This window comes from Trifolium pratense, linkage group LG4, assembly GCF_020283565.1.
Source record: "Trifolium pratense cultivar HEN17-A07 linkage group LG4, ARS_RC_1.1, whole genome shotgun sequence".
Lineage (NCBI taxonomy): Eukaryota > Viridiplantae > Streptophyta > Magnoliopsida > Fabales > Fabaceae > Trifolium > Trifolium pratense.
The window spans coordinates 23,850,426-23,989,750 of NC_060062.1; the positions used below are offsets into that span (position 1 = coordinate 23,850,426).

General features: G+C 32.0%; 5 protein-coding genes and 1 long non-coding RNA gene across 7 annotated transcripts; 3 read left to right on the forward strand and 3 right to left on the reverse strand.

The window, feature by feature from the left end:
- Nucleotides 1-9,532: 9,532 nt before the first annotated feature.
- Nucleotides 9,533-11,522, forward strand: LOC123921420 (1-aminocyclopropane-1-carboxylate oxidase-like). Its single transcript, XM_045973959.1, has 4 exons — nt 9,533-9,867; nt 10,008-10,234; nt 10,388-10,721; nt 11,087-11,522. The coding sequence occupies exons 1-4, from the start codon at nt 9,763-9,765 to the stop codon at nt 11,372-11,374; spliced, it is 954 nt and encodes a 317-aa protein (XP_045829915.1). The 5' UTR covers nt 9,533-9,762; the 3' UTR covers nt 11,375-11,522.
- A 6,143-nt stretch (nt 11,523-17,665) lies between these two features.
- On the reverse strand, nt 17,666-21,638 carry LOC123924758 (probable tyrosine-protein phosphatase DSP4). The gene is made up of 5 exons (XM_045977727.1): nt 20,977-21,638; nt 20,570-20,663; nt 18,531-18,588; nt 18,380-18,423; nt 17,666-18,278 (listed from the first exon to the last, which is right to left on the reverse strand). The coding sequence occupies exons 1-5, from the start codon at nt 21,258-21,260 to the stop codon at nt 18,093-18,095; spliced, it is 666 nt and encodes a 221-aa protein (XP_045833683.1). The 5' UTR covers nt 21,261-21,638; the 3' UTR covers nt 17,666-18,092.
- A 12,397-nt stretch (nt 21,639-34,035) lies between these two features.
- Nucleotides 34,036-53,673, reverse strand: LOC123881861 (ribosomal protein S19, mitochondrial-like). 2 transcript variants are annotated; one of them, XM_045930611.1, is made up of 3 exons: nt 53,552-53,673; nt 51,373-51,706; nt 34,036-34,275 (listed from the first exon to the last, which is right to left on the reverse strand). In XM_045930611.1, the coding sequence occupies exons 2-3, from the start codon at nt 51,699-51,701 to the stop codon at nt 34,224-34,226; spliced, it is 381 nt and encodes a 126-aa protein (XP_045786567.1). In that variant the 5' UTR covers nt 51,702-51,706; nt 53,552-53,673; the 3' UTR covers nt 34,036-34,223. The 2 variants fall into 2 exon arrangements, with proteins under 2 accessions (XP_045786567.1, XP_045786566.1); XM_045930610.1 differs by lacking the exon at nt 34,036-34,275 and having other exon boundaries at nt 51,132-51,706.
- Nucleotides 34,385-35,399, forward strand: LOC123881862. The gene is made up of 2 exons (XR_006799628.1): nt 34,385-34,968; nt 35,116-35,399. It is a non-coding gene; the product is annotated as an uncharacterized LOC123881862 (long non-coding RNA).
- A 16,971-nt stretch (nt 53,674-70,644) lies between the features above and the next one.
- On the reverse strand, nt 70,645-86,539 carry LOC123920800 (E3 ubiquitin-protein ligase COP1). The gene is made up of 13 exons (XM_045973120.1): nt 85,924-86,539; nt 85,563-85,640; nt 83,930-84,085; nt 83,372-83,728; nt 81,547-81,704; nt 75,907-75,972; nt 75,643-75,721; nt 74,237-74,392; nt 73,232-73,330; nt 72,577-72,681; nt 72,016-72,195; nt 71,484-71,594; nt 70,645-71,403 (listed from the first exon to the last, which is right to left on the reverse strand). Exons 1-13 carry the CDS (start codon nt 86,236-86,238, stop codon nt 71,233-71,235), a joined length of 2,031 nt encoding a protein of 676 aa, XP_045829076.1. The 5' UTR covers nt 86,239-86,539; the 3' UTR covers nt 70,645-71,232.
- Nucleotides 86,540-99,097: 12,558 nt separating this feature from the next.
- LOC123924162 (zinc finger CCCH domain-containing protein 3) lies at nt 99,098-103,445 on the forward strand. The gene is made up of 7 exons (XM_045976946.1): nt 99,098-99,516; nt 100,115-100,284; nt 100,400-100,453; nt 101,454-101,570; nt 101,658-101,945; nt 102,251-102,511; nt 102,804-103,445. The coding sequence occupies exons 1-7, from the start codon at nt 99,453-99,455 to the stop codon at nt 103,122-103,124; spliced, it is 1,275 nt and encodes a 424-aa protein (XP_045832902.1). The 5' UTR covers nt 99,098-99,452; the 3' UTR covers nt 103,125-103,445.
- Nucleotides 103,446-139,325: the final 35,880 nt, after the last annotated feature.

Sequence of the window (139,325 nt, forward strand, 5' to 3'; positions counted from 1 at the left end):
ACACTATGACTCAGATCTACCAGAATGCACTACAGTCAAAAAGCACTAAGTGTATTCAATCCTAGTCAGTTAATTAATAGATGTAAAATTAATAGAAGGGAAAAATTACGGATTCAACGTTAAAACATGTACCCAACATATTAAACTTCTCCACGGCCTTTTTATTATTTTTTTGACAGTAAAAAAAAAAAAAAACTTTACTTTGCTTGTTAAATTCAATTTGCTATTATGTGGTGTAAAACTTTTTTTGTTTTTGCTGGCTTCTTCCTTTTTATGAACTATTCATTTGTCGTTATTGTTACATTAATTTTCTAGCTTTTCACTGTGTGACCGAGAGAATCAGGCAAAAAGAGAGAGTTTAAAATATAGGACAACATAAGAACACTTGTGTAAGGTACAAATACAAACTATATAAATTTGAGATCCGATTTTTCTAAAGTGACTGATTCACTTAGAGTTAAAATCAACCATTAATTTACAAATTAAAGGTAAATTTTATAAGTACATCATAATAAATTACGAGGTTTGTTATAACTATAACCGTTGAATTTGTAAGAATTGAATTCTTTGCCTTTTCATTGATATGATTTGCAATAATATACAAGTATATCAATATCTAAATTTGGAAGCTAATAATATACAATTATATATGATTATCCTAATTATAGAGATATTATAATACTCCCCCACAGTCGAAGCGGGAGGTGGTTGGACGCTGAGACTGTCTCTAAAGTCTTGAAAAAGTATCAGGGGGTCCTTTGGTAAAAAAATCTGCAATTTGATGTTTGGAGGGTACGTGGAGAACCCGGACTTGACCCTGAGCTACTTTTCCAAGAACGAAATGAGTGTCCATCTCAATGTGTTTCGTCTGTTTTTTTTTATAAGCAATGTGTTTCGTCTGTTGATGCTGAACCAGATTACTTGAGGGATAAATTGCAATGATGTTGTCACATTATGCCATGGTGGCCTTATCAATAGGACAATGTAACTCGAGCAGAAGATTTCTTATGCAGTAGGATTTATAGACCATGTTGGCAACTACACGACACATAATCTGTCTTGGCACTAGATCGTGAGAGTGTGGGTTGCCGTTTAGACGACCAAGAAAGTAGATTATCTCCTAGGAACACATAGTAGCCAGAAGTGGAATGTCTACTGTCAGGACAATATATCCCTCCGATCTACATCTGTATAAGATATTAAGGAATTAGTAGATGAGGGATATAGATGTAAATCGTATTGTGTCTTGAATGTTGCGTAATATTCAGCGGAGAGCATGCATGTGGGTGTCCATCGGATTATGCATAAAAGACAGATTTGTTATACTGCATATAAGATATCAAGTCGTGTGAAAGTAAGATAGATATTTATCTGATCTATCTATTAACGTAGTACGGGTCTTGGTCCCCTTAAACATGTGGTCAGTGATTCGATTCTGAGTTCATGCGTATGGAGAAAATTTGGTTGAAAGAAGAGAACTCATCTTGTGGGCCCCACAGGTTCCGCGATCGACAGAGATTAGTCATCGCTAATGTCGTTGAAAACTTCGTACCAATATCATGGTTAAAAAAAAGTGTATATTTATTTTCTAAATTTTTTAATCCTTTTTTCCCATTTAAATGAGGTTTGGTGTATTAATTTATCCCAATTTTTTTAATGGCGCAAAACATAATTGTTCTTAATAGGTCCTAAAGCAGTTTTGCAGTTTTATTGTCCAAGTCCAAAACCACTTTTTTTTTTATAAGGTTTAAAGATATATTATTCTTTTTTTAAAGGCCAAGAAAATTTATTAAAATAGGAATCAATCATCATCATGTCATAAAACAAGTCTAATTCATACGTTAGACAACCCCATATTAGGTTTGGTCTAGTGGTGAATGATTTGGGTAGTATGCGCAAATCCTATAACCGATTCTTTCTTTAAATTGGGTTTCCTGTAACCGATTTAAAATGTCTGATTTAAAATGTGTATTTTTCACTAGTGTTCATCAAGTATGCCATTAAGTTTGGTCTAATAGTGAAAGATTTGGGTAGTATGTTATAGGTCATGGGTTCGATCCCTAGCTCATTGTAAACAAAACTACCCACTCCGCTATCCCTAAAGCCTACGTAAGATAAATCACCATATTTCCCGTAACATGAGATCTTAGAACAATGAACCGTGCAGGGGCGTCTCCGAGTTTTAGGAGGCTCTGTGCAAAATATAAAAGTGGCCCCTTAAAATGGAACATCATAATCTAAGATTAAATTTTATGCAAAGATTAAATTGGACTAGAACTATACGAGTATATAGATAACTAATATATTGATACTCATGATATTTATAAACATTAACAATATATAACTATTATTTTAGGGCCTAAAAATTAATCTATTAATATACATCTGATATTTTATGGGTATAAATAATATATAAATAATATTATAGGACCTCAAAATTTTGAGTTGAGACTCTCAAAATTTTGAGACCCTATGCCGTCGCACACCTGGCACATGCATGCGAGCCTGGAACCGTGTTGCGTGAGCCTTTTCCCCAAAACATTAATTTGAGTTGCCACAGCTAAATACAGGCCTAGCGATACGCATCTAACTGTTTAGGATCTCTGTCCGGCTGAGAGTCACGGATAAGCCGCGGAAATTTGAAGAGAATGATAGCCAGAAACTGCTCTCAAATAAACTCCAAGCACCTGCAACAAAGAGAAAGCATCCGGCAAACTCAATCATTGGTTCCTACACAAAAAATAATCTGCAGCATGCAAAACTAGCTCAATCACGCGATTCACTTGAAATATCATCCACTGTGAAATATCATAATTGAAACTTCTTGACTTTACTCTCAGTCAATTCCAAGATAGAGGTTTTGATTCTTCCATGATTGCTCTCATGAATTTTAATTATGGATATTAATAATTTAATAAATAATTTTATTTACTTAAATAATTAAATATATGTATAAAATGGGTGTTCGTCGATGGTTCACGGCAGTGCGGTGATGACCGGTGAGTTTCCGGCGTTGACCACGACGCCGGGAGGGGGAGCTTCGCGGTATTTGACATATTGTACTCCGACGTTAATCGGCACATTATTGTTTTTCAACTTTTAATATATTTTTATTAAAATGGCTTCTTCAAAAAAATTATTTCATGAAAAAAAATTAAACTTAAAATTTTTAATTTTTTTTTGAATAATTATCTTTTATTTATTCAATATTAAAATTTATTTATTTTTCCATTATTTTATTTTAATAAATTATTAAGGTTTTGCTTTTATAAATCTATTTTACTTTTTTTTTTAAAAGCAATCGAACTTAGTGCATTTCATTTATAATAATAGTTTACATAGTGGACAATAATCAAAAATTTGGGGACTAGCATTAAAACGAGTTGTCTGCGCAAGATCATGAGCTACTCGATTGGCTTGTCTCTTAACATAACTGACCTTACAGTTTTGACTCATATTTAATAATCTATGACACGACTCAATAATAACACCAAACTTGGTATTATTTCTAGACTTCTTATTTATAGCTTGTACCACTTGGAGACAATCGGTTTCAATTTGAACATTTGACATATTAGCACATTTTGTAACCATTGAAGTGGTGCCAGAACACCCAGTGCTTCCGCCTTTGCTATCTCTGGTTTTCCGTCAAGTCTTCTCGTGTATGCACGCACAAATTTCCCTTGATCATTACGAACACATGCCCCTATACAATATATGTTCAGCTCCGCATAGCATGATGTATCTATATTACATTTTAGTGCTCCCACTGGAGGTTTGGTCCATGTATGCCTCGCCGTGACTGCGTTACTACTGCTGCTGTTTGTCTTTAGCTTCACCCGTGCCACTTTAGCTGTTGCGCCAATTCTTAATTATAAAGTGTGTTTTTTGTTCTTCTAATTACCTCATACACCGTTGGTAATTTCTCGTGTCAACATTTTTTATTCCTCCGCCACCATATATTCCATACCAGCATAGCAATATAGGATAAATCATTAGCATTTATTTCTTCCATCATTTGAAACATCATAGGAACTATGCCAACTGCTAAACAAATATGTTTCTCTCCATACTTCTTCAGCTGCTAAACAACCAAAAAAACAGTGCCACTCATTCTCTTCATAACTACCATAATTGGGACATTTATTATCCCAAGACACACCTTTTCTCACTAGCCTACTTTTAACGGGAAAGCAACCTCTCAGCAAACGCCACATAAATATTTTTACTTTGTTCGAGACTTGTATTTGCCGAAGTTTCCTCCAGTTACCTTGTTCTTTGAGATGATTATTGTCAACAATATTCTCCATAAGCTGGTAATAGGCTGACCGAACCGTGTAAGCCTTTTTTACTATACCTCTATATTGACTCATCATCTTGAGTAAATAAGTTGAGTTGTATTTTGAAAATTGCAGTCACATCCTTTCATTAAAAATTTGCTGCACAAATAAATCTATTTTACTGTCAACTAGTAAAAAATATTATTTATAGACAAAAGAATAATTTGTGTTACTAAATAATGATCCATTGAATTTTTAAAATAAGTTGGATGGATTTTATCCATCCATCTACATTAACTAATTTTATACTTGGTGGATAGATTGGATAAATAATGGATTAGTATATCAAGTTGTCTCTCTTAATTGGTCTAGTTGAGAATTTGGGTATCGGGGGTATGAAAAGATATGGGGGGTATGCAACTATTCTGGTTGAGAGTTTGGGTAGAATTTTTCGCTATTGTAAATGGGTTGTTCATTTTAAAATAGATAAAATAAAGATGCATATATTTAGTGAGGTTAGGTCACACACACATTTGTGTCAAAAAAAAAAAAGGTCACACGCATTTAACACGCTCATCACACTTATGGTGTGATACCATATACATACATATCCTTTATATAGTGTGATTAATTAAGATAAACTTTGACAATAATTTGGATGGTACGTGACGTTCAAGGGATTGTTAATGATATAATAAAGCGTTGTATTTCACAAAAAAAAAAAAAAACATTTAAAGCGTTGTAATTTATTAATCATGTTAGAAATGATGGAATTATAAGGATGAAGATAATATTCATAAGCAAGATAGAGTACATGAGTATTCATGAGAAAAATACTTGTAAGAATTCATATTGAATAGGCATGGCAACAGAACCCGTACCTGCGGGTACCCGCCCGAACCCACCCCGAGTTTGACGGGGAAAAACCGATTTGACTGGGTTTGGGTTCGGGTTTGGGTTTTCCCCGATTTCAAAACATGGGGGTGGGGCGGGTAACGGAGATATTGGTACCCACCCCGAACCCGTCCCCGAACCCGCCCGTTTATATAAAATTACTATATTTTGGAATATTGGTTTGTACCGGTACTATTTTATGGTTTTGATAATTTTGGTTTGATATTTTGGAATATCATTTCATTTGTATGTTTAATGCATTGAAATTTTGGTTTGTACTTTATTATTTGAAATTTTTTGTATTGTATGTATGTCAGCGTTTAGGAAAATTTTGGGTTCGAGTAAGGTTCAGCAGGGCAGGGCAGGGCAAGGTTCGGGGATACCCGAACCCATTTGGGACGGGGATTGGGTTCAATTTTTCATCCCCGTCGGGTAATGGGCGGGGAACGGGTATTTATCAATGATTCGGGTATGGGGAACGGGGAAGGTAAAAACCGTACCCGCGTGTACCCATTGCCATGCCTAATATTGAACGAATATAGATTGGTAAAAGAGTGAGTAAAATGTACTCCAAAACCATTTTAAACCATTTTAAATCATTTCAGAGATTTGTACTCCAAAACCATTTTAAATCATTTTGCTGTGAAATGGTTTCGGAGATATGTACTCCAAAATCATTAGATGTACTTAATCATGCCAAAACCATTTTGATGTGGAATTGTTTCAGAGGGTTGTACTCCAAAACCATTTTATTGTGCAATGGTTTCAGAGATATGTACTCCAAAACCATTAGATGTAATATACTTAATCATGTCAAAACCATTTTGCTGTAGAATAGTTTCAGAGGGTTATACTCCAAAATCATTAGATGTACTTAATAGTTTTTATGTTAATTGTGATAAATTAAACCATAATTACATTACATATTTTAGTATGTAATTTTAAATTATAATATGGCTATATAATCATGCAACACAGTTAATTTAAAATGAGTTCTTATAGCTAATATGTACTTCAAAGGAACAAAAGTAATTATTTAATTAAAAATGGTGGCAGTTAGAAATTTTGGGACCGCGCTAAAAATCTCGAGGAGAAAAAAAATTCGGGGGCACGTTACAAATCTGGGGAGGAAAAAAAGCTTTTGTTTTGTTTGGTTTAGCAGTGAAAAGCAGGCGAGAGAGCAAAACATGTGGGGTCAACCACCTTTTTCTTTTCTTCGCTGATATGGGAAGAAACACAACATGTAAAACATTTTTGCCTTATTTTCCACTATTGCCCCTGGGTCAACATTCTCTATTTCATATAACAAGCATTCTTTCTTTTTACTCGGACACGTACGTTGAGTTTGTTTTGCAAAGGTACAGTAAAATAGTTAAGTCAATTAAAATGTTAAAAATAAATAATATTAAATTACTCATTAAATTTTAGTAAATAAATATTTACTCAAATTAAAATTTATTTTTTAATAATAGAAACTTGTATATTGAATTTTTAGTATAAGGATATTTTTGTCCTTTCAAAAATTAAACACACTTCTCTCTTATTTATCTCTTCTTTCTCTTATACCAATCAACACATCAAATATACTCTATTTCTCACATCTTTCTCTCTTCTTACACTTTCTTTCACCTATTTCTCTCATCTCATTTTCTTTTTACACTTCCTCTCACCTATTTCTCTTTTCTCACCATCGTTCTAATGGTGTTAACACATTATGTGGAGAAAAGAGAGTTGGATTTGATGTTTTCTATTTTTATCTAGCAAACAAATATTTCACATGAAAACAACACAAACAACATAATTATAACAAATAGTTAACATGTGTACCAAAAACACATGTTAAGAAGATAAATGTGGTAAAAAATTAAACTTTGTCCTCATTGTTATCATCATTATTATGCACCATAAAAAATAGTGAACAACAAAATCAAAATAATTGGTCCAAGTGATAAGGGTTTTGGTCTCCTTAATCATGTAGTAAGAGGGTCGATTCCTGGCTCATACGTATGGAGAGAATTCGGTTGGAATGAGAGAACTCATCTTGTGTGCCCAACATATTCTTCGACGAAGATTAGTCACCAATAACTATAGTAAAAACTTCGTACCAATATTATAATAAAAAAAAATCAATTAAAATTTCCTTGACTATACTTAAAATGAATATCAACTTCAATTTTGTAAGTTCCAACCAATTCAGTAATTTCATATCTAGCTCAAATATAATTAATCAAGTGTACGTAAATATATGAACCTTGAATTCAGTGAATTTTAAAAGTAGTTTGTACTCATATATTTTAGATTGTATGATCTTTATCGGACAGTTCAGATGTTATCTCAAATTTTATATTAAACAAAAATAAAAACTATCTTAAAATCTAAACAATCTAATCTTAATTAAGCTGTTCTAATCTTAATTAAATGGTTCTAAGTGTCGCTAACTGCTTGCGGTGACAAGTGCAGTTATTCCCACCATACAAGGCTCATTACAAGGTTACCATTAATGAGCACTCCATTTCTCACATATATGTGCTTGTTTGGATGAGCTTTTGAAGACATCAAACGTGCGTCTACAGAGTAAAGTTGTTTGGTTTGCAAAATTTAAAGCACTTCTATAGCTCAAAACGTGATTCTAAGTGAAGTTGGAATAGGGAGCTTCTGCGTCATTTACAATCGATTCCAATAAATTTATTGGTGTGTGGGACATCTATATTTCCTTTATTCCGTAATTATCCTCAATATCTTCAATGTATATTGCTTATTTCTCCTGAAGTATTTGTTGACCTTTAGACTGTGTTTGATCCGCTAAAAAATAGGGGACCAGACTAGACAACTTTTACCGTACTCTGTTTGATTTGAAACTGGTTATGGGACTGGACAAATTAGATAACAAGGGACAGGACAAAAATAAGATTTATATAAAGATATTATCGCCCTATATCTCTCCGATACAGTTTTGTTCTGTCTTGTATTATCTTGTTCTGTCATGTACTATCTTATCCAGTACTTATTGTTCTACGAATCAAACGCACCTTACTGTGTTAAATATAGCTTGAATAAATGAGTACTTTTGTTACAATAATTAGTATGACTATTGGTGGATTATTATTTTATTTTTTTTGACGTAATATTTGTGGATTAATAAGTGTTGCATAATTATTGTCAAAAGAAAAATAAGTTTTGTATAATTTTTGTTTAACGACAAATATATTATTAATGAGTTCCTCAAAAAAAATATTATTAATGAGATCTCTGCACAAGACGAACAGAAACCGTTATAAAATTAAATATATAATAGGGCGCCGTGTATATACGGAACGCCAAAAATAATGTTGCATAATTTTGTACAGTATGTAATTTTTGTGGACCACTTCAATGTCTTTATTTTCTTTTTATCAATTTGTCTTGTGGCTAGAATTTTACCTTTTAAGGTGAATTAGTAGGAGTATCATGATTTGAACTCTGGTCCCTGCAATAATTTGCAATGTCCCTTGTCAATTGAGCTATAGTTACGAAGATATGTCTCTACTTATTATTTATAAAAATTAAATAGTTTTTTTAAGGGTCTGATTATATTTAAATATTTAACTATTAGTAATTTAGTTTTATGTTTTATGAAAATATACATATTAAAACCCAATATGATAATTATACATACAAAAACAATTTTGGTTCAAATTGTTCAAACAACATCAAATTTTGAGAATCACTTTTACATTAATGTATCCAAATATAAATCAACTCTGTTCATCTCACTTATAATCAAACTCAATTATGTCAAACTCAATTATGTCAAAATTAATTATATCCACCGAAAACCAAACACATACATATTCTATAGAAGCTCAAGTCATTCCTTACAAGGAAGCATATAAGTAATTAAGAACAAGAGTAACATAAATTTGTCATTCTCCAATACAAAGATGCTATAATTGTGGAAGTGCTGAGTCAAAAAAATTATTTTGGAAGTGCATGGAGTTATCCTTCCTAGAAGTTACCTTTATATCATATGACCCCAAAATAAAAGTCACAACTCATAAGGAAAAAGTAAATTCCAGAATAGATAGATAGAGAGGTGGCAGCTTGTATTGTACTGTTTTAGTCAAACTTTTAGAAAGAGAAAAGAAATCAGCCACCAAGTGGGTCCATAACTTACACAAAGTTGATAGACAATTCAAATACGGAACCAAAATAAACCATAATAAAGATAAAACTTGACCAAAAAAATAGTAAACATAAAATATAGTCATCCAAATATTGAACAAAGTATTTTTTTTTTTAGTGATTGGTCCTCATCATAGCTAGGTCTATGGAATTAGATTCGTTTTATAACTGCGACATGCAGTTTCAACTCTCAGCCGTCCGATTTAGAATGTCGGCTAAGATTACTTTACTATGTGAATTGATAGTGATTTCGACCGTTCGACTTCAAATTAACAGCTGAGATTTATTAATACCTTAAAGTAGGACAATAGGTGATCTTGATCTCTAGGTCTATAAATACCATGCTGCCTAACTCCAACATGCATAAAGCAAAAGAGCAATAGGAAAATAGAAACTAGAAAGAGAGTTACTTTGAGTTTAAGAAAGGATGATGAACTTCCCAATTATCAGCTTGGAGAGACTCAATGGTGTGGAGAGAAAAGATACCATGGAAAAAATAAAGGATGCTTGTGAAAATTGGGGATTCTTTGAGGTACTTAAAGAACACAAAATTAATTTTTTTTTACTACAACTTTAATTTATACAATACATTTCCCTCTAAATATATATTCATGTTAGTTCATGTTACTTTCTTGGTTTAACTATTCTTATTGTTTGCTTTCAAAAATCTAGCTGGTGAATCATGGCATACCTCATGACCTTATGGACACATTGGAGAGATTGACCAAAGAGCACTACAGGAAATGCATGGAGCAGAGGTTTAAGGAATTGGTATCAAGCAAAGGCTTAGATGCTGTCCAAACTGAGGTCAAAGATATGGATTGGGAAAGTACCTTCCATGTTCGACATCTTCCCGAATCAAACATTTCAGAGCTCCCTGATCTCAGTGATGAATACAGGTTACACAAAACAAACATTATGATATCAAAACATTGCATAACATTTATAATATTTAGCACAAAATCATAAATAATTGACACAAAATTTTCCTCAACAATTTGAGTTGCATATATGGATATGACTCTAAATTTCTTATGGTAATTATGATGCAGGAAGGTGATGAAGGAATTTTCTTTGAGGTTAGAGAAACTAGCAGAAGAGCTTTTGGACTTGTTATGTGAGAATCTTGGACTTGAAAAAGGTTACCTCAAAAAAGCTTTCTATGGATCAAGAGGACCAACTTTTGGCACCAAGGTAGCCAATTACCCTCAATGCCCTAATCCAGAGTTGGTGAAGGGTCTTCGAGCTCACACCGATGCTGGTGGGATCATCCTTCTCTTCCAGGATGACAAAGTCAGTGGCCTTCAGCTGCTGAAAGACGGCGAGTGGGTTGATGTTCCCCCAATGCGCCACTCTATTGTTGTCAACCTTGGTGACCAGCTCGAGGTAAATTAACTTCCTATGCCAAGTTAACTCTCATTTAAATTCTCAACCTGAACAAAATTTTTCATATTAATCCTTATATTAAAAGAAATACATACATAAGTCCTCGACTTGCTTTTCATCTGTTACTTTATCCCCTGGGAGAGGATTGACGATTATGGATCATCTGCAGTCTGCAGCATGTTGCAGAATGCAAAGGATCCATAAACAAGATATACTAATGTAACCAAAAATATTAGACACTAATACCAAAAATCATCTAAGGTTATATATGAAAATGAATGTGTACTATTTTACATAGACATTTTCACAAACAAGTTATGTGCAAAAAACATGAAACTTTATCTAACAGTTTTTTGTAAAAACAGGTAATAACAAATGGTAAATATAAGAGTGTGGAGCACCGTGTGATAGCACAAACAAATGGAACAAGAATGTCTATAGCATCATTCTACAACCCTGGGAGTGATGCTGTAATCTACCCTGCTCCAGAATTGTTGGAAAAAGAAACAGAGGAAAAAAACAATGTGTACCCTAAATTTGTGTTTGAAGAGTACATGAAGATCTATGCTGCTTTGAAATTTCATGCTAAGGAACCAAGATTTGAAGCATTGAAAGCATCAAATGTGAAATTGGGTCCAATTGCAATTCTTTAAAATGTGTTCCTGAAAAGAAAATAATCAAAATTAGGCTAAGATGTTAGTCAGGACAAATATAGTTTTTTTTTTAGTCCCTATAAGTTTCTTTAATTTGGGTTGAGTTCTCAACTCCTGCAAATTCAAAAATTATCATTGTTAATCCTAATTATCATATGTGGCTTGATATAATGTGGCCTAATAAAGTTGTGTTAGGATTAAAAATAACAATTTTTAAATTTGTAGAGATTGATGAACCCAAACAAAATAAATTATAAGAACTAAAACCAAAAAGTGATATATTTTTGTAGGACTAATGCTATATTCAAATCTAAAAATTATTATTATATTTGTTACGGTGTTTTTGGATTCAATTTGTCTGTAGTTGCAAAATCAAATGGATCTGACCGTTTCTTTAAGGTTCGATTAAGATTATACGATTTCAATTTAAAGTAATTTTATTCTTTTGTCTTAATTACTTATCATCTGAACCGTTCAATCTTAATCGGACGGTTAGATTTATTATGACCGAATTACTTATACAATCCAAATTCGATGTTTTTGAAGTGATCCATTGAACTGTTCATAATAGGCAACACATATTGTTCTGTACAAGATCTCTTAATGATAAAACCGGGACTTGAACTCTAGATTTTTAATTTTTTAACTCTTTATCCTTAGCTTTTGTCAAGAGAAAAAAAAAATTCTTTTTATCCTACTTATTAGTGTTTATTTCTATGACTCAATTATATTCATTCTCCTTCTATTCTATATTACTCCCTATATTACTCCCTTTTTGTATTGGACCGACCTTGTTACTACTCTGTCCATTCGATATATACTAGTACGGTATAGATGCTATTTTTGATTATTTTAAATACTTCCTTTGGTTTTAAATATAAACAAAAAATTGTTTTCTAAATTTGTTAAATAATTAATAAATCTAGTCTATAATTATTCAATGAATATGAAAAACATTAGTTTGTTTATATTTGAAATTGAAACTAACGAGACTAATTATAGAGTATAATTTTCACTCGGTTACATTTAAAAAATGCAATAATTAGAAGAAATATATTTTATCTCATCAGGATTGATATGTGAGATTTGAATTGGGCGATATGTTCATAGGCGGATAGACAGGCCAGCCAGCTCGAATATTTGCTCCGACTTTGGTAAAAGAAATTGGTATTTTAGGGGTTAATTTAGAGAAAAGTGTGATTTTTAGTGATTAGTTTAGAGTAAAACTATATTTATTTTTTCAATTTTGAAATTTTGCAATATAAAATTGAAATTTTTATTTAACACTGAAATTTTTCTCATACTTTATAAATTTTCTAGCTCTGCCAATGAATGATAACAATATAGTAGTGTGATGTAACTGATATTAGATGAAGGAGCATTAATCATGGCATAATAACTTGCTCCTCCAAATAATGTAGGTCCAAGAATGTTGATTAAACCTATACTATATTGAAGTCTTGAAGACATTCAATCAATGCCAATAAAGTAGGAAGTAACCCAAGTGGATTGGTTTGATTGCATTGTAGTACTACTTTACTGGTAGGTGGAGAGTGAGAAAATGATATTAGATTCAAAGTTGTGAATAACTGGATATATTGCTCCAAATAATGTAGGTCCAAGGATGTTGATTTAATTAACCAATTGAAAATTATTCTATGCCGATAAAGTAGGAACCAAAGTGGATTAGTTTGGTGGCATTCAACTAAGTCCAGAGTGAGAAAATGTGTAACATGCAATCTACAAATAAAGTCTTAAGTACATTGGTATTGACTTGGGACCTGGGAGTGTGCTCCTCTTGAAGTCTGAAATTCGATTCTCTTTGGCGCCAATTTGGGTGGGCTAATTTAGTTTCTTCAAAATAAAAATAATAAACTCTTAATTGAAATGTCTCATTTTCGAACTTTTGAAAAATGAGATGAGATTCTATACCGACAATAGATTTTCAAGAGCTTTGCTTATAAAAAAAAAATAATATATAAATTTTCAAGAGCTTTTGTGGAATTTCTTTCTAATAAAAGTAGTTTTATTAGGAATGTGTGCGGGTTGAGTTTGTTAGGAGGTGGGGAGGAGGATTGACCTAGTGGGACGATGTGGAAAACTATTTATAACGAAAAATAATCAAGTTTTAAATTGACAAATAGGTCGTGACTTATTTCTTTGTGCGATTTTTTTTTAGGTTTTTTTCGATTTCTCTTCAGTCGAGTTAGCTTGTGTCAAATCTCAAGTTTGGGAGTTTGGGAAAATGATAAGTGGATTTATAAGTTTATTTTTTTTAGAAAAGATTTTTTTTGTGTGTGTGGAAGAAGGAATTAGTAAATAACTTGTTGAATCTTATCAAAACTACAAAATCGGCCGGAGCAAAGAGGCTCATTGCTATTATAAAATTGATGTCGGAGATTTCATTTTCGTGAAAGTGTCATATATTTTTTTATCAGGATCGGTTCCTCTCCTTTAGAATGGGATGAGGATAAGGGGAAGTGGATGGATTGTGGGGGAGTTATGCTCCACCATAAGTGATTATTTTTTCTTGCCAATTGCTTCGGAGTCGACTCCTAGGCAAAACTTGAGCTTTGGGAATTCTTTGTGGCGGAAGAGGAGCAAAGGTTATGCTCCAATTAATATCCACATCATTATCTTAGGTTGATCCTGAAATTCATGAGCTGCTTAGTACTTGTGCCGGGTGATTTTGAAATGAAATTCATGAGTTTGATTTAAACACAAGGTTAAAAATAACAAATTCATACAACTTTTCCTTAGCCAACACAACGCAAAATACAAGGGATCATCCTAAAAACAATTACATTTGCTACCATAATTATGAGTTTAATTGTTAGAAAAAAAAATCATATTTTAATTAATTAATCATATGATTGAGTTAACTAGTTAACGAGCTCTTTAGGACGAATTGTTCAAAAAATTATTATTTTTTGTTTGAGAAATTCAAAGTATAATTACACTTATCTTCCATTCAAGTGTAATTATCTTACATGTATATATATAAAAATATAAGTTTGACTTTTCTCTTTTTTCACCATCATAATCAAAATATACCGCGTCGTCATCCTCAATTTATGTTGAAACAAAGATGAAAGAACTACATAAACACTAAACCTTACAAATTTGAATTTTTGTTTGATACATCCCCGCATTTTTTCCCAAAATATACCCCTACCCCCCTCTTATTTCCTGTAATACCCCCCTCTCAAAATTATTTCCCGTAATACACCTCTCAGGAGACAAAATTTGACGACGCAGCAGGGGGGAAGGGTAGCGCCATTCAGAATGGCTCCATTGCCTTTGGGTAGCGCCATTCTGAATGACTCCATTGACCAAGGCTAATTTTTTTTGTCTTTTTCCTGTCGGGTCTGCATGCGCATGGGAGGGAGAGAATAACCGGGATAGTAAGCATTTTCTAAATTTTCATTGAAACGTTGAGTTCCTGGTGATTCAAATGGTTGGTCGTCGTAAATGAAGAAAATGAAAATTTCGCGGAATTTTCATTTTCGCGGAATTTTCATTTACTCTAAATTTTCATTGAAACGTTGAGTTCCCGGTGATTCAAATGGTTGGTCGTCGTAAATGAAAATTCAGCGAAAATGAAAATTTTGCGTAAATGAAAATTTCCCGGAATTTTCATTTACGCGGCATTTTCATTTTCACGGAATTTTCATTTACTATAAATTTTCATTGAAACGTTGAGTTCCCGGTGATTCAAATGGTTGGTCGTTGTAAATGAAAATTCTGTGAAAATGAAAATTCTGCGAAAATGAAAATTTCGCGGAATTTTCATTTACGCGGAATTTTCATTTACTCGAAATTTTCATTGAAACGTTGAGTTCCCGGTGATTCAAATGGTTGGTCGTCGTAAATGAAAATTCTGCGAAAATGAAAATTTTGCGGAATTTTCATTTACGCAGAATTTTCATTTTCGCGGAATTTTCATTTACTCTAAATTTTCATTGAAACGTTGAGTTCCCGGTGATTCAAATGGTTGGTCGTTGTAAATGAAAATTCTGCGAAAATGAAAATTTTGCGGAATTTTCATTTACGCGGAATTTTCATTTACGCGGAATTTTCATTTTCGCGGAATTTTCATTTTCGACGACCAACCATTTGAATCACCGGGAACTCAACGTTTCAATGAAAATTTAGAAAATGCTTACTATCCCGGTTATTCTCTCCCTCCCATGCGCATGCAGACCCGACAGGAAAAAGACAAAAAAAATTAGCCTTGGTCAATGGAGCCATTCAAAATGGCGCTACCCAAAGGCAATGGAGCCATTCTGAATGGCGCTACCCTTCCCCCCTGCTGCGTCGTCAGATTTTGTCTCCTGAGAGGTGTATTACGGGAAATAATTTTGAGATGGGGGTATTACGGGAAATAAGAGGGGGGTAGGGGTATATTTTGGGAAAAAAATCCCCGCATGTAAGTTATGAGGCGAATCGGTGTAATTTCAAAAATGTTTATTTTTTTTATGGATTGTGGAGGTAAGGAGAATAATTGTGGGTTATGGAGTAATTTTCCCATCTAGGTGTGCTTGTTTATGGGCTTACCTACCATTGTTTTTGTTGAGGAAACCTACCAATTATTATTGTTTTTTGAAAACCCCTACCAAGTTCCCATACCCCCCCCCCCCCCCCCCCAACACCCACTAAAATTACAAACGAGTCCATCAATACTTTTACACCTTCGGCTGAGTATTTCTTGAAAAAAATAATAAATGTGGTTAAAAATTGAAAAGAGATAAAAATAAAAACTCAAACAATTGCCAAAATGATACTATATTCGTCCTTAATTATAATATAATTAGAAATTTATTTAGGAGAATTAAAAATATATTTAGCGCTTAGAAAATGTATTATTGGCATTTCTCTTCAAGGAAAAGTTTTCTTTACATTGAAAAGGCCACCCAAGCAAGCTGTTCTTGCACCCCAAGCAACCTGTCCTACTTCACCAACCTTTGCTGTTCTGAAGCATTTCTTAGTAGTTTTGATCCAATCTATAAAAAATATCAATTCAATTGTCAAATTGAAAGAAATTTAAATTTAAAACTACCAACTTAAATACTTTTAGAATGTGTTTGAATGAGATTATTGACGTATATATAGTGTATTTTTAATGAATAATTTTTAATATAAATATTTTGTTCGATACAAATTTGATGATTTTTTTTTTTTAAAAAAAAAAAAAAAAGAAAAAAAAGAGGAAGATATAGGATTTTAGAGGTATAGTCTAAAGGTAAGAACATCAAAGCAATTTGTTTTAGGCCTTTAAAAATATAAAAAATTTTACTTAATGAAAATGTTTCTCTTAATTTGTTATTTTCAAAATTAATATTAATTAATACTATTTCAATAATGATTAAATCAATTGATTTAACCATCAGATGAAAAATAAATGTTAAACTTAATAGATTACATTAGTTTAACGAGTGAAAGTGAAAAAATTGTGGCCTATTGGAATTGGAATAGGCAACGACTACATAGTTCATGATTGAAAATTTGTTACCTAATTGTATTTTATAGGTTATTTCTACCCTAATTATTAATTAAATTAAGAAAATCTTATTTAGATTTATCATTTTTTTTCAACAGTGAGTTCATCATTATTTCTAATAATCACTAATTTACCTCTTTTATTTATCAGATTCAGAATGGGGAGATATGTGAGCAAAAAACATGGACCATTGAAGCAAACAGCTGCTTATAATTTCATGATAATTAACCTCTCACCAATCATTTGAGAAATTGCTCTAAAATAAAAACTTAAAAGATCATGAGCTTAGCTCATCCTTAAAAATCAATTTGTTAGACCTTATCTTTTTTTTATTTCAATGTGATTTGACATAAGCTATTTGAGGGTGGATGCAACATTAGAACTTTTCACCATAATAAAAGTACTATGCATGGAATAACTTGTAACAAATATATATATTTTTTTTTATCAGGTAATCTAGTAGTTAAAAAATTCACTTTTTAAGGTGAATAAGTGGATATACTAGAATTCAAACCTCGATTTCTACATATTACATGCAATGTCCTGAATATTTCAGTGTGGTTAACTCCTAAATAAATTAAGGACATTGTAACATTGAAGAAGTTAGCCTTGATATTGCCGTAAAATATAAACAAATGAGGCCACAATCGCAGAGATATCTAAATTAGTTATATTAGAGCCGCAATTGCGGTTGCATACCACAATTTAAAACTATAATAATGATACTACTTCCAAAACACTCCCACATTATCAATTATCACAAGATAATAATGATAATCACCACACTGAAATGGGCTTAAAAATCAATATATCAAATAAAATATGATAATAAGATAATTATGATAATTTCTCTGCTGACAAAACAATGCTTGTTTTTCAAGCTTTCTTGAATTTCTCTTAGCCTCAAGAAAAAAATCAAGACTAATCTACACTCATTGCTCATGAATATGGAGCAGCAAAGAAAACACAAAAACAAAGAGAAAATAAAGACAGATACATCTTAATACCATATACTACTTGATGAATTTTCTTATATCTTATTCTAAAAAATGGGAGAAAAATAATTATTCCTTTGTTGCTGCAATGCATTGAAGGAGTTCATCACTTTTTCCTATTTTATTATTCATAATAAGGTAGAACTTTGAATTCACTTTCACTAGCTATGATGAAAGGAAAATCCAATTTAGCATAACTTTTTTGTGTCTGTTACTGTTACTGTTACCGCTTCAAATATGAAAATGGTATAGGCAAATGCTTCAAGCTTGAAATATCAAACAATTCTACAAACCTCTGATCTGAAACTCGAGCTTTTGCAGCTGCAAAGCGCTGGTACTCATCGAAAACAGATGACAAGCACCATTTTTGTAGTTTTCTATAGCATCCGACTAAACAACCTGTTCGGTGCTGTAAACAAAAAGAATCGAAGATATTACATTAATTATAACCTACTTTAATAAGAAAATACTCTTTCGTAACGGAACCCTATTGGCTTAATTAAATCTCACCTTTCCTCGCTTACAGTGAATTATAACTGGATGGTTCCTTACATCTGCGTATAATTTAGATAAGCAAAGGTCATTACTTGCAAAGTGAAGAGATGAATTTGTAGTTAAGGCGAAACTAAGTAAAGAGTTTCTTGACCACAAGGTCACATACCAAGAAGAACTTTTAGCGCTTCCCGGATTGTGTCTTCTGGAATGTTTACAAATGGCTCCTGGATGCACGATATAAGGTTAGATACAATTTCATATTATCAAAAACTTGATATATAGTTCTATGTCAACATAATATAAGTTTCACCAATCACTTTGTTATCAACTAATCTTAAACTTAATCGTAAAGGGAGCGAGAAAATACAATTTGCAGATAATGATTAGGCATTTATCAACTGTTAGGTCTTCAAGTCAAATTCAAATTAAAGTTACAGAAAAAATATGAGATAGGCCTAAGATTGATATCAAATCAAATTAATAGATAGACTCAAGATTCTAATAATTGCATAAAGGGAGAAGTATCTATAATAATTCAATATATTATATGCCCTAATCCACCAAAAACATATCATTAGTTCCATTTTCCAAAAGAACTAAAGCAGTATTCTCTAACTTTTATCGATCGAATTAGGAATTACCTGCCGGCAGTTGAGAAATAACAAGCTTGCCACAGTCAAGCAACATAGTCAGGTGACCAGAGTTGCTTGACTGCGGCATGTTTGAGATTCGTCAGCCGTAGAGAATCCAAATCCAAATTTTAAGCTATGTTTTTCCTTAATATTTTTCATCTTTTTTTCTAGGGTTGATCATGATTTTGATGCTAATTCTGTGCTGTTATCAACTACTTTTCGCCTTTCTTTATCATGATGGAAAAACTGTGCTTCTTGAACAAAATCGATTTTCGACAAATTCATAATGGTCCCATTATGCAGACAGCAAGAATACTATATGATCTCCTAGCCATTAAATATTCACAAAAAACAAATGAATTGTGATAATTTGAGATAACCATGGAAAAGACATCACAAGCCAGCTTAGATTCCATCAACAGTGATTTCCATTTTCCATATTATAAAGTTGGCATAATTTGGATTTGCACATAAAGCTGAAGATTGAAGAGGATTCTTTCACACAGAAATGTCAAATATGCTCAAGAAAGAAAACAGTGGATTCAAACAGGACCAATAACAAGACCAAAAAGTGACATGAAAATATAATAATCATATCTAAAAAGCTATGATCATAAAAATTTAGCAATCAAAAGTTTTTTTTTTTCTATTCCAAACAAAAGCACTATATAAAGTTGGGACATTTTAAAAAGTTACTCGCTCTGAGCTTAAATATAAGCAAAAAAGTACATGTATCGGATACATATGTATCTGGTACATATTTAATTCGAGAGTAATACATCAACACATGTATCTAGTACATATTTAATTCCAGAGTAGTACATAAGAGATCGATCAAGTATAGAAGAAGGTGAATAAGAAATTGTAATGACAATAACCATTTTTTTTAACGATTATGTTAGTAAAAAAAAAGTAGTTATTAAGTTAACTTCTTTTTTTCCTTTATCCTAGTTTGAACCCGAGACCTCCGACAATAATGGTCCCATTTCACCTTTTTTAACCTCTAGCTCAAACCAATTGAGTTATCCACCCTATACCCCCGACAGTAACCAACTTTATGACCCCTTTTATACCTCTTATACATGCCATAACAATTCACTGGATTGATAAAAACACTATAATTCATATAATGGTCCTATTTCACCATGTCACAACTCACAACTAACAAGGTATCCACACATACACACCTACTTGAAGAAAATAATTGCATACCACAAAGATGGTGAGAAAGACATGTCAATTGGATTAGATATCCATTAATCTTTGTTCAATCATCTCTTCAATTATTAATCCTTTATCACTTTGTGCATTTACTTAATTGATCTTTGTAATGAATCATAAAAAAACATAAGAGAAAAAGAACATGCACGATGCACGACAATGTAAAATAATTTTACACTTTTGACTAATTACAACCATGTTTTCTGCCACATTATCTCACTTCACTCCACTTTCTTATGATTGTCGGTTTAAAATTAATTTACACTGAAAGTGTGTATCATTTAAACTCAAAACATAAATTAAAAAAATATAAAGATATATGTTATGATCTTAGTAAGAGATATATACAAACCTTATGACCCTCAATTCCAAAGTGATAAAGCTTGATCCCATTTGACTTGAGAAACTCCATGTTAGCTTCTGGATATGGTTCAGGACACAAATATCTATAACAAAAAGACCGATCAAACAAATAATCAATAAAAGCAAAGAAGGAACATAATTTACTAATAAATCATCAATTGGGTATTTAAAACCAAACCCAAAAACATCTTGAACATAACTCAATCAGTAAGATATTATAATATGCAGAGTCATAATTCGAATTCAGAATTCACCACTTATTCATTTTAAGCGTGAAATTCTGACCGATATACTACTTAACAAAAAAAACAAAACCCAAAAGCAAAACACATGCAAAAAAAAAAAGATTTTGATAAAGTATAGAAAAAAAAAAGTGATTATGATGAGAGTATATACATGATGGAGCGAAGGCCAAGGGTTTGAAGGAAATAGAAGTTGGAAGGTTCAGGAAAACCAGAACGGAAAATGCCATTATCAACCATAGCAAAATTGAGAGGTGGAATGAAGAGATCCTCGCCGTCTATTTTGTCACAAACATCAATATCATCAACGGTTGTTGTGTTTTTGAGGTTGTTGTTATGATCAGAAATACTGAGTTTGATTTTCCTACACATCTGTGTTTCTTGATTCTTTTTCTTCAACTGGGTATGTTGAACTTTTGATGCCACTTGTTGTTGCATATCAAAGTTTGAATTTTTACTCTTTAGGATTCAAGAGAGAGAGAGAGAGAGAGAGAGAGAGAATAAGAAGTGTTTTGGAGTGTGTGTATGAATGTTTGGATATATAATATAATAATGATGATAATTATAATAATATTAATTTAATTATTAATTTAACAAAAATAAAAAGAGGAAGAAATTAAATAGGGAAAGGGGGAAGGTTTTTAGGATCAAAGGGTATATTCCTTTTGTTTGTTGATTTGGTACTATTTGGAGGGAGAGAGTGAGAGAGAGATCAGAGAGTTTGAATGGTCTTATGTGAGAGGTGAAACAAGAAGAAACAAAATAAAAGTGTTTGTTTCCTTTGAAGAGAGGAAAGAGTGGAAGTTAAGAAATGGGATTGAGTTGAGGTGAAAGAAGAGGTGAAGTTGTTACCTATATATATACAAATTTGATAGAGTGGTCACCAAGGAGAAAATGTCAATTAGTGAGTAAGAGAGAATGTAGTGTTTGGTTTTTCTTTTGTTTCACAAATGAAATGAGAAGTTTTGTTAAAAAAAGGGTAGAATATTTAATTAGTGGATTTTGATTTATTTTCTTAACAATGTTTTCAATAAAAAATTAGAAAACACTCATGAAGCTTGTGGTTTGATGGAAGCACTACATTGAATTAAAATTTGAGTTATACTAACGTATCCATAAAACTAGATTGTAAATTAGTAGTAGACGGTGTTGCCGGTAAACTCAACTTTCGAATTTATTAAAAGACAAGTCAATAATGTTGTTTAGATGATAATTTGAGCATCAACTGCTAGTTACTTAAAATTGGACTATATACCATCTTGAATAAAATAAGTTAAGTTTTTTTATTGTAAAACATAAGGTCTAGTAAAATATATTTTACTCGCTCTGTTCTTTTTTAAGTGTTCAAAAACGTCGGATTTAGAGTTTCTATTTAACTGTCTATTTGGTGTTTTAAAGATACAATTTGTCAATTACTTTTATCTTTTTCAATAAAACTAATTAATATTATATATTTAGAAAACTAAATACAAATAATCTCTATTTGGTGTTTTAAAGTTTTATCTGATGGATATTAGACAAAAACACTTATGTAATTTTATATACAAATAATGTTTAAATGGTGAGGGGTTTGTCTCGTCGCTACTTTTAGGGTCTGTTTGGTAAAAATAAGCTATAAGCTAGCTGATAGTTGATAAGCTAGCTGATAGCTGAAAAGCTAGCTTATAGCTGATAGCTGAAAAGCTAGCTAATTGAAATTAAAGTGCTTGGTAAAATTAGCTTTTGAAGTGGTTAATAAATATAAAATGACATAATTGATAGTGGGTAGTTTATTTTTTAGAGTGGGTAGTTATTAAATTAAAGGGTAAAAATGGAATAAAGTGTAAAAAGCTATAAGCTATAAGCTCAAACGCTACTTGAAATAGCATCCGGAAAAAAGCTATAAGCTAGTAAAAAAAGCTTGTTACCAAACACCTCTAATTTTTTGAAACAAGTCTATAAGCTCATAGAATAAGCTATAAGCTAGCTTATTTATGTTACCAAACACACTCTTAGCTTATTTTTATTTTTTTTAACAGTTTAGCTTATTTTTATTGATATGCTATGTTCAATTAATGATCTGATAAGTCACGGAGAGATATGATCATATGATAATGCATATATCTTAGTTTTTTTTTTTTTTTTACAATTAGAAAATTTTATTTTAAGTTTTACATATTTTATTTTAATTTTTAAAACATTATTTTAACGATATGAAAAATAAAATAATAAGATTTGATCAACATATATATTGTCAAACTTAATACATCAGCAAAAAAATCCCTCAAATATACATGAATATTAGAAATAATTTTATTTTGGTACGGTCCTAATAATAGATTCAGAAGGTACCGAGTCACCTCACCTTTGTTTTTATGTTGTTAATATTAATAATATTCATCCTTTAAAATTTTATAATTTTATCGATGGACGCTGAACAAAGATCACGGTTCGATCCTCCGCAACTACGATCGAGAGTGTGCTGAATCAGAACTGATCTCTAAATCAGATTAGATGATTTAGTGAACCAGAGATGATGATTTGTTTTTTAAGTTTTGATGATTAAAAGTCAAATATAAATGTGTCAAAAAAAGTCAAATATAAAACTGGACTTATTTAATGATGTAAATATTAAGCACTCGCGTGCACTTAAACTTCAATAAATTCATAACAAAATATACCAACATTATACTGGAGTATTAAAATTATCTTACAAAGGATTTCAATTGAAAAACATTTTTCAAAGTTAAAATTTTAAAGCGTGCAAAGGCAATATTAGTGGTTTTAGCGTGCAAAGGCAATGTTAGTCATTCATTCAATTTTTTTCTCTCGTTATGCTCTTTGTGATTTATCAACCATCAGATTAAAAATATGAGAGAAAATATGAGAGAAAAAAATTGAAGAGAATCCAAATTCGTGGTTTTATTTTTTAGCGGTGATATTCAAACACACAAATTTGCAACCTAAAGTAAACTGAAATATATTGTGTGTTTATTGGATTAAGGCCAGGGAAAATTTCTTAAAAATACGGAAACTATATGTGTCTGTGAGATGTCTGAAGTTAAAAGTAATTTGACACCTTCATTTTTTTTTTTGGGTTAAAATTTGACATGAATGTATAAGTATCTTCTTACTACACACAAAATTCTCTAAGCTCCCAATTCTACCTCTTCCCATACCAAGGACCCTCTCTATTTTTGATATTCTCCATTTTTGAAATTACCAAAGTTTTAAAAATATAAATACAATAATGTGACATTTTGTGAGTCTAATTATTTAATATTGATTCTAAAACTCTTTAAAACTAGTAATGAAGAGATAAAATAAAGAGGATCCTATTTCACCAGTTACCCATTGACGCTGCACTCTTTTTGCAAAGAAATATTTAGGTGAATCCCTTTTGTCAATAAATTTCATATGTACTCGACCAACATAAATATCTTCAAAAGCCTCAAGTCTTTGACCACAAGACCACCACCATTAATAGGTCGACACTCGACACATCCTCCCATTGAACCCAAAAAAAGTCTTACTTCCACCCTATAAGAAACCCTTTAAATATGAAGAACAACCTTCCATATATACTTGCAAAAGTATTTTAAAGAAAGATAAGTAGACGATAGAAATTGCAACCAACACCGAATTAATAAGCATCAACCGACTACCTAAGCAACTTGTATGTCAATTCTTCCACGACGATGACCTCCTTAATGACCCCTCCGGTCTACATAAAAATTCTCCTATGGTTCGCCCCAATCGATAGTCCAAGATAGATGAATGATAACCTTATCACCCTACAATTTTAAAAGATGTCGTCGAGGAATATATCAGATATCAAGATTGATGCTAAAAAGCTTGCTTTTGTAGAAATTCACTTTTTAAACCAAACATTATAGTTCAAACTCTTTCAATCTAACTTTCATCCTTTACAAATTCTCCACATAAACCTCATAAAAATCGCATCATCCGCATATTAAAGATACGATAACACACAGTATTCGAAATATAGAAATATATAAATAGATTATTATAATTATAATATATTCTTCAATTGAGACAGTTGTTCATGGCATACGTACCTAATGTTCACTAATGTTAGTTGATTACTAATTAGTTAGATTATATAAAGGCTTAGTGTAAAGTATTTTCATTTTTGTGCCAAATTCATCTTAATCAATACACTACACAAGTGATCAATCATTTCTCTCTATTCTCTTTCTATTTTATGGATGTCATTTTTACTATAATAACTATAACACACCACCTTCGAATTACTCATCGGATTCCTCTTAAAAAGCTATAAGGTCAACAGTTTTTTCCATTAAAGAGCTCAACCATTCCATTATTGGCCGTTAAGTATTATCATAAAGAATTATACATATGGTGACATATAATAAAATTTAGAGTACTGTACACAATATATCAAATTCAGATGCAAATTGGATCCAACTACGGCTGCAACATGTGCACCGCTGACTAGATTCCTAGTGACTTAAGTGAGAGCAAATTTATTTCACATTTTCATCAAAGATAATTAAATATTAGCTATACAAGCCTATAAAACAATGAGTTAAGCTGTGGACATACTTTTGAAATCAATATAAGTTTCTTTCCTTAAGTAAAAAATTAACAAAGTTAAAATGATGTTTAATCTCAATTAGATTTCGATTCTTTGGGTTGGATAAATGTCAAGATACGTCAACGACTTCTAGCTCAATTGGTATAAAATTTCAAAGTTATTAGGTCGGACATCATTCTCAAGATTCAAACTCAGCTCTTCCACTTGAGTGTTTGAGTTTATAATAATTTTATCATTTAGACTACGTAAATAATAATAATAATAATAATAATAATAATAAAAAAGAAATGCCAAAATGTTTCATAGTTTTTTTTTTAAGAAAAAAATACTTCATAGTTATTGTCATGGATTTAATTGATATGCATCGACGGTGTAAAATAATTTTACACTGTCAACCAATATCAACCATATTTTTCGCCACATCACCCCACTTCACTCCATTTTCTTGATATGACATGGCAAAATAATGGTAATTTATTGGACGATTGTGTAAAACTATTTTACACTGTCGGTTCATATCAATTAATATGCTAAAAACTAAAAAGACAAATTCGATTGTATTATTTTAAATTTTAATGCTATTACCTTCTTTTTTTTTGCGTTAGCCCTCCGGTTTTTAGGGAAAGTGAACTCTAGTAATTTAGAGTTTGACCGTGAAGTAAATAAAATCTGATCAATAATTTGTTTCACCTAAAAATTGAACTTGGATTCTTTCAAACGATCCGTCATTTGGTGAAACTTATTAAGCACTTGAATTCAAATATTTAGATTACACATTAAGCGGTTTGAGACTAAACAAAAACTAAAATCTTTGTGAGTCACTAAACTATGTCAACTTTTTTATCTAAAAAAATATAATTTGTATAAAATACTAAAATATTTTAAAAGTTTGTCATGTTCTATACTAGTAGTATTTAGTTTTTGCAAATTAAAATAATGACTCGAATGTTTATAATTACTTATTTTTTTATAATAGATTTATGATTACTACTCCTCCAATCCATTATTATAGAGTAGATGGTACATTCCCGGGAATATGCTGTACCAAGCCTTTTGTACTTTTTATACTATTTTGAATGAAAAATTCCTTTTGTACTTTTGAATTTTGATTGACGCTTGGAAAACGATCAAATAATAAATAAATAGAAAAATAAATAATGATGATGATGGTAAGTAATATACGAGGGCTATGCGCCACATAAATACATGATTTTACTTATTTCTTTTGCATCTCACTCTCACGCTACAAAGTGCAACAAAAAGTGCATATTCTTCTCTAATTTCTTTTGCTTGGACTTCGAATCTATTGAGATTGTAGGACCAACACAACTTGGTATTTTTTTAATCTTTTAATAGACAAAAATGTATTATTGATAAAAGCACAAGTTATGCTAATAGTAAGTAAACCCAATAGAATAACACTAAAATCACATCAAACAGGTTCGAATTTCGACGAAAGATATATTCACATTTAATGTTTAATAATATTTTGGACAAGATTTTTTTTTTTTCAATGGAGAAAATCTATAGAAAAAATCACCAATAAAAGTTGATGAATTGGTATTTTTATCTACGAACATTATAGAAAATAGAAGCATAACAAGCCAAGTAAAAAATTATGACTCAATAAATTGACAACATGAAGGCGAATCTACAACCGTGATGAACGCTCGTCTTTTTTGGCTTCGATGGATTTAAATCGTGAACCCGTGTATTATGACATTAAGTATACCTGGTTGCAAATTCAAATAGCCAGTGATCCAAACACCGCATAAAGCATTGATCGGAGAAGTTGAACTAAGAAAACTTGTCCAAGATAAATCATCTTCCACGGTCTAATAGGTTTCCATAACTTCTCTAGCTTAGACTACAAAGCAAAGGTAGGCATGACTGTTATTACATTTTTTTTTTTTTATTTTATATTGACTTCTGTTATTACTTATTACATTTGTTTATGATCAAAGAACCATACGTTATATGGATCTTCATTAATAGCAACCTTGCGTATTTGGAAACCTAAGCTAATTAATTAGTGAAAACTACTTGTGGGGATAAATATTATTTGACGTGGGTGTCAAAAAAAATATAGTAGAATCTTATACAATGGTTTTTTATGCGTGCAAACAACATCAAAGAACCAAAACTAATAAGTCAACAGTTATCGAATCCGATATTCAATTCCCATTATTGATGTAATTATAAAATCTAACATCACAAAGGTATTAGATTTAGTTTAGTAGTGAGGGATTTGCGTAATATGCATGATATTTTAGGTCTTATTTGCAGCTACATTGTAAACAAAAAAAAAATCTAACATTCACATATTTAAATTCAAATTAACTTCATTCATCTATCGTATAACTAAAGTTACCATGTGTATAGCTCAACTGGTAAGACATTTCACGCAGCTTATATCTTTGTAAAGATAATAAATTGAACAAAGATAAGGTGGTTATTTATTTTTATTTTATAGAATATAAGGTGGTTATTCTCTTAATTATAAGAAATTAATGAGATCCACTATTTGAATTTTTCCCTACTAGAAAAATACAATTTAAAATTAAAATAAATTTTGAAACAAATTTATAATTATTATTTCTAATTTTTTGTTGTAAACTTAAGTTTTTTAGTACTAATCAAGAGTTTTATAGTTTTATTTAGTGTAGTTTCGAGTGGTTAATAAACTCTCCTAAAAGACGAATAATTAGGAAGACTCATATTCAAGTTCAATTTTTTGGGTAAAATAAATTTTTGTTAGATATTATTTATCTTTTAGTCAAATTTAAATTATCGCGGTTCGATCCACCGTAACTGCGATCGGGAGGGGACTGGAACCACTTGATGTCAGAACTGACCCCTAAATCAGATTAAACTGGTGGTGAAAAATAAAATAAAAAATAAAAAAATTACCAGAGTCTCTTACTCTAAAAATCAGAAAATTAACACCAAAATTTTATTCTTTTAATATAGGTAAAATGCATTCACGAGTCCATTAAGTTTCGTGTTTGTAACAGTTAGCATTTAAGTTTTTTAAGTAATAAATAAATCATTGGGCCATGTTAACATGTAGACCAAATGCACATGTTAAGGTATCTAAAAATATAAATTTACATTTAATAACATAAAAGAATTTAATGTTCAAAAAATATAATGCACAAAAAACAAGAGAGTATTACTATATTTGTATTGTTAACATATGTCTTTGGTGCACAAGTTAACATTTTCCTAAATCTTTAATTTGTGTTTTTTTAGCTATCAATTAAATTGGTCATTTAAGTTTCTAATTTGTTGCATCATTACCCTTCTTTAAGTTATTCTCCCTTTCAGTTGAGTCTCAATTGTCTAGGCCTCATGGTTCACATCAACTTGAACATATGATAATATCACCTCAAATTCATCATGATTAATATCAAAATTAATGGTCAAGTCAATGTTCTTATGAACATATGATAATTTGAAGGATAACGATGCAACAAGTTAAAATTTAAACTACCTATCATATTTATTACATAAAAAATTAAAAGACCTAAACTATTACACTTAACCTATTATATTTGTTTAAAAAAAAAAAAAAACCTATTATATAAAACCAAGTTGCTAAGCTAAAGCAACGGTTTAGAATTAACTTTTGTGGAATGTGACTTGTAATTAATATGGTCCCCTCCAACGGTGCGTATCAATTAATATGAATGATTGAGGACATGTTATTTATTTATTTGAATCAGTATTGAGGACATTTTATTAAACTCTTTTTTTTTTTTGACCAAACATTTTATTAAACTCTTGATAGTTAGTTTCAAGCATTATCTAGAATAAAATATACATTTTCAAATTAAGCTGCGGTGGATAAGTTAAATGGTCATTTAATTGGCCAAAATTAGAGCAACCCTCTCTATAATTGGCATAATTTGTTGATGTCACAACAAGGTAACCGAAAGACAAAGTTCCATATGAGCAAACCAATGAAGGTGCATTTGGTATTGTGTTTTTAAAAAGTGATATTATTGCCTGTTAAAGTATGCAATATTTTATGAATCATTGGTTGGTTTAACGATAATTGCTGCGGGACATAATAGGAAGACTACAATTTGATCCTGACAACTATAATTGATTGGAAGAGGACTGAAATCACTTGATGTCGGAACTAATCCACGAACGAGATTAGGTCTAGTGAGCCGAATACTGATGATAAAAAAAAAGTATGCAATATTTTTATTTTGAACTAATTACTTTTGATATTTTTTCTTAAATTGTAGCATATTTTAGTTTCAGTATATTTTGATCGACTTTGTTTTTATCGGATTTTTTTTAAGTAGCTTATTGATTAGAAATTTCACTCTTGAATCTTAAGAAATTTCACTCTTTTATGACACAGTTGTTAAGGAGCTAAATATTTTTTTTGAACGAAAAATATATTATTAAAGGAGGAGCATATACCCGTAAAGGAGGAGCCACAAAACAGAGATACTGTATATATGCGGAACACCGATAAAAATATCAAAACAAATACCACATAATAGAGTTTAAATATTGTAAACAAGTCTTACAACTTTGTGTCGAGAGCACCGGTTAGCACGACCGTTTAAACCATTCATGCATGCAGGTGTTACAATTCAATTGCATCATTAATTAATTACTTGCACACGTGTCGTGTCCAATTAAAACACAAAGTAGCTAGCGCAACTAATACTCCAATTCCAATCCCAACCAACCAACCAACCAACGTTCAAACATGAAACTTGCAAATAATCTTCTTTTGAAAATTTAAATTTTACACTAATTAATTACTTTGTAGCATGCTCTCAGCCATGACGCTGTCAATAATCAATATTATTGAAACAAATATAAAATTGAAGTAGAATTATGATTCCATGAATACAGTAGTAGAATGTATAAATAAAAGTACGTACACTAGATTAATAAAACTAATGAAGTTAATCCTTGAAGTCATGAGGTGTAATTTTGGTACGGAAACCAAGATTATAAATATGAGATGCTTCAACAATAGTTCAAGTGACCACGTAAAGTACAAAAGTACTTCTCCTTATCCATATTGCTCAATAGTCAATAATAGATAGATCAAATTCAATTATTGTCACGTTAGTTGCAATGTTACATTGCAATTATTGCCAATGTACGTTGTGATTGTGAGGGTAATTAAGAAGCAAAATTATTGACTTTGAGATGAACTACAAGATGATAGTTGATGTTGTACACAATAAAAAACAAAATAATTTAGAGTATGATTCATTTGATGATTGTAGACTCATATTTCAAATCATAGCGATTTTATAGTTGCTTTTACTAGGCATTAAGCAAACAGAAGCGTTCATGCTCTCGCATGAGCAACTCTTTCCCATGCTTCTCGCGCTACTTCGATGTTATTTTGAGTTGTATTACCGCGATTATTATTATGAATGAAATACTTTGAGTTTGCTTGCGCCCAAAAAAAAATTATTTGGGTTTTTGTCCTCTTTTGTACCAAGAAGAAAAAGCAAAATTATTGACTTTTCACTCTATAAGACTCAAATTGCAAAATATATAAATTCATGAGGTATTTAGTTCAACAAGAATTTGATTATTTTTTTTTTACCATTGAAGAAAATATAAGTTTATTTTTTTTTAACCTTGACATGATTCAAATATCAATTCTAAAATAGTCATTAGTGACATTTTAATTAGTAATAACTTCTTTTTTTCAATTCCATCAAAAAATCACGATTAGCAATGTTGTGACTCATAGATCTATGAAGGTTGATTTTAAAAGTATTGATTTTGTCATTAAAAAATGATGAGTGTTGCAACTTGTTCATTCATGTATAATTATCATATAATGAGTAGAAAGAGCATCACTTCATGTAAGTTTTTTTTTTTTTTAAAAAAGCAAAATATTAAGGAAACCATTTTAGGTTCTATAGCTACCATCAAATGACTTTCACACTATCTCACGTAATAATTAAACAATCCATTCATATTTTACTCTAATATTTGAAATTTTAAATAGTAATACATAAGCAACTCATTTTTATAATATTTGATTGTACTAAACCTTGTCACTATCTAGTATGGTCATCAATATACACAACAAATAATTTTTATGTGTATAGTATGATTCCTTATGTAAAATATATTTATAAAAAAAATACAAAATCCAACTTAAAATTAACCTTCAACTAATAGAGAAAAAAGCTAAGAAATTGTTCAATAAAACTATACTTTGGAACTCATTTGGGAAGTTTTAGTTTGACTTGAATTGTGAAGAGCGCATGCCTCTTGAATTATTGGGTATAAAACGTACCATTCAAGGCATGAATCACAAATGATTTTAGGATGACATAGATAGGTTTCTGAATAATATATGTAATTTATGACTTGGAATGCCTTATTTTTCAAAGCTCCAACTCATCAAAAATAATACTGAAATTTAAAGGTTTATGATTTGTGGACATAGAACAGTGATAGCAACGGGTAGAGAAAGAAGAAAAATATGAGACATACTGATGATCATTAGATAAAAATTGATCTTTAGATATTATACATATCCAAATCATCATAGTAATGACGATGTCAATTTAATAGAAGAAATAGAGTGAATCTCTACTTTTTTTTTATTTTAGCGATATCCACTTTGTTAAGAGTGTCTCACATATGTTGGAAGATGGTCCGAATATATATATTTATAAAGTAAAGACAATTATCACCTTAAGTTAGTTTTATAGTGTTGAGTTAGACTCAACTTCTAATTCTAAGATAGTATCAAAACCTCCTCCACGTTCTATTTGGGCCACATCTTATTAGATTTTTAATCGGGTCACCCACTATTTATATCCACGTATTAAGCTCAATAGTGTTGGGAGCGAGAGTGTATGTTAAGAGTTTCAAATCGGTTGCGAGATGGCCTAAATATATCTATACTAATATATAAAGGGAAAACTTACTTTTGGTAGCCTACCTGATTTGCCAGCATATTCGCTACTTGATTTGCCTCTCTCAACACATACGAAAGAGGAGAGTCGGAAAAACCTTAGGAAGATTATGAATGTCTACAACTGTTTTGAATTGCAAATGAAAAGAACACTGCATTTGAACTACTTGAGTTGCAAGAAATGAGTTTAACACGATAATATCTGTGAATGATTTATCCGTGTTGAAGGTAATTAATCTCATAAGGGTTGCCCTTAATTATCTCTGTTCCATAATTGAACAAGCACCAGTATCACTTGTAAAGCCAAAAGAAAATTATCTCTGTTCCATAATTGAACAAGCACCAGTATCACTTGTAAAGCCAAAAGAAAAATGACAACTACCATTTCGGACAATACCTTCCGCGAAACTGCTATTGTGAATGTTACAAACAACGCCATCACAATTTAGCTTAACAAAATCAACATGAGAAACGGAGAATTAGGAGTTCATCCTAACTCACGTCTTCCCATCTTTACAAGTCAACAATAGCTTTTTCTTTCCTATTAGTAAGTAAAATCTGGTTGGTCTGTTATCCCAGCCTTGCATTCATCTGGTAAGAAATTACCTTTGAGAACTTGGGAGACACATTTGGTGAAAGATTCTCATACAATGAGGTGACTTTCTTCATTTTATTTTTGGAACACCACTTCATTCCTACTTATCTATAGATTTGTGAGGCAACTATTCCAACACTATTTCTCTTGTGACATTAATTTTCGTTTAAAAATTGCATATTTCGTGTTGCTAATTTCACCATAAACACACTTGAATCCTCACCCATGAAAAAAAATTAAAAATAGTGACAGTGACCATAACATAGTAATTGAACATTTTTTGAACAAATACAGGCATATAACTTATAAGTTACAATTCATATAAGATTTTATCTACGAACACAACCAATATGATAGCTTATTCACATAGTATTAGCCTATTTGATGTTATAGTAAGATTATCACAAGTGTGTTTTTCGGAAATGGATTATGTGCAGTCACGTTTTCTGTGCAGTCACGATGTTTGTGACGGTCCGATCAAGAACAAAAGGTCTAATAAATGTATGTTATTTATGTTTAATAATTATGCGCTTAAATTAGGACTTTCCGATCTTAATCGGTCAGCTAACGATGTTTGACTGCATAACTGCATGCACTTTATGACTGCACTAAATCCTGGTCCGGGTTTTTCTTTCTCATTACCGACCATCAGAAAGGGCAATTCATTCTAGGGGGAGCACAAATTTTTGAAAGCTAATTATCATATATAGACACTATGGTAAACTTTGAACAACTAAGTTTGACAAGCAAATAAATTCCAGAAGAACCACCCTGTTACATATATAACTACTTAACTGAACTGCATTGACATCAAATTACATTGCAACAACAATGCATACAATCAAACAAATGAAAACAGATGCATGATTGATTGATACTATTAAATCCTCTCGACACTCCCTATTTGCATTTAAATTAAGTTCGGAGAAGCGGAGGAACACAGGCAAATACACAAACAAAAGATAAATTATAAATGACATACCTGTGTAGTGGCAGGACATTCAATATAAACAAATAACTCTTAAATTCACATCCTAAAAACCATAAACTCATAAATCCGTCCATGATAAAAATTAGAACGACAAAAATGAAGAGATAAATTTATTTTTTTGAAAAAGCAAATGAAGAGATCAAATAGGCAATGAACCTAATGGATGCAACAGCAACCATTGTCAAATTTCATGAAACCCTTGTTGTCAATACTCAAGTTAAACACTTCAGATGTAAATAAGCTATGCTGTTTATCCACGTAGATGTAACCAACTGCAGAATATAAACTATTCATAAAATCAATTTCCTAAAAAAAAAAAAAAAAAAAAAATATCACTTCTTTTTCTTGAGTTGTTTAACTTTTGCATTAGGTTGGTCTTTGGATTTGCGTTTCTTGAGTTGCCTCTGCTGCTTTGAAATTAGACCCTCTGCAGCTTTTGAAAACATGTATTGATGTGGTCTAATTTTGAAGAATAAAAACAATGAGGGTTTAAATCTACTTAGCTTAAAATTTTGAGTTACTTTGGAAAAGAAATTTTTAAGTTAAGATAAGCTTTTGATGATTGTTTTATACAAGTAGATTATTGGTTTTGGGAATGAAATGTTTGAACTAGCCATGTTTTATTGAGAGGCCGAGGCATGTTAGCATGTATAGTATATCTATTATGCTTCTTTTCAAAATTTTGATGCTATTTTAAAAAGAGAATGATCTTGGTTTAGAAGAAAACAATTAATTATTTAGTAACTCAATTAAATTTGCTTTGTTTGGAGATGAAACTAGAAACTTTTTATTTAGTAACCAAGCTAAAACTCTTGAGTTAGAATGTTATTGCATAGCGTTTTACAGTAGGCTTGGAGTTATCCAATGTTACAACAAATGAATAATGTTCCTTTGGGAATATTGAGATATTCTCATGACTTTTCACTTTTCAGGTACTAAAATGAGGTGGTGAAGGAAGATACTCATTGGAGTGGATTAGATATAGCACACTCTTTAATTTCAAATATTATAATCATGAATCATAGTTTTATAGGAATATAAGAGTAACAATCTCGCTTTTGCTTATGTAACTTACCAGTAAGTTCTTACTCTTTCTCCCTTCTCTTTTACGATGTATCATTTCTGATTTCTGAATTTGCATCAACCATTGCCCTTTGTTTGTCTCAGTTTTTCATTTGCAATGTCTTCTTATGTCTATTTTCATTTTCAATCTACATCTTTCAGATGTTGATGCTTTCAGCAAATTGAATCGATTATGGAGCAATTGAAGGCACTGAGATTTAGTTCATTAATTATAACACAGGTTTGACACAATGTATTTTTGTTTTCCAGTTCTGTAGTTTTTTATGTACAGTTTTGACACAATGTACAAAGTTATTTTGACATTATAAATTTTTGGTGCTAGCCTTTTGACAATCTAGTAATAAGTGTTGGAATTTGTCTTTATTATGATGTTTTGTATTTTGGATTACAATGTGGTTGTACTTTAATGACATTATTACTATATATATGTTGAATTTGGCTATGGATATTGAATGTTGAATTTTAGTATTATGTTCTTGATGCAAGTTATGTTATATTGTTGGCATTGTGGGTTAGATTTTTTTAATTAAAAAAAAGGATTTAAAATATATATAAAAAAAAAAACGCAGGTTTTTCAAAAAAATAAAAATAAATAAAGTTAAGATTTCACATCTGGTGGGCTTGGTCAGATGTAAAAGGTCCAATTTAATTTTAAAAAAAATAATATTTGATTTTCGCCTTGGTCAGAGGTAAAAAGTGTTTTTTTACATCTGACTACGCCAGATGTAAAACATGTATACTTACTAAGTCTCGTGCGCCTACATCTGACATTTTTCAGATGTAAAAAGTGTTTTTCGCCAGATGTAAAAAAGCTTTTTTCTACTAGTGAAACAAATAAGCATAAATTTCAATGGAAAAAGTTTCTAAGCAAGATTTCCCAAACACATAACACAAATTTCAATTATTTTTAAGCTAACCAAACACACCCCTAAATCCAATCATTGAAACACAACACACATTTATTACACTAAAAAATCAATAGTACTAACATTAACACGAATGAACAATAACAATGAAGATAGTAAAAGTAGGTAAAGTTTTGATTTTTAAGTTGTAAAGTTAGTAAAGTTTTGATTTTTAAGTTGTTCTTGATTGTTGGCTCTCTAGTTATCTTGGTTTAACATTCATGGAGTGATCTTAAAAAAAAAAAAATTGAGTTTCTTTTTTGTATTTTTGTTCCTGTTAAAACATGACATTGAAATATAAAAAATCTCAATAGATGAAAAACAAGCATAAAAGATTGTGTTTATGATGGAGGAAGAACAAGCATTATCTAACCTACTTTTGCTAATAACACCTTCAAACTCATTTTTCATCTTTTATGCTTGTTCTTCATAAAAGCATAAAAGGTTGTTCTTCATAAAAGGTTGCTGATGGTGGAAGAACAAGCATAAAAGGTTGTTGATAGTGTTGTGCAAGTTTTAACAAAGATAGAAAACATACCTGAATTAGGACGTGATTACACTGAAATCCAAAAACAAACTCGTATAAAATCCAAAGCTGAGTTGAAGAGGTGAAGAGAGAAGAGAGAGGGTTTTGGTGTTGGTGTGAGGAAAAATAAGAAAAGAAATGATTTATGAGAGAGAAGAGGTGAAGAGAGAAGAGAGAAATGGAATGGAATTGAAATGTAGTAGTAGTACTGCTAACACAGATAAATTCAGAGCAATGAGAGAGAGAGAGAGAGAGAGAGAGAGAGAGAGAGAGAGAGAGAGAGAAAAGCACCATATTAACCAACCAGCTTCATCCATCCTTTTACAAAGATAATAAACAAAAAGTAAAACAAATAAGCATAAATTTCAATGGAAAAAGTTTCTATGCAAGATTTCCCAAACACATAACACAAATTTCAATTATTTTTATGCTAACCAAACACACCCCTAAATCCAATCATTGAAACACAGCACACATTTATTACACTAAAAAATCAATAGTACTAACATTAACACGAATGAACAATAACAATGAAGATAGTAAAAGTAGGTAAAGTTTTGATTTTTAAGTTGTAAAGTTAGTAAAGTTTTGATTTTTAAGTTGTTCTTGATTGTTGGCTCTCTAGTTATCTTGGTTTAACATTCATGGAGTGATCTTAAAAAAAAAAAAAATTGAGTTTCTTTTTTGTATTTTTGTTCCTGTTAAAACATGACATTGAAATATAAAAAATCTCAATAGATGAAAAACAAGCATAAAAGATTGTGTTTATGATGGAGGAAGAACAAGCATTATCTAACCTACTTTTGCTAATAACACCTTCAAACTCATTTTTCATCTTTTATGCTTGTTCTTCATAAAAGCATAAAAGGTTGTTCTTCATAAAAGGTTGCTGATGGTGGAAGAACAAGCATAAAAGGTTGTTGATAGTGTTGTGCAAGTTTTAACAAAGATAGAAAACATACCTGAATTAGGACGTGATTACACTGAAATCCAAAAACAAACTCGTATGAAATCCAAAGCTGAGTTGAGGAGGTGAAGAGAGAAGAGAGAGGGTTTTGGTGTTGGTGTGAAGAAAAATAAGAAAAGAAATTATTTATGAGAGAGAAGAGGTGAAGAGAGAAGAGAGAAATGGAATGGAATTGAAATGTAGTAGTAGTACTGCCAACACAAATAAATTCAGAGCAATGAGAGAGAGAGAGAGAGAGAGAGAGAGAGAGAGAGAGAGAGAGAGAGAGAGAGAGTGAAAAGCACCATATTAACCAACCAGCTTCATCCATCCTTTTACAAAGATAATAAACAAAAAGTAAAACAAATAAGCATAAATTTCAATGGAAAAAGTTTCTAAGCAAGATTTCCCAAACACATAACACAAATTTCAATTATTTTTAAGCTAACCAAACACACCCCTAAATCCAATCATTGAAACACAACACACATTTATTACACTAAAAAATCAATAGTACTAACATTAACACGAATGAACAATAACAATGAAGATAGTAAAAGTAGGTAAAGTTTTGATTTTTAAGTTGTAAAGTTAGTAAAGTTTTGATTTTTAAGTTGTTCTTGATTGTTGGCTCTCTAGTTATCTTGGTTTAACATTCATGGAGTGATCTTAAAAAAAAAAAATTGAGTTTGTTTTTTGTATTTTTGTTCCTGTTAAAACATGACATTGAAATATAAAAAATCTCAATAGATGAAAAACAAGCATAAAAGATTGTGTTTATGATGGAGGAAGAACAAGCATTATCTAACCTACTTTTGCTAATAACACCTTCAAACTCATTTTTCATCTTTTATGCTTGTTCTTCATAAAAGCATAAAAGGTTGTTCTTCATAAAAGGTTGCTGATGGTGGAAGAACAAGCATAAAAGGTTGTTGATAGTGTTGTGCAAGTTTTAACAAAGATAGAAAACATACCTGAATTAGGACGTGATTACACTGAAATCCAAAAACAAACTCGTATGAAATCCAAAGCTGAGTTGAAGAGGTGAAGAAAGAAGAGAGAGGGTTTTGGTGTTGGTGTGAAGAAAAATAAGAAAAGAAATGATTTATGAGAGAGAAGAGGTGAAGAGAGAAGAGAGAAATGGAATGGAATTGAAATGTAGTAGTAGTACTGCCAACACAGATAAATTCAGAGCAATGAGAGAGAGAGAGAGAGAGAGAGAGAGAGAGAGAGAGAGAGAGAGAGAGAGAGAGAGAGAGAGAGAGAGAGAGAGAGTGAAAAGCACCATATTAACCAACCAGCTTCATCCATCCTTTTACAAAGATAATAAACAAAAAGTAAAACAAATAAGCATAAATTTCAATGGAAAAAGTTTCTATGCAAGATTTCCGAAACACATAACACAAAGATTTACCAAACACAAAGTTTCTTATTTAGTATTGATAAATATATCTATATAAATCAGTATGTTGCAGACCTTTGACTGGAGTGTCTGATTTATATATTCACTAAGATTTACCAAGAGCCACATTGACATAATATTAAGAGCCACATTGGTGCAATAGGGTTAATTTATATATATTCACATATGATTTACCAAACATAAAATGTAGTAAAATTAAAGTAGATACTTCATGTGATTAAGTAGGTATTATATGTGTGTGTGTGGTGTTTTGTTTCGGAAAAATTGATCACCACCTGAACCAAACAGATTAGTTGATTGAAAAAGTGATGCGAACATATGCAAACCAAAACGATTTTTTTTACAGTTTTTAGTTTGAGTTGGTTCGATTTTCATTTTTCTATTGGTTTGAATTTGATTCGATTTTGAATACCCCTAAACACCGCTCTAAGAAAGAATGATTGTTAAATGCTTAAAGCGATGATATATACTGCAAAATTAAAGATATGTTCGTTAATTAATAATGTTAATAGACTTACAAAATTTTCTGGCCAAGTTAGCCCCTATCTTCATCTAATTGAGTAGAAGTCGAGTTTTGTTCATATTTAAGTAAACCTTCATGTGATGGCTTTTAATACAATTTTTTCTAAAGCAAAGTATTTTTGTGAAATTTTATGTACTGTTTGTCCCAGCTTATTTTAGACTTTTTACTCTAAAAAAAGGAGAAGTCGGGTCAAACAATATTTTTTAGAAATCCTTAATAAAAAAAGTTACTTAATTTTTAAGTGTAAAATTGATGTAAGTTCAAAGCAAGTATGTAAATTATCGTATCCACAGGGACTAGTGTGATATTAAATGCATTTCAACAATTGCCATTGGTTTCAAGTTTGAGTTTTAAAAGGTTTCGTATTGTAATTTTTGATTGCGAACAAAATATAAAGTGCGATAAAATAAAGGTTTAGCTTCAGAGAAATAAAATTGCCGGGATTAGACTTTACATACTCATTCCTATGTATTAACTTAACCAAACGTATATATGCTTTAGATATTGATTAATAATTTCACATATTGCTCATCGAATGTTTCCGTGTCCGGAATACATCGCGAAATCTATTGTATCGATTAACATCCGATGTCTCGTTTATCAACATATACAATAGCATTAAGATTCAATATTAAAAGTGAATATCAAAACCTAAATCCATGTCTAGAGTTTAAAGTTTTGACATGTGATTATCCTATTTCTTAAGACTCAAACAATATATGTCTATATCATTTAAATCATTGAATAAATATGAAAAGCAAGGATAACACAAATATTAATGAATAATCTAAAACATATATATATATATATATATATATATATATATATATATATATATATATATATATATATATATATATATATATATATCAAAAGATTAAGATCAATACATAGTCATGAATATTTACATCTAATCCCAACAATAAAGAAGTTTAGTCACTCATTGTCATGGTGACAATCTTACAAAGATGAGTAGAAGCACAAAGGAAGAACATCAACTCTTGAAGTCTCAAGATAATTGAATCTGTAACGACCCGATTTTTAGTAAATCGATATTTTATATATTTGCATATATTTTGGGTTAGTGTTAAATATTTATTTACGCGACCTATTATTATTTATCGCGAACATAAGTTTGTGAGCGAAACCTTTGTCGTGTTAGTGGGCTTGGGCGTGTGATAGAAGCTTAATGGGCTTAGGCTATTGGGCTTGGTTCATGATCCAATAGAGAGTAGTATAAGTACCAAGTCAAACCAATGAATAGTCTCATAATTCATTTTTCATGAGAAGTTAGAAGTAGCAAGAGCAAGAGCAAGTAACCTAGGAGAGCTAGAAGAACTCGAGCAAGGAGAAGAGTTTAGAGGCAAGAATCATCATTCAATCTAAGGTGAGAGTGGTTTAGCATAAGCTTGGGTGATCCAAGAGAGGGGAGGTGTCTAGCCTCCATTCCTGAACTCTCTCATCCAATTTCTTTGGGGTTTGGGTGAAGTTTCTTTATCATAAACATGTCTTTTCATCTTAGTATGCTTAATGAACATCTAGGAGGGAATATGTATATGTTTGATGATGGTTTTGCATGTTTTTGCAACTTTGCTTATTTTGCAAGAAATTGACATGATTTTGTATGTGTGATGTGTTTTGGTGTTTTTGATTGTTGATACATGTATATATGTATGGTATATACATGATTGATCACTTGTTATGCATTTATAACATGTCTAGATGGATTTTTGAGTGGATTCAAGGTTAAACCGCCTTATTGAAACTCAAGAACAGATATTTTTCTGGTGTAGTTCGCTAAGCGACCAGGAGTTCGCTGTAGCGAACATGTTCGCTGAAGCTCGCCAAAGCTCGCCATGAGCAGGTGACTTCCTGGTGTGGTTCGCCAAGTCTCGCTAAGGCTTCGCTTAGCGAAGGCCTCAGTGACAGCAATTTTTGCTGATGTTTGTAAAGTGCGTGTATCCATGTATTTGGTTTCGTTTTGGTTTGGAATTATTATATGTTTAATAATTGTGTTGTGTGATGGCATTTATATAAAATGTCAAAGAAGTATATGTATGTTTGTATATCGGGTTGTCCGATAAAGAAGAATATCAGTTTGTCTGATAAAGAAGTTTAATGGATTATGTTATCCATGTAGTGAGCAGTAGCTTCGTGCTAAGTGATTATCATATGTTTGGTAAATGCATGGCATTCATAAACTCATGCATTATTTAGGGATATCAGACTTGTCTGATAAAGAAGGATATTGGACTTGTCCAATAAAGAAGGATATCAATGGTAAGTTCCTTGATAAAGAAGATGGTACCACATGCATTAGTCGTGTCTAGGTTGGCATGACATTGAATGTTTGGCATTAGTCGCATTTGAGTAAATGTGCAATTATGTGTTATGTGTTATGTGAGTTCTTTGTGTTGTCCGAGACGACGTGAAACTATCTGGTTGTGTATTTGTGAGTATGTGTTATCTGGTGTATTGCTTTTGAGGCATGTGTGTGAGTTAGTAATACGTGATAGGTTGAATATAGGTGCGTTTCTATATTCGTATGTATGTGATTATGTTTACTAACTCTCTACCTAATTGTTATGTGCTGGACCTTTGGGGGTTCAGGTATTCAGGTCGAGGTTTTCGACGAGTTTTAGCTGCAGATCGTTTTGGTGTGGAGCACTTTTGGTGAGGAGCTAGTGTAGGCTACCTTTGTATAGTTTTGATTAAGTTTAGATGGGTTGTGATGTATATTAGTGCTCTGGTATGTTGTAACATCGAGTCGGGGATCGTTTGTATTCCGTCGTATATCGATGTGAACATCTTAACTTATGTTTTATGTTAATGAATTATCTTTGGAACTATTTTGTTCATTGCTTTGAAAATCCTTTATGTTAATGTTTTCCGCTGCGACGTTTCGTGTCGTGTGCACGATCGTTTTATAAAATGTTTTTCCGTAGCGCTCCGGCTACTTATCTTTAAAAAGTTTTTAAGATCACGTTTTTAAGGGTAGTTAGTTCGGGGTGTTACAGAATCCACCTTAAATCTCCTAAGAAAATAACTCTCTAGTGTTCTCTGAAGTTTGGCTGCACAAAGATATTAATTAACCTAATTTTCTGCATCTCATGGCTTTATATAGTGTCCAAATTTTTGATGTTCGCTGGGCGAAGAATGTGTTCGCTGCAACGAACAAGCTTAATTCACCCTGTAGATTGCTGACACGTGCCTTAAACCGCCTTGGATCTGAGATGTTCGCTACCATTCGCTGCAGCGACCTTGTTAGCGAATGTTCGCTGCTTGGTTCGCTGTGGCGAATGGTTAGCGAATGGTTGCCAAAAGCTCCTGGAGATGTTCGCCTCTCATTCTCTGCAGCGAACCTGATAGCGAATGTTCGCTGCATGGTTCGCTGTGGCGAATGGTTAGCAAACACTTATCAAAAGTTTCTGTTGATGTTCGCTGCATGCTCGCTGTGAGTTCGCTGCAGCGAACATTCCAAAATCAAAATTCATCCTTTAGCTTCAAATTTATTCCATGTGTTAAAACCTGGCAAAATGTTGGGAAAAAGTATCATTCGACAATATTTACTCAAATTTACTCAAAATACAAATATTTACACAAATAGGGGATAAATTAGTACATGTTTCTTAAAGTTTAAGTTAATAAGTGTCTAAGTTTGATATGTATTTGTACTACTTTTGGGCACTTATCAAAAATACATATATAATGAGCTTTTGGTTAAGTTGATATATGAAACTTTTTGGAACAAATTACAGCTTTTCTCTGCTCTAGCCACTTCCCCAGCAAATACATATTATAATATCCCACATTAATTGTCTTGAGTTCCAATTTTGGGTGTGACAAAAACTGTTTTTATTTCTTTTTTTTTTTGGTTTGTTGAAAAAGGCTAAGATTTTATTAAAAAGAGACAGAAGAGACAAAAGGCCCAAAGAAATAGCACATGATTAGAAACAACCCCACCTTTCCCTGATTGTTCGCCGAATCAAAAACAAAAGCATAACAAGTGTAGCAGTAGCCATCTCCTTAACCAACCAATAGAAAACGCAGCAAAAAAAACCGTATAAATGTGGGAAGAGAGAGAGAGTGAGAGAAACCTTTGTGAGTGGGGGAAAGGACCTTATGTGTGAGTGGTGAAACCAATGTTTTGAAAACCGGACCGGACCGGCCGGTCCGACCGGTTCGACCACGAACCGGTGCCCTCGGCGGTCCGGTCGACTAGCAAGAACCGCTAGTCAGTGGAACCGGTCAAAAACCGGTGTGAACCGGTATGAACCGGTGTGAACCGGTGTGAACCGGTGAACCGGTGAACCGGAAAACCGGCCGGTTTTTCTCTCACTTAAAAAAAAAAAAAAAAAAAACTGATTTTTTAATTAAAAAAAACAATGGATTGAAATTGAAAGGTTAAAAAATCAAAAATCTTTCCTTTCCAACCATAGACTCAAACACGTGAAAAAATTATATGAACGGTTCAATATAAACGGTTCAATAACGGTTGAACCGATCCGACCGGTTGACCCTTGAACCAGTTGTCACAACGGTTCGACCTCCGGTCCGGTTCTTAAAACATTGGGTGAAACTGAAAAGGGACCTTATGTGACTGAGTGAGAGAGAGAGAGAGTGAGAGAGAGCCACTATGCAATATAGAAGATGTGGTAGAAAGATTAAAATCGGTCGTGAATAATAATATTGGGGCACACTGAAAATGAGAAGAGGTTATATGAAAATAGAGGTTATATTGTAGGAGTAGGACCACACATATGATTGTGTGGAGATTCATTCATTCCGTACAACATAAAAGAAACGAGTCTTACTTTAATAAAAAACTATCGTCCAAGTCGGATCATCTATTCCTTTACAAAAAATATCAAAACTATCTATTTATTTTAATTATGTGAATAAATTGATAAATTAAATTTTATTCTCTCAAAAGTTTACTAAGTGAAGATCAATTTTATGGAGTTTTAAAAATTATCCTCTATTTGTCAAGTCTTTAATATTCTGAAAGTCGATCCTCTAAAGATTTAATCTTATCTTGCACAGTTTTTCCTCGCAAATTAAAATATAGAGGAGGAAGTTGAAAATATATAGTAGTACCCAAAGTACAATAGTAAGTAAAAGTTATATGCAAACGCGACCAAATATAATTAAACAAAATGCTTTTAAAGTTATATGTTAGCGAATGGTTGCCAAAAGCTCCTGGAGATGTTCACCTCTCATTCTCTGCAGCGAACCTGATAGCGAATGTTCGCTGCATGGTTCGCTGTGACGAATGGTTAGCAAACACTTATCAAAAGTTTCTGTTGATGTTCGCTGCATGGTCGCTGTGAGTTCGCTGCAACGAACATTCCAAAATCAAAATTCATCCTTTAGCTTCAAATTTATTCCATGTGTTAAAACCTGTCAAAATGTTGGGAAAAAGTATCATTCGACAATATTTACTCAAATTTACTCAAAATACAAATATTTACACAAATAGGGGATAAATTAGTACATGTTTCTTAAAGTTTAAGTTAATAAGTGTCTAAGTTTGATATGTATTTGTACTACTTTTGGGCACTTATCAAAAATACATATATAATGAGCTTTTGGTTAAGTTGATATATGAAACTTTTTGGAACAAATTACAGCTTTTCTCTGCTCTAGCCACTTCCCCAGCAAATACATATTATAATATCCCACATTAATTGTCTTGAGTTCCAATTTTGGGTGTGACAAAAACTGTTTTTATTTCTTTTTTTTTTTGGTTTGTTGAAAAAGGCTAAGATTTTATTAAAAAGAGACAGAAGAGACAAAAGGCCCAAAGAAATAGCACATGATTAGAAACAACCCCACCTTTCCCTGATTGTTTGCCGAATCAAAAACAAAAGCATAACAAGTGTAGCAGTAGCCATCTCCTTAACCAACCAATAGAAAACGCAGCAAAAAAAACCGTATAAATGTGGGAAGAGAGAGAGAGTGAGAGAAACCTTTGTGAGTGGGGGAAAGGACCTTATGTGTGAGTGGTGAAACTGAAAAGGGACCTTATGTGACTGAGTGAGAGAGAGAGAGAGTGAGAGAGAGCCACTATGCAATATAGAAGATGTGGTAGAAAGATTAAAATCGGTCGTGAATAATAATATTGGGGCACACTGAAAATGAGAAGAGGTTATATGAAAATAGAGGTTATATTGTAGGAGTAGGACCACACATATGATTGTGTGGAGATTCATTCATTCCGTACAACATAAAAGAAACGAGTCTTACTTTAATAAAAAACTATCGTCCAAGTCGGATCATCTATTCCTTTACAAAAAATATCAAAACTATCTATTTATTTTAATTATGTGAATAAATTGATAAATTAAATTTTATTCTCTCAAAAGCAATGTTTTGAAAACCGGACCGGACCGGCCGGTCCGACCGGTTCGACCACGAACCGGTGCCCTCGGCGGTCCGGTCGACTAGCAAGAACCGCTAGTCAGTGGAACCGGTCAAAAACCGGTGTGAACCGGTATGAACCGGTGTGAACCGGTGTGAACCGGTGAACCGGTGAACCGGAAAACCGGCCGGTTTTTCTCTCACTTAAAAAAAAAAAAAAAAAACTGATTTTTTAATTAAAAAAAACAATGGATTGAAATTGAAAGGTTAAAAAATCAAAAATCTTTCCTTTCCAACCATAGACTCAAACACGTGAAAAAATTATATGAACGGTTCAATATAAACGGTTCAATAACGGTTGAACCGATCCGACCGGTTGACCCTTGAACCAGTTGTCACAACGGTTCGACCTCCGGTCCGGTTCTTAAAACATTGCTCAAAAGTTTACTAAGTGAAGATCAATTTTATGGAGTTTTAAAAATTATCCTCTATTTGTCAAGTCTTTAATATTCTGAAAGTCGATCCTCTAAAGATTTAATCTTATCTTGCACAGTTTTTCCTCGCAAATTAAAATATAGAGGATAATAACTTGAAGGATAATAACTCTTGAGGTTAGTTTCAAGCATTATCTAGAATAAAATATACATTTTCAAATTAAGCTGCGGTGGATAAGTTAAATGGTCATTTAATTGGCCAAAATTAGAGCAACCCTCTCTATAATTGGCATAATTTGTTGATGTCACAAGGTAACCGAAAGACAAAGTTCCATATGAGCAAACCAATGAAGGTGCATTTGGTATTGTGTTTTTAAAAAGTGATATTATTGCCTGTTAAAGTATGCAATATTTTATGAATCATTGGTTGGTTTAACGATAATTGCTGCGGGACATAATAGGAAGACTACAATTTGATCCTGACAACTATAATTGATTGGAAGAGGACTGAAATCACTTGATGTCGGAACTAATCCACGAACGAGATTAGGTCTAGTGAGCCGAATACTGATGATAAAAAAAAAGTATGCAATATTTTTATTTTGAACTAATTACTTTTGATATTTTTTCTTAAATTGTAGCATATTTTAGTTTCAGTATATTTTGATCGACTTTGTTTTTATCGGATTTTTTTTAAGTAGCTTATTGATTAGAAATTTCACTCTTGAATCTTAAGAAATTTCACTCTTTTATGACACAGTTGTTAAGGAGCTAAATATTTTTTTTGAACGAAAAATATATTATTAAAGGAGGAGCATATACCCGTAAAGGAGGAGCCACAAAACAGAGATACTGTATATATGCGGAACACCGATAAAAATATCAAAACAAATACCACATAATAGAGTTTAAATATTGTAAACAAGTCTTACAACTTTGTGTCGAGAGCACCGGTTAGCACGACCGTTTAAACCATTCATGCATGCAGGTGTTACAATTCAATTGCATCATTAATTAATTACTTGCACACGTGTCGTGTCCAATTAAAACACAAAGTAGCTAGCGCAACTAATACTCCAATTCCAATCCCAACCAACCAACCAACCAACGTTCAAACATGAAACTTGCAAATAATCTTCTTTTGAAAATTTAAATTTTACACTAATTAATTACTTTGTAGCATGCTCTCAGCCATGACGCTGTCAATAATCAATATTATTGAAACAAATATAAAATTGAAGTAGAATTATGATTCCATGAATACAGTAGTAGAATGTATAAATAAAAGTACGTACACTAGATTAATAAAACTAATGAAGTTAATCCTTGAAGTCATGAGGTGTAATTTTGGTACGGAAACCAAGATTATAAATATGAGATGCTTCAACAATAGTTCAAGTGACCACGTAAAGTACAAAAGTACTTCTCCTTATCCATATTGCTCAATAGTCAATAATAGATAGATCAAATTCAATTATTGTCACGTTAGTTGCAATGTTACATTGCAATTATTGCCAATGTACGTTGTGATTGTGAGGGTAATTAAGAAGCAAAATTATTGACTTTGAGATGAACTACAAGATGATAGTTGATGTTGTACACAATAAAAAACAAAATAATTTAGAGTATGATTCATTTGATGATTGTAGACTCATATTTCAAATCATAGCGATTTTATAGTTGCTTTTACTAGGCATTAAGCAAACAGAAGCGTTCATGCTCTCGCATGAGCAACTCTTTCCCATGCTTCTCGCGCTACTTCGATGTTATTTTGAGTTGTATTACCGCGATTATTATTATGAATGAAATACTTTGAGTTTGCTTGCGCCCAAAAAAAAATTATTTGGGTTTTTGTCCTCTTTTGTACCAAGAAGAAAAAGCAAAATTATTGACTTTTCACTCTATAAGACTCAAATTGCAAAATATATAAATTCATGAGGTATTTAGTTCAACAAGAATTTGATTATTTTTTTTTTACCATTGAAGAAAATATAAGTTTATTTTTTTTTAACCTTGACATGATTCAAATATCAATTCTAAAATAGTCATTAGTGACATTTTAATTAGTAATAACTTCTTTTTTTCAATTCCATCAAAAAATCACGATTAGCAATGTTGTGACTCATAGATCTATGAAGGTTGATTTTAAAAGTATTGATTTTGTCATTAAAAAATGATGAGTGTTGCAACTTGTTCATTCATGTATAATTATCATATAATGAGTAGAAAGAGCATCACTTCATGTAAGTTTTTTTTTTTTTTAAAAAAGCAAAATATTAAGGAAACCATTTTAGGTTCTATAGCTACCATCAAATGACTTTCACACTATCTCACGTAATAATTAAACAATCCATTCATATTTTACTCTAATATTTGAAATTTTAAATAGTAATACATAAGCAACTCATTTTTATAATATTTGATTGTACTAAACCTTGTCACTATCTAGTATGGTCATCAATATACACAACAAATAATTTTTATGTGTATAGTATGATTCCTTATGTAAAATATATTTATAAAAAAAATACAAAATCCAACTTAAAATTAACCTTCAACTAATAGAGAAAAAAGCTAAGAAATTGTTCAATAAAACTATACTTTGGAACTCATTTGGGAAGTTTTAGTTTGACTTGAATTGTGAAGAGCGCATGCCTCTTGAATTATTGGGTATAAAACGTACCATTCAAGGCATGAATCACAAATGATTTTAGGATGACATAGATAGGTTTCTGAATAATATATGTAATTTATGACTTGGAATGCCTTATTTTTCAAAGCTCCAACTCATCAAAAATAATACTGAAATTTAAAGGTTTATGATTTGTGGACATAGAACAGTGATAGCAACGGGTAGAGAAAGAAGAAAAATATGAGACATACTGATGATCATTAGATAAAAATTGATCTTTAGATATTATACATATCCAAATCATCATAGTAATGACGATGTCAATTTAATAGAAGAAATAGAGTGAATCTCTACTTTTTTTTTATTTTAGCGATATCCACTTTGTTAAGAGTGTCTCACATATGTTGGAAGATGGTCCGAATATATATATTTATAAAGTAAAGACAATTATCACCTTAAGTTAGTTTTATAGTGTTGAGTTAGACTCAACTTCTAATTCTAAGATAGTATCAAAACCTCCTCCACGTTCTATTTGGGCCACATCTTATTAGATTTTTAATCGGGTCACCCACTATTTATATCCACGTATTAAGCTCAATAGTGTTGGGAGCGAGAGTGTATGTTAAGAGTTTCAAATCGGTTGCGAGATGGCCTAAATATATCTATACTAATATATAAAGGGAAAACTTACTTTTGGTAGCCTACCTGATTTGCCAGCATATTCGCTACTTGATTTGCCTCTCTCAACACATACGAAAGAGGAGAGTCGGAAAAACCTTAGGAAGATTATGAATGTCTACAACTGTTTTGAATTGCAAATGAAAAGAACACTGCATTTGAACTACTTGAGTTGCAAGAAATGAGTTTAACACGATAATATCTGTGAATGATTTATCCGTGTTGAAGGTAATTAATCTCATAAGGGTTGCCCTTAATTATCTCTGTTCCATAATTGAACAAGCACCAGTATCACTTGTAAAGCCAAAAGAAAATTATCTCTGTTCCATAATTGAACAAGCACCAGTATCACTTGTAAAGCCAAAAGAAAAATGACAACTACCATTTCGGACAATACCTTCCGCGAAACTGCTATTGTGAATGTTACAAACAACGCCATCACAATTTAGCTTAACAAAATCAACATGAGAAACGGAGAATTAGGAGTTCATCCTAACTCACGTCTTCCCATCTTTACAAGTCAACAATAGCTTTTTCTTTCCTATTAGTAAGTAAAATCTGGTTGGTCTGTTATCCCAGCCTTGCATTCATCTGGTAAGAAATTACCTTTGAGAACTTGGGAGACACATTTGGTGAAAGATTCTCATACAATGAGGTGACTTTCTTCATTTTATTTTTGGAACACCACTTCATTCCTACTTATCTATAGATTTGTGAGGCAACTATTCCAACACTATTTCTCTTGTGACATTAATTTTCGTTTAAAAATTGCATATTTCGTGTTGCTAATTTCACCATAAACACACTTGAATCCTCACCCATGAAAAAAAATTAAAAATAGTGACAGTGACCATAACATAGTAATTGAACATTTTTTGAACAAATACAGGCATATAACTTATAAGTTACAATTCATATAAGATTTTATCTACGAACACAACCAATATGATAGCTTATTCACATAGTATTAGCCTATTTGATGTTATAGTAAGATTATCACAAGTGTGTTTTTCGGAAATGGATTATGTGCAGTCACGTTTTCTGTGCAGTCACGATGTTTGTGACGGTCCGATCAAGAACAAAAGGTCTAATAAATGTATGTTATTTATGTTTAATAATTATGCGCTTAAATTAGGACTTTCCGATCTTAATCGGTCAGCTAACGATGTTTGACTGCATAACTGCATGCACTTTATGACTGCACTAAATCCTGGTCCGGGTTTTTCTTTCTCATTACCGACCATCAGAAAGGGCAATTCATTCTAGGGGGAGCACAAATTTTTGAAAGCTAATTATCATATATAGACACTATGGTAAACTTTGAACAACTAAGTTTGACAAGCAAATAAATTCCAGAAGAACCACCCTGTTACATATATAACTACTTAACTGAACTGCATTGACATCAAATTACATTGCAACAACAATGCATACAATCAAACAAATGAAAACAGATGCATGATTGATTGATACTATTAAATCCTCTCGACACTCCCTATTTGCATTTAAATTAAGTTCGGAGAAGCGGAGGAACACAGGCAAATACACAAACAAAAGATAAATTATAAATGACATACCTGTGTAGTGGCAGGACATTCAATATAAACAAATAACTCTTAAATTCACATCCTAAAAACCATAAACTCATAAATCCGTCCATGATAAAAATTAGAACGACAAAAATGAAGAGATAAATTTATTTTTTTGAAAAAGCAAATGAAGAGATCAAATAGGCAATGAACCTAATGGATGCAACAGCAACCATTGTCAAATTTCATGAAACCCTTGTTGTCAATACTCAAGTTAAACACTTCAGATGTAAATAAGCTATGCTGTTTATCCACGTAGATGTAACCAACTGCAGAATATAAACTATTCATAAAATCAATTTCCTAAAAAAAAAAAAAAAAAAAAAAATATCACTTCTTTTTCTTGAGTTGTTTAACTTTTGCATTAGGTTGGTCTTTGGATTTGCGTTTCCTGGTGAGAGCGAATTCACCAAACTTATGACCCACTTTTCCTTCAGTGATCTTACAGCGAATAGTGGTTTTCCCATTGTAAATTTTGACCTGGGAATCAACAAATTCTGGCAAGATAGTGGATCTCCGCGACCAAATGGTTTTGTTCTTCAAAAGTTCTGGATTCTTTTTCATCTTATGTAGGAATGCATCTATAAACGCTGGTTTGCGCGACACAACAGGAGCCGACGACGCCAGCTTCTTAGCAACAGGATTTGCAGTGTCACCGGCGATTCCAAGAAACTGCTTGTTCAGAACCCTAAGCAAATCGGTTGGCCTCATTCTTCCTATTCATACACAAAACTCACTCAAATTCAAAATTGTAAAACTAAACATCGAAAATCAAACCAAAATGAGGTAACTTTATGGAGCATTTAGGAAAAAGATATTGCAAAATTTAGTTTATAAATCACTACTTAATGACATAACTAATACACACAAAAAAACATTTCACTCATACAAAAACAGCAGTACACAATAATAATCCTCACACCTTGAAGGAGCAAGTGATTCCAACCCTTCAAAGTCCCCAATAACTTTTAATAATTTGTTGATTCCCTAACAAATTCACTTGCACCTTAACAAATTATTAGTGTTAGCCTGTTACGTACACAGACACCGGACACAATATGGACATTGACACGTCGACACCGCTAATAATTTGAAAATATGACATAATATAATTTGATCATAAGTGTCGGTGTCGTGTCTAACACAAACGCGTGTCCAACACCGGGACACGCCTAATCCGATAAGTGTTTGTTCTTCATAGTTTACAATACAAAATGCCACCCCTATTTTTACCTAAACAGGCTAACAATAACACTGCAAGCTCTCCTCCAACGCAACCTCTGATTATCAGCAAAAGCAACCACCCATATACTTTACAAGCTGAATAATAAACCTACTGCATAATCCTCAACAGCAACCAAAGAGAAAAAGAAGTACAGTATAAGACAGATAAAACAACCAACACTGATTCCAACTAGTACCCCAAGCCAAAAATCTTATGATAGAGCTAAGGGATGAATAGCTCCATGTGCTCTTCCATTCTCAATTAAATCTACTTCCTTCTTGACTAACACAACCACACAAAACCATTGTCCCACTGAGACCGCCAATAATGCTTAACACAAACGCTCAACGCTAATGACGTTACAAAGATCTCAAGCCACTAAATTTAGACCCTACACACTTTTGTAGAATCATACTCAAACCTAGTAATCCCCAAACAAGCAAGAGGGTTTGCAAACTATTGCCCAATTTTATTGAAGGATCAAGCGATATGAATGACACTGTTTAAACAAGTCCTTCCTCTTCAATCAAGGACTACTAAAATGAAATCTTTTGTATCTGTTTTGGCAACTTTCTGACATGTATATTTCTTTCACCAAATAGGCTAACAGGTATGAAATATGCGCAGAGAACTTAAAAAAAAAAAACCATAATACTATATACACCAAAGTTGCTATATAGAAGCTGTAGCGGAGCTTTACCAATCACCACTATAGCATAGCAAAATTTGGACAAACCGCTATCGTTCAACGATATGCTATGTAGTAGAAAATGTTGTCAAAATAGTGGCTATAGTGGCACCATAATACTATTGCATAGCGGAATTTTAACAATCTGGTATCCGCAATTGACAACACTAGTTAACACAATGAAACCAAACACAATGTCAATGTCTAACACTATGCTTTTATTTACAAGACACCTCACATCGAACGCATAAAGAATAAAAACAGCGCGAAAGGGAAAATACTACTCAATTTTTTCTTTTTTGTATTAAACCTCTGGTTCCCAGGAGAACGCCCCCCAGTAATCCAGAATTCAGCAGCGAAGTAAGTAACGTCTTGCAAAAAATTGTTACCACCAGGAATCAAACTCAGGATCGCCCAAACGATTTATTCTAGGGAAGCTCATTAAGCACTTTTGTCCAATAAGAATTTTTATTTACATGACACTATACAATAAAAGCAGGATGAATTAAAACAAATTCAAGTAAATACATATACGCAGAACATAAACATATAAGTGCATAGGAAATAATATTCATATCTTCAATTTTTCATTTTCAGATTATGCATAAGTGCTTTTTTCTAAGTAACGATTTTGAATGATTGACTTACAAGGAGAGAGGTGCGAGTGAGACGGTGAAGGGAGGGCTGGCAGCTAATGCGATCGAGAAGAGGACTGACCGAGCGAGCGAGATTGGAGACAGGAAATGGAAAAATCAGGGTTCTAACATTTATCTTTTATATTATAAGCTTGTATACACAAGCAAACTCTAAACCCTAATTTGTTTTCCCTGTTTTTCCTCCATTTTATCTTGCAATTTTTATAACCCGCAACCTTTCAATGTAAGGCAATATTTCCAACCATTATGGCAAGTATATCAATTATGATTAAAATTATGTGCAATAATTGATAAGCACCATCAATTTTAAAAGTATATCATATCAAAATTATTGTTGACTATATTATTCATCACGAAATATTTTTACGTCTTTCCTGGTCAATGATTTTTTTTCTACCGGATCATAAATTTAGAGAATAATTATCATGTGAGATTTAGAAAGTTATTATCACGTGTAATTTAGAAAGTTATTATCAAACTCAATTCTGCTAAATCAATTTTTTTTTGCAATACAACCAAACACAACCATAGTCATGTCACTAATCACATTCATTATTTTGATTTTAACATTGCAGATTTAATATTAACCGATGATCAATTGATATATTATGCACTAGCAGACCAATTGTGATTTAAATTATGTCCACAAAGTGTTAAGCTCCATCAACTTTCATAGGAAATATTTCATACGACAATTAAGCACCATCAATTTTCATTGCACAATTTAAACAATTAAAAACCGATAATCTCTTATATTATAAGCTTGCTAACATAAGCTAACCCTAAACCAAATTTTTTCCCCTCTCATTTTCTCTTTCTTTTTATTGCAGCTTTATATTAAAAAAAAATACATATTTGTCATCGAACCTGTACCCCTTACTTACAATAAAACCTTTCAACCGCTAAAACATGTGCTTCAATTATGAAAGAATTTAGGAATCCTAATATGTTAACCCTGTTTTCAATAAATTTGAACGGCAGAATTAATCACGATTTTTATTTATTTATGGATGTCTACTTAAGTTTATGTTCTTGATTATGTCTTTAATTTTTTTTTTAACCTTTAATTATCATCAATTTTTTAACCTTTAGTTATCAGCAATTTTTTTTTAATAAGTAAACAAAACGATGGGGTTCCAAAATTATTTAAAAAATATATAAAATATAAAATAAGCACATAAACAAATATAGAATAATTAGTCCATGAAATTCCCTATACTACTCTTATTGAAAATGCACTTAGAATTTTTGTATTTTATTTTTTATTGTTACATATTACACCTAATTAGACCCATACACCGCATGGGTCAAAGTTCTAGTTTTAAAAAACAAAAAAACTAAAAGGTGGGTTTGTTTTATTTAAAAAAAAAAATGATTTGTATAGGGTATTATTTTTGGTTAAAAGTTTTTTAACAAAATTTTTTTTTATAAAAGTTAAAATAGTTTATCTTAAAATATCATTTTAAGCATTTCATCGTTTTGTTATAGATTTTTTGGATTATAAAATTTTAGAAAAATCTTTAAAAAATTATTTTAAATAGTTTTTTTAATAAAAATCATTTTTTTAGAGATATTTTTTTTAAAAAAAAATCGTGATTTTTATTAAGTAAAAATGTCTAACATGAATATTTAAGTTATTTAATATCAAATTTATTTTTTTAATTTATGAAAAGATGAATTTGAAACAAATTTTACTATTTTTAATTAAGTTATCATAAAAATTATTTTTTTAAAAAAATCTATTTTCTCATAATTATTTTTTATTTTGAAGGCTTTTTTTTTGTGTCAAGTAGTCTATGCTAGTTTAAAATATAATTATTATCAAGTTTTATAATTTTTCAACAAGTTTGAAAGTAAACTTCAAAGCCATCACGTCCTGAGACAATATCTTTATTTAAGGCAAAAATAGTAGAATGAATCTCTAATTTAGAAGGCAATTTTTTTTCAACAAGTAAAAGTGGGATTATATTGACGCCTGCTGGAAGTTCTGTCTAACTAGCACAAGATGTGTCAGACAGAACCTCAAAAGTTTACAACCTTTACACAATTAGAAACTGCAAAACGTATGCTTAGTCAATGTCCAGACAAACTAAAGGGCTCGACCACCACATATGAAAGTTAAGACCAAGATAAACATTATAGGTCTTCAACCACGAAAAATAATGTAACTTAACCTTATCTAGCATTTGAGAAATTGTAGTTGCCTTTGCCTTAAACACACAGTTATTTCTCTTGGTTCACATAACCCAGAACAACATAACCTAATCAGTTGCAGAAAAGAATGGCGAGCACGTAGTCCTCATGCTAAGTAAGAAAACTGAAGAAGATGGTCTCGTAACAAGTTCGGATCAGCCGATGAAGTGTTGATCCATGATCGAACTAAACCCCACAGGGGGGCAAAAATAGGTTCCATTCCGCCGCACCCTGTCACACACAACTGGGAACCGTGATGAATGGTGTTGCACCTCACCAAGTTGTCTCGAGTGGGTAACCTGTTGCAAACCAGCCTCAAAGCCAAAATTGAGACCTTCAGGGGTACTTGTTTATGTCATATCAAGTTTGATATATCATCCACATCCTGGAGATCTAAAGTAGTGAGCAATTTATACGCGCTTTTGACCGAGTAACCACCACCGACGTGATGCTTCAATATCCACTGATCTGCAATGTTAGGCTGCAAAATAATATCCACTAGAAGATTCCTACACTCCCCTAACATCTCCTCTTCTCATGCCCACAACGAACGACGCCACTGCCAGGCCGTCCCTCCTACCTCCCAACCTAACGCGTGAACCTGACACTTAAAGTCAACACCCCCTAACCACAGATCAGTCCATAAAAAAGTTTCCACTCCACAACCAACCCGCCTCGCGATACTCTCCGTGAATCACCACCTAAGGCCAGCCTCACCATCGCGAATACTCGCAACCTCCCTCCACCACGAAGACCCGCGCCGACCCCCTACCAATTTAGAAGGAAATTTGATAAGCATATATTGTTAACTTCTTTGATGGAATGACTTCATCAATCAAATTATTTCTCTACAAAGAAGAGTTAGTGAAAAATAAAGTTTTAAAATGATCAACATGCTCAACAATATTTTGAGACTAACTTTTTTTTTTCTTTTTCTAATTTTAGCCACTCTATTACGTCTTAATTTTCGGATTTAAAAAAAATTGATTTCTTTTACCAATTTTTATATTTTTTTAGCTTATAAAAATGATTTATTTGCAGATTCCTTCTTCTAATAATGTATGCTTCAGGGTTCAGGCTAGGTCACCGTTAAAATAAAATAAAAAATTGTATGCTTCAGGTTATATTTTAATTTCAAAATTTTAATTTCAAAGTGAACTTATTTTGTTTATCAGTAAACTGATTATTTTGTAAGCCAAAATTGAATTAATAGAGAAGAGCCTAAAAACTAATTAAAGCACTAAGGTGTCCAAAATAACACTGAATAAAAATTGAAATAGTACTGTTTGGTTAGATATATGTAGTTTCTTGGGATTGAATTGAGATATTTCATTTGTTTGTACATATGAGTTTCATGTGGAATTTATCACTTTGTTTACAAATAAATAAATGCTTAAAAAAATGGAAACGGTAGCAATAAGTAGTTGGAGAAGGTTTGGTCCAAAAAAAAAAAGTAGTTGAAGAAGGTGAACATTAGTTCATTTTGTTAATTAAAAAATGTGAAAAGTAGGTTTGAACTCTAGGAAACTAAAATGGGAAACATAGTAACTTACCATTACTGTATCTGTAAAAATTTCTTAGTAACATTAGTAAGTACTTCTGTTTTCAGTAAAAATATTGTGACATATGGAACTTTCATGATCGTTTTAATTGAAAACGAAATTTAAGGCAAAATTATACTCAAGGTGCTTTATTTTATTTTTTCGTAACACTTTGATTTTTTTTTTTTTTTTGTAACACTTTGATTTTTTTTTGTAACACTATGATCCTTTATTATTTTTTATTTGTAACATTTAGGTCCTTTATTTTTTATAAATAAATAAGATAAGGACCAAAGTGTTATAAAAACAAAAGGACTAAAGTGTTACAAATAAAAAAGATAAAAGACCAAAGTATTACAAATAAAATATAAAGGACCAAAATGTTACAAAAAAAAGATAAAGGAACAAAGTGTTATAAATAAATTAATAAGATAAAGATCTGCGATGTAATTTTGGCGAAAATTTATATAATAAAATAGTGAGGTGTCCAAATCATTAATTGATACAGAGAGAATGAAGCTTGTTTGAATAGTTTTAGTTTTTGCAATAGCTTACAAGAAGTGCTAATTAAAGATTATTTCTCTGGTTGCAATTAACTTGAGGTGTTATTTGCCATACAAACTATTGATTAAGAGCCTTTGATGAATTTTTAATTTTAAGGATTAAAAAAAGTTACATCCGTGCGTAATTATATCCTTTCTCCACTTATTTTTTTTAGGTTTATAATGTTGTCAATCAAATCGAATCTAGAACAATAGAACTTTATTCATATTGTTCAAATTGCTCAACACTAGATCAAACCTAACCTAATGACTTTATTGAACCTTTTTTTTTGTTACCATGAATTTTAAGTGATTTTTTTTCTCGCTCATCTTATGTTCTTGTAATGACATATTAATTGTCATCTATTCAATTTATGTTTAGATTTATCGTGAGTTTAACAAATTGACAGTGAACCATTTTTTTTTGTTAAATAGTTTAGAAGTTAGAATTATGCTTTTAATAGTGATTTTTCAGTAACATTGCATACCCACCCACCCCCCCCCCCCCCTTCCCCCAAAAAATTGAATAACTAAAGTGTTCGGAATTCGAATATAGTCACACCATGATTTTTTTCAAATTCATTATGATTCCAAACATACAAACAATCTCTTGAAACAATGTATCTAAAAGAAATCCTCGAAGCTGGCCAGTCTATTGAAATTTCTGAGATGATAAGTGACTCAAATCGTTAATAGAGATTTTTCAGTAGTTTAGCATTGCATAAGACCCCCCACCCCCCCCCCACCCCCCCCAAACTTTAATCAACAAAAGAAAATGCACCAATATCTTATTATTATTATTATTATTATTATTATTATTATTATTTTTCTTCATAGATAGTTATATAAATAAATATTTTAGTTTGGGTAAGCCTAGTTTCAGGCTTATCCGTGTGTAAGGAGGTTTTGGCCTAGTCCCCCTCCTTCTTTTGTTTCTCTCTCTCTCTCTGTATATATATATATATATATATATATATATATATATATATATATATATATATATATATATATATATATATATATATATATATATATATATATATATATATATATATGGGCTGCTAACTTAGACCCAGTTGGGTCTAAGTTAGCAAGGTGCACCTTTTCAGTTGAACCAAAATACTCATTCTTTTTAATTAATTAACCAAATTACCATCAATGGACGCGGATCCAGTGTCGCGCGCGTACCGCAGTACCATGGTTACAGGCCGTTGATTTCCATCAGACAGCCAAGATCTGATCTCATCAAGACTGTCTGATCAATCAGACAGCCCAGATCATCCTGATCCATCCGATTCCGGCGCATGCGCCACACTGGATTACAACCTGGAGAGAGAAAAATTTGCTTTTTAAAATTAGGACACGTGTCACACAATGGTTGGCTGGCGCGTGATTTTTGTTGATTTAATACTTTGAACTCAATTATTTCGTTGTAAATTAATTTTTTATTTTTTTATTTTTATACCAAAATTCATAATTTTTCTTTGTCTACAAATAGAGACTTGGTTCGTTTGATTTGGACACCGAAAAAAAACGCAATTTTTCACTACCTTAATCTCATTTTTTGTCTACTAAATACGTTACTTGTGTGTTGTAATTTAACACGCACCACTCAACCAACTCACTGAAACCATTATAACAGGAAAATAGTAGATACTCCCTCCGTCCCAAAAAGAATGACCAGTTGACCGAAACACGTATGCCAATGCATAACTTTGGCGACTAATATCTTTAATTGTATAATAGTAAAAATTATAAAAAATTGATATTTTGAAAATACTCATCGAGACGAATCTAACAACATCTTATATGTTAATATTTATTTTTATTTATTAGTAGAAAAATATGGTCATAACAATATATATGAATAGTGCATATATTCAAAATGGGTCATTCTTTTTGGGACGGAGGGAGTAATATTCTGGAACTTTTGGTATATTTTATGAAATTTTTGGAGACCTGAAACTATTTTTAGTTAATTAAATGAGATAAAACAGTAATTAAAAACTAATGTTTGCTTCTGAAACCATTTTACTGGTAGAACGGTTGCACATAGTTGTATTCTGAAACCATTTTACTGGTAGAATGATTTCAATGAGTAATTTATTAATTGTGTTTGCTTCTGAAACCATTTATCTGGTACAATGGTTTCAGAGAGTTGTAATCTGAAACCATTTTGCTGGTAGAATGGTTTCAGTAAGTTGATTATTAGTTATTTGCTTCTGACACCATTTAGCTTGTAGAATGGTTGCACATAGTTGTATTCTGAAACCATTTTACTGGTAGAATCGTTTCAGTGAGTAATTTATTAATTGTGTTTGCTTCTGAAACCATTTATCTGGTACAATGGTTTCAGAGAGTTGTAATCTGAAACCATTTTGCTGGTAGAATGGTTTCAGTGAGTTGATGTAAGATAGTGAAAAATGAGATTAAGGTAGTGAAAAATTGGGTTTTTTTTTCTGTGTCCAAATCAAACGAACCAAGTCTCTATTTGTAGAGAAAAAAAAATTATGAATTTTGGTATAAAAAAAATAAATAAAAAATTAATTTACAACGAAATAATTGAGTTCAAAGTATTAAATGGAAAAAAATCACGTCCAGCCAATCAGACAGCGACATGTGTCCTGCTTTTAAAAAGTAGATTCTTCTCTCTCCAGGGTGTAATCCAGTGTGGTGCACGCGCTGGAATCTGATGGATTCGGATGATCTGGGCTGTCTGATTGATCAGACTGTCTTGATGAGATCAGATCTTGGCTGTCTGATGGAAATCAACGGCCTGTAACCATGGTACTGCGGTACGCGCGCGACACTGGATCTGCGTCCATTGATGATAATTTGGTTAATTAATTAAAAATATCCCACGTTATCTTTTTCTTTTCTCACAAATATTCCTCATTCAAAAATAATCTTATTTTACTCTCAGAAATTAACCGGAAACATCTCAACCAAATTCAGACATTAAATTGTCGCATTGTGAAAGTCGATAGCCAGTCTATTCCGCTAGACCCAACTTACAGTCCACAAATCTTTTAATGGAAGATTATACTACTTCCGTCCCTAATCATATGGTCTTGTTTGACCACTGTACGTACGTCAATGCATAATTTTGATCACTAATATCTTTAATTGTTTATTAGTAAAAATTATAAAAATTTAATATTTTGAAAATACTCATCAAAACAAATTGAACAAGATCTTATATGTTAATATTTACATTTATATATTATTAAAAAAATACAGACAAAACAAGGTAAATGAATATTACATTTTTGTCAAACAGAATCTTATAATTAGAGACGGAAGTAATAACGCACAAAGAAAATCAAATTTAAAAACAAATAAAATCTGATTTTTGCACAAATTGAAGTTCATATATCACAAAGAAATTTAGGGTTGACCTAGCAAGCATGAGGATAAAATTTCATGATGATCACTTCACGAGCTAGGATGTTGAATCAGACATTAAAAGGTTGTCAGTTAGAGCACTAAATTTGGGAATTATAAATTGCAATTGCCTTCACTATACTATACACACTGTCCACAAATCCAAAAATTGTTCAGTGTTTCAGTGTTACAGCCATGGTAAATATTTGCTTTGCTATGCTGGTCCCCAAACAATACACCACTTTTTTTTTTCATATGATAATAATTATTACTTGGTCAGTGTATTTATTTTTGTAAAAAAAGAATATATAATCATCAAAAACAAAAAAAAATTTATTTGTTTCTCTACTTGGTCAGTGTATTTGTTTTTTTTCATATTTAATTTTTTACAGTCTTAACTTCGTACTTTTTTACCTTGACTTACTTTTATGTTTTTGTTTCCATTTTTGGTCATGGATATTTTTTTTTTCTTATTATAAAAATTTATTACTTGTTCATTGTATTTATTTTATAAAAAGAAATATATATATATAAAAACATACTAGTATCATTTGAACCTTTGACGTACTAGTACATGTGTGCATATTTATTTGGAAGTTACTTTTTCTATTTATTTACAGTAGTCTTAACATGCTTTTTAGCATGTAACCAAAAAAAAAAAAAAGCTTTTTACCAAGAGTTATTTTTTATGTTTTAATTTTTTATTATTCAGGAAAAGAAGCTCTAATAATTTAGAATTCAGTCAATAGATATAAGCTAGTTAATTTGTTAAAAAATTACTTAAGAATCGAATTTGAGTTCTTCTAAACAATTTGGCTTTAGGAGAAATTTATTAATAACTTGAGCTTAATAATTTTAATTTGTTAGTTAATTTTAATTTTTTTTGGTAAACCAAAATATACTCTATGCACAACTAACTAACTCACTCAGTTGATTTAGTGGTGTTTGGTTTGGTTATAGGAGTATGTTTCTCTCAAGATCTTAAGTACAATTTTCTCTGGTGCCAATTTTGATGAACTAGTTCATATAGAGTAAAAAAAAACAACTCCGACTTTAAGTGGAGCCTCTGTAAGTAAGTGGTGAAATTGATCCCCTCAAATTAGTTGGTCATTGGGCCGGATACCGAGTTTTAAAAAAAATAAAATCTACGATGTAACTAAAATATATTTAAGGAGTTTTGTTAGTTAATTTCTACTAATTAATTGAAAATATGAGTACATTTTTTGTTACCATGTCATGTGTGACATTAAATAAGATACCCCATCTGAGTTGGACCTTACACTGCAATTTCAGTCCATGACTTTAATTAAGAGAGTTAATTATTATTACATAAGACATGAGAATTAGGGCTTTGGGTTTTGCTTTGTGTGAAATTGGATATTGCAGGCAAAGTGACAAAAACAACATTCAGTAAAGTAGGACTGGTGGGAAAGATCCCTTTGTAGCTAAGTTAATAGGACTTTGTTTATGTTATTTCTTTTTCAAATCAGAATATGGTAGGGAAATAAAAACAGAACAATTTGTATAAGTAATAATAAAGTTATGGATTTTCTATTGTTGTAACATGCAATCAATAGATACCTTTTCAATTGGATTAGAAGGACCAATTACATAAAATTTACCTCTTGTTGTGGTCCCATTAAATTTCTTAAAGTGAGTGTTTGTATTTGAAGGATATTTCAGGTTAAAGTTTATGAAAAATATAATATTGTTTTTTTTTGACAAAATGAAAAATATAAAGTTAACATATAAAAGAATGAAGTTTTTTTTCTTCTAATTTTCTTTTAGATAGAGTTTCTAGTTTTTCTCTCTAAATTTCTCTTAAAAATAAAATAAAATCATTTTCTTACTTTTAGTGAATTTTTAAATTTTCCTATTGGGTTATAGAAATGCTACTTCTAACAAGCATTAGTTAAATAATTCTGATGCTTTATTACCTAAGTGTGTGTTTCGTTGAGATTTGGCTTAGACATACAAATTTTTAGGAAAAAGTTTTTCATTTATTTGAGTTCCACAATACTTGAGGAATTATTTTCTGCAGTTACGTGCAGAAGATACTCGATTTATAAAAAAAACACTCTCATAACATAATTTTCAAAAGTTTATTCATATTTAAGATTTGCGATTAGTTTGACAGAATCATAGTGATTAATCTTTCATCATAATTTTGTTAAAGCTACATAGCATAGTTTTCGTAAACCGATTTTAGTGTTTTAAAACATACTAGTATGTGTTGGTATCACATTGAATAATAATATGCAAAAATTATAGTGGCTTACCATGAATTTGGTAAGCAAAGTGATACCAACTATTCACATAAACAAGTGCAATAAAAGATGGAGCGTAAAAGAGTTTCATAAACGTATATCATATATGATAGTTGTCAGAGACATTTATCAGGGTTAAAATATGAACACGAGATTCTCCGCTTCTAATTACTAGGTTACATGGTAAAAAAAATCCTGAAATTTGATTTCTCAATAAGACTTACTCCCTCCATTTCAATTACTTGATGTTTTAGAAAATTTTATTTTTTTCAAATTACTTGTCGTTTTGATAATTTAAGGTTATATTTTGTCTATTATATCCTCATGTAAATTCCAAATATTTAGAAGTTGAAACTGAAAAAGATTTAATATATATTTGGAAAAATAAAGTTTTTTTTTTGGTACATAACATATTAAATTTTTTTTTTGTACATAACATATTAAATTTTTTTTTGTACATAACATATTAAATTTATTGAAAAGAGAAAGTGTTTGCAAAAAAAAATATTGATGAATTAAAATAAGGGCATATAGGAAAATAAGGTGTAAAAATACACTTTCTTAATTTTTTGTTTTTTTTCTTTCTAAAACGTCAAGTAATTTAAAACGGATGGAGAATAATAATAATAATAATAATAATAATAATAATAATAATAATAATAATAATAATAATAATAATAATAATAATAATAATAATAATAATAAGGGTCATGCTAACCGGTGCCCCCGGGGCACTGGTTAAGGAAACCAAAAAAGGAAATTTTAAAATTGAAAATAGCACATTTTAGACTTTCGAGGCGTTGACTGCACAAACTTCAATATGATATTACTATATTTGGTTCCTTAAACAGTGCCCCGGGGGCACTGTTTAGCATTTTCCTAATAATAATAATAATAATAATAATAATAATATAGAGTAGTTTATTGCACCAAAAAGAATTAAAAAAAAGAAAGAAAAACAAAGGTAAATTCAAATGGGTGAAAGTAAAAGGCTATCTAGCTGTGTTTTCCAAGCAGGGGAAAAATCAGCATATGGTAGAACATGGCATAAAAAGTGAATGGATTTTGGAGTTATGATTAGCAAAAGTTTGGTGAATCATGAGTGGTTGAAAACATTGCAGAGCAGTAATAAATTTTTCAATATCGTGGTCAAAAGTCAAAACTACCTTAATAACTTCATTAGTTATGGTTTTCTGTCACTATAGCCTTGCAGTGTTGTGTGTGTGGCTATGACTCAAACCATATTTATAGGTAGCATGTTTTTATGACCTAGTAATAGTGGTTTTGTGATTTTTAATGATGTTTTCCAAACATGTTTGTTTTAAAAGTGACTTAAAACTTTAAATTTTTTGTTAGTATTAAATTTCTGGTTCTCAGAAGAAGGAGATCCTGATAATCCAAAGTTCGGCTGCGAAATAAATAAGTCTGGTCAAAAACGGTTGAAAATTTAAAATGAAAAATTTACTAATAAACTTCAAGTTTACTTGTAACAAATCAAGTAAATTTAAATCTAAGCTTACTCAAACTTATTATGATATCATAGTATTTTTATAGTAAGGGAAAACAAATTTGTTAACAGAACTAACAAAACAGAATCACAAGATGAAGTATAGAGGTTAGTTTGTTTATGGTAAGATAGCATGAGCAATTTAATGCACCATGTGCACCTATGCAACAACATGACACTATCATATATAAATGGAATATTATTTAATACCGCAGATTGCCATCTTTAATTAATTATTTGTTTGTAATGTAAGGAATAATGTATTAATGTATGTTTCGATTCTTTGTGAGTTTGAAAGAATTACGATGAATCACTGTAATTTCGACGAATTACTGTAATTTCCTATGCTATATACCTAGGAAAATTTTCTAATCGATCAAGACCAAGGTCAAACCCTTAATGGACTTCACTGAGGAGGGCGCATGTGGTAACGATGTGCACCACCATCAAGCCGAGGGTTACCCCTTAGCAATCACACATCGTGTGATGATGATCGGATGTATACCAGTGTGAATCACTTAATGACCTCAACATATTTTTAAACCAGTTTTTTTTGAAACCTTGAGCTATAAGGAGGACACTTGCACCAAAAAAAAGTACACATTCTATTCTATTGAAGTTCTCACCCACCTCACTAAACCCTAGCAACCGAAGTGTTTGCAAATACAACATCTCCGCCAAGGAGCACAACTATATCGCCCCTCTTCCATACTTCATAAACTCTAGCAATCGGTCTTGATCCACTTTGGATCGTGAAAATAAAAGATATTATTACCTTATTGACCTCAAGTTTTCCAAGAAAAAATATATAGTAAGAAATGAAGAATTAGGTGGAAATTGAAAATAATACATGATGCAAACAATGTGAGGACCTTAAATTAACCTAAAAGTAAACTGAGGGTAGTTTCCTAATGACATCAACAAATTACCATGCCTAACAAGTACACACACATGATGATGATTAAAGAGGATGAGAATATGCACAAAATTGCAGTGAAGGAATATGGTACAATGCAGTAAACCCGAGAGTACATAATTAATGAGCCAAAGAAATAATTCACCCTTCATAATGAAACAATTTTACTACGTACCTCATCCCATCCACAATAATGGTTGCATTTAACGATTATAGATTAAAAATAATAATAAATAATATACCAAAATAATAATAATAATAATAATAATAAATAAATAAATAAATTGTGATTTTATTATATTATTCATATAATCGTTGGTGTTTTTTATTACCATAAATACAAATTAAAAAATAATATACCTTTGTGTATGTATGTATGTATATCACTAGTATGTGTATGTATGTATGTATATCAATTAAAAATATGTCGAAATCGAAGGTGACACAGTTAGACATATTTTGTGTGTATGATAAACTTACTTCATGTAGTTTATAGCTTATATTATTTATTTTATTTTATATTTGTTATTTTAATTGAAAAATATTTAATATTAATTAAACATATTTTTTTATATGTCATTTTATATTTATAATTTGTCCAACCGTTAATTTTACTAAATACTACAAATTCATTCACCAAATTTATTTGCCATCAACTAATTTATTAGCTATCCTCCATCATATATTATACAGTAACTTATTAGTTATCCGCTACAAAGTCATCCGAATAGTATATTAGTTATACGAATAAGATATGTTCAAGTGATTAATAAATTCTTTTTAGAATAAATCGTTCAAAAAAAGTCTAATTCTAATTTCCTATAAAAACGATTCTTGACTAGACATCACGGTTGAACTCTAGATACGAGAACCGCTTCCCTGATAACAAGAGCGTTAATTAATATAAAAAGAAAACTAGCATATGTATGATAGTGAGTATTTTATTAGGCCAAGAATGTCAGCATGAGTAGGCCAAGAGGCTGACATCAAAATTTAATGACATGAAAAATTGAATAGAGCATGCAATGCAAGCAGAGCCAGAGGGTCCAAGCAAGAATAAAGGGTTACTCAATATTTTGAATCCCAAGAAAAACAAACTCTCATTATCCTTTCTGTCTTACCCTAGCTAGATAGCGACACATCAACCCTTATTTTATGTGCAGGTAATCATCACCTATATTCACTGCTTCTGTCTTTCATGTCATTTTTTTTCCATTTTTATTTCCTACTTCTCTCCCATTTTTTCCATCTCTCACAAGAGTTCCTCACACTCTTCTTCACTTTTCATTATATATAGTTCCAATATTCCATTCCCTACCACACATAACTTAACTTCTCAACTAGTTTCTAGGTTTTTTCACCATGCAACACTGTTTCATACAACAAATGGTCACAATGTTCTTCTTTGTCATGGTTCTTCAAGGTGAGGGTTACAATATTCAAGAACAAAGGAAAATGTGGTGAATGTCATGGCGATATCTCTCCTGAGCTTATTCTTCTTACGTTTGTTTTTTGTTTTCTTTTATTTTATAGATAATTTACAAATTTTCTTGACCTTGCAAGTCCGAGATCTTTAATAATCTTGGTCAAGATTATTTGTAATAAATTTAGGTGATAATTTTATACATTAGAGTTTTTTTAATACATCTCATGTATTATTCTCTCTCACTTGAGTTTCATAGCTTATTTCAAGGTTTCTTTTAGCATATAAGTTATTTTAATTTGTAACATCTTTTGTACAACAAGATGTATTAATTATTCCTCCTAAGTTTGAAGGAGTTATTGTAAGGAATTTGTCATAATAAAAAAAGTTATTTAAGGAATTGCTATGTGCTATGTAATTGTTTCGTTTAGAGTAGCTTTGACCTATATCCCCTTAGAGTAGAATCACCTCTTTTACTGAACCTCATGAACTTTATTGTTTTCACTTCTTATTAGTGGATTTTGATTCTGCATTGCAAGTTATACATTATATTATATGGTTACCAAAGAACATTGAGGAAGAAAAACAAATAAAAGAAAGGAAGAAGAAGAAATTAAGTTTTCATGAGGAGAAAATCTAATATATTTTAGCATTTTCAGAAGAAGTAAAAAAATAAATGAAGAATAAGATAATCTAAATAAAAGAAGAAAAAAGTGTTTGAATGGATATTATTGGCCTTACTCTAATCAAGAATAAACTGTTTTTTGTCGTGTCAGAAAAAGATTGTGAACAAAAGAAATCCATGCAAATTCTAGTGTCTATGTGAGTTTTAGTGTTTGTTTTCAGCTCCTTGTAGATCAAATAGCCTATAAATTTGTCAAACAAACATTAAAATTTGTTAGTAATTATATGAAAATATAATTAAATAATATTTACTTTTTAAATTATTAAAAGATGTAATATTTTTTGTGAGTGCAACCAAATAGCGAGTTTAAACTTTTGAGATCACACAAGAATTATTCCATCGTCAGATTACCGGTGAATTTGCCAAAAAAAACCAATGTACCGATTCGCCTCACAATAAATATGCTCAAGCTCACAGATTTTGAGTGTTTCGAAAGTTAGTCATATTGATCACAACGGCAGAATCCTTCTCAACAAGATACGATATTAAAGCCTAGATTACATGTTGATCTAAAAGGACCAAAATCCATAATTTGGCCATATCTAAAGTGAATCAACCAAGGTTACACATAAAACCACGAAGGGTTTATTTGAGAGAGAAATTTTGGAGGGTTTTGAATGAGAGGTTTTTGCAGAGCTAGTCTAAGTTTTAATATATATATTTAAAATTTTATAAAAAATATAATAAAAGAATAAATAATATATATAACAATTCAATCATGCTTCATTTATTTTATAGAAATCTTTTATAGCTTGCTTAATTTAAAAAGGACCTTAAGAAATTGAAATTTGAATCCCCTAATACCACACAAATCGAGAGATCAATATTTCTAAAGTTTGATAAATAAAAAAATTGAACTCCTAAAATTGAAACCGATTAATAAAACTACTACAATATAGATTTTGGCTTATGACTAAAAAAAGAGGACTAATAAATCTTACGAGAATGGTCTCACCAGAATAGCAAGAATTTGCTGATCATGTCCTTTTTTTTGGATAAATTGAAATCTATTATTAGTTCAAGGTTTTCTAATCAATCTACTCCCTCTATGCCAAAATGTAAGATCTGGTTGACTACTACATGTACGCCAATGCATAATTTTGATCACTAATCTCATTGTCTATTTGTAAAAATTATAAAAACTTGATTTTTTTTTTATTTACAATGTTGGCAATGAGGATCGAACCTAGGATCTCCTGCATACTATCCAAGTCCCTCACCACTAGACCAATACTCATCAAAACAAATCAAACAATATTTCATATGTTAATGTTTACATCTATATGTTATTAAAAAAATACAATCAAAACAAGCTAAATGAATAGTACATTTAATCAAAGTATGTCTTATATATTGGGACGGAGGGAGTAGATTTTACTTCGATTGACACTCTAATACAAATCAAAGAAAATAGAATCAACTCATAAGTGATCAATTTATGAAAAGCATTAAAATCAAGATTGATTGAATGATCATAATATTCATACAATTACATCAAATCTCAAACTCAATTACATAATTCAGTTACATCATAATCAAAATCACCTAAAGTACTAATCAAGGGGATTTAGTGACAATGGTGAAGATTGATCTTGCAAGGAGTGAATTAGATCCAAGCTTCATCATGGATCTTCAAAGGTATGGTAGAAAGCTTCAATGATGATGGAAGAAGATGCTTCAGCGGTGGAATAATGGTCAATTTCGTATCAAATTACCTTCAAACAAAATTTCAATTTGCCTTTTTATAGCCGGATCTGGATTTGAAGCTGCGCCACACGCCACTTACCATTAGTTACTACAAAACTCATTTCATTTTTCATACGAAAAATGCTAAATGTAGCGAAATATGTTTTTTTGACTTAAAATGTAGCGAAATATATATCACGAGGATTTCACGAGTGACATGGCGACAGTTTGTGTACCGTTGTATCCACTCTTTTGACTTTCAACTTTTCAATTCCTTTCCTTTCACCGTTAAAAACCAAAAACTTTTTAATTCCTTTTTTCTTTTGTTGAAATTTCCAATTCCCTTTTCACTTCATGATTTTTCCCCTCTCAAAATTTCTTGTCTTTGTTCTTGATTGTGCAACTTAATTACTCGTTCAAATTTCTCTGAATTGATTTCTTTCATATGTATAAGATTCATTAGTTTTTCTTGATTTCTACTAATTTTCATGAAGATGACTGATTCTTTTGACCATTGGAACAGATGAATTTGCTCCTTCACTGCCTTTAGTTTCTTCCATTTTCTTTTACATTCAATTTTTGTTGAAGAAACCTTTTCCCCCCTTGATTTGTTTTCGTTTAGTTTGTTTCTCAATTTGATATCTCTCAATCAGTATATGTCAGTGATGTGAGATTATTAGGGTGGTATCATGATATGTGTTTTGCCATGTTTCATGGTTGTATGGATTAGTCGGCAAAAGCAAAAGTAAAGTGGAGCGGCAAATGGTTGCAATTGCCCAATATATTTTCCTTCGATAAAGTAACAATTTCAATGAAATAAAATAAAATACAGTACATAAATAAACAGCGCGTTCGTGATATAATTTCGTGAAAATCTTGTCGTGATATATAGCAATTCTCTTTTCATACATACATATAGTATATATGCAATATTGAAAAGATTGGAAACCTTGATGAAAAATTGTTAAGAAATTCTTCAAAAGAGAACATGAGTTTCTATAGGAAAAAGAGAAACAGACGAGGGAAAACAGTTTCCTACGAAACCTTACCTTATAATAAACACACCTACACGAAAATTATCTGCTATTACAAATTATGGCACCTAAACAAAAACTACATTACATATTTATTGGTCCCTTGATCTCCGGTTTCTCCGGTTTCTCCGATCCTCCACAAGCTTTTTCTCCGGACGTCCTCTACACCTCTTCCTTGTCTTTCTTATAGTTCCACCATCTCCCAAACCACCACCGCTTCCTTTCCTTTCTCACTTCACCTCTCTCCAACGCCAATTGATCCCTACTTTCCAACCTTTAGTACGTTTTGGCTTTGCCCTAAACTAATTTATTTTAATATGAAGTCCTTAATTGGCAAAAGTTCAGTTTCTTAATTGGTTTATCAGAGTCCTCACCTAATATACCTCATTAAGATCCCTAAAACCTACCATATACACTTAAATACTATGTACAATTTTAATGGTGCAACATGGGAAAAAATAATACCAACTGAGCTTTCTGTTCATTTTTCCGTGTTTATGCAGCAAGCACCAGTACTTTGATGGTGCCTTGACTATTTGCAGTTAGTATGGTGGGGCGATCACTCTTCCAGCATACAGCACTGATGAAGTAAGATCCAGCCTCATCCTCCCCATCATCCATGTCAGGGGAACCAAATCTATGCCAAGTCAAAGGCTTGGAGATTTCCTGCAAAGGGTGATTCAACTCTTTAGTTATTATTAACAAGACAAATGCGAGGGAAAAAGTCCGAATAATTAATCACAAACCTTGTGGTAGACAAATACTTCATTTGTTTCACTGCCACATGCAATGTATTCACTGCTTACTGTAAGACCAACAAAGTTTTTCTCATTTGCGTGTCCTCTGAAAGTACGAACCTGTACACATTTGAATGAAAATGGGGGAAAATATTACAATTTAATAGGTACAAGAATTGTCCAAATTTAAATATTCTAAAGTTTTAGACAGCCTTTAGTCCAAATTACACAATTCCAAACTAATTTTGCCAATTTTAATAGTTTTCAAAACCATATTTGACAAGTTTCAGCCAAAAATTGAATAAAAAAGTGATACCAACAAGCAGGCCATACACAAATACGTATTGATATGAGTGCAATAAGACTGTTATTGGAAAGGACATAAATTATTGGAAGGGACATAAATTCCAGCAGGGAGACTGTTATTAAAGTAAGCAACAAAAGCCAACAGAAATATACAAACTAAATGCAAAATGAATGAAGGATAGTTTGGACTATAATCAAACCTAAGCAATGAATTATTTTGGTTAAGATTACTCACTGGTATGTTTTGCTTCACATCCCATAATCGCAGTGTACTATCTGTTGATGCCGATGCAAGTTCATCGTTGGACAAAAATTTCACGTATGAAACAGCCTTCTTGTGCCCACTGAAAACATGGACCGGTCGGCTAATATTTCTCAAATCATAATAATGAATGTGATGGTCTGCTGATCCAACCTGTAAAAATGATTGACTGAATAAGGCAAGCTAAACATAAAACAGATAAGGAAGATAAGAACGCATAACACTGTTACAGAGAAGGAAATAAACTATACAGAATACATATACGATCAGACACATATGATCAGACATTAAGCCAATCATGTGGATATATAGGACCATTCATTTTAACTATATAAGGTGAATCCTTACAGAAGAACCATTCTTGAGAAAATGTTATAATAATATAAAGCATTTTGCTTTGAAATGCCTAGCAAAGCCACAAGTTGACAGATGACTGATAAATTACAACAAGATAATAAACAAATGGAATCAAATTTTAAGAGAACTAAGTCAAGATATTTCTACTAAGTACTAACTGAATGAAAAGTAACATACTGCAATGTAATTCCCAGATCCAGGATTATACTTCACACAACATATGTTTGCTTTCATGTCTATATTTAGAACACTGGCCTCTTGATTTGTGCACCAAACTTTGACCTGCTCAAAGAATAGACAGAAATTACAGTTAATTTAACTAATCACTTCCAATAATACAAATAAAACAAAATTAGAAAAAGTTACTATTTGATCACCTTATCTACGATGTCATTTCAAGTTGTTGGAAATGCTAAATTGTCTTTATTATGAACATAAACATGATGGCATCCAGAAGAATGCAAAATAAATGTAGTGGTGGAAGAGGAAATGAGAAGACGAAGAAAAGGAGGTACATCAAGCATGGTGAAAGTTGTTAAAAACGGGGGCTTGGCTTAAATTGTAGAAGGCTCTAAACAGAATTCATTCAGATCGTACGATTTGGGAACAAGTGAAAGGACAATTACCATGCCAAGAAATTTGAAATTGTGCAGGTAAATAATGCAAACTCTCAAATCAATAGTTAGAACTAGGGGATTAGACAGAAAAAAAGTTAATCCAATAAGGATTCAGAAATACATTACATATGTTCGAAGTAAAAATATCAGAAGGAAAGTACAGACGCATTTCAGTAAAATTTGCAAAAAACTTTTGAATAAATGTTGTAGAATACCTTACAATCATCACTACCAGATACAAGCATAGAGGGATCTGTTCTGGAAAAATCAACACTCCATGCACGCTTTTCATGCTCTTCATATTCCATTAAACTCTGCCAAAGGAAAGCGATAGTCATAAGAAAAAACTCTGAAAAACATAGCGAGTATATACAGTTAAAACAATTTCAGTTAAATAAGATACCCAAACAGGAGTTCAGATCTGCTCCAGTCTACTTATGCTCCAGTTTTCCAGTGCTTTAACAGATGAGTGGCACGTGTAAAAACAAATAATCAACCGTCCAGATTTGAAATAATGTTGTTTCAGTTTTAATCATTTAATAAAAAAATACAGTGTAAATACAAGAACCCAAACGGCAAAAGCAATGTCACTACAACACTGCTTCGACGGTGAGTACTGGCTCGCCGTTTCCCACCTTCTTATCAAGTTACACATGTTATTTCATCTTCTTGTTCTTTTTTTTTTCTTTCTGTTTTTTTTGTTCCACCATCTCTTCTCTTTCTTGTTTTTGTTTTTCCCAGTTACAGTTACAACCTAAAACTGCATAATCTTGTCATCCCTAAAATTGAAATTCTAATATTACCATAAAACTGATTACAAACAAACAATCTTCATTTTCAATCAAACAATTTTCAATCTTCAAACTTGAAAAGGGGAAAAAATGGCTGCATAGAGGAGGCACCACAATGGTGCGGAGTGGTGAAGGAAGACGACGAAAGGAAGAAGAAAAGAAAGAGAGAAGGTGAGATGTAGAGGTAACAGAGAGATGTGATTTGGAGATGGAGAGGAATCTTAAAATTGAAAGGTAGAAGAAGAATGAGGTTATCGTCTATGAGAAAAGGAATCTTAAATTATAATTTAATTTTTCCTTTTCTAATCTTAACCGTTGATTATTTGTTTTTACACGTGTCACTCATCTGTTAAAGGCACTGGAAAACTGGAGCAGATCTGAACTCCCCAAACAATACAAGAAAAACTGTCCATTTGAGTTCAGAATTACCTTTCGAGTGGCCACGTCCCAAACGGTCACAATTCCTTCATAATCACTACTAGCTATTTGATTCTTAGCATATTTGTTCCAACTCAAGCAACTAAGTTTTGAACGTGTGGTCATCTCGACAACAGGACAATGAGCATCTGTAGGTTCATTCACAACCTGAAAAGCAATAAAGTAGGGAATGGTCGTTTTTTTATTAGTTTCGGCAACATTACAAGAGTGAGGCTGGTAGGGAACTAGATAACTAGAAAAATATAATTCCAAAAGAATAAACTAGAAGAACACCAGTTAGTGTATTATTAAATACTCAAGGAATATTTACAGTGATTTGCAGAGCTTGGAGCATCTACAGAGAGGATTTCCCCCCTGTCCACGTAACCACATGTTGACCAAAATCCTCTCATAGGTCTGTTAGTTAAGAAACTTAGTTATGTTAAGATAGTTGGAAGAAACAAATAAGGCATGTTGCCTATAAACGAGAGGGGGTTGAGACATAGGTCAGTCAATTGGTGAGAATTAGAACGATAACTAGGGAGAGGCCGTGCATCTCTCAGTTACTTAAAGCAATACAGCAATTGCATCCACTTCTCCCAACCCCTAACCCAGCATTGCATCATTTTCAGCGTTAGACTCCATCAGAAACCCTTATTACTAGGTTAAGGTATTACAACCAACCATTCAACCAAATATTATGTAGTGATACAACTGCTTCCTTTGTTTATATAGGTCCACTTATTATTAAATAATTCCACGCAGATGGAATGGAAGTAAATCAAATATTACATGCTTTTTTTTAAAGCAAGTGAATCTTTCTAACTCTTCAATTTTATCCTATAGTTCATTTGTCTCTTGAAGGATTACTAATGTTCAGGCAAATGTTGAGAATCCAATTTTGGTAGCTTAATTAAAGATGATATATTGGTTAAGTTAGGATGAAAGTAAGCACTTATAAAAAAATTAATTCATAATTCATAAAAAAAAGTGATATATTTTATACCAATCAAGTGATAAGAACAGTCCCCACTGCCACCAAAGGAAAAGTTGAATCATGGAATGGATTCTATTATATTAGGAATTCTCTTGATGTAAAAATTGTGTCTATCTCTATTCATAAACATCCACAACATTTGATAGGATCCCATCTATTTAATGTCTATAATTAAAGACATAAACACAATTTTCGCGTTTCAATTTTCAAATGACAAAGTAATGTAATGTTTATAAGTGGATCTATCTCATTGAAGCATAAGCATTTATCAAATTTATCAAATAATCTATATATAAGCACAATTACACAAATGTTACTCACCCATCAAAAGAGAAGGAAGTAAAAATGATATTAAAATCAAAATAAAAAAAAATAAAAAATAAAAATATTAAAATTTTAAAGTAAATGTCATCCATCTTACCGCAGAAAAATCAAAAACTTTAATTCGCCGGGAAACTCCAGCAGTAGCAAACAAATCGTCATCACGGTCAAACTCTATGCTGCAATACACATAGTGAATCCGTGTGTGTATTCAGTGAAACTAGTATTCATTGACAATTAAGTACTTGAGTAAAAATATGAATGTGACCACACAATTCATTTCATCAACCCAGTGTCTGACTCCTCCACCTTGAAACCAGATGAATACCAATAGTTCAATGCGCAATTTCATAAAATAACTCACCTTGAAACGATGTTGGCTGAATGAAATATATCCCCATGTCTTATTTCTGCAATGACTCTCAATCGGCTGTTTCAATAAAGCAAAAATGTTGAAGATAACTGTATATTGCTAACTCAGGAAAATATGAATTGTTAGAAATCCCGAATGGAAATTGAGAAAGGAAAAAAATGATTTTATTGACCGATTGAAATTGAACATAACAAGGAGAACTATCCTCCAATGGTTTTCCCTTCATAAAGCATATTGAAATTATAGGGTTTAAGATAAAGAGGTAAGAGGAATAATAATAACGACTTTGCATCTTAGATTATCACATAGATTCACTTAATACATCTTAGATTATCGCATAGATTATCTCTTAAGATCAGTTTCCATATTTGCTTCCCTATTTAATTAAGAATTGGTGTCTTAGTATAAATAAGGGTCATTATTTTATTATATTTTGTATCAAACCATTATAACAATTCAATTTCAAAGTCTTTCCCTCTTCTTCCTTATCTAAAATCGTATAACTTCAACAAGATATTTGGGCTGTACTATCCTCCATGACCTGTCCCACCACTAGTTAGCAGCCAGCCAAATCTAATGCTTCAGACTCTACTATAATAATTGTATTCAAAATTCTTTTGTGACCATCGATGTCATTGTCCGCCGTCAAGGAGGAAGACCCCTTCTAATTTTTTGTTGGGTATCTAAAGTGACATAGTCCACAACAAGTTGGTACAAAGGCCACCAATGGATTGTTCCCTCAAGCACTATCGCCCGTGAGCTTCACATGAAGTAACACACATCCATACAAAAGCTTCAAGTGCATGAGGGCACACCACCTCACTACTCTCCATCTGTCATGCCGCTAGTGAGGTTTTGTTTATTGGCCCTTCCTGATTCTGTTGAGACGCTTTTATCTTATGGGTCACATTTAAATTTAGATTTGTTAGCGCTTGGAACTCTTACGACGCCTCCATGTGATCTCTCAGACCTATCATTATTCTTTCTTTTACCTGACCTATGATTAGACATACAATGAGTTTTCATTTGTGGTTTGGCATTGTTTTTATTTTAGTTGCGATTTTATCGACGTTTTTATCTCTGTTGTAATTTGATGCTTGTTGTCGCAGGTGTGGTTTTGCACCTTTTTTTTTTATTAAATTGTTGTAGAGATGAGAGTTTCTGGTTCTAGTCAAGTCAAAGAAAAAGATGATGACACCAATCCTCAATGTTACAAAGATAAAAATAGTAGATGGTAAGAGTGGAGATTATGAAATTAAATGTAATACTTGTGATTTAACCTTTAATGGATAGTACTCTAGAATAAAGGCAAACTAGTCAAAGATTACAAAGAAAGAAAGTTAGAGCTTCTGTCAAAAGATAGCAAATGTCAAACTTATATAGTTGAAGATAGACAGTGAGGCTACATTAGGAGTAGAAAAGTTAAAACAAAATCAGTCTCTTTGCCTCTGGGTTCTGATGAACAGCATGATTTCTTAGTTCTCACTAATGGATACAAACATTGTGGGTGTTTCTCCAGAATTAGAGAAAGACATCAACTTTAGAAAGTGTTTATTTATATGCAAGGTAGTGTGACACACTGACACTTGATTATGAGATAGTTCCGATGTTTTGCTCTTGCCTTTTTTATATATACTCTTGCAACCTTTTCCACAGTTACTGTGTGGGCCACCATTCTCATGCACATTTTATGATGTTGATCTTTTTATTTTTGCAATATCCAGTTCCAACACTGATTTCAATTGCTCCAAATTGGTATTTGATTACAAAGAAATAGCGAAATCCTATTGAATATTTGAATTACAAATTTGCAAAACTTTGAGGGTCTGCAACCACCCTGTCTTCAGATCCCAGTTATCTAAAATTCATTGGGTGCCTTCCATCTACTCCTTTTTCTTTATATACTGATAGTTATGACAGATTTATAAAAGGAAACGTGGGCAAAAGGATACAGCTAATCATTCCCTTATAGGATTGTTTCCTTATTCAGCGAGGGAAGAGAAAGTAGATTGGGATCTGATTGATTAAATAGCAGAATGTTCCCTGCCATTGTTTTTTATGCATGATTTGAGTGGTGAACTTTACCCTAGGAGAGCTAAGGCCTCTCGAAGTGTCTCCTTTATCATTTACAGCTTATTTCCTTTCATTTTAGTCTTCTGTTTGTATTGTGAGCTAGATCCCACATGAACTCTAGCTATTTCCAGCAATAAGAATTTCTATTCACTACTATATTCTACTATTTTATTTTATTGATCAATGTTCAGTCGTAATCGAGATCGAGTCCTATCAATTGGTATCCAGAGCCTTGGTTACAATCCAAAATCCAACCATCAAATAGAGAAACGTGTTGATGCATTAGAACAGAGGATGAGCAAAGCTGAAGTTGCAGCTGAGCAGCTTCGTCAGTTGGTTCTAGAGCAACAAGCACGGCCTCAGGTCACGTTGGAGCAGATTAGACTGTTGGTTCAGGAGGAATTTCCTCGTCATAACCGTCCTCGGGGTTGACCACGGAGAAGAGTACACCACTACGGCGAAGAGGACGAATGGAGCGATAATAGCACGTGGTCGTGCAACTCACGATCTCAACCACAACAAACTGATGATGGTAACAATCAAAGTTTCTACGGTGTCAAAGAACGAACTCACCTGAACAAATCTGAGTTTCAGCCTGAAACAGTAGTGATGAAGTTGTCTGAAACTACAGTTAAGGTTGAGACTGAGAAGATGAGGGTGCTAAGTACGGTGGCGGAGAACAATTGTGTACCTAGACCAGCTTTGCAGCCTCGAGCACCATCGCAGAATGCCGCTCGATCTACGGCGACGCTAGTACGGCGAGATTCGCCGGCCAAACCGCCCAATTCTGATTTGCATGAACGAATCTCTGCAAACACCGATATTCAAGGAAGAAAAGAGCAAGCGTGGGCAGGAATAGAGTTATTGGGCTCAGTTCAATTTAATGATAACAATTGGATTATGAAAAAGGAGGAGGTGGGTACGGTTGATTATATGAATCGGAAGGTGATGGAAACATGTCAGTGCTTCGTTTTAGGTGAGTTGGGTCAAACTCTTGATCTCATGGACCTAGTCCAATGTTATCATATAATTAGTGTTCAGGAGAAAAGGTTTTGTGATGGTATGACTTTGTGTTGGACAATTTTGACTCATCTTTTATCACCAAATGATGATTATTTTGTGCTGCAAGGTGGGGGAAAATTACATGGGAATGCTCACTATGCTGAGAGAATGTATGAATACATGGTTATGCTAACTATCCAAGTAGACGATGATCTGGTAAGAGGGTACACAAAGGAGGTTGAAGTTATGCTCCATGAACAATTTATCTTTGATAACTTGCTTGAATTCATTCGAAGTCTTAAAGAATTTGTGGATCCTAGGAATACTACCAAATTTTTGAAGTTCATCATTCTTGTTTTGAATGGAAGGAACAATATCAGTACACTTATTCATTCATACAATGAACTGTTACATGGAAGATATAGAAAGTGGTTTTCTTATGTTGCTGGAAAAGCCTATAGCATATGCCCTTGATCCTTTAGATACTTCAATGGAGGTTTTTATTTTCTTAGCTGGACCTATGATTGATTATGTCCGAGCTTCAGTGATTTTGAAAGAGAGCAACTGCAGGTTGTCACCTAGAGACAGAGTGAGTGAAGTTGTCCTACAGATTCGATTGTTTGAAGCTGACTCGACAAGTTTTCAACAGTGGGACCCTGGGAAGGAACCAATTTTGGGAAGTGAATATGGAATAGATCAGTGGCCTTTCTGCATTGCATATGCACTTGTTCTTTGTTATATTTTAAGGCTCTCAAAGCATGAAAACTATAAGTTCTCAAAGATAATTGGAGGGTTAGGGGACATGTTGATCACTACCTTTGAATTCCAAGCAGGGGTCAACTTTTGCAATCAGAGTTGTCTCCAGAAAATTCTGTAAATAATAATATTCAGTTCAATATTTAAATCTTCAAAGAACACTACCCAAGTCATGGTTTCAAAGGAGGTACCAAGATCACTAGCTTCAATCATAATTTGGAAGGATAAGTTTGTGCTTAAATTCCTTGATTTCTTGCAAGCTGTTGATGCCATGTTCATGAAATCCACTACAAGTGACAAATTTCTGACAACATTCTTAATGTTTACTTGGAATCTCAGTGTTTGCTACCTAGAGGGGTTGTTTCATTTAGCCATTGTGAAAATGGTGGTATTAAATTCATCAGTGAGGATAATACCATGGGACCTAGGAAAATTCAATGTTTTTATGGCTAAAGTTGCTTGTGATTGTGAATGCTATTGGAGAAATTATCTTTCAATATATTGTTTGCTTAATTGGGTCTACGGAAGAAGGAATCATTTCCAACCTTTACCAACTGGTTTGAATGAAGAGTCGCAGCTGGAACCAGAACCTAAAGAAGCGTTAGATACTCGAAGGAACGACCAAGGAGAAGTGGAAGTTTTAGTCAAATGGAAGGATTGCCTGAATTTGAAAACTCTTGGGAGATAGCCGACAAGATGAGAAAAGAGTTTCCCAGATTCCTCCTTGAGGTCAAGGAGAATTTTGAAGGGGGAGGTATTGATAGTAATGACAGATTTATAAAAGGAAACGTGGGCAAAAGGATACAGCTAATCATTCCCTTATAGGATTGTTTCCTTATTCAGCGAGGGGAGAGAAAGTAGATCGGGATCTGATTGATTAAATAGCAGAATGTTCCCTGCCATTGTTTTTTATGCATGATTTGAGTGGTGAATTTTACCCTAGGAGAGCTAAGGCCTCTCGAAGTGCCTCCTTTATCATTTACAGCTTATTTCCTTTCATTTTAGTCTTCTGTTTGTATTGTGAGCTAGATCCCACATGAACTCTAGCTATTTCCAGCAATAAGAATTTCTATTCACTACTATATTCTACTATTTTATTTTATTGATCAATGTTCAGTCGTAATCGAGATCGAGTCCTATCATATACATCTCAACCTAACTTTCTATCCAAGTAACTAAGTTTTCCAACCTCAATTTCGCTACACTAGTTTTCTGAGATATTGTTCGCTTCGGGTCTTATGTAAGCCCTCACAGTTGTCTTTATAGTTAAAAGGCGCATCAGTGGGTTGAGGAGTGTGCACGTTTATAAACTACCTATAGCCACAACTCCCATGCAATGTGCTATTTTCTGGTGTACCAGAACAGTAGCTCTCCAATCGATGATAAGGGGCTAAACGGACTGTCAGCCCTCATGCGTGGCTTAGGTATTGTCCACAAGTTTGTTGCATCGCTATCCTAGGTATTGTCCGTTTTGGGTTTATGTGTGCCCTTAGGTTTTATTCTGAATTGAAAGGCACCTCCGTGGATTGAGGAGTGTGGGTGTTTATAAACTAGACTTAGCCTGAGAATACCAAGCAATGTGAGCCTGTTTGGCATTTGCTCAATTTATACAAAATGTAATTTTTAATACATTCTTTCTACAACCCTATTTCCCACATTTATCAAATTGATCTGCCTCTAACTAACTATATGCCCTAACTATTCCTAACTACTTTGATTCCATGAAAATGAACTTTTTCCCTCCTATTCCAACAATATATGAAATGATAGTTCAAATGACACAAAAAGACAGAGTAATACCTGTAGCGTGTGAAAGTTGTCAAGACTGACTGAAAATCATCAAGACCACCACTATAACCTTCTCGACTTATGAGATTTGTATCTCTTTCTTGTTGGCCATGTGGCTTATCTGCAGCCTGCCGTCGCTTTTGTAGATAACATTCTTGTAGGTCATTGAACTGGACCAAGGGAAGGAAATCAGATGGGATTTATAGAGGGAGAGAATAAACCAAGAATATAGATGTAAATTCAGTAATAGAAACAATAAAAGGCACCATAAACCAAAAATGCTTGGGAAATTCAAGTTGCCAGACAATAAAGAACACATAAGAAACATAAAAACAGAACCAAATTTTGAATTTGAGACAGGTATTTGCTCTTCATAAGTAATATGGTGTCTGCTACATTTCTATGCAAAGTTAATTTAAATGCTTTTTGTTTCATGGTTATTTTGAAGAAATTTTATTGCAGTAAGTCTGCAAAGGTTTTGAATTATAGTCTATGGCCCTTAAATATATTCCATAAATCAAGGGTCATGCTAACTGGTGCCCCCGGGACACTGGTTAAGAAAACCAAAAAAAGAAAGTTTTGAATAGAAAATAACACATTTTAAACTTTTGAGGAGTTGACTGCACAAACTCCAATGCCAAATTACTATTTTTGCTCCCTTAACCAGTGCCACGGGGGCACTGTTTAGCATTTTCCATGTACAAGCACTAATCTGTTTATATAGGCTATTCTAAACCTAATGGGCCTGACTAATGGTGTAATGGATCGAATATAAATTACTATAATAATGCATATAGCTTAGCTTGTTTTAGTCAACAATCTGATAAGAATGCAATTTCATTTTCATCTTAGAGTGTGATTCCTAGATCTTCATTTTTCGAAATCTCCCTTTATTTCCTTAAAATTTAAAGTATCCAAAATCCAAATTTGCTTCCTGGTTGGACTTCTTAATATACTTGCACAATTCAAAATCATTCTATTGCATATTTTTCTGGCCTTCATCCACAAATAATCAAGTTACACTCCAAAGAAATAGATCATAGTATCACCATAATGAATGTGCTCTATGAAGCACGTACACTTCTCGGATTAGCCATGTCCTGGTGTCGGACACGCGTCGATGTCCAACACCGACACATGATTATATTGAATTATATTATTTTCTCAAATTATCGGTGTCGACATGTCAGTGTCTGGTATCTCTGTTTGTGCATGTGCTTCATAAATTGTGCTTGTCACCCATTTGTGTACAAATCATCCCCAGTATCTACCCTAACATATCTTTAAGGATGTTAGAATAAATTAAAAATATCTATACACATTATTATGTTAAGAGTATCTTGGTTTATCTTTTAGAATCGGCTTCCATATTTCTTTTCTTTTTTCATTATTTTGTCCCATATTTTATTAGGACTAAGAGTACTGTATTAGTATAAAAAAGGATTAGTACTATATTTTATGTAATAACATCAGAAATATTACTCACATAATCGATATAACTTTATTATTCTAAGTATTCCTTTACCTCTCTCTATAACAAAAGGTTATGACAGATAAACTTAAAAAAAAAAAAAAATAAATATATATTTTCTACCATTTCTAATGTCTACTAACTTATTTTAGCCTTAAAAAAAAAAACTTATTTTAGCCTTCACATGTCCTATTCAGATAATATCAGAAGCTAAAATCTTATATTTCACCAGAAATACTAAGTATGTCATGTCATGAAACACTATTTTGCTGGCACAAAGCTTTTCTAAACAGCCATTAAAATTTCAAAAACCAATGCGCATAGAAATAAAATAAATTCAAGCACAGAAAATTAAACAAATATAACCTGTGTATGCACCCTCTTCTTTCTGACTAGAGCAAGTCCCGATTGATTTATATACTGTGAGTCTGATCCACTAATGGCATCTCTTCTCTGGATTCCAATCCCGTGAGAGCTGATTTGTGACTTTCCATCATTTTTCTTAGTATGGCTTCCTGACGATAACCCTCCTCGAAGATTTAAAGGACTGGATGCAAGGCCACTGCTGTTCTTGTCCATTGATGAATACAAAGATTTTCTTCCACCAGAATCATCAAGCATTCGCAATTTCACAGAGTACCTGTCCCGAGCACGATATAAGTCCATTCTATGTTTCTCCACAGCACCAATGTCCTCCTTTATGAACTGGAGATCAGTTTGCACCTGCAGATGAAAGACGAATTGGTTGCTATAAGTAGCAATAAACGTAACGAATAAACTTGCGGAAATGTTTTTATTTTTTCATTCCTATTTTCATTAATAATTACAAAAAACTTTTACATGTTTTTCAAAAACCAAATAGACTCTTAGTTGCTGAGAAATGATTTAGTCAAAAATAAAATAGATAGATTGCATCCAGCATACCTCCTTCAACTCATCAACTTTTTGCTTGCGTAAACAATGCAAAAAATCTAACAATATTTGCATATTTCTCTCAGCTTCTTCTTGTTCCATTTTTCTTTTCTTCTCAGAAAGGAGTGACAAAAGGGTGTCAAGCTCCTTCATTGTCACTTCACAACCCTGTTTCAAGATTCAAAAAATTTAAAAATAAAATAGATATCACAGACAAACTAAAGCATCAACAAGGATCCACAGATTACACAATACAGAAATATGTAAGTCTAACAATAGAGTAATCTTCAGAGAAAATGTTGTCTGAATTCAACAAAGCAAATAAACAGGTAATCAGCAATAAAATTAAACCCCTTTCATAAAATAAATTAGACAATGAAATCTGACAAGTGTTAAACTAATATTTTTGGTCCTTGATCTAATTGCATATACATTATACATAATAAATACGTGAGAATTATAAAACATTAATTTTGTTAAACACCAGCTCTGGTGGGCCTCTGTTCCTCTTCCATCTTCTGCCAAGTAATTTCATGTTCCAATATACATTAAGGGATGCACCAAGTAGAGGATTGTGTTATTGTGAGAGATCAGGGGAATAAGTGATGGGCATTGCATCAAAATGAACAGTAATGATAGATTTACGTTAAAAAAACTACACGGAGTTGTCGGAATGATGGGTCTCGCGTTGGTGTTCTTCTCACGGTTGGGCAAAAGTGGTCTGGTTAGTGGTTACATTTGCAATCGCAGTTATAGTAGAGCACGCTCTGCTCCAATAACCCAACCAGATTCACAATCACAAGCACAGCCACCAAGAACCCCCCACACACAATTCAGGGGAACACCCCATAACTATATCCATTGTCCACTATGCACAGTTTTTTGTTTTTTTATTTTACATTTTTTTTCCTTTAGATTGGATCCTATATAGTCTCTGTCAATCATAAAAGATGGTAAAGGAAAAATTATGGAAATTGTGGTATTTTTAACATTTAAGAGATGCACTTTCCATTAGAACAGAGAATGAAGGAACTTGATGAGATGCACAGTCGGTGAGTACAACAAACTTTAATTAGAGGCCAAGAACAGGGGAACTATTAGCATCATTCTCTTTTGTTATGTTTTCTGAAACTTCAAACTTCCGTGTAGAATTATATTCATGATTTAATGAAACATTCACGATCAGCAGCCTACTATTGCTTCGTCACGAAAAATAAAAGAAAAACAGCCTACTATTGCGACAAATACCTCTCATTGCAAATTAGCATGGTAAACAAAGGAATCACAACAGTTAAAAGTTTATCCAGTTTTGTTTAATCTCCCCTTGTTAAAACCCTACATATAGGTATCATGTACAATGAAGCACTAACACGGATACCAGTAGTAATTTGAAAAATGGAAGTCACTGAATGCAACCGCATGCATCAGTGTCGTGTCTGACACAGGACTTGGACTCTGAAGTGTCGATGCTACATAGCTCATGTATTCCACATTGAACTCAAAACTAAATACTCATATTTTTGAAGTAAAAGTAGTAGCAACAGCCAACAATGAACTATTAACTAACCCGAGGTCTACCATAACAAAAGTATAGGTCACCGCCAAACAAATTTCAATCCAAAACAAGTACAAAAGTACAACCAACCTTTTGTATCGCCTGGCGGAAATGCTCCACAGGAGAAGCAGTCTTCGATATTTGACGATCCGACGTCTTTTTTAGTAGCTACAAATGTTGTACAGAAACCGTTTAGCAATGAGCTGCATTTCGAAGTAAATCAATTCAAGATAAAATTCATGCTCACTTCACCAAAAAAAAAAAATCATGCTCAAGTTAATTCAGTTACATTCGCAAAAAGTTGTTACGAAAAGATCTCGAAACCTAATCCATTCATAAAACATCTAGTTTCTTAAACCTTAATCTAATCTCAAAACTTAAAACATCAATTAAACTTGCTAAATCACTAGACGAATTCCGAATTGCGAACTACGAACTATGAATTGCGAACCTTATCGAGCAAGAAGTTAGGGAACAAGTTACTATTCGTGAGGTAATGACCACAGCAAGGACAATCACTTTTGTTACGAAGATGAGTAATGATACACATGTAACAGAAGCTATGACCACAAGCAGTTAGGAACGCGTCTTTGATGATCTGCATACAAATCGGACAGAGAAAGTCTTTATCTAGCTCCGACATGGTGTTGATCGGAAAAGTATCACCGGCGACGGCGGTTGTCGTGGTGGTGTCGGTGGAATGGCGTTTTGATGGTTCAGGTTTTACTACTGCAGGTACAAGAGGTCCTAAGGAGTGTTCTTCCATTGATGAAGATGAGGTTTTGTTGAGAGAGAGAGAGAAATTGAAATGGTTTTGATGCGTGTGGTGGTGATTGATTTTGGTTTTGTTTGTGTGATGAGAAGAAGAGAGTTTAGAGTGGGGAAGAAGGTGGGTCCAGTAACTGTGATGTTGTGAGGGTGAGATAATTCCACGTGATTGTGATGCTTGATGTTTGATGCTATAAGCCACATCACAAAACGCTGGCCTTATGAACTAGTAGTACTATGAATAAATGAATCAAATGAATGAATGAATGAAAATATAAGTTATAATCCAGTAAAAATATAAGCAATAAGCTAGTAAAAATGATAAGTTATATAAGTTAGTAACTGTGAATAAATGAATGAATGGAATAATAAGTTATAAGTCTGTAAAAATGAAAAAAAAAAGTCTCAAATTAATTATGAGTGAGAAGAATGTTTGATTTATAAAAAAATGTGATCATTAATTTAATACCTTAAGGTTTTTTATCGAGAAGTGATGTCTCTATTTTTTGTGGCCTTGGAGCATTATCATGTTGTTTCTCCTCAGCTCCTATGAATTCTCCAACAAATGGTATCAAAGTTATGGGATGTGGGAACTCATATTTGGAAGGAGATTGTTGTATTTTCGAGTGTGAGTGGTTGAGTCTCACATCGACTATGAATAAAAATGTTAGATTTATAACAAAAATGACGCATTAACTTAATGTCTTAAGGCTTTTGGTAGAGAAGTAACGCCTCCCTCTCTTGTAATTCTGGAACATTGGCTTGTTGTTTCTCCTGAGCTCCTCGAAACTTTCCAACAAAAATAGTTATCAAATATAGGTTATTTTTTCCTTTTAAAATGAGCTTAGTTATAAAATTTTTTTGAGCAATTATAAGCTATAAACTCTAAGTTGCATTATTATTATTATTATTATTATTAGTTAATTAATAATGAACTTATCTATTAAAAAATAAATGTATAAATAAAAGAGAGAATAGTATTTGTCTATTTATAATAATTAGCATAAATGAGATTAAGAGTAATGCTAATATCACACTCTTTTAAACACACCCTATAATATAGATCCACGTCACCCATTTTTCACACCCCTTTACCTGATAACCGGTTCTGTAGGTTGAAAAAGACAAAAAAACTTTCTTTTCTTTTTCTTTTTTTTATTGAAAAAATTAAACTGTTGCATCTTCTTCCCATAGTCATTGAGAATCCTCCTAGATCTAGGTGGTTCGTTTTCTTTTGCAAGGTTTTTTTCATATAAGTATTGATTATTTTCATTTTTTTTGACTCGGTATGAGTAATAATAATATGGTAGCAAGAGCAACTTCGGATCGGTGAGATCTCAGGTTCATCTTCACAGTCATTACAAAAAAAGTTTCATCTTTAAAACACGGAAGCATTTCACTCATTCACACAATACATTGCTAATTCTAAGTCCCTTAATAAAATTGTTCACAAGATACTCATCATGATTCTTTGTATCACCAACACCTGATTTTGATTTTTGAAAGATTACAATTCACCAACCTCCCCAAATCCCTACACCATAGATCCCTGCTCTCTAAGCTTAAAAACACTTTTTTAATCTCAATTTTGCCACAGAGAGAGAGAAAGAGGGAGAGAGAGAGAAAAAAATTCTGCCTTTTTAGTCTATGAGGGGAGGAAATTGGGTACGATCATTCTTCTATCTCTAAATCCAAAATCAAAATCAAAATACCCAGAAGCGGAGAACATTGAATCGAAAGGTCTAAGGGAGTTTAACAAAGACAACTTTTGGTTAGGAATGAGTTAGAAGACAAACGATTAAATTCCAAATAATAAAAAAAGAAAAGAAAAAGAGTTAAATTTGTATCCGGTAACCAAACAAAATTAATAAAAAATAAGGTGACATGACTTCACACTATAGGGTGTGTTAAAAAAAGTTTAAAGATGTGTCCCTAGCATTGCTCATGAGATTAATGGTATCATTTTATTGTATGTGCATTTGAGATGTAACCAAAACAAAAAAGTATATGCATTTGGGATGTGAAGATATTTCATGGTTTTTCTTGGTACAAGGAGGGAAAGAAAATAAAAAACAAACAACAAACAAATTATCTAGAAAATAAAGTTTCACCAGCATAAGTTAGTAGAAGGAGACTCATTCTATTAGGTGGAATAACTATAGGAGAATATATTTCATGACATAGGCGTGTGAATATTATATGAGTATGCAATACACTTTTTAAAAAAAATATAAATTTGGGGTAAGGGAATGTTGCTCTTGAGACAGGAAAGACCCGAATTCTTATAATACTTATAAAAGTAATTACATTTACATCCCTTCAAAAGCATCAACAGCGCTCAAACGAGGAACATCATGGTAATACACTTCTTTTCTACACTAGTGCTTATTAATCTTGTTGTTAAATTCTTTAAATAAAGTACAGTTTGTGTAATACAACATACTTGCAATAATTATCAAGTAAATATTTTAGCTCAAAAGATAAAAATGTTATATACATGAGTCATAATATGTTTATGAATGTATTTGTGGGTTGGTTTTTGTAAAAGTTTGTAGAGAAAAGCTTTGGTATTTTAAAATATCAAATATATATTAAAGTATAGACTTGTAAACACGTAAATAATCCGAGTTATTTACCTCACACAAAATAGTTCAATATGTCTCAAAGGATGATACTATCAAACATTGGAGGGACTTCTCTGTCCCGAACGCGATCATGATTTTTTGTAAAGGCAACTCAAGACAATTAGACCTCATGCACCCAATACATTTTTTTAGAAGAAAAAATAATAATTTTAATATGTTAGAATGAAGAGTTTTTTGGGAAGTTTATGTTTTGAGAGAGGGTAGGAGTATAATTATGGGGTCTGTGGTTAAAATATTTGCAAATCAAGCAAGCTGCTGGGCTGTTTCGGTTTTCCTCTCCACCCACACGAGAGAAGGCCACATGCTGCAACTGGGCTATTAAGGTAAGCGTTTTACTTTTCGCGCTCCCTGAAACTCACACGTACCCCCTGACATTCCAAATTTATCCCCACTATTTAGAGAATACGAGTGTGTAAATAGCAAAAATCAGGGGGGGGGGGGGGGGGGGGGGAAGTTCGCATTCTAGGATAAAAAACTGCTAACTGAGTTCGCATTTTAGGATGTGAATCTTACAAAAATCAAATTTTTTTGTCCTCTTCACCCTTCCCTAATTTCCCATAAAATAATTTTAATTGAAACACAGTTCGCAAGTTAAAGTGTGAACTCTTCATTAAATACTATTTTTATCATTAAATACTTACATCGATAAATACTTACACTCTTCTTCTTATCAATATAACGAATAAAAATATATTTAGCATTTCACAATAAAAAAAACATATTTAATGATTAAAATAGTATTTAAAATTAAGTGATTGACCTGAAGTAATTAAAAAGTTTCACTTAAAATCGTATCCTCCGAGAGAATTCAAATACAATTATATTCTTCACTAAGTTTTATTTACTTTCTAATCGAACTCCGATTTATCGTTCATTCTCCTAAAATCAGTAGTTAAAAAATGAATATACAACAAACATTTGATATGCCCAAACGACCAAACCCCTTTGAATCCAAAAATGACAGCCATGAAAAACTTAAAGAAGATTCAATTTCTTAAACCCACAATAATATCACACATTGATATTTTTTTTTTTTGAAGTAGTTCAGTGGTAGAAGTTTAACTCTTTAAATGAATAAGTAGATCCGAGATTTTAATCCCAATCTCTATATATATAATAAAATGTTTGTAACAGCTGAGTTAAACTCATGAGAAAGACACTGATAGCATTTGTTATTCCAAATAGTTTTTGTGGTTTTGCTATAACTCCATTGGTATGAGTCATAAGTGATGCTACTTTCCATTAGATTGAATAATATTTCCTTTTCACACAGATTAATTAACTAATGCTTTGGCTTTGACCAAGTTGTTGATTCAGCTTTCCACTTAAATGTCAACTTTCAGTTTGGTATTGTACTATTGTTTGCCTCACTAGGGAAAAATAAAGGCAAAAAAGTGGTTGAAAAATTCACAAGTTTATTTACTTTTTTAAGAAAACTATCGAGAGCAAATTGGAATCTATGTACAATTTTTTTTTATAAAAAATAATTTTTTTAAAAAAAAACAACCTAAGCATAAGTTTGAAAATGAGTAGAATCACCGACGAAATAGAAAATCAAGCAAATGCAATGAACGTGAAACATATGATTAGTTTTGTGAAAAACTTAAGATGAAAGTGTATAAGGAAGAGTGTTAGGAATATTTATTTATCATATTTTTTATAATATTCGTTAAAATTAATGTCGATCTTTTACTCTAAAAATATTACTAGACTATTATTTGGCCTTGCACTTTCCATTACTTTGTGTTGGGATATATACAAAGGGTCTGTTTGATCTGCAAAATATAAATACTAGACAGAACAGTACAGACAGTACAGGACAGAACAGTACAAGACAAACGTTTAAGGTATTGAACAAATTTTGTGTTGTACGATGTTTGGTGGACAAAAGGTTATTTTGGTATTTTAGACAACTTGTGCTGATGACAAAAAGTTGTCCCGTGGTTCTGTGGGGGACAAGAATTTCAAGTTTTGTCCTGTCCCTTGGCCCCCAGTTTGTCCAGTACCAGGAACAGTTTTAAAATCAAACACAGTACAACAGGATTTGTCCTGTCCAGTCCCTTATTTTCTAGCAGATCAAACGCACCCTTTGGTTTCTATACAATTATGACTAATCAAATATAATAATAATCTAATAAATATATCTCATCTAAAGTGAGAAGATCTACATGATTTTCATACAAGCAGAGAGTGAGTGTTAAAAAATATTTAAAAGAGAGTGTTCTTGACATTCTCTTGTAAAAATTTGTGCATGAGATTGTTTAATGCATTTTGCTTCTTTTTTTTTTATAAATAAAAAGATTCACGTAATGTTTCTTTTTCTTAATATTTACTTTGTCAAAAAATAAATAATAGTACACTAGTAGGGTTTTTATTTTTTATATTTTTTATGAGTAAATAGTATACTAGTAGTTGTTTTCAAAATATTAAGAAATTATAACACAAGCATCCTTTAAGTAATGTATAGTGGCCACGCTCTTGCGTTTTGAAGTTGTTTGAAATTTCACATTGTTCGGGTTTCTAAGTTATTGAATGTATAAATGTATTTGAGCATCCTTATTCTTTGAGCTAGCTTTTGAGATGAGATCAAAACTCATTTAACATGATATCAGAGTCGAGTTAAGAATTGCAACGTAAGAATTTGACTCAGGCTCATGCTAGGAGTGAGGGTGAATGTTGAAGTTGTTTGAAACTTCACATTATTCAGGTTTCCGAACTATTGAGTGTATAAATATATTTGGACGCCCTCATTTTTTGAGCTAGCTTTTAAGATGAGATATAAGCCTATTTAACAATGCTATACAAATATCCATCATAGTATGGTGTTATTGTATCTTGAGCCAAAGTTAGGCCATACCATAGGAATGCTACAGGTGTAGTCATTAACTATTGTGGTTGTGAAAGTCAATAACTGTTACTCATCATGGTGGCGGTCTTCAATTGTGGGATGCCAAATCAGGTATATCATTATCATTCAATGTTTATTAAATAGTATACAAGCTACCCCTTTTGGGACGTAGTGTTATTGCAGAGAAGGGGAAGAATATGGGACCAAATTTGAATGAAAAAATGGTTGATTTGTATGGCTAGTGTTCAAACCAGATGGTTGTTTATGGTACAAATGTAATTTTCATGATATTGATACTTTGTTATTTCCTTTGTAGGTCATAGGTCCACAAACTTAATTTTGATGTGGTTAAATGTTTCTCCATAGCATTTTGATCGTGAGAAATGATGTACATTTCTATCTAATATATTACAAGGAGATTTAGACCCTTTGAACATAACTTAGTTATATTGCATATAATATACAAGAGGTCAAAATTCGAATTCTAGTATGTGAAATTTTAATCACTGAACTAATTGGCAAAAAAATAATATATGAAGATCTAAAAATGTACATTTAGTCAACAAAAAAAATCTAAAAATGTACATATTTTACAAAGCAGAACTAATAATTAATTCAAATTAAGTTTACATATAGAGCTAGTATTCACCGGGAGAGCAAAAAAAATTGATGTTGTTAGAGACGGGGGAGGAAGTCCCCTTGAAAGTGGTTCATCGTTGTTTTGGTTTTGAAATCTTTCGATTTTGGACTTGGTTGATTACTCGAAAGAGCTAATGCTTCAAGTTTTTTTATGTTGTGTGCGTTTCATATCGATTGGTGGCCACTTGTTGTTGTGGTTTTGTCCAAATGAGTTATTTTGGTCATCAAATTAATTTTTCTATAGTCAATTTATTCTTCAAATATATTTTTTGAGGGTCAAATTAATCAATAAAATTACTACCGAAAAAGACGATACAAATATATTTGCAATTTCGATAAATTTAATGATCAACGTGACAACAAATTATACTCTCATGGATCAAAATGACTATTTGCCCAAAAATGAACCAACTTGAAACATAATGCTCATAAATCATTAAATTAAAATCATCAAATTATTTGTCTCACAGTTAAAAATGAAAAACCTTCATTTTCAAGTCCATCTCCAAAAATCTCTTGATATAAGTTACATCTCGACACACCACCACGATCTCCACTAGATAAGCATCAAGTCACCTGATAAGTGCAAGAAAGTAGTGATTTTACATGCCTAGTTCAAGCATTAATCGACTTGTTTTATAATTAATTTGTAGTAAAAACCCCCCAACTATTTGTAAATATTAGTTTTTACCGTCAAATTAGTCATTTTAACTATTTTTTACCTATTTTCTATCATTTTGGTAGGTTTTTTATGAGCTTAATTGTAAAAGAAATGAAAATAAAAGAAAATCATATGTTGTCACCGTTGCTAAGCAATCATCCAACAACTAGTAGATGTTGTCACTGTCGCCGAGTGACCATCAAGTGACCAAGAATAGAGAGTCCTAGTTTTGGAGATCATGGTTGGTCATCGCCTAGTGACCAAATCAGCTCGTACGTCGAGCGACCAAGAGAGGTAAAAGGGAAAGTTGTCTATGAGCTGGTTTTTTCCTCCTTTGGAAAAACCTTGGTTGCCAGGCGGCCAAGCGATCGCCTAGCGACCGTGTCAGACCCTGAACACCATAGACATTCCATTCCATTTCTCTCAACACCATAAAACATGAAATAAACATTAAGAGGCATAGAGTGATCTAGGGAGAGCAGATGAATCATCTTCATCGTATTTTCATATATTCTAGTTCTTTATTGTAAGGTTATTATGTATAACGAATTTTCTCTGTTATTAGGATATAATTTAGTTAGTATTATATCTTTTATAAACTCTTAATCTGACTAGTTATATATAACCTCTATTTCATTAAATTGATGGTTTATTTATGTGCTTAATGTTTTTCCGACGTAAAATTATGAAGTTGATTATCTGATTTAAAAAGTGCTAGACATAGACTTTTTACTTAAAAGAAACTGAAATAAATTTATCTGTGAATGTTAGTTACTAGACATAGGGCTAGGTTTACGGTCACTTACGCTATCGAATCTTAATGTCTTATATTAGTTAACCGAAGGAGACACAAAAGTTAATAGTACAATAGATTTCTTGACATTTGCTAGATACAGAAACGTACGATCAGTGTACAGAAACTTAATCCTCTTTATCACCACCATTGGAAAATCAACTTGAACTTCTATTGTCTTATTGAGTACTAGTACTTCGATATCAAATATAAATAAAATTAGTTGAAAAAAATAATAAATTTGGTAATCAAACTACATCAATTTTCTTTGATTTTTTTTTTTTTTTTATATTTGAGAGTGAAAGAAATAAGATACATCATAATGATCACATATTTGTTTAGATGAATTATTCGGTACTCGTATATGTTCAAATAATATGTGCGCCGAAATATTTATCATTTAATACTCCATTCGGTCTTTTTTATAAGAAACAAAAGTAAATTTTTTTTTGTCCTTTTTATAAGAAACTTTGACCAATTTTCAAATGTTTTAAATGTTCAATTTCACTTATGCCCTTATTTATTATAGGAGATATTAAAAATAAGTAAGTTAATTAAACTAAGAGTAATTAAATAAGAGTATAGATGAAATACATTTAAATTTATTAAAATATTAAATAAAAATAACAATGTACAATGTGTTTCTTTGATTTGTGTAATTTTTTTAAAATGTTGTTTATAAAAAGAAAGTATTTTGTTTGGTATATTACATCATATGTTTTATTGATGATGATGCAAAAAATACATGCTAGTATAGTAGTATAGTACTATCGTATCTTTTAAATAAATTAATGACTAGTAAAACAAAATTGCCGACAGTAGAATGCAATGGCCCACCAAAGACTTCTTCAATCAATATGGATCGTTCTTTACACACGCGTCTTCTATCCAACACCCCATATCCTTCACTTTAACGGCGACGATTTTTCACAAAACTGATACGTCAATACTCTATCATCATTTTTTCTCCAGAACTTCTGACACTATTTAAAATGACATTTCTGCCCTCATCATTGACTACAACAACAATTTAACTATTTTTTTTTGTTAATTAATCTAGTGACTAGAAAATTCCCTTAAAGGTGAATAAGTGGAGTGCCCTCATCATTTCTGCTCCTGCATATATAGTGCGATGTTACTACCAACTGAGCTAAGCTCACGGGAGACATTTAGCTACTGTCTTTATCTTTTATTTTTGTGTCAAGTCATAAATATATATATTTGTTCTATTTTTGGTGAGTGACAATTATTGTAATTTTTAATTACCAATTTTGTTAGGGTGCAGTGGAATGTATTGTAGGGTGGACGTGGTGGTCCATCAATAGAGAGTATGTCACCTACTCTTCACTAACATATGGGTATTGGAGACTTGGGATTTAACCAAACACAATTCTAAATTGGTGCCATTGCAACAATCATAGTCAAAAGTTTACCATAAATGGTTCTTAAATTTTTGGTGTTTGTTAGTAGAACTTTCTCAGGTCTCTATTACAAGAAAGGGGTCATAATTGTTTGTGTGTATATCAAGTGGACATGTTAAGAAATTTAAAGTAGAATTATTGATACAATAATTTGATTTTTAAAAGATCGAATATACAACTTTTAAGAAAAACATTTTTTATTAAGTTGATTATCATGGGTCCTATATATTTTTTTATTAAGTTGATTATTACGGATCCTAATTAAGGACGCATGTTAGCATATTCCAATAAGAAAATAATTGCTAATAATTTCTTTTAAGCTTCATTTTGATGTAATGTTGCATGAAAAATTGAAGTCTAGGACACTGCCTTCACGCGATTTATAGAGCAATAAATAAACGCGTGTTTTTGTTTGTTGCACATTTCATTTTTGCAAGTCCTACGCTCAAAATCCTTCTCATGCGATCACTTATTTCTTTGCCGAAACCTTTAAATTGTTTTCTTTTATGAAGTCTCTAAGTTGTAAAACCCTTTTCCTTCATTTGATCCCTTATTTCTCTCAAAGATCTAAAATATCAAACTCTAAAATCCCCAAATTTCACAAATCCTCCAAATCTTTTGATCTATTAATCTCACATCATGCTTAACCTCTAAACACTCTTTTATCGTTTTTTTGTTTCTCTTCTCAAAGATTGTAAACCATAAAATTGTCTATGTAGATAAGTAATTATGGTCCAAAGGAATGACATGACAAGAATGTTGTTCTATCAGTATTCAGTAGAATTGGATTAAAATTAGGGAGAATTAATGACTTTGGATGGAAAATTTGTCGCCGACTTTTCTCATAATATTGGAACTTGTTCTATCACAATTGCAGAACTTTGAGCAATTTTCAAGGTATTCAACTAGTGAAGAGTAAAGGATATTACATGTTCCATAATTTAGATTGAATATATATTCTAAAACAACGAATAATCTTACTCCCTCCGGTCCTTTTTATAAGGAACAATTTGAAAAAATCACACAGACCAAGAAATCACATTTAACATAATTATTTTTATTTAATACTCTTATAAATTTAAATTTATTCCATATATAACCTTATTTAATTACTCTTTATTCAATTAATTTACTTATTTTTAAATTCTCTCTCATAATAAATAAGGGCATAAGTGAAATTGAACATTTAAAACATTTGAAAATTGGTCAAAGTTTCTTATAAAAAGGACCAAATTTTTTGCTCTAAGTGTTCCTTATAAAAAGGACCGGAGGGAGTATTAAGGATGGGTGTCTCATATCTCATCTTTGTCCTGAGTTGATTAGTGATATTAAGGTTCTGTTAAAAAAAATTAGTGAATAGTTGATAAGATAGTTTATAGCGGATATTAGTTTTTAACTTATAGCGAATAAGCTAATTGATTGAATTTGTAGTGTTTGGTAAAATTAACGGTTTTTAACTAACTTATAAGTATGAAATGACATAAAAAATATATGTTTAATTAATATTTAGTTTTTTTCAAGTAAGATGATGAGGGGTAATATTAGAAGAAAAAAAAAACGATAAGTTATACGCTATAAGCTCATAAACAACTTGAAATAACGTTTAAAAAATAAGCTATAGGTTAGTAAAATAAACTATAAGTTTTTTTTTGAAAATCTGTTACCAAACAAAACTTTTAACTTATAAACTATAAGCTAGCTTTTATGTCTTCCCAAACAGAGCTTAAAAAGCTCGCAGTGAAAGTGACTTCAATTAAATTATCGCACACTTTTTAAGAGCGAATCAAGTGGCAGATGTTTTAGCTAAATTTTGTCTATTTCAACTATTATGTCATTTGAAGATTCAGAATCACCCCCGACTATATATTTGGAGATCATGTTCGAATATTAAAAATGGTCCCTAACAAAAAAATGTTCTCTATTTAAATTGTATATATATAACATAAAAAAACATATATATAAAATATTATGAGTTTAATGGACATCCAATAAAAACAACTATTCTTCTATGTTACACAATTAATTTCAACATAACCACACAATTAAGCTTTTCCTCTTGCATTATACCCGAAATATAAAATGTTGTGGTAGTGTAGGATGATGATCTAGATAAGGTGGTCAAAGCGGACATTCAAGTTCTTAAGCATGTTTGGGCCGATATGGTGGAAGGAGAGAAACTTTTCATCCCTTAATCTTACTAAAAATCAAGAGAAGAAGAACAAAAAATTTGCTAGAAGTGTTAGACAACCATATAATACTCGTTCTAAGGTGTCACAACTCACATGTCCCTCTAAATCCTCTAATGGAATGTGAGGGAGATTAACAACTCTGAATCTAGGATTAGCGGACTCTATTTGGTGAAATGATTATTTTGTTCTCCATTTATTTATCCCCCCAAGGTACATATTTTTTATTTATTTATTTTATTTATATTATTATGAGCTATAAGTATAAGTTGAGAGTGTTTATTGTCAAAAAAAAAAAAGTGTTTAGGACGTCAACTTAATTAGAATGAATACTAAACTCTTGATGGTATTGAAAAAAAGGTGACAAAATAGTGAAATTTCATTAGATGTTAATGTAAAACTATTTTACATCGACATTACATATTCTTTAAATCCCATTGATATTATATAGGAGATAAAGTTTAATGGACATACATTGTTAGTGTAAAATAGTTCACATTGACATCCAATAAGAAACAAGTAGTTTCAAAATAACCATACATAAGTAGGATGATATGACAAATTGGAAGATTTTCATTAAATAATGTATGTGTAAAATTGTTTTACATTAATCATACATATCTTTAAATTCTATGAGATATATAAATAAAGTTAGTTTGAAAAAGTAATTATATAATTATATTTAATATATAAATAAACTTAAGTGATTAATAAAATTTCTCTAAAAATAAATCATCGGAGAGAATCTAATTTTAATTCTTAGATTGAATGATTATCTCATAAAAATAAATAAACTTAAATATCTAAACAAATACCACATATGTTTTTTGTCAAGTAGTTTAGTGACTGAAATTTCCATCTTAAAAGTGAATAAGTGACTTGAAGTTCGAACGCCAGCTCTTACACATATAGTACGATATTCATACGAACTGAGCTAAGACCACGAGGACCAAATACCACCTATCTAATAATGTATTATTTGATAAAATCTAACTAAAATATTTAATTGATCGATTGTGTAAATTCTTTTTTCTTTTATGATAAATTTCTTTTATTAGAGAGTCACACCTTGCCAAGTACTCCATATAACCATGTCTATGCATATAATGTAGATATAATTATTTGATGATTTAAAAAAAGATATAATTCCGTAAAAAAAAGATAGTAATTATTTAAATATTTGGTAGTGTTAAAAAAAATTAGTTAAATATTTGGTCTGTAACCAAAAAAAAGTTAAATATTTGGTCAAAACAATTTATTTGAATTTTGAACACAAGTTGAATTGTCAACTCCAAATTAGTGACAACTACTATTCATAATTCAAAAAATCATAAAAATATATGAAAAAAAGAAAAAATAAAATCCAATCGCAAAGATCTCATAACCTGAGAATAAAATCTACGGTTGAATTTCTACCTAACATCATTGGCATCTACTTTTCAGGCCAATTAATTTTTCTAAACAGTCCAAAACATGTGAAATTAAAAAAACAATTAATTAACATCAGCGACTACACACCACGCGCCATTTATAACAGTAATAAATTGCCTCTCACGTAAACATGCTCTTTACTTGCCACGTGGAGGGTAAAATCGGTAACACCAATTTTTAATGTTCGTACACGCGCGCAAGAACAAGAACCTTATACTTTATTATTAATATTTGTGTTGTTTTTTGTTATTATTATTTACTTGTCGGATTTCACATTCAAAGATCCAAAATGTTGCAAAGTTTGCAGAACCACAATCTTTTTTGACTCGAATTTTTTCATCAAATTGAAAGAATATTTTATTATAATCTCTTTATAATCTCTTTTCAAGATTTCACATTGATTCTTCTCAATTTTTTTATTATCTTTTTTTTTATTATTTGGAAATTTTAATTTTTTTTACCTTTTTAACATCTGGGTGGGTTAATTTGTGAGTGTTCTAAACTTATTTCTTCTTAAAAAGTTAAAGGGTCATCAGGGTTTGATTGAAAAACAAAAAAAAAATTATCTTTAATTTCAACGCTATTCAGATGCCAGAAAATAGGCAGGTTTTGAAGAATGCTGCTTCTAATCCATCTGGTGATAACATTGAAGGTGATTGAATTGTTGTTTTTTTGTTTCATGATTTGTTGTTTTACTTCTTCTGATCATCATTGTTTTCATTGATGATGATTATCATGATGAATTGATGACGATGATGATGATGATGGCTTTCTATTTTTGGAATAATGAATTTGATTTTTGTGATTTTTTTTTTTTGATTTTGATTATGATTATGATTCATGCAATGTTGTATTGTGAAGATTTTTTTGAAACCATGAGTTAACTTGCGTGAGTGAAAAAGGTTCATAAGAGAAAAATTATTATTATATTTTCAAAATCAAGTGTTATTAATTAATTAATATGCTTGATCGCACATGGTTTTAGAAAGTCTTATTTACTTTGCTTGATGATGCAATAAAGGGTTGTAATTTCAACAATCTGCATGTTTTGATCTTAAATTTTTTTTCCAGCAATAGATTGTGTGCTTTATGAGATGATGATAGTTTTGACTTTATGATTTTGTTAGTTGTATTGTACTTTGATTGTGGTAATTTGAGTTATTATTGCTTAATTTTGTTGTAAATTTATAATGCTTGTTGAGATTTTGTGCAAAATTTGTCTGATATTTTGTTTCTGATTTGTATTGCAGAAGCAATTCGGCGTTTGAAAATCAATAATAATCAGGATAGAGATGCTGCGGCTCAATCTATGCCTTATCCGGATCGACCTGGTGAACCGGATTGCTTATATTATTTGAGGACTGGAATGTGTGGTTACGGGAGTAACTGTCGCTATAACCACCCTGCTAACGTTTCACTTGTAATTTAGCTTTTTCTTTTCTTTCCTTTTCATGAATTTTACTTTGTTAAATTTGTTCATTGGTTTGATTATTCGTACTTTAGGCCAAAGTTTCTCATACTTTATTAGATTTCAGGTTCCTCAATATGGTGAAGAACTTCCTGAGAGAGTCGGGCAACCTGATTGTGAGGTATGCACATTCTTTCCTCGTTTTGAACGGTGCATCATGAAACCAAATGTGGATGTGTTTTATGCAAGAATGTTAAGAATGCTTTCAAGTATAGGCCTCTATGTTTAGTAATTATGACCAAAATTTAGTATTTATCTGTCAGAAGTTTCAGTTTCCTTTTGCACTTATTTTTGTCCTTTTGTGGTCTCTTCTTTTCATCCACCCCTCTTCAATAATAGGTTTCGTCTGTTCGAAATACTTGATAATTCTTGCATGAGCACAAAATGTCTATAGCCACTTAGACTATGCTCATACATGGGAATTGTTCTGAAATATTTAGTATAGTGATAGTGATATGTTCATTTTAGAAGTTACAACACCGATAAATGACAGGGAAGAAAATGATGTAGGATACAGAATGAGGACAAAAATTGAATTAGTTACACTGCCATTATGGAAAATCAACATTTTGTTTCCTATCATAAACTTATTAGATTTTTGTCTTTAGAATTTATTTACTAGATCTATTAATGACAATAATGACAAATTTTGGTTCGATGCTAGCCACGTCATACTTAAATAATAAGAGGAAATGAATATATGAACCTAAGTGTTGCATCTATTATAAATTTATAATAGACATATCAAGTTCAGGAAATGAATAAAATCTGTTGATTTGTGTGCATTTTTAATGTGAACTATAACATAGTCCATTTTCATTAGAGATTTTATTGCTATTCCAGTGCATTGAAACTTGTTGGCTGCATATTACCTATAAACAGCTTAAGTTAGGGCTTATAACATAAGCACTTATCATAGAGGTGCTTACGTATAAGCTATTTTCACAAGCTATCTATGAGAGCTTATGTAAATAAAGCTGGAAACAACTTATGGACATGTCATAAGTTATTTTCATAAAATAGTCTGACAAGTGCTTATATCAGTAGAAAAGTTCAAATAAGTCAATCCAAACAGGCTTAATACTTGCAACTCATGATCTTGTTTGAAATATGTGTTGCAGTATTTTCTTAAGACAGGAACATGCAAGTATGGATCAACATGTAAATATCATCATCCTAAGGACAGGCGAGGTGCTGCACCCGTAGTATTCAATACTTTAGGTCTTCCCATGCGTCAGGTTCGTACATCCCTTTGAACCCGATACTTCAATTTTTCAACAAAGATTACTCTTTTGACAGAAGATGTTATGAATGTTGCTTTTTAGGAAGAAAAATCATGTCCCTATTACATGAGAACTGGTGCCTGTAAGTTTGGAGTTGCATGCAAGTTCCATCATCCACAACAGCAGGCTTCCTTTGGAGCTTATCCGGTGGCTGCGTCCCCTCCCTCAACAACTGTTACTTCATCCGGTTTTCCATATGCTGGCGGGTTTCCTGCATGGTCAGTGCCGAGAATGTCATATTTATCTGGACAGGCCATTCAATCTTATGTTCCTCCATTTATGCCTTCTTCACAAGGCATCATGCCTGCGCTGAGCTGGAGCAACTACATGGTTAGTTATAAACCGTTGAATTTCCTATATACGATGCTCACTGTTATTTTTTAGCATGAACGATTTCAAGGGCTAATAAATCGTCAACTGTTTGTTTTGAAGAGTTTTCCATATTTTGTTTCTACTTTCTTACTGAAATATTACTTCATAGTTCATACGTTCAAGTTTTGGATCTCTTCGCGTAGCTTAAATTTTACTGTCTGAAATATTATGTTAGATTTTGTAACTACATGCATTCAATGATACCTTTTACTGATTCAATCAAGATATTCTGTTTTTGACTGCTATTTCATTTGTCGAAAAAGGGAAGTATTAGCCCCGCAATGCCTTCTGGTTTTATTGGATCTAATCTTGTCTACGACTACATGAATCCGGCGGCGGGAGAGACACTTTCTGGTGGACAGGTAATGAATTCAACTCTTCCAGATAGACCTGATCAACCTGACTGTAAATACTTTATGAGCACCGGAACATGCAAATATGGTTCTGATTGCAAGTTCCACCACCCTAAAGAAAGAATAGCCCAAACTTTATCGGTTAATCCACTTGGCCTTCCTATGAGACCTGTAAGTTCATTTTCTGCTTAATGCTTAGGTCTGTTCGTTACAAATCTTTTTGTTTATTGAAATTGAATATCAAAATAACTTTTAGTTACTCTACAAGATTTGTTCATACTATCCTCTCTGATATGGACACGTCGACACCGATAATAATTTCAGAAAATGATTTAATCGAATATAATAACGTGTTGGTGTCTCACACAGACACATGTCGGACAATGGACAGTGTCAGTGCTACATAGATAATAAGTTTCTAATTCTATCAATTTATTTTGATTCCTATTTCGGTTGTCTACAGGGTAATGCTATATGCTCTTATTACAGAATCTACGGAGTATGCAAGTTCGGTCCAACATGCAAATTTGATCATCCAGTCGTAGCAGCCATCCCTCAAAACTACGGCTTGCCTTCACCTACTTTATCGGTATTCGATCCATCTCTCCTTACCAGTCCAAGAAGGCTTTCAACCGTTCAACCAACCGAGACATCCCCATCGAAACAATCAACTGACAAGCTTCAACAATCTGATACAAAAGCTGCTACTGAAGATTCATCTAAACAAGCTGACACTACATCATCAAATTCTCGCACACCTTCGTCCGAGTCTTTGCACGAATGAAATCCTCGAAGTTTGATTTATCTTTTGGACCATTTTTTTTGGAGAAATATATTATACATACCGACTATTCCCCCCTTTTGATCTGCAATTTTGCAGGGTTGGATAGTTTGTTCAATGGTTGTTGTGACAATCATGAGCTTGTGGGGGATAGAAGGCATTTTTTTGTGGTGAATAAAATGCAAGTAGAAAGTTTGTGACTTTCATTTACCCTTTTATCTCTTTGGGGTCAATATGGTAAAAACACAACTACAAATATTGAGTGAAAATCTCAAGTATGTAGCAATTCTTGCATGAATGAATAGAGTTTCCATTTTGCTACAATTAATCAAAAATCAAGATACATTAAAATTAGAGTAACCAAAACTTGCATGAGATTATTTTTTAGTATTATCCTAAGCTTTTGCATGAATGAATTATTCTTCTTTTAATGGATAAATCTTAAAAATGTCTTGCACCACGTTCAAGTTTATTTTCGAGTAAATCATCATTTTGGTCCCTGAAAGTGTCAGGCACTGTCACATAAGTCCTTGAATTAATGAAAATGATAAAAAAATCCCTGATTGTTAACTCCGTTAGTCACTTTAGTCCAAAACGTTAAATATCAGTTAACTTTGGTGACGTGTCTTAAAATTTTGCTGATGTGGCATGCTTACTAGGATGTTTTAATATCAGTTAACTTTGGTGACGTGTTTTAAAATTCTGCTGACGTGTTTTAATATTTTAACACACATCACCAAAGTTAACTGATATTTAACGTTTTGGACTAAAGTGACTAACGGAGTTAACAATCAGAGACTTTTTTATCATTTTCATTAATTCAAGGACTTATGTGACAGCGCCTGACATTTTCAGGGACCAAAATGAGGGTTTACTCGTTTATTTTTATCATTAAATCAATAAGTTATACTACTAGATCAAATGAGATAAGATGAGACATTAATTCAACTACAAATACATCTTTTCAACAAGGACAATTTAGTAATTTTAATACCCAAAAAGTACACATTTATTACACTACAAACTTTTCTTAATATGCGTGAAAAATTCTAATGAGGGCTTATATTAAGGCACAGAGGAAGTAACACCTTAGAAAAATATTTAACTACGCAAATACTTCTAAGAAGGAAAATGCGATGATGAGTGATGACAACCATCTAGTCAATCCAGAATGACAATGTTTTTGCTTTGTTTGAGTTTAAAATCTCTTGTTGTTCATAATCTATTGAAGACAAGTCCATTTTTGCCTCCAAAAAGTTAGACTTTTATTTTTCTTAATCTTTTCTCCTTTTCCCTTTGTACGTGTTAATATATTTATAAAAAATATATATACTTCCTACTCAAATGTCTCAAATATAAGAAAAAATATATTCTTAGTCGGTAGTCTCAAATATAAATATAATTTTTATTTAATGATGTAATTTTTAAAATATACCGCTAACTTACTATGTCCTCTAATTTTAAATATAAGTAAAAAGTCAAAAGCATTTAGTTCAAATTTGGATCAAATATTTAATGATATATTTTGCTCATATTTAAGACAAATTTAAACCAAATACATTTGACTTTTTAATTATATTTAAAACCAGACGATATATTTAACTAAGTGGTATTTTAGAAATTACAAATTAAAATTATTTGAGACTACCAAATAAAAATACTATCCCCACTTATATTTGAAACAGTAAGAGTATATAAATTCTCTATAAAGGGTCATCAATCAGAACCAATCATCATATTTGAAAAACCCAAAACTAGAACTACGCAATGTGTTTTGGGTACAAAGGACAGGTCCATTTATACCTCCAAATAAATTACACTTTTTTTCTTCTTTTTATCTTTTCTCCCTTTCCCTTTGTATGTGCGGGTGAGATTGATGTATTTATAGAGAATTTATATACCTCCTACTCAAATGTCTCAAATATAAGGAAAAAAGTATTCTTATTCGATAGTCTCATGTATAGTTTACATATAATTAATTTTCATTTAATGGTGTAATTTTTAAAATATACCATTAAGTTAATACATCCTTTAGTTTTAAATTTTAAATATAAGTAAAAAGTCAAAAATATTTGGTTCAAATTTCGATCAAATATATTTAAATCAAATCTAAACCAAATACACTTGACTTTTTATTTATATAAAACAAGAGGATATATTAACTAAGTGATATTTTAAGAATTACAGATTAAAATTAATTATTCATAATTATATTCGAGACTACCAAATAAAAATAATTTTCCCCCCTTATATTTGAGATAACAAGAGGTATAAATTCTTTACAAATACACCACTCTCATCCGTACACAAAGGAAAAAGTAGAAATGATAAAAATAAAGGCTAGTTTTTTGGAAGTGAAAAGGAACCTATCCATAAGAGATATGTATGATTTGTTAAAAAAAAAAGAGATATGTATGATGATCAACAAGAGACTATAAACTCAACAAAGAAAAAACACACTTTGTCAAAAAAAAAAAACAAAAAAAAAATACACAACAATGAACAAACCATTAGCTATTTGTAGTGTTCTATGAATCACCCTGAGTATTGTGAGTTTTTTCATGTGTTTGCCATTCAAACGCTGTAGTTTTTTTTTAGATGAAATTTTAGAACGCTTTGAATAGATAACAAGGAAAAAAGATGCCACAGAAACATGATAGAACAAGTACAAGTGTGTGAGATTAAAAAGAGAAAAAAAATACTTATTTATAGGCAGAAAATCCATAACATTCATTGTACTACATTAAATCGGCAAAATGCATACCATTAAATAATTTTTTAATATTAAATCCAAAACACACTTTGTCAAAAAAAAAAAAAAAAAAACACACACAACAATGAAAAAACCATTAGCTATTTGTAGTGTTCTATGAAATACCATGACTATTCTGAGTTTTTTCATGTGTTAACCATTCAAACGCTCTAGTTTTTTTTTTAGATGAAATTTTAGAACGCTTTGAATAGATAACAAGGAAAAAAGATACAACAGAAACATGATAGAACAAGTACAAGTGTGTGAGAATAAAAGGAGAAGAAAAAGACTTATTTATAGGCACAAAATCCATAACATTCATTGTACTACATTCATTGAACCACATTAAATCGGCAAAATCATAATATTAAATAATTTTTTTAATATAAATATTTATGTGTAAAATTTTTCTAAATAAATATTTGAAATTATTAGTCAACCAAATTTAATACAATGTATTTTATTATAATAGTATTTTTTAGATACAATGTATTTTGAATAATACAATTAATGTTTTTTTTTTATAGATTCAATGTGTTTTAATATTTGACTAATAGTAGATACAATGTATTTTATTTAATGGTTGTTCATTCGTGTTAATGTTAGTACTATTGATTTTTTAGTGTAATAAATGTGTGTTGTGTTTCAATGATTGGATTTAGGGGTGTGTTTGGTTAGCTTAAAAATAATTGAAATTTGTGTTATGTGTTTGGGAAATCTTGTTTAGAAACTTTTTCCATTGAAATTTATGCTTATTTGTTTTACTTTTTGTTTATTATCTTTATAAAAGGATGGATGAAGCTGGTTGGTTAATATGGTGCTTTTCACTCTCTCTCTCTCTCTCTCTCTCTCTCTCTCTCTCTCTCTCTCTCTCTCTCTCTCTCTCTCTCTCTCTCTCTCTCTCTCTCTCTCTCTCTCTCTCTCTCTCATTGCTCTGAATTTATCTGTGTTGGCAGTACTACTACTACATTTCAATTCCATTCCATTTCTCTCTTCTCTCTTCACCTCTTCTCTCTCATAAATCATTTCTTTTCTTATTTTTCTTCACACCAACACCAAAGCCCTCTCTCTTCTCTCTTCACCTCTTCAACTCAACTTTGGATTTCATACGAGTTTGTTTTTGGATTTCAGTGTAATCACGTCCTAATTCAGGTATGTTTTCTATCTTTGTTAAAACTTGCACAACACTATCAACAACCTTTTATGCTTGTTCTTCCACCATCAACAACCTTTTATGAAGAACAACCTTTTATGCTTTTATGAAGAACAAGCATAAAAGATGAAAAATGAGTTTGAAGGTGTTATTAGCAAAAGTAGGTTAGATAATGCTTGTTCTTCCTCCATCATAAACACAATCTTTTATGCTTGTTTTTCATCTATTGAGATTTTTTATATTTCAATGTCATGTTTTAACAGGAACAAAAATACAAAAAAGAAACTCAATTTTTTTTTTTTTAAGATCACTCCATGAATGTTAAACCAAGATAACTAGAGAGCCAACAATCAAGAACAACTTAAAAATCAAAACTTTACTAACTTTACAACTTAAAAATCAAAACTTTACCTACTTTTACTATCTTCATTGTTATTGTTCATTCGTGTTAATGTTAGTACTATTGATTTTTTAGTGTAATAAATGTGTGCTGTGTTTCAATGATTGGATTTAGGGGTGTGTTTGGTTAGCTTAAAAATAATTGAAATTTGTGTTATGTGTTTGGGAAATCTTGCTTAGAAACTTTTTCCATTGAAAGTTATGCTTATTTGTTTTACTTTTTGTTTATTATCTTTGTAAAAGGATGGATGAAGCAGGTTCGTTAATATGGTGCTTTTCACTCTCTCTCTCTCTCTCTCTCTCTCTCTCTCTCTCTCTCCATTGCTCTGAATTTATCTGTGTTGGCAGTACTACTACTACATTTCAATTCCATTCCATTTCTCTCTTCTCTCTTCACCTCTTCTCTCTCATAAATCATTTCTTTTCTTATTTTTCTTCACACCAACACCAAAACCCTCTCTCTTCTCTCTTCACCTCTTCAACTCAGCTTTGGATTTCATACGAGTTTGTTTTTGGATTTCAGTGTAATCACGTCCTAATTCAGGTATGTTTTCTATCTTTGTTAAAACTTGCACAACACTATCAACAACCTTTTATGCTTGTTCTTCCACCATCAGCAACCTTTTATGAAGAACAACCTTTTATGCTTTTATGAAGAACAAGCATAAAAGATGAAAAATGAGTTTGAAGGTGTTATTAGCAAAAGTAGGTTAGATAATGCTTGTTCTTCCTCCATCATAAACACAATCTTTTATGCTTGTTTTTCATCTATTGAGATTTTTTATATTTCAATGTCATGTTTTAACAGGAACAAAAATACAAAAAAGAAACTCAATTTTTTTTTTTTTTAAGATCACTCCATGAATGTTAAACCAAGATAACTAGAGAGCCAACAATCAAGAACAACTTAAAAATCAAAACTTTACTAACTTTACAACTTAAAAATCAAAACTTTACCTACTTTTACTATCTTCATTGTTATTGTTCATTCGTGTTAATGTTAGTACTATTGATTTTTTAGTGTAATAAATGTGTGCTGTGTTTCAATGATTGGATTTAGGGGTGTGTTTGGTTAGCTTAAAAATAATTGAAATTTGTGTTATGTGTTTGGGAAATCTTGCTTAGAAACTTTTTCCATTGAAATTTATGCTTATTTGTTTTACTTTTTGTTTATTATCTTTGTAAAAGGATGGATGAAGCTGGTTGGTTAATATGGTGCTTTTCACTCTCTCTCTCTCTCTCTCTCTCTCTCTCTCTCTCTCTCTCTCTCTCTCTCTCTCTCTCTCTCTCTCTCTCATTGCTCTGAATTTATCTGTGTTGGCAGTACTACTACTACATTTCAATTCCATTCCATTTCTCTCTTCTCTCTTCACCTCTTCTCTCTCATAAATCATTTCTTTTCTTATTTTTCTTCACACCAACACCAAAACCCTCTCTCTTCTCTCTTCACCTCTTCAACTCAGCTTTGGATTTCATACGAGTTTGTTTTTGGATTTCAGTGTAATCACGTCCTAATTCAGGTATGTTTTCTATCTTTGTTAAAACTTGCACAACACTATCAACAACCTTTTATGCTTGTTCTTCCACCATCAACAACCTTTTATGAAGAACAACCTTTTATGCTTTTATGAAGAACAAGCATAAAAGATGAAAAATGAGTTTGAAGGTGTTATTAGCAAAAGTAGGTTAGATAATGCTTGTTCTTCCTCCATCATAAACACAATCTTTTATGCTTGTTTTTCATCTATTGAGATTTTTTATATTTCAATGTCATGTTTTAACAGGAACAAAAATACAAAAAAGAAACTCAATTTTTTTTTTTTTAAGATCACTCCATGAATGTTAAACCAAGATAACTAGAGAGCCAACAATCAAGAACAACTTAAAAATCAAAACTTTACTAACTTTACAACTTAAAAATCAAAACTTTACCTACTTTTACTATCTTCATTGTTATTGTTCATTCGTGTTAATGTTAGTACTATTGATTTTTTAGTGTAATAAATGTGTGCTGTGTTTCAATGATTGGATTTAGGGGTGTGTTTGGTTAGCTTAAAAATAATTGAAATTTGTGTTATGTGTTTGGGAAATCTTGCTTAGAAACTTTTTCCATTGAAAGTTATGCTTATTTGTTTTACTTTTTGTTTATTATCTTTGTAAAAGGATGGATGAAGCAGGTTCGTTAATATGGTGCTTTTCTCTCTCTCTCTCTCTCTCTCTCTCTCTCTCTCTCTCTCTCTCTCATTGCTCTGAATTTATCTGTGTTGGCAGTACTACTACTACATTTCAATTCCATTCCATTTCTCTCTTCTCTCTTCACCTCTTCTCTCTCATAAATCATTTCTTTTCTTATTTTTCTTCACACCAACACCAAAACCCTCTCTCTTCTCTCTTCACCTCTTCAACTCAGCTTTGGATTTCATACGAGTTTGTTTTTGGATTTCAGTGTAATCACGTCCTAATTCAGGTATGTTTTCTATCTTTGTTAAAACTTGCACAACACTATCAACAACCTTTTATGCTTGTTCTTCCACCATCAGCAACCTTTTATGAAGAACAACCTTTTATGCTTTTATGAAGAACAAGCATAAAAGATGAAAAATGAGTTTGAAGGTGTTATTAGCAAAAGTAGGTTAGATAATGCTTGTTCTTCCTCCATCATAAACACAATCTTTTATGCTTGTTTTTCATCTATTGAGATTTTTTATATTTCAATGTCATGTTTTAACAGGAACAAAAATACAAAAAAGAAACTCAATTTTTTTTTTTTTAAGATCACTCCATGAATGTTAAACCAAGATAACTAGAGAGCCAACAATCAAGAACAACTTAAAAATCAAAACTTTACTAACTTTACAACTTAAAAATCAAAACTTTACCTACTTTTACTATCTTCATTGTTATTGTTCATTCGTGTTAATGTTAGTACTATTGATTTTTTAGTGTAATAAATGTGTGCTGTGTTTCAATGATTGGATTTAGGGGTGTGTTTGGTTAGCTTAAAAATAATTGAAATTTGTGTTATGTGTTTGGGAAATCTTGCTTAGAAACTTTTTCCATTGAAAGTTATGCTTATTTGTTTTACTTTTTGTTTATTATCTTTGTAAAAGGATGGATGAAGCAGGTTCGTTAATATGGTGCTTTTCACTCTCTCTCTCTCTCTCTCTCTCTCTCTCTCTCTCTCTCTCTCTCTCTCTCTCTCTCTCATTGCTCTGAATTTATCTGTGTTGGCAGTACTACTACTACATTTCAATTCCATTCCATTTCTCTCTTCTCTCTTCACCTCTTCTCTCTCATAAATCATTTCTTTTCTTATTTTTCTTCACACCAACACCAAAACCCTCTCTCTTCTCTCTTCACCTCTTCAACTCAGCTTTGGATTTCATACGAGTTTGTTTTTGGATTTCAGTGTAATCACGTCCTAATTCAGGTATGTTTTCTATCTTTGTTAAAACTTGCACAACACTATCAACAACCTTTTATGCTTGTTCTTCCACCATCAACAACCTTTTATGAAGAACAACCTTTTATGCTTTTATGAAGAACAAGCATAAAAGATGAAAAATGAGTTTGAAGGTGTTATTAGCAAAAGTAGGTTAGATAATGCTTGTTCTTCCTCCATCATAAACACAATCTTTTATGCTTGTTTTTCATCTATTGAGATTTTTTATATTTCAATGTCATGTTTTAACAGGAACAAAAATACAAAAAAGAAACTCAATTTTTTTTTTTTTAAGATCACTCCATGAATGTTAAACCAAGATAACTAGAGAGCCAACAATCAAGAACAACTTAAAAATCAAAACTTTACTAACTTTACAACTTAAAAATCAAAACTTTACCTACTTTTACTATCTTCATTGTTATTGTTCATTCGTGTTAATGTTAGTACTATTGATTTTTTAGTGTAATAAATGTGTGTTGTGTTTCAATGATTGGATTTAGGGGTGTGTTTGGTTAGCTTAAAAATAATTGAAATTTGTGTTATGTGTTTGGGAAATCTTGCTTAGAAACTTTTTCCATTGAAATTTATGCTTATTTGTTTTACTTTTTGTTTATTATCTTTGTAAAAGGATGGATGAAGCTGGTTGGTTAATATGGTGCTTTTCACTCTCTCTCTCTCTCTCTCTCTCTCTCTCTCTCTCTCATTGCTCTGAATTTATCTGTGTTGGCAGTACTACTACTACATTTCAATTCCATTCCATTTCTCTCTTCTCTCTTCACCTCTTCTCTCTCATAAATCATTTCTTTTCTTATTTTTCTTCACACCAACACCAAAACCCTCTCTCTTCTCTCTTCACCTCTTCAACTCAGCTTTGGATTTCATACGAGTTTGTTTTTGGATTTCAGTGTAATCACGTCCTAATTCAGGTATGTTTTCTATCTTTGTTAAAACTTGCACAACACTATCAACAACCTTTTATGCTTGTTCTTCCACCATCAGCAACCTTTTATGAAGAACAACCTTTTATGCTTTTATGAAGAACAAGCATAAAAGATGAAAAATGAGTTTGAAGGTGTTATTAGCAAAAGTAGGTTAGATAATGCTTGTTCTTCCTCCATCATAAACACAATCTTTTATGCTTGTTTTTCATCTATTGAGATTTTTTATATTTCAATGTCATGTTTTAACAGGAACAAAAATACAAAAAAGAAACTCAATTTTTTTTTTTTTTAAGATCACTCCATGAATGTTAAACCAAGATAACTAGAGAGCCAACAATCAAGAACAACTTAAAAATCAAAACTTTACTAACTTTACAACTTAAAAATCAAAACTTTACCTACTTTTACTATCTTCATTGTTATTGTTCATTCGTGTTAATGTTAGTACTATTGATTTTTTAGTGTAATAAATGTGTGCTGTGTTTCAATGATTGGATTTAGGGGTGTGTTTGGTTAGCTTAAAAATAATTGAAATTTGTGTTATGTGTTTGGGAAATCTTGCTTAGAAACTTTTTCCATTGAAATTTATGCTTATTTGTTTTACTTTTTGTTTATTATCTTTGTAAAAGGATGGATGAAGCTGGTTGGTTAATATGGTGCTTTTCACTCTCTCTCTCTCTCTCTCTCTCTCTCTCTCTCTCTCTCATTGCTCTGAATTTATCTGTGTTGGCAGTACTACTACTACATTTCAATTCCATTCCATTTCTCTCTTCTCTCTTCACCTCTTCTCTCTCATAAATCATTTCTTTTCTTATTTTTCTTCACACCAACACCAAAACCCTCTCTCTTCTCTCTTCACCTCTTCAACTCAGCTTTGGATTTCATACGAGTTTGTTTTTGGATTTCAGTGTAATCACGTCCTAATTCAGGTATGTTTTCTATCTTTGTTAAAACTTGCACAACACTATCAACAACCTTTTATGCTTGTTCTTCCACCATCAACAACCTTTTATGAAGAACAACCTTTTATGCTTTTATGAAGAACAAGCATAAAAGATGAAAAATGAGTTTGAAGGTGTTATTAGCAAAAGTAGGTTAGATAATGCTTGTTCTTCCTCCATCATAAACACAATCTTTTATGCTTGTTTTTCATCTATTGAGATTTTTTATATTTCAATGTCATGTTTTAACAGGAACAAAAATACAAAAAAGAAACTCAATTTTTTTTTTTTTAAGATCACTCCATGAATGTTAAACCAAGATAACTAGAGAGCCAACAATCAAGAACAACTTAAAAATCAAAACTTTACTAACTTTACAACTTAAAAATCAAAACTTTACCTACTTTTACTATCTTCATTGTTATTGTTCATTCGTGTTAATGTTAGTACTATTGATTTTTTAGTGTAATAAATGTGTGTTGTGTTTCAATGATTGGATTTAGGGGTGTGTTTGGTTAGCTTAAAAATAATTGAAATTTGTGTTATGTGTTTGGGAAATCTTGCTTAGAAACTTTTTCCATTGAAATTTATGCTTATTTGTTTTACTTTTTGTTTATTATCTTTGTAAAAGGATGGATGAAGCTGGTTGGTTAATATGGTGCTTTTCACTCTCTCTCTCTCTCTCTCTCTCTCTCTCTCTCTCTCTCTCTCTCTCTCTCTCTCTCATTGCTCTGAATTTATCTGTGTTGGCAGTACTACTACTACATTTCAATTCCATTCCATTTCTCTCTTCTCTCTTCACCTCTTCTCTCTCATAAATCATTTCTTTTCTTATTTTTCTTCACACCAACACCAAAACCCTCTCTCTTCTCTCTTCACCTCTTCAACTCAGCTTTGGATTTCATACGAGTTTGTTTTTGGATTTCAGTGTAATCACGTCCTAATTCAGGTATGTTTTCTATCTTTGTTAAAACTTGCACAACACTATCAACAACCTTTTATGCTTGTTCTTCCACCATCAGCAACCTTTTATGAAGAACAACCTTTTATGCTTTTATGAAGAACAAGCATAAAAGATGAAAAATGAGTTTGAAGGTGTTATTAGCAAAAGTAGGTTAGATAATGCTTGTTCTTCCTCCATCATAAACACAATCTTTTATGCTTGTTTTTCATCTATTGAGATTTTTTATATTTCAATGTCATGTTTTAACAGGAACAAAAATACAAAAAAGAAACTCAATTTTTTTTTTTTTAAGATCACTCCATGAATGTTAAACCAAGATAACTAGAGAGCCAACAATCAAGAACAACTTAAAAATCAAAACTTTACTAACTTTACAACTTAAAAATCAAAACTTTACCTACTTTTACTATCTTCATTGTTATTGTTCATTCGTGTTAATGTTAGTACTATTGATTTTTTAGTGTAATAAATGTGTGTTGTGTTTCAATGATTGGATTTAGGGGTGTGTTTGGTTAGCTTAAAAATAATTGAAATTTGTGTTATGTGTTTGGGAAATCTTGCTTAGAAACTTTTTCCATTGAAATTTATGCTTATTTGTTTTACTTTTTGTTTATTATCTTTGTAAAAGGATGGATGAAGCTGGTTGGTTAATATGGTGCTTTTCACTCTCTCTCTCTCTCTCTCTCTCTCTCTCTCTCTCTCTCTCTCTCTCTCTCTCTCTCTCATTGCTCTGAATTTATCTGTGTTGGCAGTACTACTACTACATTTCAATTCCATTCCATTTCTCTCTTCTCTCTTCACCTCTTCTCTCTCATAAATCATTTCTTTTCTTATTTTTCTTCACACCAACACCAAAACCCTCTCTCTTCTCTCTTCACCTCTTCAACTCAGCTTTGGATTTCATACGAGTTTGTTTTTGGATTTCAGTGTAATCACGTCCTAATTCAGGTATGTTTTCTATCTTTGTTAAAACTTGCACAACACTATCAACAACCTTTTATGCTTGTTCTTCCACCATCAACAACCTTTTATGAAGAACAACCTTTTATGCTTTTATGAAGAACAAGCATAAAAGATGAAAAATGAGTTTGAAGGTGTTATTAGCAAAAGTAGGTTAGATAATGCTTGTTCTTCCTCCATCATAAACACAATCTTTTATGCTTGTTTTTCATCTATTGAGATTTTTTATATTTCAATGTCATGTTTTAACAGGAACAAAAATACAAAAAAGAAACTCAATTTTTTTTTTTTTAAGATCACTCCATGAATGTTAAACCAAGATAACTAGAGAGCCAACAATCAAGAACAACTTAAAAATCAAAACTTTACTAACTTTACAACTTAAAAATCAAAACTTTACCTACTTTTACTATCTTCATTGTTATTGTTCATTCGTGTTAATGTTAGTACTATTGATTTTTTAGTGTAATAAATGTGTGTTGTGTTTCAATGATTGGATTTAGGGGTGTGTTTGGTTAGCTTAAAAATAATTGAAATTTGTGTTATGTGTTTGGGAAATCTTGCTTAGAAACTTTTTCCATTGAAATTTATGCTTATTTGTTTTACTTTTTGTTTATTATCTTTGTAAAAGGATGGATGAAGCTGGTTGGTTAATATGGTGCTTTTCACTCTCTCTCTCTCTCTCTCTCATTGCTCTGAATTTATCTGTGTTGGCAGTACTACTACTACATTTCAATTCCATTCCATTTCTCTCTTCTCTCTTCACCTCTTCTCTCTCATAAATCATTTCTTTTCTTATTTTTCTTCACACCAACACCAAAACCCTCTCTCTTCTCTCTTCACCTCTTCAACTCAGCTTTGGATTTCATACGAGTTTGTTTTTGGATTTCAGTGTAATCACGTCCTAATTCAGGTATGTTTTCTATCTTTGTTAAAACTTGCACAACACTATCAACAACCTTTTATGCTTGTTCTTCCACCATCAACAACCTTTTATGAAGAACAACCTTTTATGCTTTTATGAAGAACAAGCATAAAAGATGAAAAATGAGTTTGAAGGTGTTATTAGCAAAAGTAGGTTAGATAATGCTTGTTCTTCCTCCATCATAAACACAATCTTTTATGCTTGTTTTTCATCTATTGAGATTTTTTATATTTCAATGTCATGTTTTAACAGGAACAAAAATACAAAAAAGAAACTCAATTTTTTTTTTTTTAAGATCACTCCATGAATGTTAAACCAAGATAACTAGAGAGCCAACAATCAAGAACAACTTAAAAATCAAAACTTTACTAACTTTACAACTTAAAAATCAAAACTTTACCTACTTTTACTATCTTCATTGTTATTGTTCATTCGTGTTAATGTTAGTACTATTGATTTTTTAGTGTAATAAATGTGTGTTGTGTTTCAATGATTGGATTTAGGGGTGTGTTTGGTTAGCTTAAAAATAATTGAAATTTGTGTTATGTGTTTGGGAAATCTTGCTTAGAAACTTTTTCCATTGAAATTTATGCTTATTTGTTTTACTTTTTGTTTATTATCTTTGTAAAAGGATGGATGAAGCTGGTTGGTTAATATGGTGCTTTTCACTCTCTCTCTCTCTCTCTCTCATTGCTCTGAATTTATCTGTGTTGGCAGTACTACTACTACATTTCAATTCCATTCCATTTCTCTCTTCTCTCTTCACCTCTTCTCTCTCATAAATCATTTCTTTTCTTATTTTTCTTCACACCAACACCAAAACCCTCTCTCTTCTCTCTTCACCTCTTCAACTCAGCTTTGGATTTCATACGAGTTTGTTTTTGGATTTCAGTGTAATCACGTCCTAATTCAGGTATGTTTTCTATCTTTGTTAAAACTTGCACAACACTATCAACAACCTTTTATGCTTGTTCTTCCACCATCAACAACCTTTTATGAAGAACAACCTTTTATGCTTTTATGAAGAACAAGCATAAAAGATGAAAAATGAGTTTGAAGGTGTTATTAGCAAAAGTAGGTTAGATAATGCTTGTTCTTCCTCCATCATAAACACAATCTTTTATGCTTGTTTTTCATCTATTGAGATTTTTTATATTTCAATGTCATGTTTTAACAGGAACAAAAATACAAAAAAGAAACTCAATTTTTTTTTTTTTAAGATCACTCCATGAATGTTAAACCAAGATAACTAGAGAGCCAACAATCAAGAACAACTTAAAAATCAAAACTTTACTAACTTTACAACTTAAAAATCAAAACTTTACCTACTTTTACTATCTTCATTGTTATTGTTCATTCGTGTTAATGTTAGTACTATTGATTTTTTAGTGTAATAAATGTGTGTTGTGTTTCAATGATTGGATTTAGGGGTGTGTTTGGTTAGCTTAAAAATAATTGAAATTTGTGTTATGTGTTTGGGAAATCTTGCTTAGAAACTTTTTCCATTGAAATTTATGCTTATTTGTTTTACTTTTTGTTTATTATCTTTGTAAAAGGATGGATGAAGCTGGTTGGTTAATATGGTGCTTTTCACTCTCTCTCTCTCTCTCTCTCATTGCTCTGAATTTATCTGTGTTGGCAGTACTACTACTACATTTCAATTCCATTCCATTTCTCTCTTCTCTCTTCACCTCTTCTCTCTCATAAATCATTTCTTTTCTTATTTTTCTTCACACCAACACCAAAACCCTCTCTCTTCTCTCTTCACCTCTTCAACTCAGCTTTGGATTTCATACGAGTTTGTTTTTGGATTTCAGTGTAATCACGTCCTAATTCAGGTATGTTTTCTATCTTTGTTAAAACTTGCACAACACTATCAACAACCTTTTATGCTTGTTCTTCCACCATCAACAACCTTTTATGAAGAACAACCTTTTATGCTTTTATGAAGAACAAGCATAAAAGATGAAAAATGAGTTTGAAGGTGTTATTAGCAAAAGTAGGTTAGATAATGCTTGTTCTTCCTCCATCATAAACACAATCTTTTATGCTTGTTTTTCATCTATTGAGATTTTTTATATTTCAATGTCATGTTTTAACAGGAACAAAAATACAAAAAAGAAACTCAATTTTTTTTTTTTTAAGATCACTCCATGAATGTTAAACCAAGATAACTAGAGAGCCAACAATCAAGAACAACTTAAAAATCAAAACTTTACTAACTTTACAACTTAAAAATCAAAACTTTACCTACTTTTACTATCTTCATTGTTATTGTTCATTCGTGTTAATGTTAGTACTATTGATTTTTTAGTGTAATAAATGTGTGTTGTGTTTCAATGATTGGATTTAGGGGTGTGTTTGGTTAGCTTAAAAATAATTGAAATTTGTGTTATGTGTTTGGGAAATCTTGCTTAGAAACTTTTTCCATTGAAATTTATGCTTATTTGTTTTACTTTTTGTTTATTATCTTTGTAAAAGGATGGATGAAGCTGGTTGGTTAATATGGTGCTTTTCACTCTCTCTCTCTCTCTCTCTCATTGCTCTGAATTTATCTGTGTTGGCAGTACTACTACTACATTTCAATTCCATTCCATTTCTCTCTTCTCTCTTCACCTCTTCTCTCTCATAAATCATTTCTTTTCTTATTTTTCTTCACACCAACACCAAAACCCTCTCTCTTCTCTCTTCACCTCTTCAACTCAGCTTTGGATTTCATACGAGTTTGTTTTTGGATTTCAGTGTAATCACGTCCTAATTCAGGTATGTTTTCTATCTTTGTTAAAACTTGCACAACACTATCAACAACCTTTTATGCTTGTTCTTCCACCATCAACAACCTTTTATGAAGAACAACCTTTTATGCTTTTATGAAGAACAAGCATAAAAGATGAAAAATGAGTTTGAAGGTGTTATTAGCAAAAGTAGGTTAGATAATGCTTGTTCTTCCTCCATCATAAACACAATCTTTTATGCTTGTTTTTCATCTATTGAGATTTTTTATATTTCAATGTCATGTTTTAACAGGAACAAAAATACAAAAAAGAAACTCAATTTTTTTTTTTTTAAGATCACTCCATGAATGTTAAACCAAGATAACTAGAGAGCCAACAATCAAGAACAACTTAAAAATCAAAACTTTACTAACTTTACAACTTAAAAATCAAAACTTTACCTACTTTTACTATCTTCATTGTTATTGTTCATTCGTGTTAATGTTAGTACTATTGATTTTTTAGTGTAATAAATGTGTGTTGTGTTTCAATGATTGGATTTAGGGGTGTGTTTGGTTAGCTTAAAAATAATTGAAATTTGTGTTATGTGTTGGGAAATCTTGCTTAGAAACTTTTTCCATTGAAATTTATGCTTATTTGTTTTACTTTTTGTTTATTATCTTTGTAAAAGGATGGATGAAGCTGGTTGGTTAATATGGTGCTTTTCACTCTCTCTCTCTCTCTCTCTCATTGCTCTGAATTTATCTGTGTTGGCAGTACTACTACTACATTTCAATTCCATTCCATTTCTCTCTTCTCTCTTCACCTCTTCTCTCTCATAAATCATTTCTTTTCTTATTTTTCTTCACACCAACACCAAAACCCTCTCTCTTCTCTCTTCACCTCTTCAACTCAGCTTTGGATTTCATACGAGTTTGTTTTTGGATTTCAGTGTAATCACGTCCTAATTCAGGTATGTTTTCTATCTTTGTTAAAACTTGCACAACACTATCAACAACCTTTTATGCTTGTTCTTCCACCATCAACAACCTTTTATGAAGAACAACCTTTTATGCTTTTATGAAGAACAAGCATAAAAGATGAAAAATGAGTTTGAAGGTGTTATTAGCAAAAGTAGGTTAGATAATGCTTGTTCTTCCTCCATCATAAACACAATCTTTTATGCTTGTTTTTCATCTATTGAGATTTTTTATATTTCAATGTCATGTTTTAACAGGAACAAAAATACAAAAAAGAAACTCAATTTTTTTTTTTTTAAGATCACTCCATGAATGTTAAACCAAGATAACTAGAGAGCCAACAATCAAGAACAACTTAAAAATCAAAACTTTACTAACTTTACAACTTAAAAATCAAAACTTTACCTACTTTTACTATCTTCATTGTTATTGTTCATTCGTGTTAATGTTAGTACTATTGATTTTTTAGTGTAATAAATGTGTGTTGTGTTTCAATGATTGGATTTAGGGGTGTGTTTGGTTAGCTTAAAAATAATTGAAATTTGTGTTATGTGTTTGGGAAATCTTGCTTAGAAACTTTTTCCATTGAAATTTATGCTTATTTGTTTTACTTTTTGTTTATTATCTTTGTAAAAGGATGGATGAAGCTGGTTGGTTAATATGGTGCTTTTCACTCTCTCTCTCTCTCTCTCTCTCTCTCTCTCTCTCATTGCTCTGAATTTATCTGTGTTGGCAGTACTACTACTACATTTCAATTCCATTCCATTTCTCTCTTCTCTCTTCACCTCTTCTCTCTCATAAATCATTTCTTTTCTTATTTTTCTTCACACCAACACCAAAACCCTCTCTCTTCTCTCTTCACCTCTTCAACTCAGCTTTGGATTTCATACGAGTTTGTTTTTGGATTTCAGTGTAATCACGTCCTAATTCAGGTATGTTTTCTATCTTTGTTAAAACTTGCACAACACTATCAACAACCTTTTATGCTTGTTCTTCCACCATCAGCAACCTTTTATGAAGAACAACCTTTTATGCTTTTATGAAGAACAAGCATAAAAGATGAAAAATGAGTTTGAAGGTGTTATTAGCAAAAGTAGGTTAGATAATGCTTGTTCTTCCTCCATCATAAACACAATCTTTTATGCTTGTTTTTCATCTATTGAGATTTTTTATATTTCAATGTCATGTTTTAACAGGAACAAAAATACAAAAAAGAAACTCAATTTTTTTTTTTTTAAGATCACTCCATGAATGTTAAACCAAGATAACTAGAGAGCCAACAATCAAGAACAACTTAAAAATCAAAACTTTACTAACTTTACAACTTAAAAATCAAAACTTTACCTACTTTTACTATCTTCATTGTTATTGTTCATTCGTGTTAATGTTAGTACTATTGATTTTTTAGTGTAATAAATGTGTGTTGTGTTTCAATGATTGGATTTAGGGGTGTGTTTGGTTAGCTTAAAAATAATTGAAATTTGTGTTATGTGTTTGGGAAATCTTGCTTAGAAACTTTTTCCATTGAAATTTATGCTTATTTGTTTTACTTTTTGTTTATTATCTTTGTAAAAGGATGGATGAAGCTGGTTGGTTAATATGGTGCTTTTCACTCTCTCTCTCTCTCTCTCTCTCTCTCTCTCTCTCTCTCTCTCTCTCTCTCTCTCTCATTGCTCTGAATTTATCTGTGTTGGCAGTACTACTACTACATTTCAATTCCATTCCATTTCTCTCTTCTCTCTTCACCTCTTCTCTCTCATAAATCATTTCTTTTCTTATTTTTCTTCACACCAACACCAAAACCCTCTCTCTTCTCTCTTCACCTCTTCAACTCAGCTTTGGATTTCATACGAGTTTGTTTTTGGATTTCAGTGTAATCACGTCCTAATTCAGGTATGTTTTCTATCTTTGTTAAAACTTGCACAACACTATCAACAACCTTTTATGCTTGTTCTTCCACCATCAACAACCTTTTATGAAGAACAACCTTTTATGCTTTTATGAAGAACAAGCATAAAAGATGAAAAATGAGTTTGAAGGTGTTATTAGCAAAAGTAGGTTAGATAATGCTTGTTCTTCCTCCATCATAAACACAATCTTTTATGCTTGTTTTTCATCTATTGAGATTTTTTATATTTCAATGTCATGTTTTAACAGGAACAAAAATACAAAAAAGAAACTCAATTTTTTTTTTTTTAAGATCACTCCATGAATGTTAAACCAAGATAACTAGAGAGCCAACAATCAAGAACAACTTAAAAATCAAAACTTTACTAACTTTACAACTTAAAAATCAAAACTTTACCTACTTTTACTATCTTCATTGTTATTGTTCATTCGTGTTAATGTTAGTACTATTGATTTTTTAGTGTAATAAATGTGTGTTGTGTTTCAATGATTGGATTTAGGGGTGTGTTTGGTTAGCTTAAAAATAATTGAAATTTGTGTTATGTGTTTGGGAAATCTTGCTTAGAAACTTTTTCCATTGAAATTTATGCTTATTTGTTTTACTTTTTGTTTATTATCTTTGTAAAAGGATGGATGAAGCTGGTTGGTTAATATGGTGCTTTTCACTCTCTCTCTCTCTCTCTCTCATTGCTCTGAATTTATCTGTGTTGGCAGTACTACTACTACATTTCAATTCCATTCCATTTCTCTCTTCTCTCTTCACCTCTTCTCTCTCATAAATCATTTCTTTTCTTATTTTTCTTCACACCAACACCAAAACCCTCTCTCTTCTCTCTTCACCTCTTCAACTCAGCTTTGGATTTCATACGAGTTTGTTTTTGGATTTCAGTGTAATCACGTCCTAATTCAGGTATGTTTTCTATCTTTGTTAAAACTTGCACAACACTATCAACAACCTTTTATGCTTGTTCTTCCACCATCAGCAACCTTTTATGAAGAACAACCTTTTATGCTTTTATGAAGAACAAGCATAAAAGATGAAAAATGAGTTTGAAGGTGTTATTAGCAAAAGTAGGTTAGATAATGCTTGTTCTTCCTCCATCATAAACACAATCTTTTATGCTTGTTTTTCATCTATTGAGATTTTTTATATTTCAATGTCATGTTTTAACAGGAACAAAAATACAAAAAAGAAACTCAATTTTTTTTTTTTTTTAAGATCACTCCATGAATGTTAAACCAAGATAACTAGAGAGCCAACAATCAAGAACAACTTAAAAATCAAAACTTTACTAACTTTACAACTTAAAAATCAAAACTTTACCTACTTTTACTATCTTCATTGTTATTGTTCATTCGTGTTAATGTTAGTACTATTGATTTTTTAGTGTAATAAATGTGTGTTGTGTTTCAATGATTGGATTTAGGGGTGTGTTTGGTTAGCTTAAAAATAATTGAAATTTGTGTTATGTGTTTGGGAAATCTTGCTTAGAAACTTTTTCCATTGAAATTTATGCTTATTTGTTTTACTTTTTGTTTATTATCTTTGTAAAAGGATGGATGAAGCTGGTTGGTTAATATGGTGCTTTTCATCTCTCTCTCTCTCTCTCTCTCTCTCTCATTGCTCTGAATTTATCTGTGTTGGCAGTACTACTACTACATTTCAATTCCATTCCATTTCTCTCTTCTCTCTTCACCTCTTCTCTCTCATAAATCATTTCTTTTCTTATTTTTCTTCACACCAACACCAAAACCCTCTCTCTTCTCTCTTCACCTCTTCAACTCAGCTTTGGATTTCATACGAGTTTGTTTTTGGATTTCAGTGTAATCACGTCCTAATTCAGGTATGTTTTCTATCTTTGTTAAAACTTGCACAACACTATCAACAACCTTTTATGCTTGTTCTTCCACCATCAGCAACCTTTTATGAAGAACAACCTTTTATGCTTTTATGAAGAACAAGCATAAAAGATGAAAAATGAGTTTGAAGGTGTTATTAGCAAAAGTAGGTTAGATAATGCTTGTTCTTCCTCCATCATAAACACAATCTTTTATGCTTGTTTTTCATCTATTGAGATTTTTTATATTTCAATGTCATGTTTTAACAGGAACAAAAATACAAAAAAGAAACTCAATTTTTTTTTTTTTAAGATCACTCCATGAATGTTAAACCAAGATAACTAGAGAGCCAACAATCAAGAACAACTTAAAAATCAAAACTTTACTAACTTTACAACTTAAAAATCAAAACTTTACCTACTTTTACTATCTTCATTGTTATTGTTCATTCGTGTTAATGTTAGTACTATTGATTTTTTAGTGTAATAAATGTGTGCTGTGTTTCAATGATTGGATTTAGGGGTGTGTTTGGTTAGCTTAAAAATAATTGAAATTTGTGTTATGTGTTTGGGAAATCTTGCTTAGAAACTTTTTCCATTGAAATTTATGCTTATTTGTTTTACTTTTTGTTTATTATCTTTGTAAAAGGATGGATGAAGCTGGTTCGTTAATATGGTGCTTTTCACTCTCTCTCTCTCTCTCTCTCATTGCTCTGAATTTATCTGTGTTGGCAGTACTACTACTACATTTCAATTCCATTCCATTTCTCTCTTCTCTCTTCACCTCTTCTCTCTCATAAATCATTTCTTTTCTTATTTTTCTTCACACCAACACCAAAACCCTCTCTCTTCTCTCTTCACCTCTTCAACTCAGCTTTGGATTTCATACGAGTTTGTTTTTGGATTTCAGTGTAATCACGTCCTAATTCAGGTATGTTTTCTATCTTTGTTAAAACTTGCACAACACTATCAACAACCTTTTATGCTTGTTCTTCCACCATCAGCAACCTTTTATGAAGAACAACCTTTTATGCTTTTATGAAGAACAAGCATAAAAGATGAAAAATGAGTTTGAAGGTGTTATTAGCAAAAGTAGGTTAGATAATGCTTGTTCTTCCTCCATCATAAACACAATCTTTTATGCTTGTTTTTCATCTATTGAGATTTTTTATATTTCAATGTCATGTTTTAACAGGAACAAAAATACAAAAAAGAAACTCAATTTTTTTTTTTTTTTTTAAGATCACTCCATGAATGTTAAACCAAGATAACTAGAGAGCCAACAATCAAGAACAACTTAAAAATCAAAACTTTACTAACTTTACAACTTAAAAATCAAAACTTTACCTACTTTTACTATCTTCATTGTTATTGTTCATTCGTGTTAATGTTAGTACTATTGATTTTTTAGTGTAATAAATGTGTGTTGTGTTTCAATGATTGGATTTAGGGGTGTGTTTGGTTAGCTTAAAAATAATTGAAATTTGTGTTATGTGTTTGGGAAATCTTGCTTAGAAACTTTTTCCATTGAAATTTATGCTTATTTGTTTTACTTTTTGTTTATTATCTTTGTAAAAGGATGGATGAAGCTGGTTCGTTAATATGGTGCTTTTCACTCTCTCTCTCTCTCTCTCTCTCTCTCATTGCTCTGAATTTATCTGTGTTGGCAGTACTACTACTACATTTCAATTCCATTCCATTTCTCTCTTCTCTCTTCACCTCTTCTCTCTCATAAATCATTTCTTTTCTTATTTTTCTTCACACCAACACCAAAACCCTCTCTCTTCTCTCTTCACCTCTTCAACTCAGCTTTGGATTTCATACGAGTTTGTTTTTGGATTTCAGTGTAATCACGTCCTAATTCAGGTATGTTTTCTATCTTTGTTAAAACTTGCACAACACTATCAACAACCTTTTATGCTTGTTCTTCCACCATCAGCAACCTTTTATGAAGAACAACCTTTTATGCTTTTATGAAGAACAAGCATAAAAGATGAAAAATGAGTTTGAAGGTGTTATTAGCAAAAGTAGGTTAGATAATGCTTGTTCTTCCTCCATCATAAACACAATCTTTTATGCTTGTTTTTCATCTATTGAGATTTTTTATATTTCAATGTCATGTTTTAACAGGAACAAAAATACAAAAAAGAAACTCAAATTTTTTTTTTTTAAGATCACTCCTTGAATGTTAAACCAAGATAACTAGAGAGCCAACAATCAAGAACAACTTAAAAATCAAAACTTTACTAACTTTACAACTTAAAAATCAAAACTTTACCTACTTTTACTATCTTCATTGTTATTGTTCATTCGTGTTAATGTTAGTACTATTGATTTTTTAGTGTAATAAATGTGTGTTGTGTTTCAATGATTGGATTTAGGGGTGTGTTTGGTTAGCTTAAAAATAATTGAAATTTGTGTTATGTGTTTGGGAAATCTTGCTTAGAAACTTTTTCCATTGAAATTTATGCTTATTTGTTTTACTTTTTGTTTATTATCTTTGTAAAAGGATGGATGAAGCTGGTTCGTTAATATGATGCTTTTCACTCTCTCTCTCTCTCTCTCTCTCTCTCTCATTGCTCTGAATTTATCTGTGTTGGCAGTACTACTACTACATTTCAATTCCATTCCATTTCTCTCTTCTCTCTTCACCTCTTCTCTCTCATAAATCATTTCTTTTCTTATTTTTCTTCACACCAACACCAAAACCCTCTCTCTTCTCTCTTCACCTCTTCAACTCAGCTTTGGATTTCATACGAGTTTGTTTTTGGATTTCAGTGTAATCACGTCCTAATTCAGGTATGTTTTCTATCTTTGTTAAAACTTGCACAACACTATCAACAACCTTTTATGCTTGTTCTTCCACCATCAGCAACCTTTTATGAAGAACAACCTTTTATGCTTTTATGAAGAACAAGCATAAAAGATGAAAAATGAGTTTGAAGGTGTTATTAGCAAAAGTAGGTTAGATAATGCTTGTTCTTCCTCCATCATAAACACAATCTTTTATGCTTGTTTTTCATCTATTGAGATTTTTTATATTTCAATGTCATGTTTTAACAGGAACAAAAATACAAAAAAGAAACTCAATTTATTTTTTTTTAAGATCACTCCATGAATGTTAAACCAAGATAACTAGAGAGCCAACAATCAAGAACAACTTAAAAATCAAAACTTTACTAACTTTACAACTTAAAAATCAAAACTTTACCTACTTTTACTATCTTCATTGTTATTGTTTATTCGTGTTAATGTTAGTACTATTGATTTTTTAGTGTAATAAATGTGTGTTGTGTTTCAATGATTGGATTTAGGGGTGTGTTTGGTTAGCTTAAAAATAATTGAAATTTGTGTTATGTGTTTGGGAAATCTTGCTTAGAAACTTTTGTTGGAACAAAATTGATTTAAAAATGTTTGCCCCTAAATCTATAAAGGTTTTGATGATAACAAAGTATTAATAAACAATTGGAAGGACTAAAAATTTATTTTAAGTGCGCAGATATAAGCATCATATAAGCTCTGAGTGTAGTTCAGAGGATGTGAATTCAGAAGTTCACAAGCGCTCAGAAGATGTTGGACTTCAGAGGTTACAACGTTCAGAGGATGAAGACTTCAGTACTTCTTGTCTGTCTACGAGCTTCACCAAACTCTGAAGATCTCTTTGAAAGCTGTGAAGATTCCTTTGTTAGTCAACTCTTCTACCAATGAAGAAAAGGACCTTTCAAGTCTGATCAGCTCAGCTACCTCTGTTTTGTCTGTCCTATCTTGAGAACGTGGGTCTTCAGTTTTGTTAGCTGAATAAGGAAAGTCCACTCTGCAGTAGTCAAAGTAACTGAAACTCTTTCTTAGTTTTGGATACAACCAAACTGCATCAAGACAGACTGCTTGAAGACAAAAGGTTATCAACTCCAACGGCTCCTTTTGCAACGACTCTTTTCTAGTGGTATATATACTAGAAGGATCAGCTGCAACTAAGTAATTAATTATCAAGAATTGAACGTGCGCTGAACAAACTCTGAACTCTGTGATATACAAGCTCTGAACCTTTCTCAAGTGTTTTTGCACTTTAGCCAAATACTCTGTAATACTTGTATTTGCTCTCTTTAGGTTCATCTAAGAGCACTTGTATATTTTTATATACTTTATTGTTACGTGTGTAACTTAAGCTTGTGTGCTTAAGTGTGAGACTTAAGCTTGTGTGCTTAAGTGTGAAGTCTTAAGCTTGTGTGCTTGAGCATTGTTGAGAAGTCTCTTGCTTGTGTGCTTGAGCAGGTGTAATCTTGTGTGATTATAGTGAACTCCCTTGGAAGTGCAAGGGGACTGGACTACTCTCGTTTTGTGAGAGGAACCAGTATAAATTGCTTGTGTGATTTCTCTCTCTCTATCTTGTTATTTATTGTGTTACTTTTCCGCTGCTAACGTAGTTGAGTTAAGAACTTGAAAAAGTTTTAACTTAGCTAAAACACAATTCAACCCCCCCCTTCTTGTGTTTTCACACCTTCAATTGGCATCAGAGCGCCTGGTCTGTTACTTTCACTTAACAGTGAGACAGTAAAGATCTTGTGAGAACACTATGTCTGGAGGAGACGATAGTAGCACTAGAACAACCGGTGAAGAGGCCAGTGGTGCTGGTGGTGGTCCTAGAAATGCTTTTGGTTATGACTACTTAAGTAATGAATCACATGAACATAGTGGCAACAGAAAAGCCCCTATATTCAATGGTGATGCTTCATTATTTGAGTGGTGGAAAGAGAGACTGTATAGCAATATTACTGCTATTGATCATGAGTTGTGGGATTTGGTTGAGTTGGGAGTAACTTTTGAAAACTTGAATGAACATGGTAGGTTGTCCATGGAGAATAGAAAGTTACTCACACCAGCTAACCTAAAAATCTACACAAAACATCATAGAGTAAAGGACATTGTTGTTGGTGCTATTAGACATGAGGATTATGTCAGAATAGAAAACAAGTCTACTGCTAAATCTATCTTTGATTCTATGTGTGCTACCTATGATGGTAATGAAAAGGTTCAAGAGGCTAAAGCTAGTCTTTTGATAAGGCAATATGAACTTTTCACTATGCAACAAGATGAAAACATTGAGACTATGTTTACAAGGTTTCAAATCCTTGTATCTGGTCTTAAAGCTCTTAAGAGAAGTTATTCCACCTATGACCATGTTCAGAAGATTCTGAGAAGTCTTCCTATTGCTTGGAGACCTAAGGTCACTGCAATAGAGGAAGCTCAAAATCTCAAGACTCTGAGTCTTGAAGCTCTGATAAGCAATCTCAGAAGCCATGAGATGGTTCTGGATGCTGACTCAGAAACTAAGAAGAAGTCTAAGTCAGTGGCTTTACAGTCAACTAAGACTACTTCTAAGGCTCTTAAGACTCAGCTTCTTGATATTGAAGAAGAATCTTCTGCTGATGGTCAAGAGGATGAGATGAATGAGGATGAGTTTGCTTTATTCACCAAGTTTCAGCAATGGAACAGATTTAACAAAAGAAATTTCAGAGGAGGTAACAGCTCCAGAAATTTTGTCAGCAAAAAGGATGATCAGAAGAATTGCTTCAACTGTAAGAAGCCAGGACACTTTATTGCTGATTGTCCAGAAATATCTGCTAAAGACAAAAGCAAAAGATACAGCTCAAAGAAGCAACAATTCAAGAGCAGATTGAAAAAGAGTCTGATGGCTACTTTTGAAGAGCTATCATCTGAGGAAGAAGTTGAGGAAGAAGAAGAGGCAAATCTAGCCCTGATGGCTTCAACTGACTCAGATGTAGACTCAGACGATGAATCAGAATCAGATTCAGAAGTAACTGATGAGCCTATCACTCAAAGAAGTATCATGAATCATTCATGGTATCTGGATAGTGGGTGTTCAAGGCACATGACTGGTGACAAGCAACTGTTTTCTAAGCTAACCATGAAAGAAGGAGGTTCTGTTGGCTTTGGAGGAAATCAGAAAGGAAAGATAATAGGTACAGGTACAGTAGGTAATTCCTCCCTATCTATTAATGATGTTTGGTTAGTTGATGGACTTAAACATAATCTATTGAGCATAAGTCAATTTTGCGACAATGGTTATGTAGTTGTCTTTAATAAGGAATCATGTACTGTGTCTAAACAATCTGATAACTCCATTATATTCAAAGGTCTGAGGAAGAACAATGTTTATAAAGTTAATCTTTCTGATTTGAATGAACAAAAAGTGATGTGTCTTTTGACCTTGAGTGAAGAAAAATGGATCTGGCATAAGAGGTTAGGCCATGCTAACTGGAGGTTAATCTCTAAGCTTAGTAAGCTTGACCTTGTCAGAGGTTTACCAAAAATTAAATATCACTCAAACACACTTTGTGGCTCATGTCAAAAAGGAAAGATTACAAAATCATCTTTTAAACCTAAGAACATTGTCTCTACCTCAAGACCATTGGAACTTCTTCACATTGATCTTTTTGGACCAGTTAACACTGCTTCAATCAATGGAAAGAAGTATGGATTAGTAATTGTTGATGATTACAGTAGATGGACTTGGGTAAAATTCCTTAGAACAAAAGATGAAGCTTATGATGAGTTTAGCATCTTCTGCAAACAAATTCAAAATGAAAAAGGCTACACTATTTTAAAAGTTAGAAGTGATCATGGTGGAGAATTTGAAAATGAACCTTTTGAAAACTTTTGTGAAAAATATGGCATTCTGCATGAATTCTCTTCTCCTAGAACTCCTCAACAAAATGGGGTTGTAGAAAGGAAGAATAGAACTCTGCAAGAAATGGCCAGAACCATGATGCATGAAACAAATGTAGCAAAGTTTTTATGGGCAGAAGCTGTAAACACAGCATGTTATGTTCAAAATAGAATCTATATCAGATCTAAGTTGAACAAAACTGCTTATGAATTGTTCAAAGGAAGAAAACCTGATATTTCTTATTTTCATCAGTTTGGATGTACATGTTACATCTTAAACAACAAAGTCCATCTAAAGAAATTTGATGCTAGAGGTTATAAGGGTATCTTTATAGGATATTCTGAACGCTCAAAAGCATACAGACTGTATATTTCTGAAACACACACTGTGGAAGAAAGTATGCATGTCAAATTTGATGACAAGGAGCCTGACCAAGTGTCAGAGCTTGTGGAAGGTTTGTCTAGATTTCAGGTATCAGAGGATCAATATTCAGATATTCCAAACTACTCAGAACATCCATTCTCTGAAGTACCTCTGAACACAATAGTTCCTACAGACTCTGAACAACCAAGAACAGAAGCATCTGCTGAACCTGATGTTGATGAGTCTGAAGATGATGAGCCCCCAAGAAATACTTTCAAATACAAGTCATCACATCCAGAGGAACTGATATTAGGCAACAAGGATAGTCCAAGAAAGACAAGATCTCAACTGAGAAATGAGGAATCATTAGTTGGTCTTATCTCAATGATGGAACCTTCAAAGATTGATGAAGCTCTGAAGGATGATGCTTGGATTGTAGCAATGCAAGAAGAGCTGAATCAATTCCAAAGGAATGATGTATGGACTCTAGTGCCTAAACCTTCACACAAGAACATTATTGGAACAAAATGGGTATTCAGAAACAAGCTGAATGAACAAGGTGAAGTGGTAAGAAACAAGGCTAGATTGGTTGCACAAGGTTATAGTCAACAAGAGGGGATTGACTATACTGAAACCTTTGCACCAGTTGCTAGACTTGAAGCAATCAGGTTACTTCTATCTTATGCTGTTAATCATGGAATAACCTTATATCAGATGGATGTTAAAAGTGCCTTCTTAAATGGTTTCATTTCTGAAGAAGTGTATGTTAAGCAACCTCCTGGTTTTGAAGATATCTCAAACCCAGAACATGTTTTTAAACTGAAGAAATCACTGTATGGTCTGAAACAAGCTCCAAGAGCTTGGTATGATAGACTCAGTAATTTCCTTCTTGAAAAAGGTTTTGAAAAAGGAAAGGTTGACTGCACACTCTTTAGAAAAACAACCAAAGAAGACATTTTAATTATTCAAATTTATGTTGATGATATTATTTTTGGTTCAACTAATGCTGCTTTGTGCAAGAATTTTTCTAAGATAATGCAGGATGAATTTGAAATGAGCATGATGGGAGAGTTGAAGTTCTTTCTTGGAATTCAAATCAATCAGAAGAAGGAAGGAACTTATGTTCATCAATCAAAATACACTAAAGAACTTCTGAAGAAATTCAATCTAGATGACTGCAAGATTATGAATACTCCTATGCATCCAACTACTAACATGGGCAAGTCAGATGATGAAGGAAAGGTAGATCAAAAGGTCTACAGAGGTATGATTGGTTCCTTACTCTATCTGACAGCCTCTAGACCAGATATTTTATTCAGTGTTTGCTTATGTGCAAGATTCCAGTCAGATCCCAGAGAATCTCATCTTACTGCTGTAAAGAGAATCTTTAGGTATCTGAAAGGAACAACAAATCTTGGACTTCTCTATAAGAAATCCAATGATTATGTGCTAAATGGATTCTGTGATGCTGACTATGCTGGAGATAAAATTGAAAGAAAATCCACAAGTGGCAATTGTCAATTTGTTGGTGAAAACCTTATCTCCTGGGCTAGTAAGAGACAAACTACTATAGCTTTGTCTACAGCAGAAGCAGAATACATTTCAGCAGCTAAGTGTTGCACACAACTACTCTGGTTAAAATATCAGTTAGAAGATTATCAGGTAAGCAGTAACAATATTCCTTTATATTGTGATAATACTGCAGCCATTCATTTATCTAAAAATCCTATTCTACACTCTAGAGCCAAACATATTGAAATTAAACACCATTTTATCAGAGATTATGTTCAGAGAGGCATTATAGATATTAAGTTTGTTGATACTGAAAATCAATGGGCTGACATATTTACTAAAGCCTTATCTGTTGAAAGATTTGATTTTATAAAGAAACATCTGAACATGTTTTCAATCTCTGAATGAAAATTTTTTTTGGCACTTAAAGTGTAAGAGGTTATGTATATCAGAACTTATGATTCAGAACATCTGAAACATAAGCTCTGAAGTACTTGACTCTGATAGAGAATTTTTAAATAACTCAGAGGCTCTGAACTATTTTAGTGGGAAACGTTTAGTATTCACTGCTGAACAGTTGTCCATTAAAATAGCAGTTACCGAGTAAATTTCTGCACGTGGTCTACGTGTGTCAGGTAGTGGGTGGTTAATGATGATTTTTGGTATTCAGCTTTCTGTCAATTAGCGTAACTTCCCAAATTTGCTATTTTCGTGTTAACTGTACTCATTTAAATAAACTTACACAATACACTTGCACACTATTCACTTTCACAACCTACACTTTCATATTCTCTCTAAACCTCCAACACAAACTTTCTTTCTCTCTCGTTAGTCTTTCCAAACCTTACCCTAATCTCCAACAAATGGCTGGTGCTTCGTCTTCTTCTTCTAAAAGGATTCCACCGTTCATATTCAAGAACCTTCAGATTGTTGGGAACGAGATGGAATTCCCAGAATCTGAACTTACTTTTCTTTCAGAGAAGATGGTTGATTTTGATGGTCTACAAGCTAATGGGTTTGATGTTAAAAAGTACTTTATCGCTCAGGGATGGGATAAGTACTTCGACATGCTTAATGGTCCCATTTATCCAGATTTGTTGAAGAAATTTTGGATGAAAGCAAAGGTATTTGATAAGCATGAAGCTAAGAAGGAAGAGCTTGCTGCTATTGAGAGGAATCCTAGTCTGAAGGGTAAAACTAGGAAGGAAATGGGTTTGCTGGATTATACAGGTGTACAGATTAGGTCAAATATCTGTGGGATGAACATGGCAATCTCGCCTATCCATCTCAATGCTCTTCTTGGTCTACCTAACTCTGGGATAGAGTTAGATGTGTTTGAAAAGGATACAAGATACAGGGATGATCTTCTGCATCTCATCTGCACAGATTTCTCTTTAAAAGGGAAAGTAAAGGGTTTGACTGATGAATGTAGAGTTCTCTTCAAGATCATCCTAGCAGCTATCAGTCCAAGGGTTGGTGGGACTGATACAATCTCCTGGACTCATCGTCATCTGCTGTATTTTCTTCTGACTGAAAAGAAGGTTAATCTTGGAGATTATTTCTTTGAACGTATTTGTGAAGCCATTTTTGCAAGTAAATCTCAGAGGAAAACTACTATAGTTTATCCTAGGCTGTTGTCTGACCTTCTGCATCAAGGTCATGTTGTTCAGAACTTGAGGAAATTCCACCCTGAATTGGTTGAGAAGAGGTTCTATCCAGAAATTCTGAATGCTAACTTTCTGTCCAAGATGCGTTTGATTGCATCTAAGCCTGTTGCTCCCCCACAAGAGTTCACTGTTAGGCTTGAGGATCGTCTGTATGTGGATGGCTACCCACTTATATCTGAAGCTGATGCTGAGCATGTAATTCAAGGCTACTTGGAAGTGCTCAGAGAAGAAGGAATTGTTGTTGATAGAAGTATGGTTCCTCCTGCTCCTGTAAATCTGTATAACCCTAAGAGGAAACCAAAGAGAAAGGCTGAAGCTCAAGCTGATCTTCCTAAGCCAGATCTTCTGGTTCAGAAGAAGATTAAGGTAGAAAAAGCTATTGTTGAGCAAAGGACTAAGAGGAAGCATGAAGAATCTGCTACCAAGGCTGCTGAAGGAGCTTCCAAAAAGCCTATTGTTATTGAGGAAGATAGTTCAGACAGTTCATCTGAAGGATCTACATCAGAAGATGAGACTGAATCTGATGAGGAGACTCTTGCTGCTCGTTTGAGGAAAAGACCTGCTCCTATTTCCAAAGATAAAGGTAAGTCTACTGAGTATGTCTTCAATGAAAATGAGATTGGATTAGGTTACACCAAACCTCTCAGAACTGTTTTACCAACCTCTGATAATCCAACCTCTGATAACCCCCTATCTGAACTAGAAAAACATCTAAGTCCAGACCCTCTTAACAATCAAACTTTCACCCAGAAGCCTTCATCACCTCCCAAATCTAGCTCACCTCCTAAACCTACATCACCTCAACCTCAACCTGACATTCCACCATCTGAACCTCAACCAGATATTCCAAATACTGAACCAACCTCTCCCACAAAACAACCTTCTCCACATAAATCTCCTGAACCAAACCCTGAACAAATTGCTCCTGAACCAACACCTGAACCTAAATCCCCTGAACCATCTCCTGAGCATATCTACCCTGAATCAACTTCTGACATTTCATCATCTGAACCAACCCCTGAACCCCATCCTAACCCAAGTGCTGAACATGCTTTTCCTGAGCATATTCACACTTGTGCTCCCAAGCCTTCAGAAGAAGAAGTTGTGATTTTTGACAACCATACTTCTGAAATACCTACTCTCTCTACCATTCCCAATCCTTCACCCTCATCATCCAACACTTTTAGAAATCTATCCACTCAATTTCATGAAGACTTGCTTAGATTATCTACAATAAAGGACAGGTTCTTAGTTTGTCCTTCTGATGTGGACCTCGAAGTATCAAGCATTAAGGCAAGGATTTGCAATGCTTTGGATGTTGCTGCTGCAAAGGTTAAGGCTGTTATTAGTAAGCGGGATCTAGAAGGTATAAGCTTGATGAAGAACAATCTGGCTAGGGCTGAGTTGAAACGGTTAACGCCATTCAATCATGAAGAGCATGAGCGTGCTAAGCTTGTTGCTATAGCTGCTGCTGTGAGGCGTATGTCTGAATTCAAAGATTGCTGGGTTGATTCTACTCTTCTGCAACGTCTTGAGGATCAGAGGATTGAGACTGAACGTCTGGAAGAAGCTGCTGCTAGAGTTGCTGAGTTGGCCAATGAGCTACATCATGAGGATGCCATAGAAGATGATGTACTGGATGTGCTTCCTTCTCAGGATCAAGAGGATGTGCTGATGATAGACTATCCAGAGGAAGGTGAACCCTCTGATAAAGGCAAGGCACCTTTGATTGAAGAACCAGAACCTGTGATTGAAGATCAAGCTCCTGCTATGGCAGATCAGTTGCAAATATTTCAAGAAGCTCTGAGGGAACAGCAGGAAGGTCTAGAACGCCAGAGAGTTGCTCAAGAGACATTAGAAACCAAGGTGGATGGTTTAGTTTCCAATGTGGGATCTTTGAATGACAAATTCGACCAACTCTTAGCCTATCTTAAGAAACCCTAGGATTCTATGCACTTGTTCTTAAATTTTCTTTATTTCCTTGTTTATCTTCTGAACAATTTTTTTTTTGGGCTTATCTATTTCAAGTTGTTTTGTTTATGTTTTGCTTGATTACTTTTTCATGGTCACTTGTTATTTATTTTATAGGATCATAAGAACACAAGAACACACAATGCTTTTAAAAACGAAAATTTTTATTAATGTTAACCATGTTGAGTACATTGGCAAAAAGAAAAAGAAAAAGACAACCTAATCCTAATCAGATGGATAAAACTCAGAAGAAATCTCTGATTTCTCCTCAGCATCCTCTGATGATATTTCAATGGGATCTGGGTTTTGCTCTTGCTCTTCTTCTTCTTGTTCCTCTTCTGGAACATAGCCAGCCAAGAACTCCACATAGTCAGCATCATCTTCATTCTCTTCAGCTTCAGAGTCTGATGAGATGATTATTATCTCAGCATCTTGTGGTTTCTTGTTGTTTTTCTTATCCTTCTCTTCGTCTTCACGTTTCTCTTCGTTCTTCTTTCTCTTAAACTCTGCGATGCGTAAACTAAATCTTTTCATTCTTCCTACCTTCTCTTGCTTCACTTGTTTCTTCTTGTTTTTACGTGAAGAAGGCATGTTAGCGTGTTCCTTTTTATAAACCCTTGAGCGCGTTGGTTTTTGTTTTTAAAATTAATTCACCTTTGTAACTACCACTCTTTTTCTTTGACTGTCTTGGTTATATAACTTTGTTTTACTTTTTGATAATGACAAAAGGGGGAGTAGTTACGCATTAATTGATAAGTTCCAAAACTGAAACCACGCCTTTTATCTCGCTTTTATCTGTTAAATTAAAAAGTTGTTACTTTTAAGATGTTTTACGTATTTCAAGGCGGAGACTAAGTTAGTTGAAACTGAAATAAATTTCATAAGTAAGGATAAGTTAAGAGTGCAATTTTAACTTAGCCTTATGAGACTTAGGGGGAGAGCTTGCAAACCTCTCACTCTGAAGAAAGATATGAAATTTGTTTTATTTCAAACATCTTAATCTTATACTAAATTAAAATATCATGGATAAAACATAAAGTTCAGACTTTATGGAGTATCAATCTTAGGGGGAGCTTGCAAACCTCATAAACCTAAGAGAAACATGATAAGTTAATTTAACAACAATTGTCAATTAATACTTATGTTTGTCATCATCAAAAAGGGGGAGATTGTTGGAACAAAATTGATTTAAAAATGTTTGCCCCTAAATCTATAAAGGTTTTGATGATAACAAAGTATTAATAAACAATTGGAAGGACTAAAAATTTATTTTAAGTGCGCAGATATAAGCATCATATAAGCTCTGAGTGTAGTTCAGAGGATGTGAATTCAGAAGTTCACAAGCGCTCAGAAGATGTTGGACTTCAGAGGTTACAACGTTCAGAGGATGAAGACTTCAGTACTTCTTGTCTGTCTACGAGCTTCACCAAACTCTGAAGATCTCTTTGAAAGCTGTGAAGATTCCTTTGTTAGTCAACTCTTCTACCAATGAAGAAAAGGACCTTTCAAGTCTGATCAGCTCAGCTACCTCTGTTTTGTCTGTCCTATCTTGAGAACGTGGGTCTTCAGTTTTGTTAGCTGAATAAGGAAAGTCCACTCTGCAGTAGTCAAAGTAACTGAAACTCTTTCTTAGTTTTGGATACAACCAAACTGCATCAAGACAGACTGCTTGAAGACAAAAGGTTATCAACTCCAACGGCTCCTTTTGCAACGACTCTTTTCTAGTGGTATATATACTAGAAGGATCAGCTGCAACTAAGTAATTAATTATCAAGAATTGAACGTGCGCTGAACAAACTCTGAACTCTGTGATATACAAGCTCTGAACCTTTCTCAAGTGTTTTTGCACTTTAGCCAAATACTCTGTAATACTTGTATTTGCTCTCTTTAGGTTCATCTAAGAGCACTTGTATATTTTTATATACTTTATTGTTACGTGTGTAACTTAAGCTTGTGTGCTTAAGTGTGAGACTTAAGCTTGTGTGCTTAAGTGTGAAGTCTTAAGCTTGTGTGCTTGAGCATTGTTGAGAAGTCTCTTGCTTGTGTGCTTGAGCAGGTGTAATCTTGTGTGATTATAGTGAACTCCCTTGGAAGTGCAAGGGGACTGGACTACTCTCGTTTTGTGAGAGGAACCAGTATAAATTGCTTGTGTGATTTCTCTCTCTCTATCTTGTTATTTATTGTGTTACTTTTCCGCTGCTAACGTAGTTGAGTTAAGAACTTGAAAAAGTTTTAACTTAGCTAAAACACAATTCAACCCCCCCCTTCTTGTGTTTTCACACCTTCAACTTTTTCCATTGAAATTTATGCTTATTTGTTTTACTTTTTGTTTATTATCTTTGTAAAAGGATGGATGAAGCTGGTTGGTTAATATGGTGCTTTTCATTCTCTCTCTCTCTCTCTCTCTCTCTCTCTCTCTCTCATTGCTCTGAATTTATCTGTGTTGGCAGTACTACTACTACATTTCAATTCCATTCCATTTCTCTCTTCTCTCTTCACCTCTTCTCTCTCATAAATCATTTCTTTTCTTATTTTTCTTCACACCAACACCAAAACCCTCTCTCTTCTCTCTTCACCTCTTCAACTCAGCTTTGGATTTCATACGAGTTTGTTTTTGGATTTCAGTGTAATCACGTCCTAATTCAGGTATGTTTTCTATCTTTGTTAAAACTTGCACAACACTATCAACAACCTTTTATGCTTGTTCTTCCACCATCAGCAACCTTTTATGAAGAACAACCTTTTATGCTTTTATGAAGAACAAGCATAAAAGATGAAAAATGAGTTTGAAGGTGTTATTAGCAAAAGTAGGTTAGATAATGCTTGTTCTTCCTCCATCATAAACACAATCTTTTATGCTTGTTTTTCATCTATTGAGATTTTTTATATTTCAATGTCATGTTTTAACAGGAACAAAAATACAAAAAAGAAACTCAATTTTTTTTTTTTTAAGATCACTCCATGAATGTTAAACCAAGATAACTAGAGAGCCAACAATCAAGAACAACTTAAAAATCAAAACTTTACTAACTTTACAACTTAAAAATCAAAACTTTACCTACTTTTACTATCTTCATTGTTATTGTTCATTCGTGTTAATGTTAGTACTATTGATTTTTTAGTGTAATAAATGTGTGCTGTGTTTCAATGATTGGATTTAGGGGTGTGTTTGGTTAGCTTAAAAATAATTGAAATTTGTGTTATGTGTTTGGGAAATCTTGCTTAGAAACTTTTTCCATTGAAATTTATGCTTATTTGTTTTACTTTTTGTTTATTATCTTTGTAAAAGGATGGATGAAGCTGGTTGGTTAATATGGTGCTTTTCATTCTCTCTCTCTCTCTCTCTCTCTCTCTCTCTCTCATTGCTCTGAATTTATCTGTGTTGGCAGTACTACTACTACATTTCAATTCCATTCCATTTCTCTCTTCTCTCTTCACCTCTTCTCTCTCATAAATCATTTCTTTTCTTATTTTTCTTCACACCAACACCAAAACCCTCTCTCTTCTCTCTTCACCTCTTCAACTCAGCTTTGGATTTCATACGAGTTTGTTTTTGGATTTCAGTGTAATCACGTCCTAATTCAGGTATGTTTTCTATCTTTGTTAAAACTTGCACAACACTATCAACAACCTTTTATGCTTGTTCTTCCACCATCAGCAACCTTTTATGAAGAACAACCTTTTATGCTTTTATGAAGAACAAGCATAAAAGATGAAAAATGAGTTTGAAGGTGTTATTAGCAAAAGTAGGTTAGATAATGCTTGTTCTTCCTCCATCATAAACATAATCTTTTATGCTTGTTTTTCATCTATTGAGATTTTTTATATTTCAATGTCATGTTTTAACAGGAACAAAAATACAAAAAAGAAACTCAATTTTTTTTTTTTAAGATCACTCCATGAATGTTAAACCAAGATAACTAGAGAGCCAACAATCAAGAACAACTTAAAAATCAAAACTTTACTAACTTTACAACTTAAAAATCAAAACTTTACCTACTTTTACTATCTTCATTGTTATTGCTCATTCGTGTTAATGTTAGTACTATTGATTTTTTAGTGTAATAAATGTGTGTTGTGTTT

Excerpts from the sequence above, each read along its gene's own strand:
- LOC123881861 (XM_045930611.1), bottom strand. The coding sequence starts at position 51,701 with ATGAGGCCAACCGATTTGCTTAGGGTTCTGAACAAGCAGTTTCTTGGA. Across the intron at positions 34,276-51,372 it reads GCTCTCACCAGGAAACGCAA|ATCCAAAGACCAACCTAATG; the intron begins ATCCAAAGACCA and ends CAAGAAACGCAA.
- LOC123921420 (XM_045973959.1), top strand. The coding sequence starts at position 9,763 with ATGATGAACTTCCCAATTATCAGCTTGGAGAGACTCAATGGTGTGGAG. Across the intron at positions 9,868-10,007 it reads AAAATTGGGGATTCTTTGAG|CTGGTGAATCATGGCATACC; the intron begins GTACTTAAAGAA and ends TCAAAAATCTAG. Across the intron at positions 10,235-10,387 it reads GATCTCAGTGATGAATACAG|GAAGGTGATGAAGGAATTTT; the intron begins GTTACACAAAAC and ends ATTATGATGCAG.
- LOC123924162 (XM_045976946.1), top strand. The coding sequence starts at position 99,453 with ATGCCAGAAAATAGGCAGGTTTTGAAGAATGCTGCTTCTAATCCATCT. Across the intron at positions 100,454-101,453 it reads TCGGGCAACCTGATTGTGAG|TATTTTCTTAAGACAGGAAC; the intron begins GTATGCACATTC and ends TATGTGTTGCAG. Across the intron at positions 102,512-102,803 it reads TTGGCCTTCCTATGAGACCT|GGTAATGCTATATGCTCTTA; the intron begins GTAAGTTCATTT and ends GGTTGTCTACAG.
- LOC123924758 (XM_045977727.1), bottom strand. The coding sequence starts at position 21,260 with ATGCAACAACAAGTGGCATCAAAAGTTCAACATACCCAGTTGAAGAAA. Across the intron at positions 18,589-20,569 it reads TTGGAATTGAGGGTCATAAG|GAGCCATTTGTAAACATTCC; the intron begins GTTTGTATATAT and ends TCGTGCATCCAG. Across the intron at positions 18,424-18,530 it reads AGCGCTAAAAGTTCTTCTTG|ATGTAAGGAACCATCCAGTT; the intron begins GTATGTGACCTT and ends AATTATACGCAG.
- LOC123920800 (XM_045973120.1), bottom strand. The coding sequence starts at position 86,238 with ATGGAAGAACACTCCTTAGGACCTCTTGTACCTGCAGTAGTAAAACCT. Across the intron at positions 72,196-72,576 it reads GATCTGGGAATTACATTGCA|GTTGGATCAGCAGACCATCA; the intron begins GTATGTTACTTT and ends TCATTTTTACAG. Across the intron at positions 71,595-72,015 it reads ATGTGAAGCAAAACATACCA|GTTCGTACTTTCAGAGGACA; the intron begins GTGAGTAATCTT and ends AAATGTGTACAG.